Source organism: Apus apus, chromosome 6 (assembly GCF_020740795.1).
Source record: "Apus apus isolate bApuApu2 chromosome 6, bApuApu2.pri.cur, whole genome shotgun sequence".
Taxonomy (NCBI): Eukaryota; Metazoa; Chordata; class Aves; order Apodiformes; family Apodidae; genus Apus; species Apus apus.
The window spans coordinates 36,758,771-36,902,353 of NC_067287.1; the positions used below are offsets into that span (position 1 = coordinate 36,758,771).

Genomic DNA, 143,583 nt, shown 5'->3' on the forward strand with positions numbered 1-143,583 from the left:
AAGGATCTGTAAATTATCTTATCCAGCATGTTGTATAACATAGTGTTTTGATAAAGTAGGAGGAGGATGTTGCTTTGGATTGGGAATTGTTAATTCTGACAGACCAGACTGGCAAAGGGAAACAAGATGTTTTCCTCATGTGCTGAGGTATGTTAAGGAGCTCTCCAATGAGAACTCTTGCCTCTCTCACTCTTTTATGAAGTGGCTGATGCCAGAAGTTTAAGATTAATTAAATCTTCTAAGACATTATTTTCAAGTTTGGTAGAGTTCCTGTTTTCTTCCTCCTTCTCCATCGATGTTTCCACAAGCTGTAAGCTACCATATTAAATTTGGCCTCCAACTAGTTTAGCTGATTTAGGTTTAGTTGTTTTGGAATTGGGGAGAGGGGAAGACAAGGGTTAATCAACTTGCATTTCCACTGCTTGTTTCACCTTTAAAATCAGAACATTACAGGCTGTGAGGGATTTGAAATGAAACTTCCATTCACATTACTCTGACAGCTTCAACTTGACTTTGCTTTGCAAGGATTTTAAATAAAAAGAGTTTTCACTTTTTTGGAAATAAGTCAGTGCCCTTTTTTAGCTTAAACTCCAGGGATAATATTTCCTTGTTCTTGATAGGAACTCTTTTGACTCTGTCATAATTCATCCCAGCTTTCTAGTTAATGTTTTCTTTACTATCAAGAACTGTTGCAATCCAGGTTAACCTTTTAGAAGGTTTGTCACATTGCAGTCTTATGGAGATGAGCCAGGGGCTCCTGAGGTTATAGGACCCAACAGGGAAGCAACAGAGAAAGACCTCAAAGGAACTCCAGCCATTCCAGCAAGTCAGCTTCATCAGGAGCCCTGCTGAAATGTCTCTATGCAAATGGACACAGCATGGGGAATAAACAAGAGGAGTTAAAGATGAGCACATGCCTGCAGGGCTGTCATCCCACTGGCATCACGGAGACACGGTGTGATGACTTCTGTGACTGGAGTGTTGGAATGGCAGGTGACAGGCTCTTGAGGAAGGACAGGAAGCAAGATGAAGAGGGAGTGTCACCCAGGTCATCAGCGGCCAACTGGAGTCCAAGGAGCTCTGCCTGGGGGTGGGTGAGGAGCTGACTGAGAGCTTACAGGTGAGGATTAAAGGGATGGCAGGGGACATTCTAGTGAGGGTCTGCTACAGGTCACCTGACCAGGAAAACCAAGAGGATGAGATCTCTTATAGACAGATAGGACAGACGGGTTGGAACTGAACGGTCTTTAAGGTCCCTTCCACCCCAAACCATTCTGTGAGTCTCTGAATACACTGTCAGAGCAACTAAGCAGGCAACAAACTCATCTCCTCAGTCCAGTGTGACGGGTTAGCTGACTGGGAATGCCTATGGACTGACATGACCTTGGATGCTATCATGTCATTCTTATGAAAATAATTTCTCAGAAAAGCCCATGATGCTATATTTTAATTATCCTAGTCACAAACGACTCTGGGCAGTTTACTGTCCTCTCTTTTTCCCAGAGTGTTTTGACCGGCTGTTTTTGTGAAGTGAACCATTTAGCTGAAATAAAAATGGAGTTTAATCTAGACATTTATCAGAGCACAGAAATTGTCACAACACATCAGAGCAATGGTTCATCTGGAGTTGCTGAGGTGTCTTGCCTTTGACAGGAGCCAAGACCAGATGCTTCAGAAAATGGTTTAAAACCCCTATAATGGATCATTCAGCAATAACATGCTGGGGGGCGGGGGTGAGGGTTCTGGCCAACCTCAAGCAGGTAGTGACTGCCTTATGTCCTGAGGTATGAGGGCTGAAATCTCCTAAACACTGTAACAACACAACTCCCCTGACTGCTCATAGAAACTTACTGGGTCATTTAAATGTCACATTTCTCATTCCAATGAGCAGGCAGTTTTCTGTTACTTTCTCCGAAGCCTCATTTTCCCTGCATCGTACTTTAATTATTTACTCCATACACCTCTTCCCAACCCACATTTTTCTCTCTGCCTCCATGTGGGGAGTTTATGCCCATTTGAATAAGAATCAATCTTCTGTCTTGCAGCTTCCTGCAGATGCTTTTGAGCACTTGACAAGTCTCCCTGGTGCCACAGCAGAAAGGCACTCTCATCCATCCCCGCTGCTGTAGATCCTGTCAGCAACAGCAGCATCTGCTGCCAGGATGCTCCAGAACATAAATCTGTTGGTAATGACAGCTCTTCCACGGCCTCTCCAATCTGGGGCCATCAGAAACCCAGCTTTGGACAACAGCCATTCTTTCATTTAATATTTGGCTGGCTGGGTGGATTCCTGTAGTAGTAGTAGTTCTAAGTTGCCTGGAAAACCTCCCTCTCTCCCAGTGCGGAGATGAAATTTCACGTACCCTTAAAAGAGAATTTGGATTGTATTTTTGAAGTGTCCTTGCAGGGAATTATGCAGTGCCTGACTGGTTTTTATTCTGCCATTTGAATGAATATACATTGAGGATGCCTGGGCAAATTTGTGTAGAATCCTGTCTGTGTTTCAAATGCACAAGTTAATAAGAATTTTGCATGCAAAAGGACTGCGTGAGATGAAAAGTGTGAACAGATCTGCCTTCCAGGGATTTTTTTTTCTTTCCCAAGCATTCGGCAGCCAGCTTGAAGCTCAGGAACAAGGTTATTTAATGTAAATGAACGAGAATATGCACTAGTTTGATCTCTTCCTTCTCTTATCTCCTCTGCTTCGGGTGGTTGTAAGGAGGATCTCACTGCAAAGCACTAGCTGCGCTTTTTTGTCTCGGGAGGAAACCCTTGGCTTTCTGTTTCATGTCTGTGAGGTACCAGATGAGAGCTGAGGTGCATAGAAGAGAGGGGGATCAGAGCTCGATTCTCCTCCTTACTGCGCGGGTGCTATGCTGGTTTGAAAATCAGCAGAAGTATCCCAGTGTAAGGACTGAACACACCTGCATATAGATCTGGGATGGGCTGGCAGCTTTCCATCATGGAAACCCTGAGACGAGGTTCTAAGCTCAAGGATCTTTCCAGTACAATATGAGACATCTGGTCACGCTGCCATGGGACTAGATCCTGAATCCAAAAATCTGTCCCCACCTAAGATGGACTCAGCACGACCACTGTTAAATTAATTTTGCACTAGAGTGGACGAAATACAAATATTGACTTGTTTTTTTCACCCTTCTATTAACGCAGGAGGGTGACTGCCTGAACAAAAGCTGAGCTCTGTTGCATTAAATTATGTCTTATGCTGGCAAGATTCCAAGGATGACCTTCTTAAATCTGATCTTGATAGAAATCCCCCGATGGTTTTAATGACTTTTCTCTTACAGTTCTTATCCTGCGAGGAGTTGCTTTTGTTTCTCAGTAATTCCTTATGATGAAAATACCAGGGTATGTGAATGCTGTGGTAGTTTGAGCTTGTTTGTGCCACCATTTATAGCTCTGCTGCCTTTCATCCCCACACCCACCTTGTTCATGTTGTGCTCTTTCCAGGTCAAGCTCAGGACAGAAAACGTTTACAGCTCAGAAGAGTTTTCTTCATGGGAAGTCTTGCCTCCTAACTTTTCTTTGAAAATAGCATCGTGTCATTCAAGAAAAGGTCCATCCTTTGAGTGCACCCTGCTGCAACTGATAGCAGGATTCCCTGCAATGTCACTCATTCACTTTTGTGCCCTGTACTAGATCCTAAAGCACTGGTTTTACTCTTTCATCAGAAACAAGCATTGTTGACTTGAGAAGGGGAAAAAAAAATAAACTGCCCAACTTTCTTCATCTTCACTTTCAAAGATTCCCTTTCATTTATTGAAGAAAAGTTGGGCATTCATCTCTATTTCTGTTCCAAATCAAGTCTTTTTAATGCTAGTTCTGAGAACAGCCAAAGCAGATGCAAATCCAGTTCTCAGCTTGCAATGCTGCACCTGAAGATTTCTATAAAGATATCACTTTTTAGCATGATTAGAACCTCATTACAAACCTTACAAAGCTCAATACATTTTGTGTATTTAGTGGACTGTAAATTAGAGGATTGAGAAACTTTTCTATTCAGAGATAGATTATAATTTCAGTTCAGAATTGAAAGACAGTGTGTTCCATTTTGTTGGATAAACTGGTGATCTAACCAGCCTGACAGCAGAGCCACCTTTGCTGGCACTTGACCTGTCAGTGAAACTCAGTCCTGCACATGTTTTTTCTCTCCCATTGTACTTGCAGAAATACTCTGAGCAATCATCAAGCACCGAGTCAGCTGGAATCTGTTGATTTACACACATATATGAAACAAGCCATTTTGCATCTGGCTCTTTTGATCACTTTTTCAAGTTAATTCTTTGAAATTTTTGGACAGCTGATGCAAGAAATCTGGGGCTGCCATCTTAGCCCCGACTTGGTTGACTAACCTATTCTTCTAGAAAGAAAAAAAAAAAACAACCATGCTGAAATTTAAAAAGAAAATAAAATGAATGAAAACATTTAACCCCAGCTATAACAGCAGCTACAGCCAAAGCCTTCTCAGTGAAGGCTGGGGGGGAGAGCAGCCCTGCAGTCTGCCAGCCCATCTCTTTGGGGCTGTGCAGATGGCTGGTGTCCTGGACAAGCAATTAAAAGGAGCAGAGCCTGCACCTTGTCACAAACTGACACAGCATCACCTCCAAGTTGGGCTGTTTCTCTGAAGGCTGCCAACCTCCCTCTCCCCCTCCAGTTCTGTTTTGCTGTACTGATATCAAAGTCAATTCCTACCAAACATGCTTGTAATGAAAACACATTCCTAAGTGCAAACTGGATCTTTACTCCTTAGAAGAGTCGCTCTTCCTGTGACACTTCCATATTTTACAAAGCAGATGACTCATATCAAGAGCATTCTTAAGGGCCACTAAGAAACAAATCTGTTCTTCAAAAAATTCTGCCTTTTCAGTAAGTAAGTAGTAGCCAGGAAAGCTGGCTTCAGTGCAGATCATTGACTGCTACTATCTTTTGCCCATCACAGATGGCAGGAGGCACATTTGGGACCATTAATAACAGAAGCTGTCAGCAATTCTTTTAATGCTGCCTCCTCTAAACAGCAAATAACACAATTTGTGTAGCAAAAACTATTGCTCAGTGATAGGGACATCATCATCTGTCATCTCTGTTTGCTTAACTCGTAAGGGAGCTAATCAGGGAACTGGCAGTGCTATAAACTACTACCAACTACCAGTTGCCTTCTCCACTTGAAACTCAGTGCAAAGCCAGCACTTGTTTTTCGTGTGACTGATCAGTTCTGCTGAAATACTTCTAAACTACATCTCTGCATTCAGCCAGTGGGATCCACTATTCAATATTCTTATTTCTTTCCCAAAGATGCTTCCAGACATACTTGTTCTAATTCAGCTGAGTTCTGAGGGATTTTAAAGTCCTTAGTTGGTGCTGCAGTTACAGAATCACGGAATGACAGAATCTTAGGGGTTGGAAGGGACCTGGAAAGACCATCCAGCCCAACCCCCCTGCCAGAGCAGGGTCACCCAGAGCACATCACACAGGAACGTGTCCAGGGGGGTTTGAATGTCTCCAGAGAAGGAGACTCCACAGCCTCTCTGGGCAGCCTGTCCCAGGGCTCTGTCACTCTCACAGGAAAGAAGTTCTTCCTGATATTCACATGGAACCTCCTGTGCTCCAGTTTGCACCCACTGCCCCTTGTCCTATCACTGGACATCACTGAACAAAGCCTGGCTCCATCCTCCTGACACTCACCCTTTACATATTTGTAACCATTGATGAGGTCGTCCCTCAGTCTCCTCTTCTCCAAGCTCAAGAGACCCAGCTCCCTCAGCCTTTCCTCATCAGGGAGATGTTCCACTCCCTTCAGCATCTCTGTGGCTCTGAGCTGGACTCTTTCCAGCAGTTCCCTGTCCTTCCTGACCTGAGGGGCCCAGAACTGGACACAATATTCCAGATGTGGCCTCACGAAGGCAGAACAGAGGGGGAGGAGAACCTCTCTTGACCAACTAAGCACCCCCTTTCTAACCCACCCCAGGAGGCCACTGGCCTTCTTGGCCACCAGGGCACATTGCTGGCTCATGGTCATCCTCCTGTCTACCATTACCCCCAGGTCCCTTTCTCCTACCCTGCTCTCCAGCAGCACAGCCCCCAGCCTGTGCTGGTCCACAGGGCTGTTCTTCCCCAGGTGCAATACTCTGCACTTGCCCTTGTTGAATTCCATCGAGTTTCTCCCTGCCCAACTCTCCAGTTGTTTTGTTCTGCTGTGTTTGCTCTGAGATATTGTAAATTCAGACTTGATCTCTTAATACCATTCTAGACTTTTCCGTTTCACTTGCAAGACTCCTAACTCAGCCTCAGCTTTTTCATGGCAAATTTCTCACACAATTCTGGACTCTTGGACTGCTCATGGATTTCTTAACTAGTTTCTGATTTCATCATGTGCCTGATGCTAATGGGGGAACTGGTTTCCCACATAGAGTCTTAATGTTTCCCTGAGCACAGGCAAGTCAGTGACACAAACAATCCACCTTGCTCTGTGGCTTGAGCTTCTCCTGAGATCCTTAGAAATACCAGAAAGCAAAGCTTTCCATCTTCAGCAAGCAGAAAGTGGTTCTTGCTTCTCCCTGAAATTTGTCTTTTGTTTTCAGGCTTTCCACTGATGGACAATAATTTATATATATCTCTCTCCACATACCTAGAAAACAGTGCAGCAGGTACTGGTAGGGAGGACATCACTAATGATACCTTTCTTCTTATTTTAAGGTTTATCTGCTGGGTTTGTTTCATATTGTTTCCTTTCATCTCAATTTCTTTTTTCTAGCACGTTTGCTTTTCCTGTTTCCAATATTTTCTTGATTCATATTCCTTAATCATTTTCCTCTTTATATTCATCTCCATTTTCTCTTTATTTGTTCTCTTTTCCTTCCTCCTCTTGCTAGATTGCTTTCCTTAAATCCCCTCACTTTTTTCTTTGATTTTTAATCCTTTACATGACACCAGCCACTCTCTTGGCTGTGATCAGATAACATAATTGTGTTTCTTGGGAGGCTATGGGATAAGCCCTCTGTGCCCATCCCTTTCTTGCTAAGTGTTACAGACAGCTCTCAAGTGATGACCAAAGCCAGCTGAGCAGTGATGAAACAGCAACGTTTTCTGGCCTGCTGCTGAAAGCCTGCACTGAAGAGAGGTGGGGCCATCGTGATTGATTTGCTGGTGGGATCCAAGGGGAGAGATGGAGCTGTTGAAGTGTTGAGAGTCTTCACTAGCAGCACAGATGACAGACTTAAGACGAGCCCCAAGGAGAATGTCTTTGAAATGTAATAACATGAGAAGACAAATATTCCGCCCTGCAAACCTAACGCTGCGCAGTCAAAGCAATAGGAAGGGCTTTCTTCATTTTTTATTCATTTCTTTCTCTTTTTTTTAAGAGAGCTGCTTAATGAAAGTTGATCAAGAATGTGGTTTCCACCCTGCTTCATTTTAGAAAATCATGCTGATGGCTGATGTGTGTTTTCCTGCATGTTGTAACTTTTGAAGTGTATTAATTTTTCCCTACTGGGAAAAATGTCGTTCAAGAAGCCTGGGGGAGGTGGGAGGGGGCCTGACATCCTTATTATGCTGTCACGTAAAGACTGCCTCCTCAGACTCTTCAAGGTCTGTGTCTCTGGAAGAGTGACAGACTGATAGGTTCTGTTCTTAAATTCTAAGTATCCTCGATAGTGTACCAAGGAATTTATCTTTAAAATAAAAAATGAAAAAAACTTCTGGCGATACATGGTTGCAGAAAGTCACTGGGAGGTAGGTGAATAAAACTGAATTTCTCTTATCTTGCAAAAATATTAAACACAGAGTATTGACATGCTTGTCTCTGAGTGTCTGTATCTTCCCAGTATAGGACCAGACGTAATTACCAATTTACTCCGAATTTCATTCCCATCACAGGACCTTGAGTCAGGAACATCATATGCTCCTGAGCCTGCAAGCAAATGCAATCCTTCCAATGGGAATAATGACTGTTGATGACATGATCCATTGTGGCATGAAATAAGTTCACAGTGTTAGGTGTCTCTGGGTAAAGCACAAACAAGATTTAACAACACAGAAATAAATCAATACAAAACAGGCATTTCTTCCCCATCAGCTCCCTGAGATCAGAAATCTGGAGCCTGATGGTAGTGGGAAGAGATGACTTTCAGGACTTGCTGATACTGATTATTTTGCCTCTGATGTCATAATTGTTGAATCCAGCCATAGGTTTCTAGCCATGAGAATGCAGTAAAAGATGCTAGGTCTGCATTTCAAGGAGTAATAGATAAGCTGCATAAGCATCTAAGAAGCAAAAGCTTTGACAGTGCAGGGAATTTGCCTAAACAATTCAGATAGTCACTGAATTACCTGTTCCTGCTAAATGAATAACTCCTACTTAAAACCACCCAGGTCGGCACCAAACTGTGCAAACTAGGCAATATAAATGCAGCCCATAAAGTTCAGCCACACACAAACAAATCTTTGGGTTTTAAGCAAATTGGATGTTTCCACAACATTGCCTTAGTTTTGTTTTGTCTTGAAATCGCAGAATAGATGGGAAGGAAATGGAGATGCTGAATTGTGAACTGATGGAGAGAGAACGTAGGGGCAGCCTGCTTCATGGTTCATCTCAGGATAGCATCTCACTTACCTGGGAAGCTCTTTTTCCTAACTCTTTCCTGATTCCTCTGAGCTGCTTTTCTCATAGCTAGTATCCATCAGCAAACAATGCAGTTTGTCATCGCACTTTAGAACACTGATGCAGTGGGAATTATCCATCATCCCTGGAAGAAACGCAGCTCACCCAGCTGTCCCCTGCATGTCATCCCTTCTGATTGCCTTTCTGGATCTTCCCTTTCTCTGCAACACGTTCCAGCTATGAACAGAGCCCTCTCTGGTTCTTCTTTGCTCCCTGAATCAAACAATAAACTCTCCAAAACCTCCATATAAACCAGGTAATAACTTTGAATTCTGGCAGAACCAGCCATCTCAGAACACACTTTGTATGTAGATGCTTCTTGGATATTTTTCCCCCACCTTGCCTTTCTCCTGTGTCCAGCCAGGAGCAGCAAATGGAAGGGAACCCTCTGCAGGACTCTGTGCCTCACAGCTACCTCTGTTTGCTGTCCTGTTTTGTTTTCACCCACCTAAAAAGCCTAATTCTCAACTACCCTGTCATGCTTATTTGCTTTGGTTTGCTTTGGTTTGGACAGCCTTTGGTGCCAACAGTGTTCACAGCCACAACATTGTGGGGCATTCATCAAGGAAAACCCAACTTCTGATTCCTTCCAGTAAGGGATTTCTCCTGTCCTATCTCACCCCGGCACTGTTGTTCAGAGTCAAGTTCCTCCGTAACCTCAACACTCTAAGGATAGATTGTGTTTTTAACATTGTCTGTATTTTGCTCTTTCACAAGTGACCTCTTTGCTTGATACACTTCTTTTATCTTTTATGCCTTTGGCCTCCAAACAGAACTTTCCTCTTCTGCCAGAATGAATTTGAGCAGCTTATTTCTCTTAATTGATACGACATACTTAAAAATAATTGATCAGTCCAGATAAAACCAGGTTAATTTGAAATGGTGTCTGGTTTCTATGCTTGCCTTTATAGTAAAGTGAGCTGTTGTTTAAGAAACATTCATTAGTATCCATCACCAACTCCTTGCTCAGACCTGGTTCAATTCTTGTCATACTTCAAACTTAGGTCAGGCTTTGAAACACTGAAAAGTCAGCTCTTCAGATAAATCTTTGAAACCAGCACTGCTGTCCTTCCATAGGACATTTGCATCATCATCATTATTGCTTTGTTAAACCTATTCTATTTTTTTTTTTTTCAACTTTAAAGTCTCTCTCTCTTATTCATGGAATGGTTTGGTTTGGGATGACCTTAAGGATCATCCAGTTCCAACCCCCCTGCCATGGGCAGAGACACCTCCCACCAGACCAGGTTGCTCCAAGCCCCACCCAGCATACTTGAACACTGCCAGTGATGAGGCTGCTGCAGCTTCTCTGGGCAACCTGTTCTGGTGTCTCACCACCCTCATAGTGAAGAATTCCCTCCTAATGTCTAATCTAAATCCCCCCTTTTTGTCTTCCCCTGAGAGGGCAGTGGGGACATAACAGAGAGCATCGGTCACCTGGTTATTGGCTAAAAATGTGACAGCCATATGTAATGAAAATATTCCAAATTCCTTTCATAATTAATCCAAATACAGTACAAGTTACTAATGAAACTGAGATAAAAATACTGTTGTGTAGAAGACAAACAGGTCTACAATTTGTATATGCTGGCAATGGAGGATGCTGACCAACTGTCATGCTCCCGTGCCTCTCAGAGGAATGAAAGGCATCCTGTGGAGGCAGCTGATGTGATGAGAACCAACCTGTGCAGCACTAAGGGAATTTCAAAAGGAGGTGGAGGTTTTCTGACATGACTTCATGTTCTTGAGAACAAGGTTCAGGCTCTAATTCTGAATTTGCCACTGACAACTTCTCTTCATTCCGATCCAATACTCAACAGTTTTTGCTGACTTAAAGATTTGAATTATGGATATTCAAGTACTAAGGGAAAATGTTATTTTAATTTTTAAGTAGACTACCTCTTTAGCATCCAAAACAGTGGACTTTGTCTGTGTGGGTTTCTCTTTGATGTAGAGAGGATTGTACACTTTCTGCCTAAAACTTTAGACTTAACAATTCCTGAGAACTGTTCTCAGCCGGGTTAGGGGGCTGCAGAAGCTTTGTCAGTGTCATTCATGGGACGGCTTGATTACAGATGCTGCTTCTTCTTTCTGCATCTCAGTTTCTAAATTCCACCAGGAGGGCTCCTGAAAAGCCTTTCTCAGTATTGCTGGGGCTGCTCCTGTACTTAACTAGTTCACCACTGCAACAGCTAGGTCTGCACAGGAGGGGAAGAGTGCTGTGCGTGGTGTTGACAAGCCAGCATGTTTTCAGCACCCAACAATACCTATTGTATTAAATAATTCAGTGGATTAACTGATGCCTTTCCCAGTTGTTCTGTTGCCTCCAGGTGAAGGGTTTCTGATAAAGTCCTGGATCTGTTAAGTCTCTGAGATGTGCAACTGATCCTTAGTTAATGTGCTCTTGCCATAATTGCTTTTTAATGCGGAGGATTAGAAGGTTCTCTTTAAATTAAACTGTATTTATAACAACAAAAAGAATCACATGAATTATATACTAATCAGTAGATTCTAAGAGTTAAAGGATTTTCTAAAACCATTTATTTAGAATTACTCGATGTCTTTAGGACTTCAGATTTAATGAGTAATTTACCCATGATTTATTGTGGTGCAAAAAGCACAATTGTAAGGAACAAAATATATCCCACCAGTAGGGAGAAAGAGATAACATCAAATTATTTCTAGTCATTATAATCTGATGAAATTCTCATCCCTGTTATCCCAGATATTTTAGCTCAGTACCAGCTACACGAAATACAGAAACTAGATTTTTCCTGAGGCTGGATCCCTTTTTGAAAGTTCTCTTTCTTTGCTAGATGATTCCTGGCTGCAGAGCACCAAAGTCCTTACTCGGTTTGCTGTCTGCAGCACATCATTCAGAGAAAGCATTGCTTGTGCAATGGAATTGGGGCAGTTCTTAGAGCACCAGTGTATTAACCAGAAATATAACCGAGGATCATATGCCAAATCAAACTAACTTTCAGCATAAGCTGAGTCATTGGTGCCCTGAAAACCTGATAATTAGGATGGAATGAAGGTAAAAGAGGTGGCATGGTTACTGCCTATAGAGGTGTGTCCCTGATGTTGGGCTAAAACAAGAACAAACAGGTTGATACAATTTAAGAGGCATTTTCCCCTCCTCTCCCCTTCTTGCTGACACATTTCTACCTCTTAAACCATCTACTGTGTCTGCCCTGTTCAGACTTCTGAATTTGCAGTAAGTTCTGTGGGAGGCTGTTTTCTCAACAGCATGAAGGACGTTAAAGAACAGGTGCCTTTGCTGAAGCAGAAGGAACTCTGCTGAACAGCACTCTGATTGAGGAAATTTGACATCAGTGGCTTCAATTGATCTTATTCAAGAGTTCTTTGTGTTTCTGAAGAAAGTGTCAATAGGTTATTTGAGTCGTAGAACTTCTTGGCATAAAAACTTCTGGGCGAATTAGGCAAATGAGACACTGAAAGCTAAGCAGGTGGAATGGAGGGAGTTGGAGAAAACCTAATGAATTAGATGTCTTTGGAGAAAGAAGTTTGGATGGGTGCAGCTGAGGAGTGGAGGCCATGGAGAGTGGCATAGTGAGAACAGCTAACAATTATCATCTTGGCAGCAGTATTTTGGCATGGGGAAGGCAGAAAGAGAGAGTGGCACATTTTACTGAGGACGTTGTGTGAGAGAGATGAGAGTGATTCACTGGAGATGTCATGGAAGAAGTGGGGAAATTGTATATCATTGGGATGTTGGAATTGAAGGAATTGCAGGTAATGTTCAGGGTCTTACCTTGTTTATTGCTCATAAAGAATAAGGGAGGCTGGAGAAGGCTCCCTGATAAGCTATCTGGGTTATGATAAGATTGAGGCAGACCAGAAGTCTGGGTTGGATAGGGTTTTTCATGGTGAGGTTTCCCAAAGTGTATCTCATCTGAGCTCTGCTTTAAACATGCTCCTTGATTTCACAAGCAGAAACAAGAGCAAAGAAACAAACCCTATAAAATCAAGCTTATCAGGCAAGATTTCAGTGATAACAGTATTGGCATCTGCTGCTGCATTTATATCTGAAGTTAAAATCTTGGCCCCTAGCCTGTGAGCAGCAGTTTATGACCATTCTGGATACAATTCAGAGCTATGCTAAGTGGTTCCATTTGAAAGACATTTTTCAATTACAGAAAAACAATTTTGGGAAGAGGTTCTGTTCAAAAGTACTTGTTGAAATTCCATTTATGCAGCCTGGCATGGTTGCTTTGGTTATGTTGCTAGAGTTTTTGTGAAACCAAACTAACTCCCTGGCAAACATATTAGTGCTGCATAAGGAAAATAGGAGCTGAATCTGAATCACACCTTTGGAGATATAGATATATATTCCCATACATATATATGGGACTCTGAGAGAGTTTGGATATGAAAGTGGAGGCTGTTTTTTTCCTTCAGTAGTTGCTGTGATCAGAGCCTCAATACTGAGCATCTCAAAGTTGAGAAAATTTGGAACCAGATTTGAAGTCTGTTGTAAAGCAAAGGCAATTTAATAAAACCACATGAATTCACAGCTTTAACTCAAAGGTGGCAGATCTAAAGGCTCAGTAACAGTGGGAAGAAAGAATAGACACAATAAAAGCATAATATAATGGAAAAGTCAAATTAATTTAATCATAGAGGCTATGAAAAGTTAATAACAAACAAACTGCATTGTGGAATCATCTGTTCACATGAAGAATCTAGAGAAAAGAGAGATGCATCCCTGGGAGTGGAACCATGGGAGTACAGTGGTGCATTTTGAACATCATCTAGCCCAGAGCTTCCTTCTACGGAAAAGAAATTCCTGGAATTCTGTCCTGAGATGGTTCTTTCTTGTGGAAAGAGTGGCGGGATGGAAAATGTGTATAAATGAAGAAGAAAGACAAAGGCTGGGTCTGTTTGCTGTCCCAAAACACATGGCACTCCAAGGATAAGTCTTGTGCTTTGACACTGAACATTTGGCATTGTGGTAAGACTGTGCCAATACAATATTAGTGAGCAACTTCCTAATTAAGAATAATGTAGAACACATTTAAAACAGCATTTAAAATTTGTCTGGAGTGATGGAATTTATAAGTGATTTTTCACACAATCATTTTTTGTCCTATCAGAATAGTCATGTAGGTAATTTAGTAACCTGGGAGGTTACAGAAGCCTAGTTGCATTATTATGCTGGTTAGAAAGCTAAATGGAAAGTATGGTTTTTTAGAAATCATAAAAAGCATATGTAACCTGCAGGAAAAAAAGGCAAACCAATGGCTTAAATGGGAAATACTTCAGGAAAGGAGCAGGTTTTGCATGGGAAGGGAAAGGGTATGTTTCAGCCCAATGAATGAAAAGGTGGGTGAGTAACTGGAAGCCACAGCCACAGGACCAGCTTAAGCATAGTGAAAAGATGAAGAATGAGTGTGGAGCAAAGAACTTGACTGGTGTAGAAGATTAAGGAGGACATAGAAGAACCACCTGGAGAATGAAGGGAGTTATCAGAGCATGAAGTACATTTCCAAAGAAAGGGAGAACAGAGATACTGACCGGGAGCATCTTGGGGTAAACTGGAAGGAGGCTGGAAGGTTACAGAGAGTTACATATTTAGATATGAAAGATATACACTGCATTCAATTCTTCAAAGATCTGACAAGTTGGAATTACCCCCTATCACTGTCGGTTGGCCAGAATATAAAACCAGAAAAAGCAGTTAGAAAATATGATACAAAGGTGGAGAAGACTGCAACCTTCCCTCTTTTGGAGACCATGACAGCCTAAATATTAGCTGAAGCCATCCAGCGTATGAAAGGTGGGTGCCTCTATTTGACAAGGTTGCTTTGTCAAATCCTTTGTCAAATGAAAAGAATCCAAGTTCTTTTAAAACTTGGATTTAAAAGAAAATAATTTAAACTCCCAGTGCCTGTGCAGTCCTAGCAAAGTGATGGATTGGACTATCCTACCTCCATAATTTCAGCAGATAACTGGCTCTGCGAGCGCAGGAAAGAGCAACTAACATCTCTAAGAAATCAGCAGTATTGCAAATGGCAAGTTCAATGAAAAGGAACATAGTTCAAGGCACATTTTCTGTCTTAACCCAATATACGAGAGACTGCTTGGGTGCAGCTGGATGTTTTCATTTTGGAAACTGTGATACGTCGTGGACTTAGGCTTGAAAGAGCAGTCAGTTTGCAGGGGCTGAGACAAACTCCTTCAGACTTGACCTGTGCTGGCTCCTCAGGCAAGGGATGAATAACCCACAAAGAATTAAAAATACTTTTTGTCTGTCAGTAGAAGCAGCAATGGATCAGTCAGCCCAGGACAACGAGTGAAAAACAATTCATAGCTTTCAGATACTTACAGCACAGGAGCTGCCACTAAAACAGTCAGAAGGGTTAACCCCACTTAAAACCTTGGCAGGGAGCACCACAAGGAGCTCCCCCTGAAGTGCCAGAAATCTGCAAAATGTCTAATATAGCCTGCAATGTGCTTGTTTTGGTTTGTAACTATCACTTAGCTGGAGGACTACAAGGTATTTTGCATATACCTGCAACTATAAGAACTGTATTAACAGAGGATTCCTTTTCAACACTCTAGCTACAGCCCATTCCCTCACCACAGATTTTCACTGGAAGCCATCCAGTGACTCGTATTAGTGTCGTAAACGCTGTTATGACATACAGCATTTGTTATACTTGACAGCAGCATTCATTACTGTAAGCAATAGCAGCCAGCCTGCATTGCCTTACAGTATTTACCCATTACTTGATGAGAGGTGAGAGTCATTTGGCAGCTGGTGGGAGCAGAGCAGCCCCGGGAAGTCACACTGTGTTGTCTCCCGTGGTTCAACTGATGCCTCATGTGCACATGCAGCCAGGAGATTTGCTGTTGACTTACAGCAGTAAACACTTATGTTGTTCTTTATGATTTGTAAAACTAATGTCCAGAGGCTCCTCCGGGCAAGCTGGAAGAGCTCCTGTCCCAGTCAGTCTACAGAGAGCAGTGTTACTGCTTTCTATTGCAGACGGGGAGCTGGGGCACGGGGAAATTAAGTGACGTGTACTGTCAGCAAGTAAGGCAGTTACTGGGACAGATCTCCAGACTTGTCCTACCTCTGCCTCAGCCACAGTCTGTTGATTCTCCACTAATATCTTGCAGGGTGTTCATGGACTTGTGCATATTAAAGTTATTAGGTTCCTGCAGCAAATGTTCTTTGGCAATTCAAGTACTTAAGACCTAAATTTTTGTAAATAGAAACTCTTGGAGCACCAAGACAGATGCTTAAAGCTACAGAAACATCCACCTTTGGTTGCTGGTAGCTTGCCTAACTCATGCCACCTGAAAGTACATGCTTTGCTTATCACCTTCTTAGTTCTTGCTGGTGAGGCTTCCTAACTCCATCCACCATGTGGCTTCTGTGGAGCCAGGCACATGCTGGGATTAACTTGGCTGTTAGTAGCAGCAGAGGCTGCTACATCTTGGGCCAATGCCCCAGCCTGAGAATCATTTTTACCAGCTTTTAATTATTTTTTACACAAAGAGTAATGCTAAAACAGGAGAGATTCAAACAGGCCTAGTGTGTTCAGTGTCACTGGGGGACAACAGCAGAGCAGGAGCAGGAATATAGATACCCTCCAACCTGTGAAATAGGTGCCACAAAGATGGAAGCCTCTTCTGCTCTGGTTTACTCCTGTTCTTCTCTTGGTTTCACTTCCATCTTCAATCAAAATAATTTTGCATCATGGAAAACTTACTGCCCACTGAGCTCCTCTGCTCCATGACTATACCTACAGACAAAATGGTCCAGCTGTTGAAGGTTTCTTTTAAGCAGTTGAGTTTCACCTACACCTGCCAATGAACAATTGTTACACCTCCTACAGCTCCCCTCTCAAAAAAATAAGCCAAAATAAAATCACAGAAGAAAGTTTAAGAAAAAATGGTATGAGGCTTCGTTTTACAGATCTAACTCCATGGGAAAGGGAGCCAGCTAACCTCTACAACAGATTCCTGGCACTAGCATTTTTTAGCATGGGACTCCAAGGGCAGAAAAGTCAGGATTTCATAGCAGTGTAAGGCTAATGATCAAAGAGTGTGTGATGGTAGTCACAACAACAGCCCCGAGCAGGGGAGCACCCGCCTTTCTCTCAGGTGTTCTGACAGCTTGATATTAAAGACCTGCAAGTGTCAGAAGATGTAGGAAATCAACTGGCCTCTTTGACAGATTTTACAGCATAGTGTTTGTTCTGTCAAGGCAGCGAATATGACAATGCTGAGAAATGACAGTAACAGGAATGTTTAGGGAAGGGAACAAGCCTAATAGAGATGCTGCTGTTGACAATAACATGCTTATGTTAAAAGCAGACTCTGTTTCAGCTTTTACTTGGAGAAAATTATATTAAGCTCGTTTTTCTTCTACTGTTTTTGTTCTCTTTTGTTTTAGTCTTCCTGTGTGTCTGTCTGGTTTTACTACCATGGTAAAATACTGTTTAGTTGTAATGTAGCAGAAAGATACAAGTCATTCTCTAACACTCTCTTTTACTTAAATTATCATGATAGTGTAGGCAACATCTAAAGGCTGCGTTGATTAGGATTAAAAATCACCATTTTTTTTATTCTGAAAATTTTATAAAGAGATAAAAGAAACCAACTGAAGGGCTGGGACAGCTGAAGTTTGAGAAAATTAAGGATGGTATCGAACCCACCTATTTGGCTACCTAAAAGTGAGGGAATTAGTTCAAGCTAGTCACGGGGCTACCTGAGGAGCAAACAGAGCGTGGTGACCTGCAAAGCACTTTTTATTCCACTCATTTAGTTCCAGTCACCACAGAAAAAGCCCAGACAGATCCAATAGACTGAGGAGGGAAAAGTCAGGAGGGTAACCTCAGGCTAAGCTGGAGGCACAGACAGTGCAAGCCAGGCTGGGCTTCCCCAGCTGCCTTGGCAGTGTTTTCACCGTCAGCCTTCCTCTCCAGGGAGCTTTGAGTAGGGAACGATTTTGCTTGACAAAGAACCATCATCCACATACATGAGATCATCCTCTGTGCTTGAAATAATAATGATAACAACAAGCTGGCTTTAAGGACAAAACAGGAGTGTTTCCTGATCTTATTTACTAGAAATGACTGAGCGCAAGAAGCGTTAGGAATCAACAGTGTTTACCCAGAGCTTCTGCTCTGATCTGGGCTCATAAGGACACTGAACTTCTCTTTAAGGAGCATGTTCAGAGAGAAATTAATTAGGCACAACACTGTGAGGTAAAGCAAGATAAATATTTTTCCTCAAAAGTGCTTTTTCTCTGAAGTAGTAGTTTTCATGACTCTTGCTTGAACTCTGGAAGTAAGCTGAAGTTTGGCTTCCACCTCTGCAGAACCATGGGCAAACCCTTTTGTCTGAGTCCACTTTCATCTCAGGCTTTGATCACCTGCAGTGGTTACTAGCTGTGGTGCAAGAGCTGGCTCTGGGGGTTAAGAGTTTTGTATCAAAAAGGAAGTGCTAATTAGAGTCTGTTTCAGCAGGCTTGGAAATATAGTGGAGACAAGTCCATTATCTCAGAGCTGTTAGGGTTACAAGACGTTGATGATGTGCATGACCTGCTTTGTTACCAAGTGCCACTTAAATTATGTATTGTTGCCACAGCATAAGAGTTGCACCAAATGATTAAACCTGGGGTTTAATAGAGGTCACTGCCTGTGCAAGTCTGCTTGCAATGGTGTTTAAGCACCTGGCAATGCAACCTAGTCACATTTTCAGAAGCTCTGGTACACACAAGTCTGCCAGCAGTGCAAATTAGAGAATTTCTTTTGACAAATTCTTTGAGGTGCCTGTTTGCAAGTTCTGAGTGGGGTTTAATCTCCCCCTGCCCGAGCTGTCTGAAAAGGAGCTCTGCAGAGTTGCTCTGCAGTGGGTGCACAGAGCACCTGGGATAGCTGTCAAAGAGAGGCAGGGGGAGTTCCTTTGAAAAGGAACTTTTCCTCACTGGTAACTGCAGAAGGAGACCAGATGAATTAGCTACTCATCTCAGGATGGCAAGGTTAGATGAGATGAATCCCACTCTGTGTCAAAAAACGATAACACATCTGGCCATTCCTTTGGAGTTAATGGAAGGGATGATGTGGACGCTGTCCGAGGGAAAAGTAAATCATTGTTCACGTCCTGGTCTCATCTTCTGTAACACAAGCATATCCACCTTCTTGTTTGAGAAAGGAAGGAGGATCAAAGAGGCTTTACCTGAGTGACTGCAGGCATCTGAAAATAGAGAGTGGGAAAAGAATAGAATATTAATATACAGGTTATTTTATCTTCTCTGAATGCTTCTAAAATGGTGTTTCCATTAGTCAGAGCTATGTTCCTGCATGCCTGGAATTTTTCCCACCTTTATACATTGCTCAACTTCACTGAACTCTTAAAAGTGAGATACTGATGCCTGAAATACATACAGCTACAGTCAAGTAGGAAGTTCAGAGGAAAGCATGGGTTTGCACCCAAATCTCTATTCAGGGATCTCGCTTGTAGAAGAAACTAGACAAAACATTCAGTTTGCAGTGACAGCAGTTTTGCTCTGACTTAATTTTTCTAAATTAACCCATCAGTAATTTTTATTTTTCTAACATAAGTGTGCTTGTTCTTCAGAGTAAGATTCTGGCATGAACTTTAGCCATGCTCTAGAGCATTTGTCATCACAGAAAAAATCCTTCAGAAAGCTGCTTTCTAAGCAGAGCTTCACTCACAATGTCTGTAGATAATTTTATGGTGATTTATTCATTTCTGAAGATCATAAGATGATACTGATCTTTACTCTTTCTTCATTGCTTTCCCTTCATGCAGCATTTTCAAACTTGACATTTTTGTCATGTTGCTGCCCTGGGCAGCACAAGCAGAGCTACAACAACAACACTATTGATGTCACCTTCTCTGAAGCTCCTCAGCCAAGAAGTGTAGAGGAGGTGATGGCTCTGTCAAAGCTCCAAGCAGCTCCCTGTTGATGCAGCCTCACTGAACACATTCCCCTTCAACGGGGGTATAAAAAACAGCTGCTGTCTTTTGGGATTTTTGATTTTAGGAGAGCTCAGCAGGACAAAGATCCTGCACTTGGTAACAGTCCAAGGTTTTTTACTAGAACTCCATCTGCCTTGTTCCTCACCTGTTGGGTTTTTTTATCGTTTTCCTCAAGGTAGACTCACTTGGAAACAGCCCTACATGCGTGTCCACAGATAGATACTCTAGGTAACACCTAAAGCTAGAAAAATGTGTTCCCATTATATGCACAAAAATATTCTTTGATAGAGATTTTAATGGAAAAACCTCCAGTCGTGGACAGAAAATGGAGATTATTGTCCTTTTAGGCTCAATATATTGTTTTTTAATGTATTCTGAATATATTCAAGTGTCCCTCATTGAGACATCCAGAGAGGTTTTGCCATCTTGAAGACTGCTCCAAAAGTTTCTGCCTTAATACTTCCTGATTTGTTTTGAAACTACTTTGAAAATCTTAAATGTTACCAAAAGGCCATCTAAAATCTATTATAAACAAGCTCAAGCCCAGCTGAAAGGCAGCTTTGCACTAATGGGCTGGGTCTAGAAATCCTTACAAAAAGGCTTTAGGTTCTTTTATATAAAGGATTTTCTTCTATCAGATAAGTGCTTTCTCTGCTCTGAGTAACTTTCTGGTGATTTTTTTTTGATTGAAGAAGGATTTGTGGAGTTCTGAGATCTGTTTCAGCTCTGGTAATCATGCCCCTTCATCTAGGTCACATTTTCCACACAGTAACAAGAGAAGTCCTCTCTCTTGGCCAAACATTACTCTCCACACCCTTGCTCTTTCCAGGGAAGTGCATGAGGCTGCACCTTGCTTCACACTCACTTCTCATCCAGGACAAATCTCTAGATGTAGATTTTTAAAGATAGTAACTGAATTTCTCTTAGCACACTGCCTGGGTAATTTGAGTTTTTCTGTGTTCCAGGAGAATCTCCTCCCACCTTTGTTGAAAAATTTGTCTCAAAAACTTCTCTGCACTTATTTTTTCTGTTACTGCCTTCTTCTAATACCTTCTTGGGTCTAGGAAACCTGCATGATATGCCCCTATTAAGTCTATAAATCAGCCCTTCTCTTTAGAAGGTCTGTTAGTGTACTGCTGCAGGCCAAATAAAAGTGAGTTTGTTCATTATCAGGCCTTGTGCTGTAACTCATTAGTGCAATAATTAATCTGTTTGTGATGCCCTGATCCTGCCATCGTTTAAGCACATGATCACACTGAATTCAATGACTTCACATGCATAAAGTGAGTCATGAGTTTAAGTGCATACTGAGATGAGCTAATTTTCCCTACTACACTTTGCCAAATCTCTGTCTATTTGAATACTTCTGAGAGAGGGAGAGGGGAGGAGAAAGTCATTACATTAGAGAATGACAAAAGGATTTTATTTTGGTACGGATATGTTAAAAACCTGCATCAGCAGATTGTTGGATCTCTCCTCTCATTCCCAACTTGCTTTTTGGTCTCCACGACTGAGAATATTTAGTAAATTGCTGCAAGTCAATTACAAAATATTCAAGTATATTCTTCTGTGCTCTCTCTGATCGAAGATCTAAACAAAAAAAGAAGTGGGAAGAGAAAGGGAGGAGAGGGTTGCTGTTATTATTTCCAAGACAAGAATATTTAGGCAGTTTTGTTTGCATTTGACAATGGAGAACTTACAACAACATCAAAAAAGGGCATTCTTAAGCAAAACGTAGTGTACACTTGGAAGACAAGAAATAATTGCTGTATGTATTGAAAGCTGTTTACAAAACAAAATAAAAAGTACAGCATCTATCGTATGGTGAAATCAGTTGCTTGGTAAATAACATTCTGCTCGTTGTGACAGTAATGAAGAATTTTATCTTCAGCCACCACAATCATAGTTTGCAGCATCTGTTAAGCATTTTATTTACTCTTGTTTAGGCAAGTACACTAACATTTGCATGAAGAATCTTTGTGGTGTTTGGCAGCCTTTCCATCTGCCTTTCTACTTCCTCCCCTCCCCCTGAAAGGTTTCTCAGAATTCAAGTTTTGTCTTATTTCATACCAAGTGGGCCTTACCTTCCCAGGTAAGGATCTGAGCCCATCCTGTCCGTGTTTCTCTGCCACACCAGGTGATGTCAGCTCAGGATCTGGAGGTCACGTAGTCGCTGTTGTGCCATGCTGAGAAGCAAGTTGTATGGGCTGGGGGTGGACTGAAAGAGCTCTGCTGCTCTAGAGGTGCTCTGGATACCTGAGCTGGCTTTGTATAGGGGTGGCACCTGGTACCTCTACCTGCTGCAGTGCATAGACAAGGCCTCAGACCCAAGTGCTGCTGCCAGGATGCCCATAAAACATTCAACTATGGGAAGGAATTGTGATTATGGCTAATTATCTGTAGCCTCGTCCTCCCGGATCCATTTGCTGTGTTCCTTATGGTTGGTTGTTTTTTAATTGTACTTAGACTGCAGATTATTCAAGGCAGGGACTGGGTATTTTTTGCCTTTCACATCTAACCTGAGAGGTGCCCTGTTCCTAGGAGACCCCCTAGGTTGAGTGATCATCACGATGATGCAAATGGTTGCAGCTCCAGTAATGACAACATATCTTAACTCACAGGGAGTGTAATCCATTAGGGCTCTGTGATTTGTAGTATTATGAAGAGAAACACCTTCTAAAAAGAGCACAGGAAAGAAAATATGTTTGGTACAATGTGTTACGTAAGGGAATTATTAGCCTTTGGTAAGTAAGGTTTCAAAAAACCCCATTATCTTAAAGTCCATTGCCTAAAAATCATGTGCCAAAATTAAGCTAAATTAGGTTTTGCCTATTCTTGAACAGACTTTAGAATTTCTGGGTAATAACATTGATTGAATCATTAACAGAACTCCTTAAAATAGACATAGCTCCTTGATACTTTCCACTTTGGGGCATCTGTCTTTAAAAAAACCCACACAACAGAACCAGATGCTGCTGTACGTGCATAGGATAAATCAATGGCTAGGATCAATATGCCCTCCACAGGTCATAAATGCTGAGAAGCATTTCTGTCTATCTAAATTGATCCCAGAGAATTCTTTAAATTGGTTCTGATGTGTATAAAAATCATTTCCCTGTTGATCAAAGCTTTTCTTTCTTTGATATGTTATTTCATCTCTGACATCAGTAATGGTCTCAGGCTTCTCCATGCAGTGATGGTAAACAGAATTTCTTCAATCCGTGCAGGATTATAATTTTAATGAAACAAGAAATAACTGGGTTTGTGCCTTTGAAGATGAATGCTTTGCTTGCAGTTAGGCAGTGCAAGTAATTTTAAATTGGGGAAGTTACTACATTTGAATTATTTACCAGAAAGTCTGAAGGAACTGCCACACTTTTATTAGAAGCAATTGTCCAAATCCAGCACCTCGACTCGTTCACTCTGGGACTAAGAGCTGCTGGAACCGAGAGTTGTCGATCTTTCACTGTCCTTGTTCTGCTTTGTATCTGAGTTATTGTTACGTGCTGAGCCTATGGAAAACAACCTGTGCTGAGATAACAACTGGTGCTAGTTATCCGTGCGAAAGCTTCAGCCTAATATGCTACAGTAAGTTGTGGAGTTGGTGACTTTTGTTACAATCCTATTTTATTACCGTTTAAGCTGCTAGACTGCTCTCGGAATGCTAAGCACTCGTCTGCTAAAACAGGAGCATTTGATCATGCAGTGTTACAGCATTTGGAAATGAATTTGCCTGCAGAAAAATACAGTGCTTCAACGTGTCTGTAAAGGGCTCCCGGATGAGGACGGGTGCTGGTGGCTTGCTCGGGGAAAGCAGGGGGGTGTAACTGTGCAGCCTGAGCAAGCAGGCAGGGGCTGAAGGGAGCTCTGCTTCCTACCGTTTGGGAAGGCAGCTGCTCGACAGCCTTTACACTTGTGACATGTTTTAAGAGATGTCCCTGTTTCTAGATGTTTGCACATATAAACCAGTAAAGCAGTACTTAATGTTGCCTTGGCAAGGTTTCTCTCAAAATTCATTTTACAAAGAAGACTGTAATAATGGCTGGGATTTCTGGTAGGCTCTTATGGAACATAAATTTTCAACCTGCCTTTTGACAGGTTTTGTTCCCTCTACCCCAAGCAATTTGATTCAACCCAGCAAATGAATCTAGTCTAGTTTTCCATCTGAAAAAAAATGCAGGAACAAATGAAATTGCTTCCACATACCAGCACTATTTTGAATTTATCCACCAGTTCAAATTAGTAGGTGGATTTTGTATTGTGTTGCCATGCATGGCTTTGGTTTTGTTAGTGTTTGCATAGCAGCACAGGTGTGTAAAGTTCCTTGCAGGTGAGCAAAAGCATGTTACTTACTTACACGTAACATAACTGAGCTTCAGTGAATGTAATAACTTTGATTTTAAGCTCACGTGTTTAGGTCAGTGTGTAGACTCCAGTAAATTAACTTTTTTTTTGCCAGATTCTTGCTTTTGACACTTTATGGCTGTGGCCTTTCTTAGGTCCATAACTTTATGTACATTTGGAAAATGTACAGGGCCAGACTTCCATACAAGGTAATTAATTTGAATTACCCCATTCGTCAGAGTGGGGTACATCTCTTGAGGTACTAACTGATTTTATTGTTCAGTGCTATCTCAAAACAACAAAGGGATATGGCTTCAATGTGAGGAATAGTGTTTTTCTAGAAGGGCGTGAGTGATTTGGATTGTTTTGTTAAGTGCAAATGTGTTGCCAGCCAAAACAACAGCACTGCATTTGTAATTAATCAGTGCCTAGACCACAAGCATTGCCAGTCTGGAAATGGCAGCCTGGCTGGGTAGTGTGCATGACATCAGGAACACGGTTTTTTCTCTGTAGAACACTGGGACTGGAAACCTGCAGCAGCAGCTTATCCAAAGCTGAAGTTGTGTGGATCGCTCAGAGGAAATGGAGTTGCATCCAAAAAGAAAGGGGACTGTCCCAGGCTGTGATGCTTCTGACAGCTCCTCCAGCTGCCTCACAGCTCCCAGCTTAGCCAGGCATCAGACTAGCATTTTGGTGGAAACTCCATGTTTCACCCACATCACCTGGGTGATAGCTCAGGGTCTGGCTCAGCTCTGGATTTCTCTGTGGGTCCCCAGGGAGGGGAACAGAGTGTCATCATGGGCTGACTGAAGCTTGAGCTTTGCATCTGGAGAAAGTATGATCAGCCAAGTACACTTGAATGCACAAGAAGTTTTTTTTCTGGGGTAAGTCAGACCTCTTAATGCTCACTTGCACAAAAGTTTTTTTCTACCTTTCACTCTCTTTGCTGCTTCTCTCTACCTTTTGTAATTCACTGCAGCCTTTTTGAAGTGACCAGATGGTCAGAGCTTACGTTATTCTAAGAACAAAACAGGGGTACATCAGAAAAATTATGACCTATGTTCTAGCAATGGGCAACAGCAAATTAGCTGTAATTAGTACAAAGGCTGCTACTGTCGGGTCTCTTTGCCATAGCTGTGTGCTTTGTCATCACTCCTGTCTGCCAGTCTGAGGAAGAAGGATGAGCTCAGGACTGGTGTGGGACCAGCCAGAGCAAAGCTTCATTTTAGCTCCCTGTGTTGCCTGTCTGGGAAGTGCACCAGCAGATCTGGAGCAGGTTCTTTGGAAGCCTCGTGAGCTGGAAATCTAGAGACTGGGAGATCTAGAGGTCGAAGTTTTCAAAACTTTGCATCTTCTAAGCAGAAACTGTTCATTTCCATGCAAATGAGCCTAACTGTGGAGTTCAGTGAGTTTGCACAGAGTAACCTGACAGGACAGCTTGACCAAAGGTATGAAGCAAAATTTGCCTCCAGGCTTTTCTCTTCCTCTGAGTATTGTATCAAAGTGCCTTTGTTAGTGCACAAGTAAGTACCCTTCATAAAAACAGAGCTTTCCCTGACAATTTTGCTTTCCTAATTGGAGAACATTTTGAAAGCGCCATAAAACACAATGTGTTCCCCATTTCTGAAATGAAACATCTCCTTTTGGAAGGGAGAAGGGAGTGAATTTACATTACAATGAGCACATTGTGATGAGGGTGTAAATCCACGTTGGGGTGAGGGAAGTGAGATGTTCTCATGTTGTGTATCCCACTCCCCTTGTGTTCCTTTGCACACCCATTTGCCCATGCATCCTGCTGCTTCTGAGCAAGGAAGTTGCTGTACTCGTAGTCGAGGACAGCAGCACATCAGAACTTGGCTAACAAAACCACATGAAATGAATCATTCTTCACCAGGGCTGCCTCATACACCTGAACCCTTTCCTCAGTGAGTGCTAGTGAGGAAGGCACGTGCAGTTTACTATTGCCCCTCCTAGCTAGCTGAGGTTTTTTATCGTCCCTCTTAATTTTCCTGTGGTTTTGTCATTTCCTGATACTCTCAGAATATTGCCATGGACTGGCAGGATAAAAGTGCTATCGTTTTGCTTCAGGCACATGACTTACCTAGCAGAGTTTACAAAAATGCACCACTGTGGTCTGTTCCTGCCCAACCTGGGGTAGGGAAGGGCATGAATGAGACACTGAGGCTGCTGTTTCAGTTCCCAGTCTGTCTTGCCCTTACTTGCGGGGAAGTGAACTGCCTTCCTCCAGATGTCTTCTCCTTCCTCTCCCCTCTCATTGTAACAAGTGGGTTAATTACTGGTTCTGAGAAGCTGAAAGTGACATTAACCCCCTGCCCAGCTGTTGCAGTGTCAGGGCTCCAGGCGAAGTGGCATTTGTTTGGCTCCTAGAGAAGTCATCCCAGCGATCGCCTGGAGAGTCTGGCTGCAAGTGAGATCCATATGCAACGTTTCTGTCAGCAAAGACTTGCTGAAAGAGAGTTTATAATAAATATTCACATCTGCTGCTTTGGACACTCTAATCCATCCTACAGATCTTTGCTGTGTCAGGCTTTGTTCTAGATGAAGAAGCCGGGTAGTTATAAAGGTTTGCAAATAGGGCGTATTTATCATGGTTAGCTCTACTTTCTAGTTCCCTTTCTTGCACAAATATCCGTGACCACTCTAAGCATAACTTGTGATTAAATATTCTCAATGCATTTGTTAGATGTTTTAAACCATGTGTTTCCTGTGATAAATGGAGAAAATGGCAGTTGTTTACTGCCCAGGTTGTCAAATGAAGCCATCGGATCTCAACGAGCAGAATGGAGAACATCACTGTTATGAATTAGTTTGCATGGAGGGACAATACATTCCCTGGATAAACTATACATCACATAGGGACACCCAAGGCTCTGTGGCTTGCAGATTATTAGAACTGGGAGAGATTACTCCAAAGTGGTTTTGTTGGGCAATACGTTCCCATTGGCTGCTTGGTGAATAACCCGAACGACTGAAAATAGCAAAATATCTCCTTTGTTTTCCTCATTTTCCCAAAAAAATTATCACCTTGGTGCCAGACTGACTTTGCCAGTGTCAATATTCATCATTCCTCTGCTGGTGATGTCTTTGCTTTCAGAGAAAAAATCCTGATGCATAAAAAGAGCTGTAATGATTTGGAGGGTATGGTGAACTTGTTTCTAATACAAGAAGGTGTTTGACCAAGATTGTGACTGGCAGTAGAATGATCCCATGGTTGGGAGCACCACACTGGGTTTGAAATTAATATATTGGACCTCTTCCTTTTTGTGTACATGAAACTCATTATCAGCATAGTTAATTTTTGAAAGGGACAGTCTTTATCTGGATAAGTAAAAGGTGCTTCAGACATATCACCAGCTGTTACCTCTGCTTTTATTTAAGCAGGAAGAAAATAAACTTATCAACACATCCTGCCTCCTGGAGAGTGATGAAAACTGAGTCCATTTGGTTCGTAAACAAACACATGGAAACTGGGAACTCCTTAGAATATTTTTTAGGTTTTCTTTTATTGTTTTTTTCCTACTGTTAGACCAAATTCTCTACTAACCATTTAATTATGGTTGTTTTTTATTCGATAAGAACATAAAGGGAGGAAGGCACTTGGTTCAGGTAGATGCATGACCTCCTTCATATTCAGGTGGAAATTTGCCTCTTCGTTTTGTGCAGAGCTGTACAAGAAAAGCAGCATTGAGAACATGGTCTGATGCTGATTACCTTGGGTACCAGAAAGGGCATCTCCTTGAGTGCTCAGGCAGAATCTGGCCCTGAACAGTTGTTTCCAAACCCCAGCAGCACAGCTGTGCTCCTCATGAGTAGCATGCCAGGCTCTCCAAGATTCACTTACTCACTCCAAAATCCAATCTCATTATTATTGACCTGTCCAACTTTCTGATCATTTAGCTCAGAAAACAGGAGAATGCAAAACGTGTGTGTGGGGGGGGAGTCTTTACAGCAGCGATCCTTCAACTTCCAGCACCGCACTCTTGCTTTTGCCTTTGCTTTCCTCTGAATTCCAGGTTGTATCCTGGCTCTGGATCTGGCTGGGGGTTCTGCAAGAGGAGTTTGGGCAGCTCTCCAGCCTGGGGGACCACGCTGGCGAGGTGCAGGGCGCTCCCCTCCATCCCAAGGCAGAGCAGCTGCTTTTCTGGGGGTGCCACTGGTACAGTTTGTCTCTGGACCTGAGGAGCAGTTTAACACAACCTTCATCTCCAGGCTTTACGGCAAAAAAAAAAAAAAAAAAAGTGGTTTGACAGCCCAGCAGGCGGGGCTTAGAGAAGTGTTTTCATCGTTAAATGTTTGCAGTGGGCAAAATCGCCCCAAATTAATATTATTCTGCGTTTTATCCAAACAGGAGCCCAAATTGCTCCTTCTTTCTTTTGAGACCGTGTTTTGCCGAACATCAAGGCGTCTCTCTCTCTCTCTCTCTCTCTCCCTCGGTACTTTCTGGAGAAATAGCTTTACCATGACGCCTAATGACCGAGCAGCCGAATTGCAAGGAGATGGATTTTCAATGGCACGCAGACAGAAAGCGCTGGGCGCCCCTTCCCCGCTGCCAGCCCCTGGGGGGGGGGGGGGTGTTGGAGGGGGTGGGGGGAGACGTGAAGTTCGACCCTTATGCAGCAAGGGGGGATTTTACCCTGCAGCAAAGACTCCAGAGGCCGCCGGGGCAGCGGGAACGAGCCGGGGTCCGGGCGAGATGCGGGGCGGGGACCAACAAACCCCGCGGGATCCGACCGGGCGGAAACCCCGCGGAAACCCCGCTGCCAGCCGCGGGGACAGCGCTCCCTCCCTCTCCCGCCTGCCTCCCTTCCAGCCCGACCAGCCCCCGCCTTCCCCCCGCCGTGGCAAATCCTGAACCGCAAGAGATCCGCTGGGCATAGGGAGGGGATATATATGGGTTTGGGTTTGTTGTGGGTTTTTTTTTTTTCCCCTCTCCCCCCCCGCACCCCCGCCTCTCTTCTTTCCCCCGCCCAAAGACCTGAGGAGATCCAGCCCAAGTTCGCCGCGATGACTGCGCTGCTGGCAGCGGGGTTGCTCCGCGGCATCCCTGCCTCCGGACCGCCTCGCCGCTGCTCGCCCTGAAGCCCGGGCGCTGCTGGCTGCCACCTTCCTGCTCGCCTTCCCCGCCTTTGGCCATGGGGAGGTGGAGGAGAAGGGGCTTTGTCCGTCAGTCAACACCGCGAATGTGATGGGGAGGAACTGCTTTCAAGGGAGCTGGTTCTAACCTCTTAGTCCTGTGACCCCTTTTGGCTTTCAGATCGAGCCTGGTGAGGTAAGTGGAAATCATTCACCTGGGGTAGAGGGAAGGAGGATGGAAACGTTTTACTCGGAGGCTGACCTGCCATCCCGGCCTCCGGTGATGAGAAATGATGAGAAAGTTCAGCCGTAAACTAAATTCTGAGCAGGATTTGTTTACTTGTTGAAATCTGGCCGTGCAAGACGTCTGCAGTCTGTCTGGTGCCCAGGGTCGCTGCCGAGTTGCTGTGGGACATCTCAGAGGCTGTAGCCAAAGCTTACTGCCCTTATTTATGATCTCTGGAGAACTTTTTTGCTTCTAGATCGTTTGGAGAGCTTCCTCATCAAACGTCAAGAAATTCTCTCAGTTTCTTCCCACGTGAATTACTTCTTTTTGCCTTTTATTGTCCCTGAATGCCCACCCTGCTGCAGTGTTGCAGCCTACCTGTAGCGTTTGGGTGGGCAAGGTTCTGGAGATCCATCTGAAAAGCAGCCCTGTCTGCCTGAATCACCCGATTCCCAAGCATGTTTCGATAGGTATTGCTGATAGTCACAGCAGTGCATAGTCCTTGTGATGGAAAGGTAGCTAGTACTTCAATTAAGGAGATATCTTATGAATTTGATAAAGCTTGTGTAATATCCGGTGTCTCCCTCTGTTGTGGCTTTGGGAAAACTGCTTTGTCAACAGGATCCCTTAGCTGCTTCTCTGGGATTGAAGCTTTCCCCTCCTGCCACTGCTTTTTTTTTTGGCTTCAGTTAAGGGAGGATTCATTGCTGAGCATCTGCAGTCCACCAGAATCCCCATATGTAGAAACACCTCCCAGAGGGGCGGGTGGGGGGAAGTCTGTGTTTGCCTGCCTGGGTAGGTTCATGCATGTTTGTCAGTACTGTGTGTCTCTGTGTGTGCACTCTGTGGGGACAGAGGAGGAGCAAACACATCCAGACAGGCCATTTTTGGTGTGTGCCAGCAACTGTCTCCGTCGTGCTCAAGCCCCGCCGTGCTAATATTTCATCTCGTTTAAAAGTTTCCTGTGATACTTTGCCCGCTTCTTTTGAGAGAGGTCAGAAACTGTTTCACTGCTGGGCTTGCCCTGGCTGGTGTGCAGGCAGGGTGGTGTGTTGGTGGCAGGGATGGGGCACCACGGGCAGCCCATAGCACACCCAGAGGGAGCCTTTGCCTGGAGCTGACTCCCCGTGGGGGCAGCGCAGAGCTCCTCTTCCTCTCTGGCTTGGCCCTTGGCTTTACCCCTCCAGAGGTCTCCAAAGGTCAGGCCGTGCTGCATCCCGAGGTTTTAGAAAGGCTCCAGTCTAATCAGAAAAACACATTTCAGCAGCTCCGTGCGTGACACAGGCATTTAACGTCCTGCTCCCTGCATTTCTCTTTGGGAATTACTGAAGTGCTAAGTAGCAGAGGAGGTGGTTTACAGCTTTGCTTCCGCCGGGATCATACAGACCTGCCGCAGGCTGTGCTGTCTTGGTAGCCCAGGTAGTCCCTCTTCTCTTCAGAAATGCTGCCTATGAAATTCTGTCCCATTTCACCTCTCGCAGACCAAGTATCACCCAGCACCAGCTTTTGTGCTGGATGCAGCTCTACCCACGGAGTATGACTAGCTCATTGTTCAACTCAGGTCCTGCCACCTCCCTTTAATGAGGTGGGCTGTGCACCCTACGTCGCACAGAGGGACAGGGGCTACAGCAGGAGGTCAAGACCATGCCTGCACTTGGGTTCCAGTCCCTCTGAGCTGCCCATCAACATGCAGTTTCAGGAAGCTAGGTAAATTTCTGGTGCATCAGAAAACTCGACTGCAAAGATGAGGAAAGTAAGAATCAGAGGATTCAGTGAGATGCCATTTCTTTGGGGGTGTTTGGGGGGCACATGCTTACAGGCATGAGTGTTTTGATGTCTGTGCTTCATAGGCATTACTCACTTTAACAAGATTTGAGAGGAGGCTTATTTCAAATGAGATGATGGCAGTTACCTGTGCAGCTTGAAAGGACTGATTTATTCTAAGGTGCTAGTTGAAAGGATGGCCTTTAAAAATCAATATTTCTTCGAATTCTGAGTTTGTTCTCATTAAAAAATGTTTGTTTTCAGATCCCAACACCGGTCTCCCTATGGAAGCAGCTGTTTCTATCTGGCATTGAGATCCCATGGAGAAGCCAAGGAGGGGGATGGCTCTTCATATCCATGAAGCCTGGATACTTCTGGTTGTCATCCCTGCTTTGGTCACTCCAGCTGCCATCAATCATGAAGACTACCCCGCCGACGAAGGGGACCAGACCTCCAGTAATGACAATCTGATCTTTGATGACTACCGAGGGAAGGGCTGTGTGGATGACAGTGGCTTTGTGTACAAACTGGGAGAACGTTTTTTCCCGGGACATTCTAACTGTCCCTGTGTCTGTACTGAGGATGGACCTGTTTGCGATCAGCCGGAATGCCCTAAAATCCATCCAAAGTGCACAAAAGTGGAACACAATGGGTGTTGTCCAGAATGCAAAGAAGTGAAGAACTTTTGTGAATATCATGGGAAAAATTACAAAGTCTTGGAGGAATTTAAGGTATGGAGTAATTTCTTCACTATTTGATATTAGTATCCTATAGGAATTGTATTGCTGTTGGGGACTCTCAAAGGCACTCAGTGTTTCCTTACTGCTGTTAGTTGGGGCTAAAGCTGAAGACCACTTTAGCTTGGATGCAGGTCTGGCTGATGTGAAAGCTGCCACCTCCTCGTGCACCAAGTGAGGGCCAGTGGTCAGTCAGAAGCCCCCTGTGTGGAATGCCAGCCCTCTCAGTCTCCTCCTCTGGACAACCTCCTTCCCTCCTGGCATGACTCAGGTGGGACTGCCAAGCAGTGTCTGGAAAAATGGTGGTAAACTAATACCAAGTGCTTTTTAAGAGTCCCTGGTGCAATTCGGATGGCAAAAACTGATGGCATGGTCCTCAGAGTTGTAGGAGCATGCAAGGAAGTAGATTGCAAGCTACGTTTAATATTTTCAATTCAGCTGTGACAGGGCTGTCTAGAAGGGCAAAAGCTGAATTCCTAGGCAGATGACTGTTTTAACTAATGAGAGGGATGGGGTTTAATTGTGGTGGTTGAGCTCCTATTGGGAATGTTGTGAAGAAATCCTTCTGGGATGTATCTTAAAAATAAGAGCAGATTTTCAAAACCCATTGCCCTTTACACAGCCTGCATCTCTCATTCTAATGAGTTTGATTGCATGTTTTCAGTTCTGCTGAGGAAAGTAGCATTTCAGTGTGAAGAAGGAGGTCTGTAAAAGCAATAGGTATGCACCAGCTTGTTCTCCCCCACCCCGTGGCTTTAAGAGTCATACCTCCATAACCAACAACAGCCTAGAACTCTTCATGGCTGTTTGCCTGAGCTCATTATACACTTGGCCAATTTATATTCTTTTCTGACAATGAAAATACTTCCATAGAGTTCTCTGTACTTCCCAAGTTCTCAGTAACGTAGATCACAATTCACTTTTTCCCAGATACTGCCTTTTTCATTGAAGGTAGTATTTAGTTCCTTTCTTGTGTTGTGTGTGGTTTGTGGTCATCTCTTTTTGTCCATCTGGATCTGCAGTCACTCAGTATAGGCAAGACAGTTTAAGGTTCAAGGTACAAGGCAAAACAAATATGAGGAACATCTTCTTGAGGGCCATCCTGATCAACCTGTTCTTTCCTTTGCTGAGGAATCTGTGAAGATGCTGATCTTGTGAACTGCCTAAATAACAGTTTCTGCTTGCCCTAGGAAGGCCCAGCCTAACTTCATTCCCCAATTATGCTTCAGTGTTCCCTTTTTGACTTGCTGTCTTGCCAGATGGTGAGATGTCCCACCTAGGTGCAATTCTGACACATTGTCTGGTTCTTACATGCCAGTTTTAAGGACCCTTTTTGGAGATATTTTAGTAAGGAGAATGTTACAAGGACTCCCTTTGGAAAGATTTCAGTGAAGACAGATCATCTCATTAAAGTATTCTTGGCATGTGAATGTACCAGTCCCTTTGCCTGAAAGAAATAAATGCACCCTGATAGTGGATTAAAGGACAGAGAAACAGAATTTAGAGGAGAAAGACTATTTGGAGGAGTTGGAGCAATCTGGTTCACTGTTTGGTGAGGGGTGTTGGGTGGAAAGCAAAGCTGTGTTCTCCAAGAAGCCCAAAGCAGATGTTGGCAGGCCAGTCTTGCACATGGTAACCTTCAGTCCAGGACTAAGGTGGGATCTGTCAGACTTCACCAACTGTCGAGCTTTTGACCTGGACCTGTGTTTTGCTGAGAGCTTGACAGATTGTGGAGTAGGACAGAAACTGATTCTTTGGAGATCCATGTATTTACCTAGAATAAATACTGAAACCCTTTTTCTCCTCTTAAGTAGGGGGAGAGATTGAGGCAAAGAAAGATTACTGCACACTTCCAGGAGTGTTTTGAGGGGAAACACTGTGAACTATGAGTTCATAAATGCTATAGGAAAAACAGAACATGTAAGGTTCAGACAACTGCTGCTATGAAATGAAATCCTGACTTCACTGAAGCATTCAAACATTTTGCTGTTTGTTTCAACAGAACAGAGATTTATCTGTTGTTTCCGCAGAAGAAATTCTGAGCAGTTTGTAGGTTGTACAGGCTCTGAGCTCAGCTCTTGCATAGTCCTGTTAATTTAAAAAGCTTGCAAACTTCCTCAAGTCCATTCCACAACACTGAAGTCTGTCTTTGCCAAAGAAGAAAGGCTTTTTTCTGGCATTTTGACTCAATACCAAGCTGCTTTCAGTGGAAACGGAGACTGTTTTATTTGGGCTCATAAACCTTTTATAATTTGATTTGCTTTTACCAATGTGTAGGACCCAAATATCATCTGTAGAAGTGTTTGTCATTGCTTGTTTGCAGCTGAAAAGAGGCTCTATTTAAAAATGTTTTGCAATGTGTCTGTGTGTCACATAAACATGCATACTTGCTCTAGTAGCATTATCAGAACTGACTCATCTTGCTGCAATTTCAGCTGCCTGATCTTTCACAAATTAAGATCTTTATTTTTTTTTTCTCTAGCTATATATATATATTTTTTTATCTCTAGGATAATAAAATATGGGAGAGGTTTCCATTTGGGAGAATTTTCCTGTCTTGTTTTTAGATTTATGTTTAGGTTTGAGGTGATTAACCCAAATGCAGTTTAATCTTTTATTTATTCTCACCACTGACAGTAACTGTGACCATCTCAGGGTAAATGAGTAGTTATAAAGGCCCATTTCTTGAATATTTAGCTTTCTTCTAGTGAACTGATCTTGTACCTCTGGTTTTTTTGACTCATAACAATCATAAGGGCACAATATAAACCTGACAACAAACCATTTAGCTTAGGCAGCTGTCCAAATGTTTATGCTTGTGCCTCTCAATCATGAACATGTACAAATGAAATGCTGAAGTTCACTTGTACATCTAAACCCATTAGTAGGTTTTTCTTGCATCCTGTTGCAAAACCTTGTGCCCCCGACAGATGGATTAGTAACCCCATGTAGCATCTTCATTGCTCAGTTATGGGTCCTGGGAGATCTTTGTGGATTTTGAGCCCCAGCTGCCAGTGCAGAGCTCATCCTTTTGGTTTGCCTGGGACAGTCTTCCTAATGTAAATCAAGAACCAACTGAAACATGTTTAATATGGAGATTTCTGCCCCGTGTCCAGGATTTTGGTGCCTGTGGAGCAGTACACAGGAGGCAGGGGAGGCCTGGTGGCTTTTACTGTCCACCCTCTATCTCTTTCTTAACCTCATTTTGTCTTCTCTCCTGCTCAGCCTCACATCTGGCCTCTCAGATCTCCTCCAGTCCATCTCAGAGGTGAACATGGGGGGAAGGGCAGCTGTGGTGGCTGCAGGGAAGGTGTGAAGGGTGCTTCAAGCCTCAGGCAGCCCCTCTGTTGTCCCCAGAGAGATCTGGTGGGTGCTCCTGTGGTCACTTAGCAGCTTGCTCTGTCTCCCACACATCAGCCATGTTTTGATTTCAGTCCTGGAGGCTGAGGTCTGAGTCCCAAGTGCTTTGAGCTCACCTGTTCTAGCTGAGATCTTTCAGGGAGGTTGTTACCCCTCCTCTTTATTCCCAGAGAGAGAAAACAAGCACTCAGAGAGCACTCTCAGGTAGCAGAAGTACACGTGGTCGTGTTTTAAATGAATGTTCCCAGGCAGCAGCATATGTAAACTCAGGGAGGCAGTGGATCTCCAGAGTGATGGATGTCCAGTGGCAGCATATGGAGAAACCCTGCACATGTCAGTGAGACAACAGTTTTCCTAAGTGCTGATTAGTTTTTACTCTCCAGCATACCTTGCTGACAGAAAAGCACACACCTGCCCACGTTTGAGAAATGCAATTTACAGCATGGCTTAAAGTACATTTGTAGCCACAGTTTGGAGCCATTTGAAAAGGATGAGGTTGTCAGCTTGAGAAGTCCATCATCACTTCTGAACTTTCTACATCTCTCATCACCCAATACAGGCATGTCCAGAGTAACATTCTTTCTATGGACCTATATTAATTTCTAGCAAAACACCATTGCTGAGAAATGAATGACTCTCTCACAGGAGATTGTCAAACTGATATCTGGAAGCATTCTCTTCATTTTAGATCCTTCAGGTAGGAACTGCTCTATGTCCCTGCAGGAGAGTGAAATGGTTTTGGTAGCATGGTGCCATTCTTCTCAAAGTCAGTGGCAGAAATCTTCTGTTCACAGTCATAAAAATATCTTTATTTGCTTGGGAGGTTATTGGATGAGTTATCCTTCTGGTGCAAACACAAGAGGCTTCAGCATCACAACTTAGCCTTCTGGTAGTGGTCATGTCAGAAAAGCAGCTTCAACTTGTAGTTGTGAATTAGAGCTTGGAGGAAGCTCTGAGAATCGAGGACATTTTTTGGGTGCTCTTCAGTGGCCACCCTGCTTTCTGCCAAGCACAGAACTGCAATTTCTTCAAGTCGTTGGCTTTGCCAATACTTAACCTTTGCTGGTGCCTTTCATCTGCCAGCCCTTCCCAATGACTTCTCCACCTCCTTGTCCTCTCCCCTTCCACCCTCACTGTTCCCAAACCCATCCTTGCTCAAGAAGTGTCTAGATGGTGCCCATATGTTTTTCTCTTGCATCAAGCACACGTATGGAGGGGTGGGAGAACAACTCTTGCCCCTGTGCAGGCCTTGGCACAGTGGAAAAAAAAACCAAACCAACCAAAAATCCAGGAAAGGGGAAAAGTTAGTTTCAGTCCAAGGCACAATCTCCACTGCCTTGAAAAGAACCAGCATTTCACTGCTGGAGTCCTACTTTATTTTTCTTCCCCTGCCACTATGTCTTAAGTCCATTGCTTTGTTTTGCCCACAAATCATCTGTGATCCTTCAGCTAGAGCTTCTGTATCTTGCTGACTTTGTCTCCTTGAGCAGCACTTTGCACAGTAGGAATCACAGCTCTTACAGGGATCTTTGGGGTATAGTCAGAATCAAAAATAAACGAGGGATAGCATGGCATTATCAGGCAGTAATTGTGGTCACTGAAGTAACTGAAGTGATTGTCCTCCTGTACTTGGCACTGGTGAGGCCACACCTTGAGTTCTGTGTTCAGTTTTGGGGCTGAAGCGAGTTCAGGGGAGGGGAAAGGAGCTGGGGAAGGGGCTGGAGCACGAGTCTTAGGAGGAGCAGCTGAGGGAGCTGGGGGTGTTCAGCCTGGAGATAAGGAGGCTGAGGGGAAACCTTCTCACTGTCTACAACTCCCTGAAAAGAGGTTGTAGCAAGGGTCTCTTCTCCATAGTAACAAGCAACAGGACAAGGGGAAATGGCCTCGAGTTCCACCGGGGGGTTTTAGATTGGATATTAGAAGAAACTTCTTTACTGCAAGGTTTATCAAACACTGGCACAGGCTGCCCATGGAGGTGGTTGAATCACCATCCCTGGAGGTGTTTAGAAGATGAGTAGATGCAGTGCTGAGGGACATGGTCTAGCACTGGGCTTGGTAGAGTCAGGCTAATGGTTGGTGGAGTGAGGTTATGGTTGGACTTGATGATCTTAAAGGTCTTTTCCAACCAGAAAGATTCTGTGATTTTGTAATTCTCAGCTCGCTGTGGAGACCTTTACTTCAGAATAGTGGCATCTCTTTCTCCCTTGTTAGTGCTTTCTAAAAGTGTTTTATTAATGCAATGATCTCAATATTACTTAACAAAAGAAGGCCTCTCATCAAAAGGCATTAGCACATGCAGGAGTGTGTTCAGCTGCTGTCCCAGCAGCTCAGTCCCTGGAATGCAGTGTGTCCCTTCTGCCACAGGAGGAAAGGAGGCAATGAAAACCAAAAAGTGCTTCCTCACCCCCAAAACCATGCCAGAAATAGAAATTAAGTGGTGCAAACTGCAGCCTTGCTCTGACCACGGGTTACCCAGCCTGGAAGTGCAACCTTATCAAATATGAATGAAACACTTGGGAGGTTCCCAGAGCATTAGTGATGGGGTGATGCTGTGAAGTGAAAAACAAAGTGGTTGTTACAGCCCTGTGTTGCAAGGGAAGGTGAAGGGGAGAATGTGCAACCATCTGATGCCTGGGGTGGTGCAGTGGGCAGCTCAGAGACTCCCTCAGCCCTGGCTGGGAGTGTTGGAACTGTCCCACTGCAGGTTTGGAGCATGGATGCTGCCATTGATACCCAAATACAGCCCCTTAAACCTGAGGAGCTTCATTGGGCCACTAGAAAAAGTGGGGAGAAAAGGAATGTTCTTTTAGCTGAAGTTTTCTCCTCTGTGATAATGTGTGCTCAGTTTCCTGGTGAATCTTGGAAAGTGCTGAAATCAGGACAAGCTATTCAGCACTAGAACTAACATTATTAAAACCTTTTGGTAGTGAACTAACCAGTCAGATCAGGTTTGGGGTCTTTCTTCTTAAATTATAAGAAACTGATGACTAACCCCAGCCATCATGGGACCCCCATTTTAATACTGGCATTTTTCTCTCCAAGATTCGTGCAGCAGGTTTTTTTTCCTACTGTGACTCAAACGAATGGGGCTCTTTTTTTTCTTCCCCTTCTTCTTGTGTGTTCTGCAATTTCACGTACGGCTAGAAAATCATAATACAAAAGGAATTTCAATAACGTGCCTGTGCTTTAATAAAAGGAGCCATGAACAATGCCAGCTCTGAAGATAGCACACAGCCATTGAAATCAGACAGGGGAAACAGAACATCAGTCAGATGGAAAAGTATGACTTATTATCTCCCTCCTGGCAAATTTGCAGTGACAATGTCTATGCAAAGGAATCTGAAATTACTGACTTACTGTATTTCTGTCATAATTTGTACCAAGAAAACATACTAAATAGCTAGGCATGTCATATATTGATCTATAGTGATACCTTTTTTTTTTTTTTTTTAAATTATATTATATACTTAGCTACTGATTCTGTAACATATATATGACATTAGGCACAAGTATATAATTACAGTGGGTGAAAGAAGGTGGGCTGTACTCAGAATCTGGCTACAGAAAACCCATGCTGCTGTTTTTCCCGGATCACAGTGGTACCTGGAGGCCTCAGATCACAGTAAATACCTGGAGGCTCCAAAAGCTGGGAGCTCAGTGGCACAGGTACTCTCTCAAAGCTCTCCACTGAAGTAGGTGAGACCCAAAACTCAAGCATTGGCATGATTCAAAATCACCAGGAATGCAGCACGAGCTCCCGTGTTTTCATCCCCCTGCTGACACGTGTGCCGTGTGGGACTGCCCTGCAGAACTTGACCTGTTCCTGCAAGCCTGAGGGATTGATATTTTCCCAGTAAATACGACACAGGAATGAACATGTGCCCAACGTTTGTGTCACCAAAACCGTGGCTGAGCCTTCAGATATTTGCTCCGGGAAGTAGCCCATCAGCTCCTTTTGCTTCCAGATTTGGAGGTGGTCCAGAGAGCTATTGAAGGAGAGGAGAAATGTCTGCACAGCCAGAGAAGAGACTCCGATACTCCCTCTCCCCTCCATTGCTGCTGGAGCTGTGCTGTAAAGAAAGCAGGTTGTGTGGAACCTGCAACTGTTACCAGCTCCTTCCAAGAGCAGTAGAATCAAGTCTGAGGCTTCATAATCCTGCTCAGCGGGGTCACGGAGAGACAGGGTTGTCCCTTGGCTAATCCAAGATATCTCTGTCTCTGTCACCCAAGACGTTTCTGTAGTGCTGGTGAGTGCAAGGTCCTCAGGTCATCATCCTGTGAAGAAGGATGTCATCCACAGAAATGCTGGCAGATGATTGGCAAGGAGGTGTTTAGAGAACAGTTTCCCTACCAGAGCGAGTGCAGGTGTGTGTTTGTTGCTACTGAAATGTGCTTTATGCAGAGTTGCCTTCATTAAAAATAATGCTCAGTTAGCTAATTATCCTACTTATTGTTTTTGAGACTGTAATTACGTAAGTCATGTAGTGACAACACTCGGCCTAGTTGCAAAATAAAAATACAAGTAGCATCAGGCTTCCTTACTCTTTGTTCTCTGGTACCTTCCAGAGGTAATTCTTTGGGAATTACAATGAAATTGGATGCTTGGGGGAGGATTGGGGTTTGAAGCAGCTCCTCAAAGCAGGGAATGTCTTAGACTGGTAACTGTGGTCAACCTGGGCAGGAAAACCTCTCTGACTGAGGGTTGGCCTGGTGTGCTCCCTGTATCAGCAGACCCTGCCATATCCTTTCATCAAAGAGAACCTGTTCAAACCCATTTTAATTCCATGTCCTTCCCAGCTTGTGTCCATAACCAAAGGTGATAGCATTCCCTGAGGGACAGAAATCTCCTGGAGCCTGCTGGCTTTTCTCCTGAGGGTTTAAGCAATGGCAACTGGGTACAAGGGGCAGATGGGAGAATTTGGAAGAAGCCTTCTCCATAGTGCCAGCTACTAAGGAGCTGTTTTATTCTGTGGAGTGGGTTCTCAGCTGCTATGAACTGCTGCAGCTCCATGGGTCATGGAGGGCCCGTTGTGATGTTGCACTGGTGGTCAAGCTTGGTGCCAGTTTAGATGCTCCTTGGTGGACTTTGCATGACACTGACCTGAGATAAGGATTTGCCCGAGGGAGCTTCCTTGAAGCCTCATCCACCTTGCCAGCTGCCAAAAATTAAGAAGTTAGGCTATCAGAAAAAGTGCAGATAATGGAGAATGAGAGAGAAAAGGCAATGAGGAACAAGTCAGTATTTTGTGTGATGTGGTTGCCCACCTCTCAGCATGCAGTGAACACAGGGACATTGTCAAAGTCCAGAAGCAAAGGAAACCAAAACACAGGAGACTCAAGCAGACACTTCTGTGGGACTGGCATTAACCCTCTGGTTCAACCACAACACACCCCTTTGCAGGACAGGGCTTGGAAGCAGGTCCTGGAGCCAGAGAAGGAGAAGGGGATGTGCAACTTTGTGCTCCTGTAGCATCAGCAACCTAAAGGAAAAAAAAGCAAGTCAGCTCCTAGATACTACTTGGACATAGACTGGGGTTGACTCAACACGTGGTTTCTTGTGAGAGAAAAAAGGTGATGAGGCAATAGAGTGTGCTACTGTTGATGGGTAAGAGCTTGTCTCTAGCTCTGATGCTGGAGGGAATCCTGAGCTCAGCAGAGGTGAGCAAGAGCAGAGCATTCAGGAAGGAGCTGCTCCTTCAGGGAGCAGGAGGCCGTGTTTTGGTGTGCTGGTGGGATGCAGGAGCTCCCACTGCAGCACCAGGGTGGGGAAACCAGCATCCCTTAGGCCAGCAAGAGGCACGAAACTGTGTGAAACACTGAAGCCGAAGGTGATGGAGCACTGAAATCAGCAGTGTAGGGCCTACAGCAAGAGGAACTCACACCTCCCCGTGGCTGCCACCCCCCAGTCAGGAGTCACCCCCCAGGGAGATCCTTTCCAGCTCCCTGAGCTGCGTGGGAACGTGGAGCTTGTCTTCAGGCTGAGCAGACTGACTCCAAAGATTGCATTCAGTTCAGCCCAATGGCAGACATCTGGCTATCCTGTAAATAGGAGTCACAGGGCCAAATCCAGCACTGCTGTAAATTTACCTGCCCTGTACTGTGGCTGTGGAAAGTGCATCTGACAGTCCAGACAGGAAGCTGCAGGAGAAGGATTGGGACCAAGGTCCACATCTCCACCCCAAGGATGGCTGGTTATGTTACACTTACCTGCTTGATACAAATTCAGCATAGTGTCAGCACACAGAGCCACCTTCTCCCATCTTTTGGCATGAAAGAAGAAGGAAACAGATTCAGGTATAGGGAAGACAAAGGTAAAAGGGATCACCTTTCCAACCAGGTCCTTGGTTCCTTTCTCCTTGCCCCAGTGGGCGTTCTCCTAGATGGGGCTCCTTCCTTGCAAGAGCCACCAGGGGGGGAATGGAGAGCAAGGAGCTGCCAGCTGGGCTGGCTTTCCCTATTGGTATTAAAAGGAGCTTGACAAATGTAAAGCACACACAAACAGTTTGTCTGTGTCCAAACAGGGCTGTGCATGACACGTTCAAGCTGCAGTCCCATCTGTCGGATCTGCAGCCTTTCAAAAGGAGTCCTGTTCCCTGTGCACTGGGCATGGCTGAGCTAAAATGCTATTGTAATAGAGTCATAAAAATGATCACCAAAGTCATAGGGATCTCCAGTGCTCTCAGCCCAGGGGTAGGTGAGGTGCATCTATTGTCAGGAATAAAATGAGACATATATCAAAACAAAGAGAGCATTCTTATCCCCAGAAGAAGTGCAGTCATGTTGGTACGGAAAGCTCCACTGCTGCTCTTGGAGGAGAAAAGCAACCAGGAGACTGCAGATGTGGCCTCTGTACTGCTGGAAAGGCTCTTGTAGCTGTGACTAGACAAGCAGCAGTTAGGGGTAACTAAAATTGAGCTGCAGCATCTGTAGGCTAAGAGCATAGCCGAGTTGTCTTCAGCCTCTTTGTGGCTGGCCTGCTTTGAGTATAAGATGGAGTCACCATGTATAGAAAATAATTTCAGTAAGCTATTTTGTGTCTAGTTCTGGGCTCCCCAGTTCAAGAGGGATGAGGATCTACTTGAGGGAGTCCAAGGGAGGCCACAAGGATGATTAAGGGACTGGACCACCTGCCTTAACGAGGAAAGACTAAGAGACCTGGGGCTTTTCAGTCTGGAAAAGACTGAGGGGGGATCTAATTAATGTCTATCAATACATGAGGGCAGCAAGAAGGCAGGGACAAGCTCTTTTCACTTGTGCCCTGTGATAGGACAAGGGGCAATGGACTCGAACTCGAGCACAGCAAGTTCCACCTCAACGTGAGGAAGAACTTCTTTGCTGTGAGGGTGACAGAGCCCTGGGACAGGCTGCCCAGAGAGGTTGTGGAGCCTCCTTCTCTGGAGACTTTCCAGACCTGTCTGGATGCCTTTCTGAGTGACCTGCCCTGGTTGTTTGTTTGGTGTTTTGTGGTTTTTTGGTTTTGCTTGTTCTTTTCCCCCTGCCCTGGCAGGGGAGTTGGACTCAATGATCTTCGGAGGTCCCTTCCGACCCCTGATATTCTGTGGTTCTGTGATTTGTCTCACTCACCCTTTCAGCTGAGTAAGAATTTGGTCCTTTCATTTCAGTCTTACATTAGTAATATAATGGACCTTAGAAGTACAGGAACTCAGCATCCACTTCTGCTGCTGCTTGGAAGCCAGCTCTTGTTGTAGCTGCAGTATGATCTGTATACAGTATAGACATCTGTAGTGTGATGCAAGCATTTCACAATTTTTGGTAATGTAAGTAGGATATAAGTAGGATATAAGTAGGATACAGCTCTGGTTTTTTCACTTCAAATAAATGATCTGATGATTTGGTATTTTTTTCCTGTTGCAAAAGCATTTGCAACCTGGCAGTGTTTTCATTGATTGTACTGGTCTAATAATCACTCCCCAAATTCTTTATTTGAGCAACTTGCCACCTGTGGAAAATCCACGTGCTTACAATGAGAGCCCTTTAGCAAACTTTTAACACCATTTAGACAGTTATTGAGGTGCTGCTAATCGTGAAGGCAGAGCAAGCAGCCCAGAAGAGAAGTGGGCTGATTTCAGTCCTGCCTTTGAGTGGGGCTCACTAACAAGCCCCTTCTCCACCGTTTGGCACCTGCAGAATTTCTCCGTTGAAAGCCTTCTCTGAACTTTCCTGCAATCTCCTGTGAGTCTGCCTGAGATCACAGGCAATTTCAGTAACAATGAATGTGATTCTAATTTCAACTCCAGGAGTGTCTTCAATGAATGCTACCCCAGTTTCTTTTCTATTCATCTCCCCTGGTTTATGACTTCCCACCTCAGCCGTAATGCGGGATGCCTCCGATTTTATTCATCAGCTCTTTTTTCACTTTCTTCCCTTTCTTGCTTCCTGCCAATAAATTCGCCACCTGAAACTGTAGCTACAAAAATCATTTCCATCAGAATTGCCATTGTACTTAGTGTCATTAAAAGTTACAGCCACTCTCAAGATGTAAGTGCCCAATTTGACAGACTTCGCTTGACGTCGCTCTGCTTTTCCTGCTGTTTTATCTGCATAGAGCAGGATGCCATCAGTCTCAGCTGAGCCTGTCTGAGGGGGGAGGTGGAATGTGATTACCTGGATGAGCACTGACACACACACACACACACACTGGAAAACTAAAATATGGAGAGATTGTCAGCAGCAATGGTTTTTGGCTTTCCTTCCCCTGGAGTCCAGCACTCGCAGGGGATGGGACACATCCAGTCCTTCCTGGGGACCTGTAGGCAGGAGGTGCATGTGGATACAGCTAGTGGATCTGAATCTAAGCCAAAGCACTGACAAATGTGGGCAGAAGTACTGGCTTAGATCCATTGCAGTCAACACCCCTTGGTATCAGTAGAAGTGGAGATGATGGCATCACCTTTTGAAGGGGTTTGCACTTCTAACAGGTTCTCAAAGGGGGGGAAGCACCACAGCTCTGTATGACCTCAAAAAGCATTTTTCCCTTTGCAATATAATCTAGAAAAGGCATCTAATTATGCACCGTTTCCTTTTTGGTGTTTAAAGGAGGTGGGAGCTAATATGCCTGATTGGGGTTGGCAGCGATATCAAGAGCCCTGGCACCCGCTCTGCATTTGCTCTGGTGTGATGGATCCTTGGGTTTCCATGGGGCTCAGAAAGAAAGCCCACTGGCTTGATTCCTTGGTTATGCACCTTCAAATTCCAGCCAACCAAGCAGATTTCTCCAGCCATTCTGCCCATTTTGTAAATATACCTATTTGACTCTGAAAACCATCACGGGCCTCAATAGCAGGTCTGTTCAAATCAGTGGAAATAACTTCTGCTGCCTTCTACAAATGTGCACAGCCCCTGCATGAGGATCAGCATGTGTCTTTTGCAACATGATGAGATGGTTGTAAATGTTTACATGAAGCCTTTCAATTTCCTTCCTTACAAGAAACGTCAAGCATTTGTGCTAGAATAGTTGGAAAGTTTGTATTGCTCTGTAGTTATTTGCCAGTAGCTGTGTCATTGCTGAAGGGCTGTTGTGCAGGAGTCAGGTCCTTATGTGACCACTTCACAGGACCTAGTCAATGAGATGAAGTCTCTGAGTATGGGATCATGGACATTCTTATCCCAATATCCCCTTCAAGCTTAGGTGGAGATGGTAGGAAGGAAGGGGAAAGAGAACAGCCCCATAAATCTTGGTAACTGGCTCTCAGAGCAGATGACTAGAGGGCAGTTGAAAGAATTTGCAGTAGCTTTGAACAGCCTGTCCACTAGCTCCAGCAAAGGCGTAGAACTTCTTCCATGAGGCTTGAAACTCAGACATGAAGAAGGTGCCACACCATTCAAAGTCCTTTCTTGAAGAGATGAGGAGAGGTCCCAAGTCTCAGGAAGTGGCTATGCTAACCATGCCTGGAGGAAATCAGCAGCCTTAGCCTAAACTCATAGAATGGGAAGTCTCAAGGAGTAGCAGGTCTGTGTATAGTCTAATGATAGAAAATCCACTGGCTCTTAAGGTGCCAAATAACACTCTGCTCTCAGAGGGCTGCTTGGAAAATGGGCACTGTCTTCCCAGCTCCCAGAGGGATATGAGCCACAAACCCCCAAAGCTGAGTGAAGCCAGCTGGGTTAAGCACAGCTGGTCATAGGACCCTGCAGCCTTAAAACTTGGTGTGAGACCTCTTCTGGGCTGGGTGAGCCCCCATGCAGGACTGAAAAGAGTGTGCCAGTTGGCCTGGTGATTAACTCTGAGAAAAATTGCTTCTGACTGACAGAACAAACCGGGTAAAGAAAAAGTATCAATCAGATGCCATCTTCAAAGTTTCTCCTTTGCCTTAGGTAAATCACTGCCTTTCTACCTGTCCAGAGGTGTTTGTGTAGAAGCAGCTGAAAGTGATTGACAGACACATGGGCAGAGAAATCCTTATTGGCAGGGAAGAGGAGGGCTGCAGTATCCTGTTTCTGATATAGATATAGATATATATATATGTATGCTTCCTCAAGGACAATACTTCTAATACTTCTTGCTCAGCAATAAGCTCCTGCAAGGCAATCTACACATTGTAGAAGAGTCTTTCACATGTTGGGGGCAACAGAGATGTGGCCACAGGTGCTGTAGTTGTGGCCAAGGCATGAGCTAAGGGTGAAATACAGGTGAGGTTCAGTAAGACAAGAGAGTTTCTGTGACTGAGATGTCTCAAGTGCAGTAGAGCTTAGGTCTTGCTGAAGCTTCTTGCAAGATCTTGCCCGAAAACTTCGAGTTTTGTGTATTGGTTATTTGTATGATGCTCCAGCTGCCTTGGCCTAAAAAAAAATAAATATGCTTGATTCAGATTTCTTCAGCTGTAGAAAAGTGTAAAAGAGTGGGTTTAGGCACTGAGCTTTTAAATCAATTTTACATTTGATTTTCTCCACCTCTTCCTTAAGTTTGGGAAGAATTAGTACTTTAGGCTAGTTTCCTGAGGGAGTGTTTGATCCTGCTGCCTCTGTGTGTGTTTACCACGCCTTTTGGATGACTTGAGGACTTGCTGGAGCCTCTCAGAGACAGGACATTTCTGTGGTTTTATGAAACATGGAAGCTGACTGAAGAAGGACCCACGTGGGGCTCAGCACCATAAGAGAGGGAGCCTCTTATCCCCGTGAGGATACATCAGCAAACATTAATTCCTGCATGTAGTGGCATCTGCTTCCAAAAAGAAGGTGTAAATTGTGGGGAGCAGGGGTGTATGGGAGCAAGAGTGAAGATTAGGAGACAGGGTACCCACATCTTGTTTGGACTCTCCTGCTCAGGGTGTATCTTGGGTGTGTTTTTTTTTGTTTCCTTTGCTGATTTTTTTTCATTTGTTTGTTTATATCATCTATCAAGGTTATCATTATGTGCTCATGCACATAAAATCTTTATTAGCCATGCATATTCTCTGTTCTCTCTTTTCATTTCCCTGCCTTCTTTCTTTGTTAACAACCTCTGCTGATTGCAGGTGTTTCCCATTTGTCAGCACCTGAGACTAATATTGTTTTCCAGGCACAGAACTAGATGAGTGCTGGCTCCTTCCTGGGGCCTCCCTGCTGTGTGGGATGGCACCATGCCCTGGTAGAAGCAGGGAATGAACCTGCCCTCCCAGCCAAACCTGGGGTCACAGTCCTGCTTGACATCAATAGTCCAGAAGAGAAACAGAAGTTGGGCCATGATCTTAGGTGTGATTAAAAACAGGGTCCACATCCTTGTGCTCCTTTGGTCTCTTTGAAGCAACTGTCCAAAGGAGAGGTGAATCAAGGTCAGTGCTGAGACTGAAAAGGTCCTTTGTGCTCTGGGTCCCACTTCATCTGTTCTCAAAAGCACTTGAGTGGTGGTTAGATGTTGGCCACATCTGCTGCCCACCAACTTGGCTTGGTTTGGCCCCTGCACTGACAACAGTATCAAAGGACATATTTCCTCACTAGCTCTGAGGCTTAGTGCTCTCAACTCTGTTGTACCAGAGCAAAAAGAGTTTCAGGTGCTTTGCACCAGTTTTCCCAAGTCAAAATGCTCTACTGATACCACCTACAGAAGGACCCAGTTTGTTCCTCTGGCTGTAATGGTAGATCCATTTCTTAAAACCTTCCTGGAATGGTAAGGTGCCATGCAGAAGTTGTGTGGACATGTATCCATGACACAGCAGGCCCATCCTTTCCTTTGGGAAAACAGTGAAATAAATGTTTCTGCACCAACATGTCCTGCAGTCCTTCCTGACAAATCCTTCCCTAGGAAGTCTTCTAAGGTTATTCTGCCTTAGACAGGTGGAGTCAATAAATCACTTTCTGGCCAAAGCCTTTTGTGATCCTTTAATCTTAACACTTCTATCAGAATATCAGTTTAAGGGACACGAATGAAGCATTTGCCCTCTCCATGTGGGAATGGCATAGCCTCTGATTTGTGTCTGCTCTCCTTCATCCTTCAGAAACCCTCTGTATTTTTTCAACAGAGATCAGAGTTTCCTTTCAGTCACTGATATTAGCAGGTGTTTGAACTTTAGTGGCTACGACAGTGTAAACCACCCCTTTTCCGTGGGGTATAAATCTTTAAACACAGATTCCTGGGACTTGCAAAGATTGACAGAACTGCCTGGTGAATCCCATGGAACGTGAGCAGCACTTGCACAGGGACAAAGAGCAGGCAAAGCAGCAGCACGTGGGTGGGAATGCCACTGACCACAAAAGAGTAACCACTGTGATTTGGAGAAAAATGAGAGCAAAAGATGGGACATCTTTCACTGGGTCTCTGTTCTTCACTGGTTCCCAGTTTGTCATTTTGCTGCTTGACCTACATAATGCCTATGTAAATACATAGAGGACTTCTTTGGCCAATGTCCCATAGCTACTCCATACCAAAAAAAATAAGTAGCTCCAGGGAAATTAATAGCAGGGATGCAGAGCACACAGAAAACAGTAACATGGTGCTCAGTTGGTATGCTTGGGGCAAAGTCCTTCCTGAAAGGGCAGGGGGTTGTGAATCCCACAGCACATCCCACGGGAGAAAGCACCAACTTAACCTGTAACCTAAGTGAACAGAAAGGCTGGAGTCACCCATGGGGGTGAGCATCTGGGTCAGAGCCACTGGAAGGGGCACTGGCAAGCAAACACAATAGTCAGGTGGAGGAAGATTCTAGAGGCATGGCCAAGTAGGTTGGACTTGGTAAGATGGGCAAGAGGAGGTGGCTAAAAAGAGTCTTGTCGTTCATGCCAAAACAGCCTTAGAATTTGCTGGCTGCTCACTCCTTATACTGCCAAGGTGTGCTGCTCTTCTTTAGTTGTGTGGGGTTCTTCCCTCCTGGAAAGCTGCTTTCAGTGCCAGGCAACATCATGGTTTATTACAGTGTCATTTTCAGGTGACACCCACAACGCAGAAGCAGAAGATGCGTGTGTCATGTCTCATTTACCCAGGTGTAGAGTCTTGTTCAGGGGCATCTTCTGCTTGCACTGATCATCTTGAAGCTGTAGATTGGGCTGCAGCCCTGGAAGAGCATCATGTATTTCTTAGCATTGCAGCCACTGTAGTAGTGAAGGTGGGGACAAATTCTGAAGGATACGTCAGGGAAAGCCTCCACAAATCACACGATTTGGTTCTACTGCTCCATATAATTAGCAGTTAAAATGAGTGAAAACAAAGCAGCAATTTTCTTATTGATCCCTCAGCAAATAGTTCTGTCTATTTTCTTCTGTATTGTTTCTTCTTATTAAATAGCCTTGAATAAGAAATGTCAGTCAAATCACTTTAGATTCCTGGAGCTTCAGACAGAAATCAAAGCAGGATTGAATGAGGAAAGATAATTAGAGAGAGGGATTCCACCTCCACAGACTTCTTCCCTTGCTCAAGGAGTTCTGATTTTATCTAAATTGCTAAAGCTGTGAGCAAATGAGAGGTGATGGGAATTATAGACTGCAGATGCTGAGACAAAGCAAAGCTTTAATTAGTGCATTTTAAGGTAGAACTGAATTTCCTGAGAAGAAATTATTTGACTCCAGACATACGGACCTTCTTAAAGGTGAACTGAAAAGCTTTTTACCTGCCAGCACTAGGGCTCACAGGTTGTGTCTGTCTTGTAGAAATGAGTGACACATCCCTGGGGCCTGTCATACTTGGGAATGAATTTTCCTTTCATTGCATCTCACTCTTTTTTAATATGGAGGGATTCCCATTGCTGCAGTTTGCCACAGAAAGCAGATATTTTTTTTTTTCCCAATACCCACATTGACTCATTCAACTGTTAATGATGGATCTACTGTTGCTGAGGAATTGGAAGTTACGTGTTGAACCCACAGGTACTGAAAGGAAGTGATTTTCCTTTCAAATTCTCCTCTTAGTCTCCTTGCTTATCTCTGTTGTCATTATTTCATCGCAGTTGGACACACATAAAGGCATTGGGAACTTTAAAACACTGATCTATTTTTCAGCAGATTTCCACAGCTTTTCAAAGGGTGACTGTGACAACATTCTACTCTTTGGAGGTAGAGAGAGGCTCCTGGTTGCCTTAATGGGAGCTGAAACGAAAGCATTTAGCTGGGTGCTTTAATTCAGAACTCCCTGACTTCAGCAGAATTATTCAAGCTCTTAATTACCTACATATTCTCTGTGAGGCAGTTGCTCACAAACCTTGTTGAAATAGGCAGGAGTGAGGCTAGGGCCAGATCTAAGGGATGGGAGTGCTTACAGACCCCCAAGGCAGGTGCTGCACAAACACAGGATTAAATGGTTTTGCCCCTCCAAGAACAGCACTGTTCTCCTCTGCTCTGAAAAGCAAGAATGGAAGCACACTGAGAGACTGGCAGATGGGCAGGTCACCCCAGCAGCACTTTTCTGACAGCTTGGGGTTTGCTGGCAGTGGTGGTCTGCATGAGATATGAGCATGACCTGGAAAATCACCCTGTCCTCCCATCCTGGGGTGAACCACCACTGATGATCTTCCCAAAGTTCTGCTCTGTCCCCTGGGCAAACATGTAAGGTAACAACAGATGGGTAGAGCAGAGGTGTGTCTTAGTGCCTTCAGCTGGATCTTTTTGATGAAGAGACCTGAAGTCTCACGAAAGCTAAAAAAAAAAACCCACACACACCCTCTCTGAGAAAAAAAAGGTATCATGCTCATTGGTTCTCCTAATGTTCTGGTTGCCTGTCTCAGCTGTTGCTATGTTGTCCTAGAGGTTAATTTGCATTGCCCAGGCTGAACGCATGCAGTCGAGGGGTATGAAACCCTGCTGTGTTTATCTTATGGCAAGACAGAAATGTTGCAAACTTGTGAGCTCCGGGAGGAAACGGGCTAATCTGAGATTTGTTCCTAGCCCTCGCCATGCGAATGGTGTCGCTGCGAGCCCAGCAATGAAGTTCACTGTGTTGTAGCAGACTGCGCCGTCCCCGAGTGTGTCAACCCGGTCTATGAACCAGAGCAGTGTTGTCCTGTCTGCAAAAATGGTAAGAAAGTACTGTATTGGCTTTAACAAAGAGATATCAAGGAAACGTGAACGTGTTGTTGCATCGCTAGGGGATTGGCTCCCGTTGGCACAGGCTGTTACTTCTCCTGTGGGCTTCAGGCTGCCCCTCCTGGCCTGTGCCTTCTCATTGGAAGCTGGTGGGACTGCTGGCTTGAGCAAGGCTTTATAGGATTGGGTCCTAATATCTGTGATAGTTGTTTCATGTCTTTGCTTTTTGTCTCCTAATTAGTCTAGCACGAAATCAAGTCTATCCGAAAAGAGAGCGTCTTTGTCCCGAAATTAAGAAACCAATAGTTAATACTTAATGCTAGGGGGAAATTCACTGAAATCAAAGTCAGAACTCCCACTGGGGCCAGTGAGATGTTCACCCAGCCTGTTGCATTGTAGGTTGTGTGCTGGAGTCTGTGTGTGTAGAGTTGGCCCTGCTTGTCCTGCTGAAACAATTTAATGCGTTGCAGTCGGATTCAGCAGTACTTTCAAGGAAGGTTTTGGATGGCTGAAAGTACCTCTTGGGAAAATAAATCTGTTTCCAAGGTCTCCCTGGTCTTGTACCTCAGCCCATATGCACATATGTCTCTGGAAAAGTACGTTTCTCCTGATGTGGAGATGAAGGCAGAGTAAGAGGTGAGCTGCCTTCACAGAAACCTCTTCACGGCTTTCATAACATGTAAGGAATGGCTGCTTTGACTCATCTTCCTGTGTTTAGAAATTCACCACTCATGTATATATTTCCTCTTACATACATCACCCCTGCTGGGTAAGAGGAATGTTTGCTTTTGGATCTAAATGAAAATGTTTACAAAGAAATAACATTTTCAACACATTTTCTGCCCTTTAAGACAGGGAAAAAGCAAACAGTTGGAAACGCAAAATATTCTTACTAAAGGGCTTGGAAAAGTTAAGAAAATTGCATGAAAGATACTACTTGAAATCCTGAAGTTGTGATTTTTATTCAAAAATGTTTTGCAATGCTTTCGTTTAGAGTTTTATGTTTCTGTTGAAAAGCAGAAAATGTTCATAGGAAATGTCATTGCTTTCCTGTTGCTGCTGCTGATCTTCAGAGAAAATGTATGGTAACCAGCACTAACCATATGATCTGCTGTGCTTGGGTGTGAGGTTTCCCATCACGCTCAACGAGGTTGATGTCTGGGGTTGATGACTGGGAGGGGCAGCACTGGCCACTGCTGGGCCTGTCCCTGTAGCTCTGACCCATTGACACCTGAAGGAAGGTGGCTGGTGTGTGTTTGGCCCTTGTGCTCCCAGCACATGCATGAATCCCCCTCACTGGCAGTGGGGCAGCACTTCCCCATCCCTTCCCGTCTGGTTCACATCCCATGAATCCAACCTGTGAGCATCATTCAGGCTTCCCAGGAGTGCAGCCTAAAAGCTGGTTTCAGGCAGCTCCAGAAGCTGCTGGATTTCCCCACCAACCCTTTACCACTGTGACCTTAAACCCCAGTGACCAGACTCCCCCCCTGCTTTGGGGACCAGACTCCCCCCCTGCTTTGGGGCATTGGTGGCTTTCTGTGTTGCAGTCCCCCCCATCCCTGGTGACCAGGAGTGGGCAGCATCTTTCTTCCAAAAACAGACGGGGTGCCCAGATAACCAGGAGGAAAGGGAAAGCAGCAGCTCCTGCTGGTGGGAGCAAGGACAGGAGGACAGAAGGACAATCCAGGGCACAGTGTAGAGATTGGGACAGTCTATGAGAAGCCAGGAGGCTTCCTCCGTGGTTTTTCCAAATTTCTCCATTCCTGTCTTCATTCATCTATTGAGACATAGAGATACAAAGTTCTCTGAAACCTGTTTTAGGCAGGGAAGTGTTTCTTACCACCCTCTTAAGAGCAGCCTGCATGCCTTGGGGATCCTGGTCTCTGGGGCCAGGGAGGCTGGGGCTTGCAGCACAGCTCTGAGCCCGTGGTAGATGAAGGGGAGAGGCAGCATGGGGGCTCCTTGGGATCCAGGAGCATCTCTGCATATGTGGAGGAGAACTGATTCCCTGGTGTGTGCCAGCCTGGCTGTCAGGATGACTTGTGAAACCCCCACCTGTGCTTCTCCTGCTGCAGGAGCCTGGGATGACTAATAGTTGGCCAGTGCTTGTCATTTTTACTTTATCTTTCACAAAGCGATAGAAATGAGTAGATAAGCAAGACAGCCTCTATTTGTCACAGGGAATCTGAGGTGGAGGTTTTGTTACTGCTCTTGGACATGGCTCTGAGAGTGGCACACACCCTTTGCCCCCAGCTGACATTATGGAATCCTGTGAAAGAGTAACAGGCATTGCTGTGTCCCTCTCCCAGTCCCTCTGACACATCCTAATGAATGAGGATCACAGCACTTTGAGCTGTCTGTTCCTCCTGAGACCAAGATTTTATCTTTCAGCTCTCCACTGCAGCCACTCAATTAAAGCTCAGTTTCACAAATGCATGAAGATAACCCAAGCTGACAGACCCACTTAAATGACCAAAATCCCCCTTTTTAAAATGTATTCGGTTTTTTTCCTTCCATCCAGTAGTTTTTGCTTTCTGCCAAAGTGGTGCAGCCAGTGACAGCACCATGTCTCAGCGTGATGAGAAGAGTTTAGCTTGGTCTCAGCCCCTGTGGTCATCATTTTAGACATGCAGACGAGCTCAAGGGATACAGCTGTTGGGGGGGGGGAAATAAAAAAAGATAATCCCCAGAGCGACATGTAGTGCAAATCCTCATTGCAAAAGTTGCTCTTAAAATTTTGAGAAGGGAGATCCTTGGTTTGGGTTAAAATACATCCCTGCCTCATCTGTTGCACTCTGCTAGCAAGGTGGCTTGCCTGCTTGTTTAGTTGTTGCTGCCATTAACAAGGAGAGTAATTTCCTCTGGATACATTCAGATAGATTTTCATGCCTTTTCTAATTCTGCCTTGCCAGGGGCAGAGGAGTTGTGAAGCAGCAAGACTGATGCAAGAATCTGTTGATTCCAACACACCTGGCCTGAAGATTCATAAAAAGCCAATATCAATTTCTCTCCCTCTACCATCGTTTGAGAGCAGTTTGAACAAGTGGCTTTGGAGATTTATTCCTTACTGTCAAAAGAAACAGAATTGTTCCCTTGTGCTTCACTAAATGCAGTGGAGCTTGTGCAAAACTGGCTCAGCACAGGGTACCCCATTGCATGTGGAGCAGGCAGGTTCACTGGGAGGCTAAAACTTGGGGGTGAGGGAGAGAGAGGGCACCTTTTCCTTCGTGTCGCAGCGTCCAGTTGGTCAGAGCGGAGTGTAAAGGGTGATGGCTCCAGGTACTGCTCAGCCTTTCTGTCATGGAGATGAAAGGTCACTAGATTTTGCATTTCATGGTAGCAACAGTCTGCAGAGTTATGGCCCCGAGTTGGTGCTTCTCATCATTTTGGCTTCTCCAGAAAAAAACAACAACAAAAAAAGTGTGTCAGCTGTTGTGAGCCCTCTCCTCTGTGGCATCTAAAACTCACCTACTGCTGAGAAATTCATGGCTGCCACCATCTGTGCAATCCCTCCTGACCCCAGCTTCTCCTGCAGTGCAAGTACATCCACCCCCTCTGCTTATGCCAAAGCCTTTCCAGGCAAAAATCCCCCATGAGGACCCCCCCATCTTCCTGTGTCCAAGGCTGTGGACATGCCTGTGTAGCACTGCTCTTACCCCCACAGGTCTTCTTGCCTGATCATGAGCTCTTCATTTCAAAACATCTGCTTCTCCCTCCCCATTCATCCATCCACTGCTGCAGGTTGAGCCTCACTGTTGGTGGAACATGTGGTTTTTTAAAGCCCTTCCTTACACAGCACTGCAAGGTTGCTCTTTTAAGTTTCCCTTCAACCTTTTGGACGAGGTCTGGCAGGGGTGAATGGGGATCCCCAGTGCATTGTCACTTGTGTCTCTTAATCTGGTTTAATCTGTGATCCAGATTCAATTAATTCCTCTTTGTCAACTCGGAACAGCTTTCAAGTACTGCTGTGAGCAAAAGGGGGAATTTCATTGTGGTTTTGCTTTCCCCAGTGCTAACTGGTCAGAGCCAAAACCACCCATTCCCAATGTGCCCTTTCTGGTGGGTGTGAGCAGATGCAGGGCATACCCTGGTGGCCTTGGAGGTCCTTCCTCCAATGCCATGCTGAGTTGGCACCATGCTGATTTTAGCTCTAAATGGGCTCAGCTTCATGCCATTGGTGTGTCCATCCCCAGTTTACTGCTCCATGGAATTAAAAACAGATGTCATTTCAAACTAGCAGCCTTGCAGCTGCTCAGGGAAAGGCTGGAGGTGAGTGGAGGCATGGAAAGGGCAGCACAGGGTTCCTGGAGAACCTGTGTTCTCCTGATTTTACAAAGTGCTGCTGTAGAATTGTCTCCAAAAAATAATCTCAACAGTGAGCAGAAATTCATCATCGGAGGGGGGTGGGATTTTGTGGCACAGCTGTGTCAGGGAAATTAATTTTAGAATTCCAACAAATGCCACAGTAGAATTGTTAACTTTTCCACTCTAAAATGTGAAATTCTTCTCAAAGCACCTGAAAGGCACCTTCACCCATTTAGACAAACATTACCACGACTGCTAAAATACCCTTTGCCTTGGCACTTCCCTTGTCTTGAGGGATGAACTGAAGCAGCATGATACGTTTCTGGTTTGGGGTCTGGTTTTGCTTCTAACTGAAGTTTTTGTTGCCACCAACCCTCAACAAAAGAATTTGTTAGCCAACAAGACAGATAAAAAGCTAACATGCCCACAATGAAATACTTCCTGGCAAGTGTGCTTGCTCACATTAGTGTGGGCTTCGGGAGGCATTCGTGATGAAATACTGGGCAACAGGAAGACATTTTCTAGATAATCTGTCACTGAATCTTTAATTAAAGTTTTAAATTATCACAGTTGATACAGATTTCAAAGGAAAGAGTCTGATCCTGCCCTCCACACACAAGAAAAAGATCCCTTTGACCTTCAACGGATCTTACCTCAGTAAAACAGTGTGGATTCAGGCAAAGCTTTTATGGGCATTTATTGTAATATGCTATGAATATTAATAATTCCAAACAAATGTCTTCAGTTTGGGGGGCATTAGCACTAAAGCGAGTACATCATAATTTATTTTCATGCCTATAAAGCCACATTTTACCTAAGCTTCTCTTAATTTGCTGAGAATATAAACTTAACTGCTCATTATTTCTCTGTTTGAGTTAATTGGAAATAAGCATTCCTACCCCAGCCTGTTCCTTCTCTAACACAGCATGTTTTGCCCAGAAATCCACAGGGATTCTCCCAGCCCATCCAAGCTGAGGGCAGCCTTTCCTGTAGCAAACAAATGAGTGTTACACGTGTCCCTAAGAGAATTTTGCACCTAGAACAACACCTGGGGGCCAACCCAGGAAGATCCAGCTGCCACAGCAGGAGGTGCTGGTGATGCAGTCAGTGAACAGGGCTGTTTCTTCTGGATCAGGGAGACAACCAGATATTGGCTTAGGGGGGCAATGTGATCTGTTTCTTTTGCAAAACCCTTTGGGATCTGGGGGGACAAAAAAGCTCCATATAAATGCAAATTGTTTATTGTATTTTTAGCTGAAGGTAATGGATTAACAGTGCAAGTTGTTAACCAGTATTGACCATAAAAACCTTCCCCAGTGGTCTCTATTGTTTCAAATTATCAACTGTCTTGAAAAGAAAAATCTTGGAAGATTTTAATATCCAATAATCCAGTGCCTGAATATTAAGTTACCTGTGCTTCATTGCATACATTTAGCTTGTTATTTATCTGCAAGATGTGAATCACTGAATCTCCAGGTCATTGTTTTGGAAATCATCTGCTTCTAACATGATCAGTGACAAAAAAAATCATAAAGTATGGAAAAAAATTATTAGAAGTTTGAGGGAAAAAAAGGGAAGGTTTTGAGGAGAGGATATTTTGTCTCCCATTGGATTATATACAGCTGTTGCAGGATAAAGATGACACAGAAAAAGTGGCAAGAGGATGAGAGAAGACTTAACCATTTACTGTGTGGAAAACAGTGGTTTGGAACCATGGGGAATAGAAAAAAAAACAAAACAACAACTAAATAAAATTCCTCTTCTAATTTATTTCAGGAATTCCTGAAATGGCCAGATTTTAAGATTGCAATTAAAACCCCTTCAGTCAAAGTCTATGCAATGTGCTGATTGATTGTGCAGATGCAAGCTGAACGTGACCAACCAAGAAGAGGAAATATCCCCCAGGCTGGACTTTGCTGGACTCCTCGATCCTCTTCATAGGTCCTGGAGGCTGAAGCCAGTAGTGTAGTGTAGCCACATCACCCTTCGTTCTTGGTGGATGAAGTATTGATGGTAGCCAGCCAGCTTTTTGGGTAACCCCCCCCCCCAACAACAACCCCATTCAGATGGCAGGCTGAGAGGTCACAGCAAGGACCTGCTCCTCTTCGGGCAGCTCTTGTCCCACGCGTGGGAGCTGCTGGTTGTTCCACAGCCCACTCCTTAGCCCTGCTGGGCTGCTGAAGAGATGCCACCCCAGATCAGGAGCTGGCTTCCATTCTTGCAGAAGCTGTAGGAGCTGCCTTAATGTTGCCATGACAGAGCCCAGGGCACCAAGGGCTATGAAAATCGATGGGTTTGGAAGGCTGAATGCAAAAGAAAACTCCTGAGACTAAAAAGGATGTGTTTTGATTGTTTGTCAGCTAATGTTCTTTGTGTTTACCAGCAGGAATGTAAACTGTGGTGCCCTGTTAGCTCAATCAAAGGAGGGATTTGATTACCAACAGGAGCAAAAAAAAGGGATTGATTTAAAAGCTAGGAAAAAGATCAAGACTGAAAGAAAGGTGGTATATTTGGGCCAGACAGTCAGCAACCTGACCAAAATACTTCAGTGCTTGCTTTACCCTTGCTTGAAAAAGGAGTCACTTCACTGCAATGTATTTTCAGGGGAGCTCGCCCACCTCCATCACTTGGGCAAAGTGGTTAAAGACACGTAGATGCCAAATTTGCTGCTGAGAGTTACACAGACACCTGTCAAGAGCTAGCTCTCCTTTTGGAAGTCTCACACCGTTGGATTATCCAGACGCTTGAACGCCCTGTGACCTGCTCCCTGTGGACACAGCTGTTGGAAGAGTCATCTAATAATGGTGCAAAGCTTTGCAAAGGTATATAGAGGTTAAACCTTCCAAAATTAGCCATCTTGGTGCTGGGTGGCATCAAGGAGGGCTGAGTTGAATCTGCCACCCCCTGAAGTCTGGGAGGAGAAACCAAAAGAGACAAGGGGGAGGAAGAGCCTTTAGAGAACGAAAAGAGGCATGAGCTGAACAGCACTTCATGTGATTAACTCCATCACAGAGCTCAGTGCTCACCCAAAGCAATGACTGCTGGACCGTGCACCTTCAGAGGGACAGGGACACTGCTGGGAAGAGCTCAATTCAAAGAGGAGCCAGTGGGACAGCCACCCCTTCTGACCCAACGTCTTTGTTGTCTGCACCCTTACAGGTCAGCTAGTGCTTCCCGAGCATTTTGTTTGCCCAGGGAGCAAGACAGGGATAATTCCCATCTTAAACAAGGCAGGAGAACACTCTACCAGCCAGCATGAGGCCAGGCAGGAGCTGAAAGCCACTCTCCTGAGTTTGTACCCCAGGTCCTAACCATGTTTCCATGCTTCCACCCCAACAGAGTTCAAAATTAATGTCTACAGGCACCTGAAAGAGAAAGGTTGGGGAGGATTATGAGAAGCCATTTGTTGGATGGGACTTGCTCCAAAGCTCTCATTAAGTGGACACAGCTCACAGGGACGTGGGAAACATGTTACATGGTCTGCATTGTTCTTTAAACTCAGAAATATTTATGAGGCAGCGTCTGCTCATCAGCGATTGTTTCCCCTTGGGAACATGTTGCTGAAATTTGTATGCAGAAGCAGTGGAAGTTCAAGAGCCTTTATCATCATGATAGTATATTGTAGAGGAGGGGGTGAGTTTGGGGTTTGGGGGGGGGGGTAGAAAGTTCCTAGATTCAGGTTGGGAAACCAGGTTCCTTTTGCAGAACGGAAGCAGCCCGGGCAGTAGCGAATCTAAAGCAGTTGCGGTGCTGCTGTTCCCCACCTGCTCAGGTCCTTGTGTAGCTTAAAAGACCCAAAGTGACATTATCATCCCCATCAGTTTGCTGTGAAGTGTTTTGCTGCAGGAGGAGCCTGAAGCCAAATCCTGAGTCCGTGTCACTTGGCGTAATGCTCTGGTCTTACTCTGATTTACTGCAGCTGAGGATCTGACCTGCGAGAGCTGACACGTCTGGGTGACTCGCAGGCAAACTGCAGGAGGATGGGGTGTTTGGCATGGCCAGGCTTTCTAAAAGGATTAGAGATGGGTTTTGCTGCTCAAGGAGGTTGGGATTATTAAGCACATCTGTATGAGAAGAGGAGCAGACACTGTCTTCATGTATTTCTAATTTAATGAATGTTTAATGCTTCTTTTCTTGGAGCCTACATATATGTAGAGTAGAGGACATTAACAAGGGGTTGACTTATGTCAAATAATTGATGTTTGAGCTGTTCCCTTTTCATGAAATGCAGACTTTCCAGAGCAAAGAGACAGTAATGAAAATAGGAATTAAAGATTAGAGCTAAGCAAGTCTGAGAAAACTTAGAATTAAAAAAAGGCATTTAGAAGTTTTCTCCTCCTGCTTTCTTTCCTTCCCTCTGCCTCTTCTGTGTCTCCATCCTCTCTGCTTCTTTGGTAGGGTCCCACCTTTCAGCCACAGCCTTCCACCTTTGCTACACCTACACACCTCTGCAAAGGAAATCAGTGCAGTAATCTCATTCTGGGTATGACTGTATGTTTGCACATCATTCCAGCCTGCTACACTTGCCAAATCCGTTCAGCTGGAGAGAGTAAGAATTATTTTTAAAGGTGCATTTTTCTTCATCTCCATCCCTGCTTGGCTGATGGAGCACATCTCCTGGGCAGAATGAAAATAAGTGCAAGTTTTGGGGAACTGTTTGCTAGAGGGACCCATAGCTTGATGCAGCATGTCCAGGTGAGGGTGAAAGAGCATTAGGTATCTGTGGCAGTGATACTGCTGTGTGACAGTGGTTGAACTATACTGCCTGGAGAAGGTTGCTGGAGGAGAGGCTCAGGGCTCATACAGTGCCAAGACTGCCATCAGGTATTGTGGTCCCTCTTGTCCAGAGATGCTCTGCTGCCATAAACATCAGCATCCATTTCCTTCCACCCCTTTGGCCCACCCCAGTCCCTCTCGTGTAGCTTTCTTCATGCTCTGACTTTCCACAGGTGCTTTCAGCTCTCAGTGCAGGTCAACGAATCAATGCCAGGGCATCTCTCCTGCAGCCTGAGGCTTTTCTCACCTCAGATCCTGCAGCACAGGCTGCAAAGAGCTTAGCTGGTTGGGGGTAATCTCTTGCTTTCTGTGGCTGTGTACAGAAAACCCTTCTGCAGTGGTGATCTGATTTCATACCTAAGACTGAAGAGCTTAAGCTTGGCCCAGAGGACAAGAGGAGAGCATGTGGCTTTCTTTGCTTTGACAGGTGGGGTTGGTGTGCTCTGGTTCCTTGCACTTCTGGCCCTATTGGTATGGGTTGTACTGGGTGGCACACCTGAGCCAGAGCAGCCAGCCAGCACTGTTTTAACAAACTTTGTGTGCTCCACCACCGGGCTGTGTCTTCACCCCAACCTTGAGGCACGTGCAGCACCCTTGACGCTAAGGGAGCATCACCTTCCTGGACTGCAGGGCTGCCCTCCTGCTAGCTCAGATAGTCCAAAGAAATGCACACAAAATAATTACACCTCGGGGGTGAAGAGGGCACTTCCTGGAGTCTGCAGGAGGTCCAAGGGAAAGTGCTGGGTGGTATGGATGTGGCCAGTCTTGGCCACACGGCATTAAAGCCAGAAGAGAGTCTTATGCCATGTTCCTTTTAATTTCTTTTTGTACACAAGATCTTGAAATTGAAAACCTTAAAAATCAGTGTTTGCTCCTGGTACAAGCCCAAAAAATGAAGCTAAACCCCTTCAAAACAGTATGGAAACCACCTCAGACTGACAGACCTACCTAACAGAGTTTGAAGTCTGCCTTGTCTGCAATGCACTTAGGATGTGTGTGATCTAATTGTATGTATGATTTAACCTTCTTGCACAGAGGATGTCAACTGCAGGTTAGATTTCATCTCCTAGGAAGATGAAAAGGCAATCAAAGCTCCCCTTAGGTAGCTCAGAGCTCCTACATCCTCGTCACATGTATTCTGCACCATGTGGGCAATATTACATTTCTTGTGCATGGAGGCTGCCCAGGTTTAATCTTCTCAGGTCACTCTAGGATGGATGTATTCCACTTGCACCCTTTTCAGAAATCCTCATTGCCACAAAGAGTTGTAGTTTGAAGAAACAAACAAACAAACAAACAAAACACCTAATAACTGGTGTAAACTGGTAGAACTCCTTTTACATCAACTAAGCCACATTTTTGTCCAGGTTGAAAATGCTTTGTGCCCAGGTAGTGCTGGCAGGGGTGCTCATGTCTGTTAGAATTAATGGAGCAGGAGCAGATGTACCAAGCAGAAAAGTACTGATGTCCTGCACAAGGCTTTCTTGAGAGAAATGGGTCTGTGTGAAGACGAGCACACAAAGTTCTCCCCGACCTTTCAAAGCTCAGACTTTTTTTCCTCTGCAGCTGGTTGAGTGTTTTTGACGAAGATGGGAAGATGTTGGTCAGAAAATGCTGACTCACTGAAACGTCCCTGGGAAAAAGGCCAGTTATAGCAAACTGGCTGCTCATACGTTAAAAAAGATGCCCCATTTTAATGCTTTCAACATGAACTGACTCAAATCTGGGAGGGCAGAGGGGAGTGACTTGATTTTGCATGTAGATCTTTGTTTTGTAATTTGGAACATTACAAATACAGAAATGAAGGAGCTTTTTTGCCCAGTGAATTATTTCAGATAACCTGCCCTGATTTTTTTATGAAAGCCAAAAAGTACTTTCGACTTGAACTTTTCCTCCCTGTTTGAGTGAGAGAGGAATAGCAGAAATAACTCAGGCTGTGATGGGAAATGTCCTTCTTGCTCAGCTCTTGCCCTCGCCTGGGTAAGTAGTCAGGTCCAGGATGGAATTAAAACACTCCTCTGGGGTTAGATGCCTTTGGGGCCACCGCCTTCCATGCCAGACTGGAGAGGGCTGCTGGCTTCTCAGGAAATGCTCTGTAGCCTGCAGGATCAGGCCCCCCACAGGCTTTGCTGTCTGCAGAGCAGCACCTTGAGTTGCACTTTGGTGGAAATGCACGGGAAGTGGCAGGAGGTGCGGGTGGAAGAGCCCTCGTTGCTGCAGCTTCGGGACTCCTGAGTCTCATTAGCCCAGGTCAGTACATTTGCCTGGCTTCTGGCTGGTGAGCTGAAATCCCAGCCTGTTTTCATGCCCCCCCCCTCCCAGCTCTCACCACACACGGAGAGGACTACAGAATCCAGGGAGGGAGTATTGCTCCTGTCAGCCCCTCGGGCTGCGTCTGAGCAGAGGCTGAGCAACCAGCTGCAGCCGCCGCGCAGCCTCTCGCTGCCGAGCCAGCTCAGTTTGCAGGCCAGAGGCTCTGGTTTGGTGAGGGCCGAGCCAACGTTGGGTGTTCCTTCCAGAAAAGCCTCGTTCTTTGATCTCTGACTCATCACAGCCACCGCTGACATCCAAGGGGCTCCTCCTGCATGAGGATTATTCATCTGAACCGGGCCCACAGCAGCACCCGATGCGTCATCCCTTATCTCCCAGCCAGCAGCGTGTGCACCGGCCCCTTCCCGACCTGCCTGCTGGGTTATGGATCAGGAATTATGGATTCATTCCTTAATGAATGTCGTGGTTGTTGTACACGAGGCTCCGCTGCCCTCACCGTGCCACAAGGAAAGCAGCAGGAGAGGTGGTTGTTGTTGCTACTCTTCAAGCTGCGTCAAACAAAAAAGAAATGGATTACGGGAAACGTCGAATGGTAATTACGGAGAACTTGGAAAACTGTGATTAAAAATGGAAACCTGTCCACAATAGTAGCAATTAGATAGATTTTATATGTTTTGCACAGAAGCCGTGGAAAAGATTTGGCTACACTCGTGTCCCCCCCCCCCACCAAGAACCTGCAGTCCGTTTGCTGACTGGTGTGAATTGGCCTGGCTGCCTTTCTCCTAGAGAAACCCTTGTGCTTTTTCAGCAGCTGAGGCTTTGCCCCAGCTCCATTTGTCCTAGCAGCCTGGCAAAGAGGTTGTTCTGGGCAAAAACTACCCAAGGCCAGCTCCTGTGCCCCTATAAGCAGGTCTCACACCTTCAAAATCGGGGGGTGCTGCTGCACTTGCCCCAGCAACACAACGAAGACTTTTCTTGCTCCTGAGTTGCATCCAGTTGTAGTTTCTTGCAGTTTGGATTGTCCCTTCTCCCCTGCTTGTTTTCTCTGTCTCAGGGAAGCGCTTCCTGAGCTCTCCCTCCTTGTGTTCACGGGTGAAGAAACAAAAAGCTCCTCTCTGAACCATGGGTTAAACACAGCAGGGTGACTATCCTCTCGCCAGAGATGAGATTAGAGGAGACTGCCAGCTAACTGGGACTAACAGCCAAGAGTGGCAGTGACTTGGCAGCTTCCCCTGGGATGCTGATTGGCACCATCAGACTGACCAGGGCAGCCTGCACCCAGCAAACAGGCTGGGCTCACCTAGCCCTGTGGGTGCCCCAGGATTTCAAAGTAGCGTGTGAAAGCTTTTCCAACAAGAATAAGATTTGCCAGATGTTCAGGATGACGCTCAAATCAAGGAAGTTGGTGGATTTTGTCCTCCTGACTGAGGATCAGGCTTTCTAGGCATGGCCTGATCTGGTACACGAGGTGTTGGCACAGGGAGGTCTGCAGTAAACCAGGTATTGCAGATGCTGGATGAATATAGACTCCTAGGTGAGGCCAACCCTGTTCTCCATTCCTGTAGGCATTAAGAGGCAGGTCACTGCCATGGGGGTCAGCAAAGGGGCTACATATCATTGCCTTCCAGTTTTCCACTCATCTGTTGGGGGAAACAAAGAAATAAATAAAATCCCCCCCCCTTGTAAGTTCTTTCTGTCCAAAACTGTCCCAACTGCTTAAGGTCAAAGTGGCTGTGAGTCTTGCAGGCATAGCACCTTTTAGTGTCCTTTTAGTAATGGCACCTTTTAATAAGGAGTTACTGCTGTCTTTGTGGGGTCTGCTGCACCCCTGTCTTTCCAGCTACTCCCTCACACTGGGAGGAGGAAACCACGTAGTGCAGGGCTGGTCCTGAGTCTCTGACCCCTCCTCTGTGGGAGGGAGCCTTTCTGGGAGGTTTATCCTGGCAAATGACTGTAGGCACCACATCCTTGGGTGGCACTGATAACATGTCCCATAGGCTGCAGTGTCTGGTTGTGCATTTCACCCCCTGGTTGCTGAGTTTCTACATTTCTCAGCTGAAATCAGCTGCCTCTGCCAAGGATTTTGGGTGTGCACTCCAGGAGGGGATCCCTGGGGCAGGGCAATACCCCAGGCAGACAGCCTGTGTGTTACAGGTGACATTTTCCCTCTTTTTGGATCAATAAGTGCTGGTGTGAAGCCCATTAATGTGTCACCCTCCTCTCCTCCTGCCTCAAAGTTTCCACTTTTTCTCTCAAAGTTTTCTAGCTGAGCAAGACCTTCAGTAAAGATGACAGAGTTAATCCACCAGATTTGGCAATCACTTCATGGCCCAGGGAAGAATGATGCAAAATAAAAGAGTCTGAGGGCTCTAAATACATGTCAGAGGTTTCTTCAGTCCTGGGCTTTGTGCTCTGCAGCTATTTAGTCCCCCTGGCTGATGGCTCACTTGCCATATGGTGCTCAACATCCCTGCTCTGCAGCATTTGTGCTTGGCACATCAATCACCTGCTGTTCATGAGAGGGTTGGGGTCTGGCTGCCCAGAGGCAAAAGTCACTCCCCAGCCAGCCAAGAGGAACTGGCTGCTAGCAACTAAAAGCCCCCAGCCTCATTGGTGGCTTTTAGTGAAGGCAGAAGGCCACCAGTTGTGGAGGGCACAGGAGGGGCAGGGATGTTGGGAGGAATTGGCTGTGGTATAAATAAGATGCCAGGGAAAGGAGGGAGGGAAGGCCTACCTGGCGTGGGTACCTGGAAGGGTACCTGGCATGGCAGCACAAATCAGCTCTGTTTAAACATTGATGCCCCTCCTTTCCCCCAGTAAGTAGAAAAAGAGCTAAAATTAAGCCTCCTTGGGCCCTACTGGAGAATCTCATCTGCAGAAGGGAGAGGATCTGTCTTGAAAGAGCTGGGGTGATGCTGTCTTGAAATATTTCCCTTCCTCGCTTCTGAGATTAAAACCCTTTCTGAGCCAGCAGTGCTGGTTATTGCAGCCCTCTGGATGCTGAGTTTCTCACTGCAATTGCTGTGAAGGAATAAAGAAGAGGAAAAAAAGGAAAGCCAAGGAATGCAAAGGCAAACTAACCAAGTAGCTTCTGGTGCTGGCAAGTTTTTGTCTTCCCAGGTCAGCCCTGCTTTCATTTGAAGAGTCCTTTGCTCTTTTTAGCAGTTTTGGCTACTGCAGACATAAATACAAAGGAGCATCTGGAAATCTGATCCCAACTTTAACATCCAGTTGCCCTCTGCCCGTGTTTGCTTGCCTTCTGCAGTGGCTCAGTGTTGAGCTGGCTTGGCCTTCTACTTGTATCCCCGAGGTCCTCAAGCTTCCCCAGGAATTTCTAACCCCCTTTACTTGTGGGGGTTTGGGCTGGTCTGGATGTCAGGGGCCTTTTTTCCCCCATCTTTTTTATCTGACTGTGTGCAGTCGTTGAGCTCAGGTTTTGTTCTGTGCATCCAAGAGTACAAAAGCATGTTTCGTTTTCCAGATGAGAAAATGCTCAGAGGTATAATCAGGTCCTTTCCACAGCATTTAATTATCCATAATTAAAGGCATCTACACAAAGTACCGGATTTTCAAAGGCTGTTCTTGTGTTACATTGCCAATGAATTAAGTAATTAATTGGCATTGAGAAAAATACAATGGGAAACATCAGTCTTCTGAAGTAAAGCAATTTTGGGGCATTTTATAAAATCATTAACTTCTATCAGGTCAGTAGCTGTTCTAGTGTCTAAATCCCCCATCTGGCTTTGAAAAAAAAAATATATATTCTAAAGGACAAGATGAACACAGGAAAAACAAGGCAGGGAATAGTTGCTAAAGACTGTGGAAACACTCAGAAATAGGGAATTTCATTTGGAAGTCATTGTCCATCACTTAGCTGCCCTGTCCCACAGTTCCTTCCCCCTGCCAATAAGGTCTGAACCAGTTTCCATCCCATTTGAGAACACAGTTTCCGGCCTCAAACCTGCCATGTTCCTACCAGTTTTGTTAAAACCAGTTGTCTGCTGGGTTCACTTTTAGTAACCCACCTCCCCTCAAGCAGGGCACTGCCTCTGTGCCCCCGTTTCCCCTGTGCACTTCCCTGCCCCACGGGGATGCCGTGATGATTGTTGGCCCTTAATTGTGAGCCATTTGGATACTGTGGTGTCACCCAGAGCAGAGAGTGAGTAGTAGTTCTATCCAGTAATGAAGTAATAAAAACAGACCAGCAGAATGAGGGGTAATGAAGCATTCTCAGATTTGGGAGGAGGGATGCAGAACCACCTATATCCACTGTAAATTTTCCCCAGCCTTTCCTCGTTCCTAGCTGCTCCCTCACACTGCAAAATAACTCTCCTGTCCTGGCACATCAGCATAATATCCCGTGGCATCTGCTGGAGTATAAAAGCCCACATAGCTTGTGCTAATGGATTTTGCAGTGGCACCCTGAGTTATTAGGAAAGCAAAGGACGATCCTTTTCTGTTCGATGCTTTCGTTAAATGCAACTATTCACATGCAAAACCAGCTCCACTCCTTTCATTTTTATTAGCAACCTAACTCTTTGCAGGGCAGCAGCAGAAAGCATTGTGCAAATGCCATGGATTCCATTAAATACAGGTAGCATAATGGGCCCTCAGAGAGCAAAATCTGGGGACAAAACGTGGATTAAAGCTGCTTCTGCAGCTGTCACAGAAATCCAGCAGAAGGTTTAGGTTTTATTCCAGAATCACCAACCTCTGCGTGTCTCATCCGACCATCAGACCAAGGTGTGCCTGTCCTTGCAGTGGTTTGCTCTCCCCATGTGTGCCCTCAAGATCCATCCATCCATCCATCCATCCATCCATCCATCCATCCATCCTGCTCCTGCCTCCTCCTCCTCCTCTTTCAGCAGCACCTGCAGATTTTGGGGCAGCTGCACCATCTCTTGTCTCTCTAACAGCAAGCTCATCAGTTGCTTGGGGTGTGGTTGGAGGGGAGGTGTTTTCTCAAGTTTCTTCTCTGTCCCAGGCAGGAAATTAAATTCCCCAAACAAACAAAGAAATTCTGTTTCTCCTGTTGTGGTTATTCCCCTTCTCCAGGTAATTGATCATAGAAGTGGGAGCTCTGCTACAGCAGCCTCACCTGAAGGTTGAGATGGGGTTGTATTCAGCAAACTTATGAGGGAAAAAAAGGCAAATTGAAAGACCAATGCTGCTTATCTCTGTTTGAGGTAAGAGTCTGTGAGGAGAGTCCATCTTTGACTGGAAGGTGAACCTTTCAGCCTACCTGTTTTCAGCACATATGTGCTCATTAAATGCACCTTTGACGTGGGTCTTGCCTGCCCATGGCCAGTCATTGCTGTATCTGCCAGGGACGGTGGTGAAGACCCTGGAGGCCAAGAGGATGGGGAACAGTAGTGAAGATGGCTGGAGATGGGCTTGCTGCACCCCTCAGAGTGTGAAGAGTGGGCTCTGCTCAAAACTGGCAGCAGAAAACAGACACGAGCCACGAATAAAATGACATGGTTTCAGCAGCAGCTCTTTTCTGCACATGAAAAGTTGTTGCTTTGCTTTGAAGTTCCATTTCTAACACGATCCCATGTTCAAAACCTTCATCAGAACAAGCTGTCACTGGGAGGGGGGGGGGGGGAAGTGACTGTGCTGATGCTCACAGAGCATCACATTTCATCTCCCACCAGCAGAAAGGCATAAAGGCATTTTGCTACCAGCTGACACATTCCCACTGTCCTCTGGCTTGCAATGAAGCTCCATTTTTCCATATGGGAGATGAAAGTCTGTCTGGAGTGTGGGGTTTTCCACAGCTAAAGAAGCCTTTTCACTCCCTGGCAAGGGATTTGTGCAGAGGTTTCTCATACCAGTGGGCAACCATTGCCAGGACTGATGTGCATAGGGGTGTGTCTGTCACCCTGCCTTAACCACCACAGGTTCATTGTCAAATGAGGGCTGGGTTGGGTTTTCAGGAGACTGCACAGCTAAATGCACAACTCAAATAATTGCAGAGTAATCCTGGTTCTTCCTCCTCTTCCTTCCTCTTCCTCTGCCCCCCCATTTTGCTTTTGTTTTCCCCTCCTGTTTTATACAAAATTAGCACCGTCACAATTTCCACTTCATTTATGACTGATATGGGATTAAAAAAAAAAACCACAACACCCCATAAAACATCATGCACAGCTGTAGTGACCAAGTTAGATTCAATTCTGGCTTTATATTGAGTTGATGTGCAGCCAGCTCCCTTCCATACATCATCTGTGATTGCAGTTAAGGATGAAATACTGGTTTAATTCTTACACCAAATGTGGGGGTTTTTTTCTGAAGAAAGAAGACATAAAAATGTTAAAATGGGCCATAAAAATCATTAAATTTTCACACCGAGCACAACCAAGAGGTGAATAAGTTGGCTAAAAGCTCAGAAGACCCAGAGAAAAAGTCCCAGTTGTTATTCTTTTGTTGTTAACCTTCAGCTTTGAATGGAGATACCCAGGCAGAGAGCAAAGACCTGGTACTTTGGCAATCAAGGGCTATTTTGCCACTTGCTTCCCTAGATAAAGGGTTTCCCCTCACGTCTGGATGGACAAGGAGCTCTTGCTGCCTGCTGGTGCTCAAGGATGGTGCCTTGGCAGGTGCCCAGCCCCGTTGCAGTGGGCAGGATGAACATCCAGACGAGTTCCCAGCTGAACTGGCCACTCTGCATCCCAGAGTCTTTCAGTGGTGACCTGGGAAATACCGGCTGTAAGGGCATAGTCATCTGGACTGAGTCTGTCCCACAGCATGTCCTGTCCCATGGCTGCTCTTGGGACCCAGGCTGGCAAGGTGAAGACAGCAGAAACACAACACACTCCCCATACATCTCTCTAGAGACACCCTTTGGATGGGATGTCTATTTCTTCACTTAAAGGCTCTGAAAGCTCCAACTTTTCCTCCCTTTGCTGCTGATTTTACTGGTAACATTGCTGGCTGATGCAATATTTTGAAGGTAGTTTCATTTAGTTTAAATTAAACTCCTTCATACCTGGTCCAAAAAAAACCCCAACAAACCCACCTCACCTTATTTGCCATGTTTGAACCATTAAATGAATGAATGTGCCTTCAGTGCTGTTGGAGTTCATTTTGGGAAGCATCTATTTAGGCAAGTTTTTAAAAGCCTCTTACTTACCTGAAAGGTTATAATGACCTAGGAGTAGCTTTCATTGCCTGCAATGAAAATCCAACTGTATTTTTTAAAAATCTATGGTATTCTCTCACAGCTTTATGCTTTCTGCAAAGGGGTTTTTAAGAGCTAATCCTTTTCCTTTGGTCAGGGAAATGTTGAACCGTGCGTTAATAGATGGTTATTGCTGTCTTTAAGGTGTTGCTGTTTTCTTTCTTCAACCTTGAAGGTACACAGTAAAAATCTGATTCAGAAAAGCTGTTTTAGATGCACAGTCTCTGCCTGTGCAATGCTGAGCACCTTGCCTGCATGTTTTTTTTTTCCCTGTCAGCTAAACTTTTCAGTGCTGATTAAGGTATTTGCACACGTCGATCCTTCAAAATGAAGAGGAGTTTGGTGTGCAGATCCCATAGGTGACTTTGAAAATGCCAGCCTGCATTTTATCTGCAAAGGAAGGGTGTACCCTGTATCTAAGGGTAGGTCTGTAGCCCTGCAATTCACTCTTCCTCTGCCTGGGAGCTGATTTTTAGACATGCCCTGCATTGGCTCCTCCACGACTTTGGTGGCAGTGGTGCCACTCCAACGCTGCCCTCAATTGGAGTGTGGCATTTGATCAGCAGAGTGGGCAAATGATTAGAAATTTGATATTAGCTATTAATCTGCACTGCAGCAATGCCTCACCCTGCTGGCCAGCAGGCCACAAACCACCACTGGGTTAAAAATGGGGAAGCCAGGGGCAGAGGTTTTGCAGGGAGTTGGAAGTGTGCTCAGACGTGCTCCCAGCTTTGGTTTTGGTGCACTTGGGATCAGAAACAGAGACATTGGGTGCATGGCCCTGGGGGAAATGCCCACACAATGAGGCAAGAACCCTTAATCTAAAGCAGCAGGAAATACACCACTTGCCCTATCTTTTTTCACATTCCCAGAGCAGTTGTATTAGGTCATCTGCACTAGTGTTAGAAACTGATTAAAAATATTTGTTCTGGTGCTTGAGACTCACAGTAGATTCTTCTCGTATCTCGTATCTCAATCCACAATATTCTTGCTGGAGGAAAAGCTCCCCTCCTTCTGGCCTTGAACCCTGGGAACTGCCCAGCTTGGCATCCCCTTGTCCCAGCCAGCAGCAACATTGAGACTCAGTCATTGGCACCACCTGTGACTGATCTGTTTTCTGCAGGTGCCTCAGCTGAATCTTTTTCTCCATCACCTCCACGCTGCCTTCCTGGAATGAGCTGTGCCAAACAGCTGATCTAGAGCTTCTCTTCTGCTCTGGCATGAGCAGTGAGGTGTGGCAGAAAGCACTGCCTGGGGACGGGTGGGTTGGAGGTGGCCATCAACCTTGGGCTTGGTGCCTTGTCATCGTGCTCATCCCACACACACAGCAGATGAATTGGGAAGCAAGGCTGCAAACTTCAGCCGGTGCTTTTGAACTGCCAAAGAGTCACTGCCTTCATTTAACTTGCTGAGTGATCATCTCCAGCATGTCTGCACAGCTCAGATCTGTATCAGCCCTGCTGGACGTCACTGCTCCTAAACAGACTGCTTTTAAATTGCACCCATAGATCTTCCTTGCACCAAAACATTCCTGCTCCAGTATTTAGTGATGCCTGAAGTTATGTCTCCACATCAAATTAAGTAACCATGCTATCAATAAGGAGGAGTAATGTGGTGTATTCCCTTCTGAGTGTCTCCCCGTCCCTCATTTGTTTGCTGCTCCTGATTAAGACAGATAATGAGCCATCAGTAATTTTCTAACTGCAGTGCAAAGCAGTGAGGATTAAATCAGTCTGTGTCACGGGAAGCCAGGTCATAATTTAGGGAACTCGAGTGGGTCCCCTGCATTCATTAGTCTCCAAGCATGCTTGGTGTTGTCTGAGCAAAGTCCAGATGATGTGAACATCTCTGCACAGGGAGGCCTAGCAGGTGACGTGGGGCCACCAGGACATCCCCATCCCCCAGGTGTGTTTAGTCTTGCTCATTGTGCTGGCTTTATCACTGGCACAAGTCAGTGGAAAGGCTCCCATGGCCCTGAATGGAGCTTTTCAGCTCAGCCCCACCTTTTTAGTGGACTCCTTTCAATGATCTCGGGCTTGCTTAGAGTGACCACCTTGGATTTAGATTGGAAAAGGATACTGCACGTGTGTGTGGATGTATTCACAGACAGAAATGCAGAGATTAAGTAACTTTTGAGCATCTTCAGGCACCCAGCAATGTGAGTCACAGCTGGAAAAATCCCTCATGTAAATAGGTGATGCTTGAGGCAGGCTCTTAGCATTGTCTTCTGAGGAGTGAAATAAGCAGGAACACTGGAAAAGAGCTGTAGATGAGCTTTGGAGGAGATGAATTCTTTGAGGCAACCATGTGCAAGACTGAAAGCTCGTGGATGGCCAGGAGATACCATCAGTTGACTCCAGGGAGCTTCCAGCCAGAGCCAGCACAGTTTGTCCACAAATAGAAGAAGAAAAGGGTCTCATTCTGCAGCATTGGAGGCAACAGAATGAAATCTGAGGCATGTCGGAGGTGGCACCTCTCCAAGGGTGGCTGGACAAGGCAGCAAAGAAGAGTGAACCTTCCACTTTGGAAAGTTCATGACTAAGAGCCATCATCAGGTGATACTCTGCCTAGAAGTGGAAGCACCCCAGGCAAGTGGCCTCGTCACAGAGACATCGCTTGGTCCATGTGGTTCCTTTCAGCAGAGAGGACAGGAGTGACATACCCATCTGGTTGGGAGCTCTTTACAGAAAAGCAAATACTGCTTGTGCTGATGAATGAAGACCAGAAATGGCTGAGATTTGGTGGGAACATTTGCACAAACTTTCAGTCCTGCTGGAAACAACCAACAACAACAACAGGCTGTGGGAATCATACCTTTAAAACTCCTTTGGCTTTGCTTGTCTGTGTGTACATAGACACACACACCTCTACAGACTTCAGAAATTACTTTCAGGATTTTAAAACAGCAGCCAAAAAAACCCACAACAAAGGAGGACACAGAAGAATTCCTGAGCTGTTGCATGGCAGAGGGGCTGGGAGCTGCCAGGGGCACTGCAAGCCCTGTGCTGGCTCACGCCTCCTCCCCAAAGATTTCTGTGCCTGCCTTGATTTTCATCCCTTGACTCCTGGGGGAGGATGGGAGGAAACCCACAGCGATTTCACCCTGGTGGCCACTCATTTAGGGGCCTGTTTCCAAAATCCCAGCTCCGTTTTTGCCTCCTTCCCCCATTTACCACCCACCCTGCTGTGAGACAGACCCCGCCTGCCAGATGGAGATGCTGCCTTCCTGGCAGCCACCACGCTGGGGGAGGGCTTCCTCACACCTTCCTTACACTCTCAGGTTGCAATTGCCACCCAGCAGGTCTGCAGCATCGGGGGGAATTAGCAGCTGGTGGTTTGTGCTGGTGACCAACTTTCACCTGCCCACGCTGAAAATATCGAGGTGCCCCTTCCGAGCCGCGCGGTGCAGCCGCGGAACCGTCAGGGTGGCAGGTGGCTCTGCTAAGGGTTCTGCTCATGGTGGGCAGGACTGACACCTCCAGCATCCCACACCTGCAGGGATTTTCAATCTGCAACACTGAGGCTGGCACGGTTTGGTAGACTGAAATCCTAGTCCCTCCAGAAGATGGGGCAGCGTCCAGGGGTTGTTGAGGTGGTGGCTGAGGTGTTGGTGCAGCCTCCACATCTGGAGGCCAGGCAGCTCAGGAGAGCTTGTGTGCTGCTCTAGAGGGTGAGCAGGGTGGAAGGGGGCTTTCAGTCATGCTGGTGAGCTTGATGGGGCACTGGCCTGAAAATGGTCCCTTTTACAGCCCTGCAGGAGCCCTTGTGTCGATTGAGCTGGGAATGGACTTGGGCCACAGCGGAGTCCAGGGTGGGGTGTTTTCCCTTGGTGTATGAACACTCCTCTGGTCTGCAAAGACCTGTGTCCTTCATAGTCTGGGGGACATGGACATCACCTCCAGGAGCAGGGAAGAGGCAGAGCCACAGTGTACTCCCCTACCTCCTACCACCACCAAGAAGCAAATAACCTCAGGCCTGGGGTTAGACCTGGGCATTCTCGGGGGTTAAGCTCATCCTTCCCCCACCCCCCCGATGATGCCACAGTCACAGCAGCCCCATTTCTGATGTGCCCTTTGAGCTAAGACCTTTGCCTTCAGCCTCTCTCTAACAGAAAAGAGTTCCAGGACTGCTCTCATTTGGTGGGGTTTTCAGCACCATCCCCCTTCCCCCCCTGCAGAGCTTCACCAAATTTAATTTTCAGTAAGGCAAAGCTCAGCATGGGCAGCTGATTTCTCTCTGTCTCACCTCCAGCTTCGCCTGCTGCCTTGTCCTCCCCCCAGGGAGAGGGGGAGCAGGCAGTCTTGGTACCAGGCAGTGAAAACAAGACTGCTTCCCTCCTCAGCTTGTTAATTAAAGCCACAAATTGAGGTCTTTTCTTGCAATCTGAAGTGATCACATAAATAGCGTTGACAGAGCTAAATGAACGTTTGAAAAGATCCTGCAGAATCAGCAGAGAGGAGCTGGGTTAACCTCCAGAAACAGGGGCTCTCATTCAAAACAAGATGCTATTTTTTTCCTCAGCCTGGATGTGGAAGAAGTCCCAAAGGTGCAGGCAGCCAGCAACTTCTGCCCTCTGCACCAGAGCCCAGGGGTCACTTGTATTTCTGCCGTGTTTTGCCCCTTTCTCTGCTGAAGGGTTGTCCACGGGCACCCTTGTGTGGCTCTCAGGGGTGCAGTCCTCACCTGGTCAGTGCTTTCTGAGTGGTTGTTCCATGCTGGGAGTGCTGGACACCAGCACTGGAGACCACTTTGCTTATGGTGTGGGACAGTCATGGTGAAGATGCTGAGATGCCTCTTTAGTGAAGACATGCAAAGGAAAATCCACCTTCCCACTCAGAGAACACTTGGCCACATTCACTAGAACGTGGCCAGTTTGGTGCAGTTTGCCAGCAGTAAACTCCCACACCCTCTTGCATTCATGGTCAAGCTCCAAAAGCAAACTCAGAAAGACTCATTCAGCTGAGTGAGCATCCACGGGGATGTTTTCAGGCTGTTTCCATTCCTAAATACTGTCAGGGAACACTGCTGTCTTCTGCTTATCTCTTGCAGCTTTAATTGTGGGGCACATCACAGGGGAGCCTGAGGGATGTCTGGCTAAATTGAGCTGCTAGTTAGCAGTTACCTAAACTACCCATACGAGGTAGATAAGTGTAGCCATCAGCACCTCTCTCCTTGACAACATTATCCATTGACTGAAGAAGCTAAAATCTTGTGGAGTCAGGCTTAATATTTCCAAAGGGATAGGGAGGTTTTTAAAGAAGTGGCAGGAGACAAAGGATTATTGTCAGAAAAATACTGAACTAAGAGGAATATCCTGCTCCTTGCTGAAACAGGACTTTGGACCACGAGAAGTCCTCGTGAAGGGGATGAGCTTCCTCTGGTGCAAGATGCTATGCAGGGCAAATCTGAATATCACAGTTGGCCTGAAGTGATTCATGCTTGCTTCAGTGCTTAACATTCGATTGCATTTTATTGCTTCTTTGCACACATGAAGCTAAATTCAGAGCTGCTGTAAGCCCCAGGCAAAGCCCCTGAGTTCAGTAAAAACCACCCAAGAAGCAACTGGGAGCAGCCCCCCAGGAGGCAGGATGCTGTTGGGCACCAAGTGACCCCAAAACAACCTCATGACCCTGCAGGCTCGTGGTGCTGGAAGCATCAAACCCCACACTCCTGCTATTTCCAGCTTCAACTCAGCATCCACGCAGGGTGCTCTAAAGTCACATCTTTTCCTCCACGTCCCCCTGCTGCAGAAGATGCAGTTTGCTCAGGAGCTAGCAGGGCTGCTCCTCTTGGATTTGGGCTGTGGGTTTTTTCCAGCATGAAGGAGAGTGTCAAACTGGGGGGGGTGGGGTTAGAGCTTCTTTAACTGTGCCACTGAGTCCTGAGAGGACTTCATCTCACACCTTGGGTGGTGTTGCATGATATGCATTAATGCCCACGTGTGGGATGAGATGTGTTCCCTCTGTCCTAGAGGTGCAGTTCAGCAGCACAACGTGGGTCATCACCCAGGTCTCTGGTCTTGCACGTAGGGTTGCAAAATTTGCCATCCCTCTCCCCAAACAACAAGCCATATATGATCTTCCTACATCTCTCTGATCAAACCAGCATCTGAATGTCCCTAATCCATCTCCATAAAAACCTTCAGGGTTGTTCTAGCAAACAGCCCAGAGTGCTGTGGTCGTTTATGAGTGTTAATTATGTTAAGCAAAGCAAACCTCACTATTACGTTGTCTGTGGGAGCAGCAAACTTCTCCCATCAGTCCCCCTGAGCAAGGAAAAGAGGATGATCACTGTCCTGTTTTGTCATGCTTGTGGTTTAAGATGATTTTACAAAGACCAGGATGACAGCCCTTGCCCAGAGCAGCTCCTTGTTCCTACTACTGTTACCATAAGTAACTTCCGTGATGTGCTTGACATGTCATCAAATGCTTCAAATCAGCATCTTCCTTCAAATAATAATAAAAATTAAAATCTTACTGTGCTGTTCTGACCTATTTTTTGTGATTTATTTATTTTTTACATCAATTTGGGAGATGCTGGTCTCAGCCTGCTCCTCTGAGCAGCACAAAGCTCAGGACAGTCCCCAGCATGAGAGGGGGGCATTCAGCTTTTAAAAGGGTGGGAGGCTGATATAAGAAAGGGGAAAAAAAAAAATCTTAGAAAACTGAAAGGATTCCAGTTAGCTCTGCTGCAAATGGTAAAGTGGACCTGGGTTTCTTGCTGTGGGATCCAGTCATGGCCTTACAGGCTGAAGCTCCTCCAAGGCAGAGCCACAGAGCATCCCAAGGCTGTTGGTGCTGGCAGAAGGTTAGATGTTGGATCTATACAATCCCAAGGCTGCTGGGAAATTCCTTGGTGACTTGTGCCATTGCACAGAAGATGTCTGGGCTGTATTTTCAATTAAATTTCAGCAGTGTCCTTCTTTGAGGGCATTTTTCTCGTGCCTCCACCACTGGTGTGCTGCTCGCTCCTTCCCAGTTTGGACCAACAGGATCCACTTTTCCAGCATAAAACTGGCAGAGGTTTAGATGGGAAGGCAAAGGGGCTGGCTGACAGCAATTGTGCTGTGATTCCAGTCAGTGGGAATGTAAGTTGAATTATCAGAAATGCAGTGTGGGAATTTTGCCTTTTGTTAGGAACCCATGTTTTTTCTAGGAGTGGGGATAGCAGGGGGAGAGAGAGGATGCAAAAGTGCTCTTCCCTCCAGCTTGTTGTGAGGTGCAAAAGGAACCATTGCACTTTGGCAGTGCAGAGGTGGCTATTTTGAGAGAGCTCTTGGGGGCTGGGGGGGGTCAAAAAAAAAAGTCCAGAGCAATGGTAGTGTTGGCCTAAATTAAGGTCAGGCAGAAGAGATGGATGTCCTGAAACAGCAGCAAAAACACCTCCTGGGAGGGCAGGTGTCAGTAGAGTCCAAAGCCAGGTTTCTTATCCATATTGGTAAAAGCCAAGGTGAAGGAAAACAAGGCCACAGTCCCTGGGATTTATCCAAAATAGCTGTTCATTTTCCTCTTCCCCTTGCCCATCCCCTTCAAGGGGTTTGGCAGCGTCCCAAGGATTCTGGAAGGTGCTTACCAGGTCCTCCTTGGCTTGATAGATGCCAGAGATGATAGGGACAGATTATTAGTGTTTAATTACTATTTTGCAGAGCTGCCCTCTGCTCTTGGCTGGGGCAGGGGCCCTGCTGCTGTCCCAAAAGTGGGTGCTCCCCTCTCTGCTGGGCACCTCACAGGCATGGGGGTTGCTTTTAGTACATCTCCCTCATCCATCTCCTCTTTTCATCTTGGGGTCTGCTTTCTGCTCCTAGGGTCTGGGATAGGGACATCAGTGAGGGGTACTGGCTGCTCAGATAAGATGATTATCAAGCAGCCACAGGGCTACAAGACAGAAAACAGGCTTCCCCTTTCCCTGCTACCCTGATCTCTGGAGAAAGCTTTTTGTTGAAGTGTTGATGAAAAGGTGGTTTTCCTCCGGGAGCACAGAGCAGGCTGGTGTGTGGCAGCTGCCCATCCTGGGCACCCCTGACGTTGGCAGGCAATCAGAGCACCCTGTTAAAGAGGGACACTTCCTTTAAATAGAGCTTTCATATGGCCAGCTACAATTATTGGCATTTTCATTGCGTTGGAGCCCTGGACATTGAAGACCAGGAAATGAGCAGACCTGATGGTGGAGCCCACACTGGGTGTCATCACACCCCACCACCCACCAGCCTTGATGAAGCAGGGAACTGAAATCTGTGGTGAGAAGCACAGGTAGCAGCACGTGGCAGCTGGCACAGGGACACAAAGCCATAGGAAGAAGGGACAACTTCCCTGGGTTGCCAGAGAAATGCCACAGTTGGGATCACAGCCTTTCCAACCGGGATCAGGCCTTCCAGAAATGCACCAACTTTGGAAATAGTTTGTGACCACAACAGGTCATGGCTTTTTAAATCATGCCACGTGTAAAGAAAAATACATGTAGTATGTGTATGTGTGTTTACGTGGAGTTTGGTTTTGCTGTATCACTGCCTGTCCTTGGCTGGTCAGTCCTGGCTTTGAAGTTCTTCCGTGGAATGACTGAGGTTGGAGGGGACCTTTGGAGGCTCTCAAGACCAAAACCCAGCTCAAAGCAGACTGCCCAGGTCCTCAACTGCCAGCAGACCAGAAAAGCCTCAACTCTGGCTCAACAAGTGATACTGAATGTCCTTGTTTGGAGCACAAGTCACCTTCCCAGAGCCCTGCTCCAGGAAGAGACATGGAGCTTCCCAGTGCCACAGCCTGCCTGCCCAGGTCCTGCCCATGGAAGGAAGCAGCAGTCACCCCAAATTCTGGCACAGGAGCCATCAGAGGCACCTTTCTCAGGCCCTTCTGCTGTGGGTTCATTGAGATGGATGTGAAAAGCTGCTGTAGAGCTGATCTGCATTTGCAGAGGCCTTTAATAAAGAAGGGGAGGTCACTTCAACACTAACATCATTCAGGCACGGTTTGGCCCAGCCCTGTCAAACTCATGGCCTGTTGAGCTTAAATGCAGGGTCCCAAGGAGCATCTTAATAAAGTCAGGGCACTAACAAATCAGTGAGATGAAAGGAGTGTTTCTCTGGGACTGTAAGATGTGAGACCTCGGCACAGGCTTTGCTGCAGCTCAGCTGGAAACACCAGCCACAGAGGGACTTTCAAGCAGTTCTAAGCCTTATCTTAAGCACCAAGACCCACCTGTAAGTTCATGTCTGTACGCGCTCTCATCTTTCAAATGCACCTTGTGCACTGGAGACAGAGATTAAAACCAGTGGCCATTCAAGGGGTGACATTTGGGAGCAGCACTCGAGCCAGGAGACACTTTTCAAATGCCTTCACGCTTCCCTGATGCCACGAATGTGACCGCCTTGATTTTCCTTTTTTTTTTTTTTTCCCCTGTGTGCTGCTGGCTCTGACATTAATTCCTGGCACTAACTGGTGCAGGGGGGGAGAGTGGAGGAGGTAGAGGGTTTGCAGAGGGACAGCTGGGCAATGGGTGTTCACCAGGCTTTTATGAGAGGGAGGAAAATAAGATCCTCACTGTCTCGCTGCTCAGCCTTCGTATCGTGTAATAAAGCAGCCAAAACAATTACTCACAATGAACAGACTAAGGGGATTGCCCTTGAGAAAACCAGATTTTATCAGCTTCTTTGGAAGGCGAATTATTTTGGTTAATTTGATGCCATCAATCATTTATGGTTAACAGCCCCAAGGTGGCAGGAGCCGGGGGGGAGGGGGAATCCCTGGAGTTACGGGGTGTTGGGGCATCCTGGGGGATGAGTTGTCTCTGGTCCCTGCAGCTCAGTGCAGACTGGCAGGGCTGGAGGGAGGGCCTGCAACCAGGGTGAGACAAGGGATTGGTGTGGGGCAAAGCTGGGAGAGGTGCTGCTGCTTTCGGGGCAGAGCAGAGCGAGGGGCCGGGGCTGGAAGGCCTGCCTGCCAGCAGGGCGCCGACACCCCGCTTTAAAACCCACCCCACCCCGCCCAGGTACTCACCTCTGTTACTCCCGTGTGTATTTGCAGGCCCAAACTGCTTTGCAGGAACCACCATCATTCCCGCGGGCATCGAAGTGAAGGTGGATGACTGCAACATCTGCCACTGCCACAACGGGGACTGGTGGAAGCCGGCGCAGTGCTCCAAGCGCGAGTGCCAGGGCAAGCAGGCTCTGTAGCTCCACAACCCCCTCCAGCCACACCAGCGACCACCAAGGAATTGGCTTCTGTGCTCCACACGCCTCCAACCTCCCGCCAGGGGCACCGGCAGCACCTGCCAGGGTTTCAACACAAGCAAGAGGTTTTACTGGTGGGGAAGGGTCTCCCTCTCCCCACCTCCTCCCTCGCTCGGCACGCGGCGTGTCCCAGCATCTGGGGATCTCCTCTGCTTCTGTCATCAGCAGCGCTTGGTAGGGATGCTCAGAGGACACCACCACCCAGGGTCTACACAAGTTCTTGGACTCCTGATGCCTCCAGGATGCCGACTGATTCAGTGGATCGTGGGGTTCTCATGTTTATTTATTTAAGGGTTTTTGTTTTGTTTTTTTTTGTTTTTGTTTTTGTTTTTGTTTTTGTTTTTTTTGCTACTGTGTTTTTGGTTGTTTGTTGGGTTTTTTTTTAAGCCTCTTCCCGAGCTTGGGATCTTTGGGGCAATACAGCTACGAGTGAAGCAATGGATCATTTTTACTGGGTGTGTTGGTAGGGGGAGCCAGGAAGGACAGGAGGGAGGTAAAAATTAAAAGGGGAGGAAGGGTTAAAAAAAAAAACAAACAACAAACCCAAACAACTGGAATCTAACCTGTGGAAGGACACCTGAGACATGAGCTGTATCTGTTACACTTTCTCCACTGAGTGGGGACAATAAAGTCAAAGACACCTGCACAGTCACCAGGACCTTGATCAGAGCAAGAGCCAACATGGGCTGCATGGGCAGGCAGGACAGTGAGCCAGCAGGCACTGGAGAGGCTCCAAGAAAGCAGCCTCTTCCCTGTGTTGTCTGTGTGTGATGCCTGGCTGGGGCATCAGTAGTGGAGGGGAAGAGGTTCCCACCTGTTCCTCAGCTCCACCAGCTCCTGGGCTGAACAGGCACTCCCTGCCTTGACCCAGCTCTCTCCTTGGCCACGGCTGCTCTGGCTGCAGCCAAAGGCACCACCTCATTCCTTTCAGCAACAGCCAAACTCGGCCGCTGTGACTCAACACTGAAATGTCTGCCCCCCCGCACACCCCTCTGCCCGTGACCCTTAGGGAGGTTTCCAGAAATGCACCATGGCTGTGCCAGCACTGACCAGCTCAGCTGGCAGGTAAGAACCTTTGCTGCAGCAGAAGGGAGCTGCCCTGGCTCTTCCTCAGTCCCCAGAGCATCCATACTGCTGGGATCCAGGGGGCTGGGGACTGCCTGGCTGCATCCACAGGCATCAGCTCCTGGTGAAGGGTCTCTCCAGAGAGCAGCTACATACCTGCCTCCCAGGAGCAGAGGTCTCCACGGTCCCTGCCCTGCTGGCAGCCTCTGTGGCTCTGAGGAAGGGTCCCCTTCCAGGCTTTTGGCACCTCTTGTTTTCTCAGGCTGCACCTTCCGAGCGACACTGTGAGAGAAGAGCCACCACTGTCCCTGTCCCGCTCTGCCCAGGAGCCTTTCCCACCACTGCCCATGCTTGGTTTGCTGCCTTTTAGGGCAACGCTGCCTATTTTGTTCAGCCTTGCCCAACACCTGCTCTTGTCAGCAACAGCACCACCTCCTCCTTCCAGCTCAGCACGGCCGCTCTCAGTTCACGCAGACCTGTTGCCTTCATCTTTTGTTTTATTTCTTCCTCCTTTTTGCATTTTCCTGGAGAGCAGGGGGTGGGAGGAGCACTAGCACAGTGGCTGCCACGTTTCAGCTGGTTTCCTGCAGTCTGAACTGGAACCAGGAAAGAAGTCATTGCCACCTTTCTTTGCCAGCTGTTGCCTGTCAATGACTGTCTGGTTTCAACCTTTTCCAGCGATAGTGTGCCTGAAACTAGTGAGAAAAAAGACAAACAAAGCTATTCTGTAAACAAACAAACAAACAAAAAACAAACAACGGGGGGTCTAGAAACAATATTTGATGTGTAAAAGACTTATATTATTAAAAAATTATTTTGTTAAATATAAAGTGTGTGAACCAGCCAAAAAAAACCCCCGACATTATATACTTGTGGTGTACTTTACTCATCTCCTGCCCTCAAGCTCCCAACATCCCTGACTCCCTGCAGTGCTGTGGGTGCAGCTGGGGTGGGAGGAGAAGGCTTGGAGCCTGGAAACAGCCATGGAAGTCCTGTGGCTGGGATGGGTTGCCCAGGGTTGCACTCCTCAGCAGTAAATCAGCTTTGCTGCCTCACAAGCTGCTGCCCCAGCAGGATTCCCTTTTTGGAGCTGTCATGGACCAGCCCAACTCCAGGGCTCTCACTATAGCCTTCACGTGTTTTTGCCTTTTTCTGGTGCCATTTTAGATTTGATGCCATGTCCTGAACATGGAAATTTGCTTTCAGTTCACAAACTCCATTTGGTACCTCCAGATGCATCATTATTTACGCTGATTAGTAGTTACTCTAATTAATTACAGCTTAATTACTGTAGTTAATGTTTGTACAGTGCTTGGAACAAGTAAAGCACTGCACGTGCCACATAGTATTCTTTTTTTTCTTCTTTTTTTTAACTGTTATTGAAGCACCATCTCCATTCCATGCTGTGCTACTTCCTTAATTCCCATGGAGTCATGGTAGCACCTTTATTCCCACCCAGGAGCACTTTGCTACCAGCTCCCCCTGGGATGCTGCAGGCCTGGCTGCCACACAAGGTGGAACCAGGCTCAGGAAGAGCAGCATCTCTGGCAAGTGGGATTGCTGAGCAACATGGGGATGCTCTGGTTTTTCCCTCCTTCACCCTTTCAGGGCATTGAGTCTAAAAACCAAATGGAAAAAAAAACCCCAAACTGATGGGCAGGGCCCAAACACAGGCAGCTGGAGCATGCATGTGGGTGACAGGAGGGGGAAGCCCTGCAGATCCCACCACAGATGCTTCTGTGAGGTGTCCACGAGATGCTGGCCTGTAGAAGGGAGCCAACTCCTTGGGCACGTGGTCCTGCTGAGGGGTCCTGTGACTCCCCCCGAGCACCAAGGCAGCAGCAGGGCAAGGTCTGGGACCACAGGGAGGAGCCAGGGGCACAGATGGGCTTATCTGGGGGGTTTGTGGGGAAGGGCCATGGGTGAGCAGTGTTTCCACAGCACCTGGGACACCAGGAGCACTAGCCTCAGAAATCATTCTGAACCAAAGTGTTTCAGCCTCATCTCAATCTCCCTCCTTTCTGCCTTTTTTTTTTTTTTTTTTTTTTAAATTTTAAATGTTTTAGCTCATTTCTCCCTTTAATTAATCACAGCTCTGGGCCAGCCGGGCCCATTAACTACTCTTCTCATTTAGACCTTTCAGAGATGCAGTTGCAGATGCAATTTCATTTGTTGACCTCTGATCGATAGCAATTAATACCATCTCTTTCATCTTGTTGAAAGGCTCTTCTTGGGCTCCCAGGGCCTGCCATCTCCAGGGAAAGGTGCCTGATACATGTGTTATTAGATGGGGGAGCACAGCCTCCTCTGGGGGTGTCATTCTTCCCAGCCCCCAAAAATACAGGAGGTGTTTGTGGGAGATGGAGAAGGTGGACAAAGGTGAGGGAAGATGCAGAAGGACAGAGACAAGAGCAGAGGGCTTGGCCGGGCAGAAAGCAGGGGAAGGTGGAGTTGATGGGTTGGAAAGATGAGAGAGAAGAGAGAGAAATTATACAGCCTAGGAGAGATGGATAGAAAAGGGAGCCAAAAGGTCTCCAATGGGAGCAAAAGAGCAGGCCAGACAGCAGTAGCTTCGAGGCAACACCTTCAGCATGAGTAACTGTGAATTTTGCAGAAGAAACATCTGGAGCCAGGACAATCCTTCCTCCAGGGGTGCTTCACACTCAGGTCTCACTTTGATGTGATGCCATTTTTCCTCCCCCGCCAAGTGCAGCAGCTGTGTACAGCCTCCCTCCTCCTCCCAGCAGTGGGAAAGCCCACCCTGAGAGCATCACCTCTTCCCCATCCTCATTACTATGTCATGACCCAAGATTATTTTATAATGACAGGATTATTTCCTGCACACGAGGGGGAGGAGCTGTCTCAGCTCTGGATTACCTGGGAAGCATCAGCAGGGTGGTGCTGTTCTCCCCCAGCAGCCTGCAAAGCCCACTCCAAACCAGGCTGAGGCTGGGAAAAACCTGGACTTGGGGTACTCCCCATCCTACCATCCCACCCAGACAACTCCATGCAGTACCTGGGTGCTGAGCCAGCAGGACATGATGGCTTCAGTGGCACAGCACGAGGCGAGTCCCATCCAACGTGACCCAGGAAAAACTCCCCCTTAATCCTCTGAAACAGCTGTCCTGGAGTCTGACTGTGCTACCAGCCTTCCTCCCAATCATGGATGGATATGGGCACTTCCTGGGGCAGAATGGGAAAGGAAAGAGACCAAGACCTTTGCTCTCCCTCAAACTCTCCCCTCCCGTCCGTGCTGAAATGCTGGTTTTGCAGTCCATTCAGCTCAAGTGAATGCAGATGGAGCAGGTCTGGCACAGGGAGAGGAGGGGAAAGATTTGGGGGTTTTATTTTACTAGGATGAAAAAATCCTGCAGGTTCCTGGCTGGTGCTGTTACTTCTGCAGCAAAGTCAACAGGCCTCGCAGGAAGCACGAGGCCGAGGTTCAAGCACTTCCAAGTCAAGATGCCATGACACCCAGAGAAGCAATTTCCCATTGTATGGCTCATCTTCTGGCACTGCAGCTGCACGAGCAGCAACTGCCCTGTGTGCAGGGACCCACTGGAGCTGCAGGTGCCCCTAAATTCCCCCTCAGGTTCTCTGGATCCAAGGTTATCCCCTTGGCTGCAGGCCTGCACACTTGGGCTAACTGCACTTCTGAACAAGCAGTAGCCTTGTCCTCCCCCCAGTGTGAAAAGAAAGCAAATGGAGACATGCCTGGAAAATTTATCGTGCTGTGAAGCCCCTTGGGATGTTTTTGCCCTCATGGTTTTACTTCAAACAGCCTCAATCCCACGGGTTTAGTCAGCAGTGTGAAAAACAAGAACTGGGTGGAGGCACAGGTGCCCCAGGCACGGGAGCAGGAGGCACGCAGGGAAAGACAACACTTTGCAACCCTTAAAAGCTTCCCTGATGGTCCAAGAGTCTCCTTGGGGTAGTGGACAGCACAGGAAAAGTGGAGATACCATCAACCCCTTGAGGTGGAGATAAGACAAACGCCATGAGATGCTAGAGTTTCTCTGCCTGCTCCTCTTGGATACTTCTGAGAAGATGCAAGGCTGGTCTCCATCCAGCTGGAGCTTGGGGACCCATGGGTCATTTGCAGCTCCACCTCTCACCCAAATTGTTAGCAGCAACTTGGGCTCCATCCTCCTGCATCTGAGAAAGTGGACCACAACCCCAAGCCATGTTTCCCAGGCCAAAGTCACTTGAGGTTTGAATGCTGCCAGTGACTGCAGAAGGGCAGCAATCTTCTTCTGCAGAACCATGTTTGGAGCAGAAATAAGGAAGTTCCAAATGGGAGACGTGACTCTGAGGAGCTGGTTGGTGCAGAAGTACAGTTTTAGGTGGATGCATGTCTGAATTTCGGACTAGTGAAGCAGACATGAACCCTTTGAAGGAGTTACCCCAGCAAGGAAAGTTTCACTGGCCAGGCCTGGCCCCTTGCACCTCCAACCTCGAGCAGGGTGGAGAGGAGATTTAGAGAAGTCCGTGTGCCCCACAGACTTGTTCTGCCATTTTGTCAGGTACACTTTTCAACTGGTATTACCCAAAAAGTGGCACGTGACCTTAGTTTTTGAGACAGAATAAACACACCTCTAGGAACATAACACATAGCAAAGATTTTGCCACCTCCATGTGCAGAGGCAACCAGTGGGCAACTGGAATCGTGGCCTAGAGAAACCTTGAGGCCTCACAGCCTTTTCTGTTACAAATCAAGAGAAACCAAGCAGGTTAAAAAATACAAAAAGACAGAAAGCTGAGAGCAGTTGAGCCACACTTCCTTCAAACAAGCACAAATTTGGGCCAGAACCTGCTCCTGGAGAAGATGCAGTGGAAAAACCTCCTGTCCTCATGCAAAGGTGTCAGCACCTGTGACACGAGAGGCTCTTGCCATTCCTCAGCCCTGATATCAACAGCTCCATTCCCATGGGTACAAGCAAAAGGCCCCTCCATCCAGTTTTCTCATCTCTGGTGATAAATGTACATGAACCTGATGCCAGCTGAACTGCACCACCTCCCTGACCCTGGAAACTTGTGCATTTTGGGGGGTAAAAGTGACCTTGGCACTTCCCCAGATGCTGTTAGTGGGAGGCACCGTGTGATACCAAAGTGACAACAACTGGAAATGCAGTGTCAGTGGGACAGACCACATCAAAACCCAGGCTAATTGAGTTCTATTGCATTAGTGCAGAGTCCCAAAGTCCTGAAGAGAAGCAGCTGCTGTAAAAGTGATGCAACTATCAGCATAGTATGAGTTTTATTCTTTTTTATGAGCAGCTTTTGCATTCTGCCCCTGCTGTGGCCCTGCCATGAGACAGAGGGTGAGGGCTTCCCCTGCAAAGCAAGAGCCTTATGACTGGTTCTGAAATAGATCACTTACAACCAGAAGAAGTGGTATTAATGAAGTGCAGGGGTAGCCAATTTCAGGGAGCTGTGGTTCGTGGCACTGCAAGCAAAAGCTGACTTTGGGAAGGAAAATGAAATGTTAACCAAAAAAAGCCATTTCCAAGAGAAATAGTCCCACTGCACATCATCCAACTAATCCAGGCATGAAGCCATGTAACACATGGAAATTCCTCTTTCTCCTGGTCAGGAATAATTTTGAACCTGTTTCCATGGTGTATCCTGGGCTGCAGGAAGAGCATCCTGGCCAGCAGGTTGAGGGAGATGAGTCTCCCTCACTAACTCCACTCTCATCAGACCCCACCTGGAGTAACTGCATCCAGCTCTGAGGCCCCCAGTAAAAGAAAAACATGAACATGTTAGAGATGGTCCAGAGAAAGGTCACAAAAATGGCCAGTGCTGGAACTGCCTTCTTAGGGAGACTGTCTGAGGCAGTTGGGAGAAGGCTCCAGAAGACCTTTTTGCAGCCTTTCTTAAGGGGTTCTTAAAGGGTTCTTAAGCAGTTCTTAAAGGGGCTTTATAAGAAAGACGGGGAGAGGCTTTTTAGCAGGACAAGGGGTGATGGTTTTAAAGAGGGGAGATTTAAACTAGATCTAAGGAAGACATTTTTTACAATGAGGGTGGTGAGACCCTGGCACAGGTTGCCCAGAGAGCTGGTAGGGGCCCCATCCCTGAAAACATTCAAGGCTGGAGCTCTGAACAACCTGAGGTAGTGCAAGATGTCCCTGCTCACTGCAGGGGGTTGGACTAGAAGATCCTAAAAGGTCCCTTTCAACCCCAACCATTCTGTGATTCTGTGTCCTCAGGCTCAGAACACAATTGCAGGTTTCTAAAAGTTTTGTTGACAAATTGATGCAGCTCTTTATTGCTTATCTACTTCTCCTCATCTCAGTCTCTCTCATTAATGAAGCACGGAAGCATTAATTAATGTTAAGAGGCAGATAGCAGAGTTTTTTTTTCTTCTGTGCATCTCTTCATCAAAGGTGGGCCTGTGTTGTTCAGTTATAAGTGGGTATCCAGAAACGGAGAGCAGCTGTATTTTCAGCTTGTGCTTTACATACCCAGCAGGAAGCATTTGAATCCAGAATTTTAAATGAAAAAAGGGACCTAAAGAAGCATCGAGTTTCCAGGAGAGGCCCAGCCTTCACCAACTCCCCTGCTGATGCTTTATAAGTTAATTTTTTGTGGAAAAATCCAACCTGCTGCAGTGACCGAAGAGGAACAGAGCTCTTCTGAAAACTTGAGACATCAGGTCTCCAGAAGTCTTGGCAGTCAATGAAAAACAAAGTCTGAACCAGGGGGCTGCTCTTTCATCCCAGTGGTCGAGGCATGGAAGAGCCCTGAGGTGGCTCTTGCATAGCATCAGGCCATGGGAGATGCCACCAAGGTCTCAAGAAGGTGGGACACAGGTGTTCCTCAGCTATTTGTACATGCACAGGCTCTTTGCCCTGGCTTGTGTGGAATGTTCAGGGTAAAACCTTCATGTTTTGTGGGTTCATATATGAAACCCATTCGTTGTCATGGGCAGAATAAAGACTGAGGGCTTAGCACTTCTGAAGAGTCAAGTTTGTGGTGTTTTCAAGACTGACATCCTGAACTGAGACAGAAAATAACTAGAGGACCCAAAGCAGTTTGATGTGATTTAGTCCAGGGCTCTGTCACAGGCAGGGCTGGACTCTGGGTGGCTCAGGACCCTGTCCTCAACATCTGCCACCAGGAGAAGATGGACAAGAGTAACGGCTGAGAATGGAAAAGAAAGCGAGCAGCTCTGAGGTAGAAAAGGCTACCTCTATCTTCTCATCAGACAAACCCTTCAGCAGATCCTCCCCAGGCACAAATCACTCTGTGTGTGCCATCTTTCTAAATGAAATGCTGCTACAACAACAGATCTCAAGTGTCCCCTGAAGGCAAGCTGCTCAATACTTATAATCACTTAATAAACACATGAGAAATGGCACAGAACAGCCCCACATAATCTATGTGCAATGATCCTTGGTGACAAAGTGTAAGTGACCAAATCCCTTCCCAGGTCTAATGATATTTTGCTTTAGTAAGGCAGTGATCTACCTCGTATGGCAAAAATAAAGCACTCATGCATAAAATTAATACAGTAAGCTCTGAAGTCATAAAGCTTTCAGTCTGTGATATATTTGATGGGAAAATGACTAACCTGTAATTCAAGTTCTCCTGGTGCCTTATTCCTGATAGGTTGTAGGGTCACCAAGGCGTTGCATGATCAAAGTGGGCCATTTCAGAGGAGTAGGAATTATTATCAAACCAGGTAGGAAGCCCATCTGGGTCATGTGGGTAAAAAAAGCCCTTGTGAGGACACAGGTAGCAGCTTCTTCTCATGGAGGTCAAATCTGTCTTCTCTTTCCAAACCTGTGTGAAAAAACTTGCAGCAAACCACCTCCACCCATTGTGCTCCCCTCACTGGGCTGTTGCAGCCTCCCTCCCTGCAGGACCTGGAGCCCTTGGGCAGCTCTTGCAGCCCTGGCCTTCTTCTACCAGTATGAACTTGTCTCAGGGAAAACTTCTCTGGCCACCTTGAAAAAGGGAGGAACCATCCAGAAAGCAACAGCAGGGGTGGTGAAGCAGCCAGCAGTGTCAGGAGCCTGCAGCACAAGCCATGGCAAAGCCTGTTCACAGAATCCCCAAGGCTGGAAAAGACCTTTCAGATCATCAAGTCCAGCCTGTGACCAACACCACCACATCTCCAGACCATGGCAGTTCCATGCAGCCCAACAGAAAACAGCTGCAAAGGAAAAAGCCTTCAGATCTTGTTCAGTAGAGTCAAATACTGAAATCCCCTCTCTACATACCTCTTCACTCCTGCTTGTAGTAACTGGGGGATCAGCAACCCAACAGCAATTTCTTGAGGGCCTTCTATAAGAAAATGCAGGCACCCCTTGCTCTGACTGCAGGGCTGGCACCAGAGCACACTGGAGGCTGCACCCTTTGTTCCAAGCAGAAAAACAATCCTCCCATGCATGTCAAATGATCAAAGTGTTTTAAATTAAATAAATAAAAAGCCAGCTCCTCCATCAGGGGCACTGCCAAGCCATCGAATCAATGGGTTGTTAGCTACTTGATGTATGGGAATATGGGGAAAGCTATCAAATGATTTCTTTGTTAATAAACTGCTACAGTAATTACCATTAGAACAGAAATGGAAAGATCTGGATCAGGAATGGAAAGCTGTGACTGGTTTCTCATGAAGTGAAATTCAAGTGCACAGGATGTTTTCCTTTTCTTTTAGCCTTGATTCTGCAAGGTTTTTGAATTCACATTCCCAGGGCTGCTCATGCACCCAGCTTTGTGCACCCCTGTTTCACCTGAATCCCTTCAGGTCAGGGAGCCTCCAGCAGGGCTTACCTGGAGAACAGTAAAGTTCAGGGGCACAGGGATGTTGTACCTGGCAGAACAGGCTCAAATAAAACCAGTGCAGATGTCCTCTATGAGTTTAGTGCCAGCCATGAGTCCTCAGTCTGAAGAATAACATGGTACAGGGAAGTAAGAGGGACAAGATTCAGAAACCAGGAGCTGCTCGTGGCTAACATGCTCTGCTAGGGGTGCAAAGTGGGATGCCATGGAGCAAGGACAGCCAGGTTAGACCTGTGGAAGGACCTTGGGAAGATGGGAGGCCTGAGGGTTGAGTCCTGGTTTGGGGTGCACAGGAGAGAGTGGGAAGATTGAGGGTGATGATGGGGCTCTTGATGATTGTCTTGGTAGATGGCTCCAGGGGCAAGAAGGTTCAGCCCATGCTGACTGTGTGCTAAACACAAAGCATGAGAGTATCATGACCCAAAGTCTTAACTTTCAAAGTTCTCTGGTACTTAAACATAAGGTTTCAGTCAAAGTACATGGCAAGTTCTGCAAATATATCAGGAGGCAAAGCAAAAAGCCACCCCTTTCTACCCTTCCCATTTTGCCACTTGTGGTCGTTAGAGTCACACAATTTTTCCAGTGAAAAAGCTTGATCTTGTCTAAAGTGCAGGCCAGAGAATGCCATGAGATACACTCACAGTCCAGTGTCACTCCAGTTAGTGGGACAGAAATGATCATGGGGGATGGAGGAGGGAGAAAACCATTTGCTGCAGGTTGAGGACTAGTCTGGCTGTTACAGGTATCTCAGCTGCCCACACAGTGGCCTGAACTGCCACCACATCCTTCCTCCTCACCTTGCCTTTGCCTCTGCAGCTGAGAGAGCACGTGGGTGTAAACAGTTTCCTTCACAAGGTAGGAGATGGAGAGCAAGTAACTCAGTTAACACAAAGAGAAGGTCTCAAAAACCTCAACTCTTTTTATGAGGAAAAGAAAGGTTGAGGAAGCTGGAAAACACCTGAGAGAGGTATCATTCCACATCTGCAAATCCCACTTTACCTGCAGTGCTTAGACAGGACAATATAATAGCCCCATAGCTTTGCAGGCACAGAATTTCAAGTGCTTCCAGACCCTTTGCAGACCTAATGTATTGACTGAAATTGGTTGTCTTCTACTAGCACATAAAGCAGAAGGAGGGAGAAAGAGGACTAATGGATGTACATTAACCTTTTGGGACTAGATTTCCTGATACCAGCTACTGATGCAAAATCCATTAGAAGGAAATAGCTGGGAACCATGGTGAGTAAATGCTGCAATGCAGGGAGTAAGTCTGTGAAAGATCTGAAGTGGGCCTGGAAGGGACAGGGACTCATGCAAAGGTGGCTGCAAGTGCAAGACAACAAAAGAGAGCTCTCTGATTTGCTCTGGGAGAGAAACCCTGCACACAAAAAAAAAAGGCTCTGAAGGTTTGGAAACTGAGCTTGGCAGCTTCTGCTTTTTGCAGTGTGTTCTGTCACTCACTCCAAGGGCAGAGCTTTGAAGCACCTTCATGAAGCTCTTCCATTGCCACACACACACGATCTTGCATCTTTCTTCTCCTTTGCTCACCTGGGCAAGCATTGTCCAGAGGCTGTGGTGAGATGAAATGGCTTTGCTTGCTCCAACACAGCCTGGGTGCCTGGCTGATGGGCAACACCACTCTTTACAGACATGAACTCCTTCCCAGGTTCTCCTGTTGGCCTGGAAAGCACCAAAACAATGATTTCCACCCTCTGGGTGCCTGAGCTCCTGCCTGTCATGGGAAAAGTAAGCCCTGATGGCTGGCAGAAACACCACAAGGTGGGGTTTTTTTTTTCCAAGTGAAACACAGGCTCCACCCCAGAAATAGCTGCCCAGAGAAAATCAACTGCTCAGGTTCAAAGCAGGTACAAAATGAGCTTTTTAAGGTCATCTTCTTGAAGTTTGAAGAAATGCCAGGAGTAGCCTGGCCACAGTGTGAAGCAGGAACAGAAGAGGTGGGGGTCACCAAGGCACTGAAGAGACAAAACAGCCTCAAACTCCTTCACGGGAGGATTTCTCCACTTGCTGGGTGCTCTGCTCCGAGATTGTAACATTTAAGTGCTTTTCTTTCAGGGATGTGAAGAGAACGGGGAAACAGTGAGACCAGAAGTTGTTCATATTATCATTTAATACGCAAAGACAATTTCAATCGTTACTTTAATATGCACTAATTAGGTGTGGGAATACACACCACATCCCAAGGGCTGGTTAGAGCCTCTCTCTCTGTTGCACTCAGGCATGTTTTGCTCCCATTATCAAATATTAGAAAATGCACAAAGATTTATCACCTGTAGGGCACAGAAGAAACCTGTGATTTAGCCTCCTTGGCAGTCAGCACTAACAAGCATCTTCCTAAAACAGAAGAGACCATGGTGCAGTTTCATTTGCCATCCAGAGCCAGCCAGAAGCCATCAGCACTGATTTAGGACTCCCTCTGGCTGACAGGATCTTGGACCTGGACAAAAAAAACTCTCTCTGGGTGCCAGAGCTCCCAGCACTTTGTTCACCTCACAGCTCCCCATGAAACCTCTTCATGCCTCTGGTTGTCATCTCTGTCCTTTCCTCCAGTCAACTGTGAAGTCCTTGAAGCACTAAACGTAGGAACAACTGGGCATACACCACCACGTTGAAGGATGCACCTCAAATGGGACCAGTGTGAGATTCTTTGACCTCCTGGGGCCTTCTCTAGGGTGCCAAACAGCAGAGCACCCGGGGTGAGCATGAGCTGAGCAGTTATCTTCCACCTGCAGCCCTCTTCGATCTCAAGTGCTGTCTGCTTAAGCACAGAGCCAGTTCTCCTGCCTCAGCAGGGTGCATGTTTTCTGTCTTTATGGGAGTGCAGCATGTTCTTTGTGGGGAGAAGATGACTGAGGACTTTGCACCTTATATGTTTGTGAAGATTCTTCTCCTCTTTTCTGCTCACCCTGCCGTTTCTGTGCTTGTGCCTGTAGTGCAAGTGCCATCTCCAATTTAACAGACCATGAGGTGCCATCCAGAGAGTGATCCAGGGCAGGTACTACCTTACCAGCCTTCAGTAGGAACTGTAGCTCCTTCTGACTTGTCAGCCTCACAGACCTTGCCCTCCATGGCATGGGCCACAACCACAGCATCTTAGTGCAGAACCTGCTGCACCTCATCAGTTGTTCCTCTATGTGTGAATTTGGGAGGCTTCAGTTTCAAAGCCTGGAGCTCCATTTTGCATTCACAATCCAAATCCAGATTAAAGCACCTGACTGCAGGTGCTCAAAACCAAGAAAAGAAGGTATGGCTACCTCCAAACCTGGTAGCTGAGCTCACTGTGCCTGTCCCTTTGGCACCCAGACACTGTTAGGACCTACCTGCTTCCCTGCATTCTAATAAGGCTTTATGCTGAAATGCATGGGCCCTGCAAGGAGGAGATAAATGCAAGGTTATAGGATTTTCCTAGGGTTTTTACAGATGTAGGTGGAATGCAATAAGAACAAATCAAATCCTGGCCCCTTTTCTCCCCCTCACCTTCTCTACCTGTTGATGAGAGCATCCTCAGTGTTCACAGAGACTGGTAAAAGCTTGCCTTGCTGGTGGGACCAGCTGTGCCCTAGACCAGCCCAGGGTGCATGGTGGGCTATGTGCCCAAGTGTCCACCCAGCTCCATGGGCAAGTCTCATGTCCTGTAATGGTGGGAGAGCTGGGAACACCCCACTGCTGAGCCACAGGCACATGCTGCTGCACAGACCACAGGCACTTCTAACTCCATCTCTCATTATTGAATCAAGGCAGATTTCATCAAGCAGTTTTTCTTAAAGCACAAGCCAATAGTTCATGCAAACTCTTGAGGGACCACGAAAGGCATCACTGGAAAAAAACCAAATGCTTATTCCAGGCTGTTCCTGGATCAACAGGAACACAGCAAGCAAAGAACCAGAGACAAGAAAATTTGTACTGTGAGTGGATTGAGCTGGGGAGAACATCTGCCTCCAATTTTTCAGTTAAACAAGACTGTGACTTTTAATTTAATAAAAACCTTCTGCCTACAACCACAGCTATAATCATTCAAGGTTGGGTGAGTTTAAAACCAGAACTTGGCACCTCTTCAGAAGCTCAGGGTAGAAAATCTTCCCATTTTGACACATGCAGCTGCTGGGGCTCAACTGCTGGGAGCAGGAACAAAGCACTGCAGCAGGCCCAGGCTCCAGAAGCAAAGCACATGGAGGTCAAGGTCATGGGCAGTATTTACATGAACAGCAATATTGTTGTGCCTTGGTTTTAAAAACTCTGCAGCTGTTTTGAATCCAGGCAACCTCAGCCATGCAGGTGACTCTGACTTTATACTGTCAACCTGAGGACACATGAAGGAGCTCAACCCAGCGTGCAGCCTGTCTCATTTGCCCTCTTCCCATGTGATCATCTCCTGCTCTCCTAGAACAAGACCAGGGGACACAGCAGGGCAGAGCATCTAGGCTTCCCATTGCTGCCCAGCACAGAAGAAATACAGGGGAAGAGAAAGATCCAGCACTGCGGAATTATTGAATTCAACATTCCTGTGGCAAACACAATCAATACAGCATTGATTGCATTATCAATATTAATATTTAATTCAATTAAAGGGCACCCAATTTCTTTTTTTCATTTTTTATAATGTTCTTCTAGATCTTTTTATGCTGCAGAAAAAAAGTTACATTTTGCCACAGACCATGAATTCCAGCTGGACCCAAACTACAGATGATTTGGGTTTCTTCTGTGACCAGCTGTTCAAAGCTGAGCCTTCCAACAGAACAGGGGAGAACCACTTTCCTGGTCAGGCTGCCACTAGCACCCAGTACTAACCCCCAGAAAAGACTGGCACCCCCTCAGGGAAGTGTGGAGTGCACAGGTGTGTGAGGCAATGGGACAACCTCACTTCCTAAGGCCTTACTGTCACTGATTGCTGCCAAAGAGGCAGCCTCACACCTGCTCCCCTCACAAAATACCTTTTTGACTCCTCTGCCAATTAGTAGTTTGCTAAACTAGCAGGAGCCTAACCCAGCCTCAGACTAGCTGAGGAAAGTATTAAATCTTTATCAATTCAGCAAGCTGAGCAGGACAGCCAGCTTAGCTGCCACTTAGCCTCCCATTTTTAATATATATTTTTAACCCCTATCTCTCTGCACATCTGTTTAGCTTAGGGGGTTATGAGGGTGAGCAGTGTGTGTGCTTCCACAGCAGTCATTGTGGCACAGCACTGCTCTTCAGCACTCACTGCAATCAGAGAGAGCCCCAGAGTAAACTCAGGCCTGAGAAAGTGCTGCTGTGGTTTAGAGCACCAGGGAAGAAACCTCTCTGCTTCTTAAGCACCCTTGAATGCCCAGGGCAGATACTGTATCACTATGGCACTGCACAGCTAACTTCTCCCAGCTGCAGTGCACAACCCTTCCAACACCCACCCGAGCAGGATATGCCAGTCCCTGCTGCACAACAAACCCAGGTACCTGCCAGCCCATTGCCCTGTCACTGCCTCAGCATCTCTTCTCGGTGAGTGACACTGTCTCTCAGACACCCAGTGGGAGCTGACGGGTCTCTGCTGCTTCTTCAGACCAGACCTCCTGCCAGGAATCAAACTGAAGCAAAGAAAATGCCTCTTCTCCATAGGAGAGAAAAAAAAAAAAGAAAAAAAGGTGGGAATCTTTCTCCCCTCCCCCATCTGATTACATACAAAATGTTCTTCTGCTTTGAAGGGCAATTTAACACTAGTTAAACTACCATTAATTTAAATCAAACAAGTCTGGAGAGACAGAACATTCTGCACTGAGAATAAAACCAGCTGAGTCTTTGTTTCTTCCATCTGAGACACTACTGCCCATTTCCTAGCCAATACTATCTGACTGTCCAAAGGCCTCTTTCTGTAGTTTTTAAAAATTGCATTTAAGCTGACTTTGTTGGCTTTTGGAACACACTGCAGTCTGGTTTGGTATCAGAGAGAGAGATTTCTATCACAGTTCTTCCTTGCAAAGTATGGGAGAAAGCCAGAAAAAGAACATGGGGCCAAACTGATGAATACCAATTAAACTCACATCAAATTATTTCAGTTTCCAAGAGGTAAACCAGGAGATTCTCCAGCAACAAAGTACGAAATAGAATCACAGAATCACAAGAAAAAAAGAACAGCTTTGCTCTTGGTGATCTGTAGGCCCATCCTCAAAAAGATCCTGAGATGCTGCTATCTGAAGCTGGCTGGCAGTGCTGCTGATCCACAGGCCAGGCCAGAAGAGATGCTGCTGCCCAGCAGCTCTATTGGCACTGCAGCACTGGCAGCCACACACTGGCTCTTCCCATTCCCTCTGCCACCCTGACTGGATGAATGGGAAGCAGCAGAGGAAGCACAGACAGGGGCACTCAATGATCCCCAAATCTTCCCCAAGTAATACCAAGATGTCATTTTTTGCAACACTCATTGGCTTCCAGACAACTTTGTCCTAAGCAGAATATTAGCAAGTTTCATTAGCCAAAGTGCTGATCTGCTAGAAGACTGCAGCTTAAATAACTGCTCCAGATCAAATGTGATCTTGAATTAAGACACCAGACCTAAGCAGGGAATACAACCATCTTCAATTCCCTGCATGGAATTGTTCCCTTCCTTGAATTACTTCTCTTCAATTGCTCTTGTTCCTTCTATGAGCTTTGCCCAGGTTGGTAACTTTGTGCTGGGTCCCAACAGCCAGACAGGTCCAACCTCAACTCACACTTGAGATAGAGCAGAAGAAAGGGGCTTGAGTTCAAGCCTGATGCAGGGTGCACAGAAACCAGCTGGGTGAAGCACTTCTGACATCTTTGTCATTATTGCACCCTCCCATGCTTGTTACTCATTCAGATGTCCTGCATGAGGACAGGCCCTGAGAACCTCCCAGCTACCTATTACTCATCTGCCTGTTTCCTTAAAACACTTGCAGAAATAACTCAACAACTAGCTCTCCTGCATTGCTCTTGGGAGTCTGTTATGAGCCACCCACTTCCACCTCAGGAAAGTCACTTCAGAATATCTCAAATAACAAACAAATCCTCAATGTTCAGCAAAAGAGAAGAGATTTTATTTGACAGCCAGAGGAACAAAGTCCAAAGATTGCTACTTTAGGTAAGAAAAAGCAATTATATCTTTGAAGCAATTAAGAAGTATAAACAACCAAAAAGTATGAGCTATTCCATGACTACATTCCCTGAGACCTACCCAGGACAGCAGTACAAGGAAGCAACTTCCATACTCTAAAGTAGCTTTCACTTCAATACACACACACCAAATGCAACCCCAAAACCCCACACAAAAGAGACCAAAAAGCAAAGCAAACCAACAAACTGGCCAGGCTTCATATATTCTCCCTTAGACCAGAGGCCACAGCCCTTTAATAAGATTATACAATATTTATTCCATATTTTTTCTTCTATTATCTATTAGTGATGTTAACCTGATGTCACCAAACTCCAGACATTCCTACTGAAGCTGTTATCAGATGTCTCAAATTAACTAATGAATCATGAGATAAACAGATATATTTCCTTGTCAGTGGATATTAAGCAGAAAAAAATGGGGTTGTGCTCTATCACACAGGAAGGGCTGGTTTAAATCAAGAATGGAAAAGGTTTCATTCTGGAAAATCTTAGTTACAGAATGTCAGTGATGATTACACTTAAATGCAAAAATAAAGCCTACTAAACAAGCCAATGCACATTTCTCAATGCAGTGTGTTTGTCTCTCTCCTCCACTGTAAATTCATTTATTGCAACATACCAGGGATCTTAGTAACTCATTCACATGGCCAAAGCTCCCCTGTATTCCTAACTGAAAAACAAATCATAGCTTCAAACCAGTGTTTACCAGAGTGTTCCAACTGCTCAAGAGTCCCATTTTAAAACCTTGCTTATGAGACACTGATCTTCATTTTACAGGCAGGAGCTGAAATGACATCACACAGTCTATAAGCCAGCTGGAAGGGGCCATCCAGACTTTGCCCTGATTAATTTTCTCCGGCTTGAATTGAGAAGACACATCATAGATTACATACTGAGTGCAAAATCTCTGGTCAGAAGTAGGTGCTGCATGGTAAGCCACTGTGTTGATGGTCTGTGTCACATCACTGTCTGGTTTGGGCTTTCTAACCAGAATTTGTCCTCCTGCTGCTTTGACCAGCTCCATAAGATCACTCTTCTGGTGACACTTGAAAGATCCCAAAAAATAGAAGTAGCATCCATCAAACAAGTGAGGCAGCTAAGTAGAAGGAAAAAAAAAAAACACATTATAAATACAGGATTTCACAATTGTGCACACAGGGGAAAAGAGCGGAAAGGAACAGCCTTAAAAAAAACAAACCAATTTAAAATGACCAACACTGGAAGCTAGAACAGTAATTAACATGTAAGGTCTTCAGTATAAGCAATCAAGAAAAGCTTGCTTACGTGGTAAATTCTTGCTCATGTTTAAATATTTTCCTGCACAACAGGGTTTAACTATGAACTAGGAATATTTACAGCTACTATTGTGTTTAATGAACTTCTCCAGTGTAATCCAGAAAGTAACCAGAAATTATCCCAGTTAAATATAAAAGTGGCCCTATATGGAAACGAGTAATAAAAAGCCATTTTTCTTTCAACTTTCAGATAATTTCAACCAGGTTCTAAAGCTGAGCAGAGAAGGCCAAAGCAGCATCACTTCTGTCCCATCCAACCTCTTCCACTGCATGTGCTGTAACACAGCATTCCCTCTGACAAGGTTACAGCAACATATCCACTAATAGAGAAAAATGACAGCTTTATGGGTGTTCACAGTTCTTTCCATCACCTTGCACATAATCAAATCTCTGTACAAGACCACATTAAAATTTTACATCTCCTGCACCTGCATACATGGCAAAGGGCAAAGCCACACGAACCAAAGGTCATTAAGATAATCTGTCTCAAGCAATAAAACCCACCAGCTGTTCTCTGTTGAGCCGACCTCTTTGTGGGCCACCTTGGATTTCATACTTCTCTTCTGGTTCTCGTACTGTGGTTTGCAGACAGGCTTGTACCCCTACAAGGCAACAAGACAGGCCAAGATTAGAGATCCCAAGTTTCAGCAGAGTCTTCTGTGTAATTTTAGGGTCTAAAGAGTCTCACTAAAAGAAAAGGATTAGCCACAATGCAAAGCATAGTATCAAAGCTTGTGTGCTTTAGCAACTTGCTTTTAAAGTTAAAGAAATGTACAGCAGTGGTTGAATGTGTCAGTTGGATGGAGAGAAGCAGTATAATACTAAAATCAGTGCTGTAAACACTAGGAATTATTAGCTTGTCCTCTTACCCACTAAAGGTCAACCACTTAATGTCACATGTCAAATTGCTGATATTTTGGAAGCTTAAAGCCAGCATGTAGAAACCAACTCTGCTGTTATGAAATGGAAGCAATTGCCTGATAAAGAGCAATTACAAAGCAAGCACAAAGCTGTTTCTGAACACTTATGGCCTCAAATAACAAATCAGATGGGATTTCAAGGTCTCCAAGATCAGCACAAACTGGGGATTTATGCTAGGCTTTAACAGTGGCATTCCTTTTCCTTACCACTGCTGGATAATGAGATTGTCTTCCAATGTGTTTTTACCTTGTTTTAAGGCTAGTTATCTTTTCCAATGTGGAACGTGCCGATGCTAATGCATGGCTAACATCAGTCACAGGTGCTACCTGCCCTCACTTTGGGAAGAGAAATGGCTGTGGTCAGTCACTCAAGGATGGAGCATTTTGCCTGCACGTCCATTGTACTCATTAATAAAAATTACCCCAGAAAGAAACTTTGCAAAGCTGATTTTGAAAGCTGTCCCACGAGGATTGACAGCGTTGTCGTCGCTCTAACTTTTAAAGTAGCACCTCACTCCTTGCACAGCCTGCCTGAGGCAACTGATTCCCACTGTGTAAATATGGAGCCCACAGTATTAAACAATACACAACCTAAACAAAACCTGGAGTAAAATGTGAGGGGTTGATTTGAAAAAGGGAGAAAGCACAAGACTATGAAGAGAAGTATCACTGACAAAGGTACTGGGGCACCATTGCAACCAAAAGATAGGAATGTCTAATCTAGAGAGCTCTCCAAAGCCAATTCTTAGCAATTTACCACCAGTTCATACAAACTCACAAAATGCAATGGGAATTCATATTTTAGTTACTACGAGTCCTCCAATCCTTACATCAAAAAGGAAAAACCCACACAGAAAACCACAACTGGCTGAATACTATGACAATAAATATCTCCCACCACGTACAAGTATCAGGTCCATTATTTGCACTTGTCCATTCTTTCAAGGAGAATTCACATGAACTCCTACAAAACTGAGACAACATAGTCATGTTTCTTTCCAGAAAAGCAACCTAAATATTCATTCTTGGTAACAGCAATGAATATTGGTAACTTCTTTTCAAAGTCCTCATAGCTCAAAAAATAAACCTGAAAGATATTTCAAGGTTTTTTATCATCTCAACAAGAGTTCCTCTGTCAATTTGCCTCTCACACAGCTATTCTTTCCTTCCAAAAAAATACACCTGTTAATGAATGCCACTTACAATAAAGGAAAAACTCTCTCATCTCAAAACAGAAAGGTCCATTCATTAAGAGTATATTTTATTTCAATCTACCATCAAAAGCTCAATTTCAAGGACATTCACTACAAGCTGGGGTTTTTATACAACCACTACATCACAAATGGAGCATCCAGTGCCAGCATTAGTAAATGAAGCAAATTTGATAGGAAAGTAATAAAAGATGGAATGAATACAAAAGAGTAGGTCTTTGTTACTTTCCTGAAAGAAAAAAAAAAAAATAAGTAATGAAAATGAGTGTTAGTGGAATGTCTATTTTAGCAGAAAACACATAGGTTATGGCTGTTTTGCATACATGTTTCTGTCCGTTTTACATTCCCAAATCCTCTGAGAAATCTGTATGCCTCAAAAATCCATTGTCACACCATCACAACCCTCCATGAGGACTCATTCACATGTATCCTCTTTTCATTGCATCTATAAGAACAGCAAGATAAATGTGTTTCTTTAAAAAACTGGAAATATGCAAACAGACCCTTTGTCTATGCCAGTAATGGCATCATCAGCCTTCTCATTAATTATAACTTTTCCTAACCACCCTGTCTTAACAATTTTATGGCATAAAAGCTGTGTTCCACATAGGATAAAAAGCCCTGGACATAACTTCTCAGTGCCCAATGTTTCTCTCCAAAATAAATATGTTAAGAGGCAACACTTTTAGGCCTATATGCACAAACCTTTGTGGAACAACAGACTCTGTTTTTTGGTGATGGGAAAGTTGTAAGTTATCAATTCCTGAACATATTTTTTATGCAAGATGTAGAAGCAGAACTTGCTCTGACTCATTGGTCTTGTCATATTTGATAGATGGTTTTCAGAACCATTGTGTTCAGGGACATTCAAATAGACTATTTATGTGCAGATAAGAAAAAGAGGAAAGAAAGCACTTGGAATCCTCAAGCTCAGAAGAGATGGTGCTTCAGGCTTTAACGTATTTCATGGCACCCTTACTATCAACAGCACAACTAATCCATAGTAAGAGTGTTAATTGGAAAGAGACAAGACACAGAGTAACAGTGAAAGGAGGGCCTTGGGCACAAGAAAAAAAGGCAAACTGCCTGTCATGTGTCATCAGAGTCATGGTCTAGCTGTATATTCAGAAAACTGATGCAGTTAGCAACCACAATTTGAGGAAGGTGATGACAACCCTAAGGTCAAGAACAACATCTATCCATGGAGGAAGGTTTCCAACCAAGAAAAAGGAAGCTAAAATAATTTAAGTGATGGAGACCAGTATGTCCTTTATCTGCAGACTTTGTTCACACTGATTTCTTCCCAAGCTGCCCATTTATCTTCAGCAACTCCTGCATACAAGATGTTTTCTATTATAGAATTGAAGGCTTCACATATCATATTAAAAAAAAAAAGAAATTAGTGACACAAAGAAGGGAACTATCCCCTGTTCTCATATTTGAGATAAAATGACAGAGGGCTCAAGCTGTGTTTCTACCTAATTTATTAAGTATTTGTCTAAACAAAAGGTTATTTGCCCATTCCTTTTGCCTCCTGTTCTCACAAAACTTAACGTCAAGTCAACTTGCTTCTAGATAATTTATTTTGCTTTACCATTTTGAGATGCAGTGACTCCAACTGGATGCAATAGGTTCCCAAAGGCATAATCAGTTTGGGCTGCATTAAGGAGTAATTTGGAAGCTTGAGGCAAGCACAAGCTTGATCGTTCTTCTAATAGATGGTACAATCACCACAAGATGACCTTGTGCTAAAAAACCTCAACCTTATACTTAAGAGTAGGGATACAAATATAAGATGAGAGCATAATGTATGCCCTTCCCTTTTTAGTTTGTGAGGTTTTGCTTTAATTTTTGTTTGTTGGTTTTTGTTGTTATTGTTTTTTTACAGTTAAGGATTTTATTTTGACAACTGAGTGCTGAGTTCACTCTGTAAATCCCAGGTCTTCTTCTTGAGTAGGTATTATTAGTTTTAAAGCTGCTATCATATATAAGTGGCTGGATAACATGACAGCTCTCTTCTAATAGTCTCTCCATCTGAATGCCATCCTGATTAATAGGACATACAAAAGGAAATAAAATTCCATACTGTACTCAAAGGTGTATCACTCTACCACTTTTACAGGGACATTTCTAGAAGGTCCTTGATCTTACAGCACTCCTTAAGTCAGAGGTCTAGTGCCCTTTGACTTCAAACAGGATCCATGTTAAATAGATTCCCAGAACTCCTGAGATTACACACTCTCATTTGTATTGAAAAGCCACCAAGGAGAACTTGATGCCAAGACACTGCTGAAATGAATAGACTGGAGAAAAAAGAATTACTATTAACCTAATTAAAGTGATCACGTGACACCATCACTACACCTTCTGAAACTGAGATGGACATCTTATTTACTTCTGCAAAAAGAATTTCACTGGTCTGAGTATCAGAAGGACAAAGACATCCTTAAAGAAGCTCTCTCAAAATGAAGGGGAAAGTAAACTTGCCTTTTAAGAGGACATCTGCAATTTTAGGAAGGGCTAAGAGATCAGTTACATTGTTTTCCTTCCCATATTCCCAGTCTGTGCATTCTGTACAGGCAAGCCTGACTAAAAATCTAGTCTGTTCTGTTATAAAATAAGAATATTCATCTTAGGATCTCAGCCCATCTTGATTTACTCCTTGATACTATTGCCAATAAGAGCTGTGGACCTTCTAGGTTTGAGGTTAATCAAGTTTATTCATTTATCCCTAAAGAGGATGATCATTGCAACTATGCTTTAATGGCTCTCTAGCTTAATCAGAGCAATGGGATCAACTACCCACAAAAGAGAACCAAGGCAAGTGGGATTTTCCATTTCACACAGACTAGTGGGGTTTTTTTGCAATGCCCAGTTCAGATGTGCAAGGACTCATAAATAAAGCTTGCCTGACAAAAGACCATACTGGGGCAAGATGGCATGTGCAGAGGGGTCATTCTTTCCTAGGATTACAGAACATTACAAGTTTAAAAGCCTCTTAAATAGCCAATTTCACACTTGTAATTTGTAGATATAAACAAGATCATTTGCACCAAAAAATGAGCCTGCATTAAAGTCCTTAGAAAATATTGCAGAAAAAGGTTTTAGCTTAACACGACTGCATTTTAGTTTGATGCCACCACATTTGGCAGAGAAAATGCTGCTTTTTTTTTTTTCCCCTCATTAGCAAGATCAGTAAAGCATCACTACTTACACTGATCCTTATTACTTCATTGAACAGCTGCCCCTACCCTCTCACCTTCCAGTATATGAGGAGCAAAGGTTAAAAGGGTGTCCTTTCTAACAGTATCATTAATTGACCTTTGATACAACTCTAGCTTCTAGTACTGGAAATAATGGGGGGAAAAAAGAAATAAGCAAAATTTAAACCCTATAATCCGTATTCATTTAAGTATTATTGGTTTATAATGAAACTAACTGCATCAGCAAAAACAGTTTAAACAGGATGAAGTACAGAAAAGAGCTGGGTGCCAAGAACAAGTTGTAATTACCCACAGATACCCAGGAATAGCTCTCAGGAACTCAATTAGCCTTAGTGGAGTTTTGTTGGATTTGCATTAATAAAGCAAAGAGCAGGAGTTAGTCCCAAAAATCTTTTACAGCAGCTAAAAGTAATTTAGAAATACACGATGGCAACAAATCCCATAAAACACTACAGATCTATGATCTAGTAGAAATTGCAACTGAAATTTCCTCAGCTCAGTCTGCACTGGGTTTTAAGACTTCCATGCAGATTAAGTAAAACCTGATGAGATTATTTTCCTAGAAAAGGAAGAAATCAGGACAGAGAGAAAGCCTGAGGGGAATTTGGCATGGCTAGCTTCAATTTGCTTTCATCAAGGCATTATGGGTCTCTACTACAGCACAGAAAAGAATTTTTATACTGTCTTTTACATGCTTATAAAGTAATTTTTAATTCACAGATTTTCATGGCATGAGGTAGAAACCTCACATGATGAAACAAGAGCAGCCCATTTTTCCAACACATGGAAATGCCACAAGATGCTTCAGAAACTTAAAAAAAACCCTGCTTAAAAGTAGTAGTTAACAAATTAATCCAGGTGTTATTTATTAAACATGATGGAACAGATGCTTAGGAAGTCTGCAAACATCAGTTCCCAGAAGGTGTAGTATGAAAAGCATTACTTCACTTAAACCCTTAAGTGTCTTGTCTTCTTTAAAACCCACTTTTTGCCACAGCTGTTTTCTAGAGTGATCAAAGTGACTGGAGGTAGCCATTCCTAAGGTCAGGTTGAATTCCACTGGAAGTGCTCATCCCCTGGATGCCATCCCAGGCTTTTAAATGGTAATATTTCCCATTCCTTTTCCTTACAATGGGCTTCCTCAATGCAATTGTTTTATTCAAACCAAAAGTGAATAAAGGACTCTGTAAATATGAAACCTGAGTATCTGGATAGCAGAACAGGTCTGCAGACCTTCCTTCAAACCAGCCCACTTCTTAGCTCTGCAGACAGAAGCAAACACCACATCTAAGACATTCTTGCCCCCACTTTCTCTTCTGCAAACCCCATCAGCCTCACAGTCTAAATTTGTCCTGATTTTGAAGCACGCTTCCAGAAGGTTCCCTTCCTCCAGAAGGTGCAGACATGGTGGGAGTGCAGAGGTTCAGCCTAAGCTGATGTGAAACATTCCCCTCATCTATACACCAAATGCAACCAGAACACGCACACACACATTAGATATTTCTACCACCTCCCACAGAACTCCAGGTCCTTTTGTAGAAAGATACAGCCACAAAACAAGGATGAAATTCAGAAGCTTTTAGCTGTTCTGAGAAGGGAGGGCTTTGCTGAGTATCAACCTGTGATCTAAAAGATGTTTATGCATGGAAGCAAGACAGTCCAGCCTGAGAAGCAGTCAGCTCAAACAGCTTTGCAATCCTCTTGTCTAAGAGCCTAAACAAGGATGGGCACATTGCTCCAAGAAATTCAGAAAGATGTTTTTGCCTTGAAATGTCAGTCATGCAATCCCCTAGCTCTTCCAGTCAACTCTCAGTTGTTCCAAGTCCTTGCAGGAAAAAAGCAGAGGGATTTTTTTGCATTCTTTTGAATGATCAGAGCTGAATCATTGCTGCTGCTTCAGGTAAGCAAAACAAATGAAGGAATAAGCAATCAGAAGCTTAGAGTTTTCTGCCAGATATTTCACTGCAAAGACTGACATGAGCTTATTTCAATGCTTATTTTCACCCTGATCATTTTTCATTCCCTGCTTTACCAGATGACAATCTGAAAAAAAAAAAACCAACAAAACAACCAAGCTGAAAAGCTATTTAAGGCTTCTGCTGGTTTTAATTACACTATTCTATGCAAAAAAAAAAAAAAAAGAGAGGAAATAGTGATATTTAAATCTTTTGTCTCTGCCTACTTGCAGAAGAATAATGATATGCTACTTTGTGCCCTATTAACATCCCAGAAATAATGAAGGCAATAAAATAATGAAACCAACGAAAGATAGAGCCAAGGGCAAGGAGCACAGTGACAGCATCTCAGTTGAATTCTATGCTGCTTTGAAAGTGGATATATTGCTGACAGGGTGTTATAGATGGAAAATATGGAACTGCAACTAGTGAGGTAAAATTTTTCTTCTGTGAAGATCTAGTACTGATCAGTGATGACATCCTTCACATCCTCACCTTCTACCTGAAGACCTTCTACCTGAACCCCAAAACTGAAGATACATATTTAAATCTTGACTCTCCCATAATTAGAGGCCTTACATTTAGCTCAGACTCTGCTGGAAAATTCCACGTTACCTCTCTGGATGCTTTATCTGTGTGTACATACATACGTGAATGGAAGCACCCTAGAATTATACAAGAGAAGGAAATTGCTTTTTGTTAGAGAAATACAGCTTGAAAACCTGCTATCATGGAAGAGTTAACATCAGAAACACACTCTTAAGAGAAATACTGTTGTTTGCAAGAGGGCAGTAGTTTTTTTTAAAGCGGTATAATTATGTGCCATCTATAAATATAACTTTAGAAATAACAGTCAAATGAAGCTTACCTTGGAGTAAAAAAATTTCAAATACTCACTTATGCACAGTCAGCATTTCATTAAGTACTACACTGAGCTTTGTTCTTTGTATATTTCAGTGAAGTTTTTGAACATGAATTTACTGGAAGTGAATGGTTTAGAACACTGAACTATAAGCAACTCATTCAATTTATTTGCAGTTGGTTTGACAGAAGCCAGGATACACACACACTTTTGGAAGTTTATTTGCATCACATTTAAAGAAACTTATCCAAACAGAAGTCAAAAAGCCAAGGTAAATAAAGAGAGAAAATATGGAAGAGGGAAGCAAAGACCTCTTTTTCCTAGACAAATGTTCCATCAGCAGGAGTCTCATTATTTGTTATAACAATCTTTAACTTGTAATGACTCTGAAGAAGACTAATAACAGACTGGTGGGAACAGATGGAGTGGTGCTGTTAATTATAGGCACTTAGCTGCATCAGACCCCATGAGTTATTACTAACATTTCCCACTAGGGAGGAGAATCACTTGCTTTTAAGTAGTATGTTGCTTACTAAGCTGGGAGCATTAGCAGTTAGGATTGTACTAATCAGTACTAACAACATAAAACTCAGCTGAAAACAAAAAATATTAAAATATTCCCTGAATAACCTCTACACAATTTTATTTATTTATTTATTCTTTTCCAATCACTTCTAAATACAAAAGTTCTTCCATGAAGATTTAAACTCAGGTGTCACTAATTGCATCTTCCTACAACTCAGGTGAAGTCTCCTTAGCAGATGTGTAGCCTAAAGATAAAATGAAATACAGGAAAACCACCCTAGCACACATGATGGTGTGCAGACCTGCTGAACTGAGTGAAGCCAAGAACCTGCAAAGTGATTCACCACAGAAACAGATGATTCAGTCTTAAACAGGTTATGATCCCAGAGCACCTAAATACACCCTTTCCAACTACACAACCCAAACAACTCTTCTGGGCATTCTGAGTTTCCTGCTGCATCCCTACTTCCAAACAGGAAACCATCTCCCTTCTGCTCATCATCACAGTGACTGGAGGTTATTAAATCCATCTCAGCTTATCCATAAATAGGCAACACCTCACCTTCCTACAGACCTTAATCACATATGCCAAGGAAGCAAAAGCTTCCTAGCAATTTCAATGGAAGCTGCTTAAGAGAAATCCAACAATTTAAGGCATTCCTTCCTCCTCTCCCAGGATATTATCCATAGGCTTCCAAATCACCCTCAATGAGCAATGAACAAATTCACTCCTCTCTGATATTTAGGGTATGACCTACCTAATACATCTAATAATTAAATGCACACATTTGCCAAGAAAGGAGTAGTTGTATTTAATTAAATCTCTTGTCATTCAGGAGATTAAAAAACAACAACCTTACACTTTATGTTAAGCTATTAGGGCAGTTGCTGAAAATTAAAATTCTCTGGAATTGGACCTACAACTTCTGGTTAAAAAGACCAAGGAATCCCATATATTTAGTACTTACATTCAAACTTGAGGACCCAACATCCAGTCAGAACAGCCATCATGCATTTGACAGTACTTGGCATTGGAACATCAGGGACAACAAGATGAGTTACTAGGAGAAAGATTACATCGGTAGAACTAAAAGCACATAAAAATCAGAACCATGCCTGGCTAAAAAGCAATCAATCACCATTTAAAGAATAAATAGCCTATCATAATTTATCAACCACTCTTTCCAGTACAAGTATGTGATTTTTGAGACTAAGACAACAGTAAGTAGAAGAGCTATTGGAAATTTTGTGGGTTTCAATATATACTTGCTGTGAAAAAGGGAAGCCATGTTTTTGCAGTTCTAAGCTAACACTTAAAACTTGAAAGGAGGCTCCTGTTTATAGAATAGATTTTTTTTTTCAGTCCTTTTAAAGTTATATTTAAGAGTCTGACTGTGGGATCTCCCTGCTAATAGAACTCAACTCACAATTCTGGGGTAGTAATTAGAAATCAGTCAAAGATTGCAGGGGGAAATCACTTTGCCTTTCTTTCACAAGGGGAAGCAACACTTAAAGAAAAAATAATAGGTAGGATTAAGACAAGATTCCCCCACCCTGCAAAGGGAACAAAAAAGACCCCCAAGCCCCATAAATTTGCTCCATTGTCTTAAAGAACAACAATATTTGAAGGAAGGTAGCATGTGAGAAGCAATTTGTAAACTTCTAGCCAGTGACATGATCCTTCTAAAGACATCATCTCCCTTTGGCTCACTTATGATAAAAAGATAAAAACCTTTCAGGATGTGTCATATGAGCAGGAAGCTTAAAGTTGGTAAAAGAAGTGTAAAGAGAAGAGGTCTGTCAGGAGGACTTAAGAGATCTTAAACAAGACAAAATACTGCCAAATTGTGGCTCCCCTAGAGTCTCCTGCCTCAGTAACTGGGCAGGTCTTACATGGGTTTACATGCAACAACACACAATCTAGGGCTGTAACTCAGGGATTTCAGAAACCAGACTTATTAGGAATGATAAAAAAGCCCCATTCCTACTATTTTAAACAATGAAGTGCAGAACTGTAATTACTTCTATTTGGACAGAGACATTTCAACAAGTCTACATACCTCTGCTGTTAAACTCAGTATACCTTCGAGCCTTCAGAACTGTTGCTAGTCTGTCCAGCAATTTCTCTTGCTTGGAATTAAGATTGCTCCCCAGTATACCAAGAGGTCCATCTCTTGGCTGGCTGGAGCTCAGAACCTGCATGAACAGCAAATCCTACAATAAGCAGAATGTTTGGGAACACAAAGAAAGCAACTAACTTTTCTGACAGCTCTATTTAATAAGAAGTATTTTGAAAAACAACTCATGGCAAGCTTAGCAGATAGGGTCCCTAAATAAATCAGTTACAAACCAGCTCTAGAAGAAAAAAGCTTGACATTAGAGGTATTTTGTTTAGCTTATGCAAGTTGCCAAAACAGCTTGTGCATCAGTTTTTTCTTCTTTTAAAAAAAAACAAACAAAAGACACTGGTGTGCACACATATAGCTGGTTGAATATTGTGTAAACAGCCTTGCTGACTGCAGTGTTGAAGGTGAAAAAAAATTCCTAATGAAGTTGTGAAGCCTCCTACTTCTAGTGAGTTATTGCCACCAGATACACTACCAATGTGTTGAGTAACCTATATAATTAACACCCACAGTGCCTTGCACTAAAACATCCCTAATACATTGCCACGTTATGTAATGAAGGCTGTAGATTTTTTTATGTGGCTATTTCCAATGCAAAGTAAGAAGAACTGCTTGCTCAAGTGTTATGCTGGTATAGATGTGATACTTCAGCTCCTGGATCTTCCTAAGTACTCCCAGATTCCATAGTACAGATATATCTTCAAGATCCAGCTACCCTAAAGTCTTAGGCTTTGGATCACACCCTCCATATGAGCTGCTAACCAACCATTGGCACACACTCATCCCACAGCAAATGCAATAGTGATTGTTTTGGTTGAGACACAAGAGCTGCAACTCACATTTGACACGTGGGAGGAACAGTCACATCCTTGCCAAGTTAGGTGCAAGAGTTTACTTTTGGCCAATGGGTATCTTATTACCTCAATGAAGTAGGAAGGATCATAACTGGCTGTACACCCTGGAGTAGACTAGGACTGCTTGTACCAGCCACATCAGTTTAATCATCATTCATTAGGAAGCACAAAGCATTTCATAATGCAGTAGCTTGTTAAGTCTGAATAACCCAATTTTGGTCACAAGTCCTGAGAAGTCTTTTGCAGAAGAGGGGAAAAACAGAAACCTCAAAACAATCTTTCAAAAGCTGTTTTCTACTCCTGAGCTGGTATCTTCACCGTTTGACAAAGGACAATACTGGAACAGCTTTTTAAAGACACACAAAGCACCTGGAGTAAAGACTGCTGCTGCTTTCAGCCAGTTTGGCAAGTAGAACCAATTTAAATACACAGAACACCAACAACAATAGCAAAGTTCAATCAATGATACTTCAAGAATAACACAGCGTGCATTCCCACATCACAAGAAACACCCTTTTTTTTTTCTCAGATAAAGCTATAACACAGCTTTGTGTGTCCCACGTACATTCTAGAAATACTGTCCAAGTTACTTTCCCAGCCTATTTTATATCTCCCTGTAAAGATACCTAACATACTGTACTTTGGTCCAAGCTTTCAATATTTACACGATTAACTTATCGTCTTTAGTAAGTAAAACAAAAACGCCAAACACACTCACCTCAGAGGATTGGTTAAGTGAAAGTGATTGATTCTTCACTGGTAACATGAGCACACATTTCATCTTTTCACTTTCTGCATAGTCCACAGGCCGCAGACCAAATATATTACTGGCAAAACAAGAACAGATGGGTTTACGTAAATAAAATGTGACATGATTCTTAACTAACTGGGCACATGAGCTGGGTATCTTTCCCTCCCACTTTCTTATTAATATGTAATTTCAGCTAAAAGCCATGAAGTTTCAAGTAAGAATTGCATCCAGGACAGATGGATACCGAATTACAAGCTGCTGCATTCAACTGAGAAGTAAAGGCTGTTCAGAGCAGTATGTTCAGTTAAACAAACCACTCGTTGAACTTTTCAAGATGCACTTTGGTATCATTCACAAGACCCAGGAATTTCACTTTAATCTTTCGTTGCCAGTCATACAACTAGGAAATGTATTTTTGGTTTACCCTTTGGCCATAAAAGATGTCAGAGGTTTCTACGTACTGTGTTAAACATTGGATGGAGCTTGCTGGGGTTGTGCTTCTGTGGGGAAAGCTAGCTGCTTCCTACTGGGGAACAGTGGCTCCTTTGCAGTTCCAAAATGTGAGCATGCACCTCATTTTCCCTCAGTGTGCTGTTCCACAGAACACATCATAGCAAATTCATTCAGGGTTTTGATGGTTTGCCAATTGTGTTGAACACCAATCATCCTATGTGGCATCCCTTCGTTATTAGATATGCTTCAAGACCCATTTTCTCCCCCGTTCTTTTAGCTTTACTCAGACAGATATGATTTGCTAGAAACACAACATCAAACATAGCTATGACTTCTATCTCTTCTTCACCACAGAACAGGTATAATTGCCATTAACATGATCCTTGGCCAGTACTGTCAGGAAACATTCTGCTTGCTCTGCCCTTTGCAAGAATAATGGCTATTTCAGCTGATCCTCTTCTCCCATCTCATGTAGCTCCAGCTCTCAAAAGGCATAATAAGAGCTTGTTATGAAGGGGGAGCTTGTCACCAAGAACAAAGCCTTGACTTAGTATCTGAAATCTGGCAAGCTTAGTCATCAAACAATTAAACACTTAAAGAGGTCAAAAAAACATTACATCTTCAAAGCACAGTCTCAGCCACACGTTCCTGTGCAGAGCAGGACTCTAGGAAGCTTTCTTTATAGGGAATTATACATAAGGCCATAACTCAGCCAGGCCCAAAGAGAGGCTCAAATCCTTAAGTCTTCATTCTGACTTAAGTGGGGGGCTTTGGCCAGTGCAAAGCTGAAAGATGCATCTGACCTTAGCACCTTTCTATGCTCCTAGCTGAGCCCTGCTCACTAACAGAGCCTCTTGGGAAAACAACAATCCACAAAAAAAAAATCCCATCCAGAAGGTTCTGGGATGGTATTTCACAATTACTAATTTTACAATATTACCAACCCCAAGCTATTCTGTGTTTCTAATGAGCAAAGAGCTGGTATAATACAAATTCTGCAGACTAAAAGATAATTGGTTAAATCTCAGCCCAGTCCTGCTAGTTGCAGCCCATTAAATATTGTCATGCTGTTCCTGCTTTGTCATGCACCATCAGGGAAGCTCTTGCCCTTTCTTTAAATAAGGGCCATATTCAACTCAAACTGCTGCAGGACAGTTCCTTTGAACAATGCATATGGGCTGGTGGTGGAATTAGCACACACCAAAATCACCTTTAGACTGACCTTTTACTGTGAACTAAGCAGGGGGAGGAAATCATTGCATATGAGTAGCAGAGGATTGGGAGTGTCTCCCCCATAAATCACAGTAAGATCCTTGAATGTTGGAAAAATATTCTTGAATGTTTACCATAGATAAATATATAGGCCACCACAGTTAAATATAGAACATTTTTTGCCAATTAAACTGCACAAATGAGGACTCCAGCTAACTCTTCTGTATTCACTTAAAATTTTTTCCCCATTTTTTAAATCTTTTCAGTTGTTTCTTGCCAGTGTGTTGCAAAATGCTATCCTGTCATGATGCACCATTGAAGAATTAATGGCTATTCATGGGATGTTAAGGTACAGTTAAAGTAAAAGCTGACAAGCTTGGCAGCTCAGGTCTGAAAAAAAGGAACCCATCAAGGGACGGGTTTAAGAGTTTTGAGTATTTGCAAAGCAGCAGGTTGTTGAGCTTAAGTGAGAAAAAGTAGATAAAACAGGAGAAAAAGGGGTTTACAAAATAACATCTAAGATAATGAACACATACAGACAACAGATTTAGAGTATGGTGTATTTGTTCTTTTTATTTAGGCACCCACTAGCCATCCAAAAACCATGGTCAGAAAGAGATCTTTCCTAGTCTGTTGGCACAATTGTCAGTTGAATTCCTTTATATTAAGAATGTGTACTATTTTTAGCCCTATGATCAGGATCAAGGACCAGGTCTGTGCAGCCACGAGAACACCATTAAGCCACAGGAATGGGAAACAGAAGCTTTTTGCAAAAATGTGTGCTCAAATCCAACTATTCAGCCAAGCTGAACATGGGAAATCATCCACCTTGTTCAGAGTAAAAAAAGCGTTTTGACCCAGTTTGCAAAACAAAATTAAGTGGGACACGTACACGAGGTCCACCCTAACACCCAAACACAGCATTTTTAGAAATATCAGTAACTGTGTTTGTGTGCTCCTAGTGTCAGCCTGGATGGATTGAGCATGGGTTTGGTGCACGTGACTGCTTATCAGAACAAGTTCCACACTCAGAAGACACAATTGTTTCTACAAGAGAGAAATAAGTGTCTCTGGTGCTTAGCTAGAATACGAGATGCCCAAGACGTACTTCTTTTTACCAGAATGCAAGTGGACTTTTTGCAAGCTCTTTTAAACATTCAAGAGTCAGATGTATCCTTTGATGCAAGCAGTCTCCTATTAGTCAGTCATCAAGGTACTGAACAGTCAGTAGAGGGCTACTATAGCTAGAACCAATTCCAATCAAAGAGTGAGATGTCTGTGCTGACAACAAAGATGAGCTCAGTGAAGAGCAAGTCAATGTAATCTGCTGAGTATGACTTTAGATGAGATGATAGATGACATCTTAAGGACTGACAGATCAAAGCACTTCTTATGAAAAGCTTTAGAAATCGGATTCAGTTTATGGGGCAACACTGCTGAAGTCTTAGGTATGAAGACAACAGAGGCAAAGAAACTTACCAGCTACTTTTTAAATGCTTCAGTAACTAAGTGACTAGAGAAAAAGAACAAAAACAGGCAGACACTTTTGTCACTTCTTTGGAAGCCACAAACTTCCACAGCTTCTGACACAAGCTAACAATGACTATGTAATAAATTGTAATCAGGAGTAGTAAGCTGTTCCAATTCGATACCAGAAGTTACTTACTGTTCCACAGCTGAGCCTAACCCAAGTTTTACCCAAGCTCCGTAAGAGTTGACTATGGAATGGAAGTCCTGGAACCAGGTCCCAGTGCAATACTGTAACCACTAATTCCTATGAGGAACCTGACCAGTTTGGAGCTCTCCAGCTAGAATCACATTTTGAGACTGTGCTAAGCAGAAAAATTTTTTGAACCTGACAGAAGGAAGAAAATTTCATCTGTGTAGTCAGAAAGACCAGCTTAGATATCCAAACAGAGCCAAGGTTTTAATTAGCCTGCTGTCAGCAAGAAGTTAAACATACTGTCTTACACTTAAGACAGTGAAGTGATGCATTATCTTGACTTGGAAAAAGCAGACAAAGTTATGTCAGTGTCATGGGTCTAATGCCTCCTGAAATTAACCACAGGTTACAATACTTTTTGCCCCATAGCCATTTATAATAAAGGACCACAGCCTATCCCTATACACTCCCACAGACTCACAACTACTCAACGACAGCTAACACCTAAAAAAATAGGACAACACAACACTTTTTACTAATGCTAAACTTACTGTGCATGAAGAACTGGCAAGATAGCTCATTTGAGTGAAAGCATTTAGGAAGTACTGTGAAATTGCAAATGCACAGATCTAATTTTTCAAATCACTTGGCTTGCTATGAAGCAAGGAAAAAAGACAGAATTCAAGAGAGTGAGCACATGAAAAAAAAGCTATAAAAGTATAAATTAGCTATGTGTAGGAGATTAACTTAAAAAAATTAACTAGACCAGCAGGACAATTAATAGGTCCACTGGTCCATATAATATTTTTCATTTGTAGTTCATATCTTCCTCAGTCAGTGAAAATTTCAGAAGGTGAGTGAAGTGCCACAATTATTAAATCTTACAAATTAAAAAAATATATTAAAAAAAAATGATGGTCAAGGAATACTGAAATCCCAGGATTGCTTTCTGGTAAAAGAGCTAGTTCTCATCTGTATTTGCTTGGTCCAAAAGATATGCAGCTGTTTCATACTACATACAGTTAACTTCTTAATGCACTAGGTATTAACATGCCAGGAGAAAAATTATCTTGAAAGACACTTTGAGTGAGGTGCACTTGAGAGGTCTGTGAGCCTGATGATCTAAATCTGAAGTTGTGAAGCCTGAGCTCCCTGGTGGATGGGGTTATGCTAATACCTGTGTGTCTTGTGAATCGAGGTCCCTTAGAAAGAGCCTGTATTTGCTCCCAGACATATCTTAGATCCCTCTACAGACCAGTGGATCTTACCTGCCTTTGGGCCTGCTGTCAGTAAACATTGCAAATCTTTTAAAAATATTTAATCTTGCACAATTGAGTATCATACTAAATTTCAAAACTACTGCTCTAAGCAGGCTATTCAACACAAGCTCTATTTTTTACCAGTAGATTAACTCTCCAACACACAAGCAACACTAAGACAAAATTGAGTTAATTCTACAGTCAAAACAGGAGCAAAACATGAGTCACTTTTGTGAGGTTTCATGCTATATATTTCATACTGTCCCAAGTAACATATGAATACGTTTATCATGTGCACATTTTATTTAGCTTTTAGCTAAAGGAAAAGACTAAGTAACCACAGTGAACTAATCAAACTCTCCTCCCCACCCTCATGAGGTAATGAAGAATCACTAATGCCAAGATAAAGAGGGCCCTCTCCTGGGCTGAAAGTTAGTTCACTGAGAGTCTGAAGAGCCCACTAAAGGACTAAAGAGAATTTCATACATTTAAAAAAGAAAACTAAAATTAGACTAAATTATCAGTGTGGCAAAATTGGTTAGGTACAGTCTTAACTCACACACTGCATACCTCTGAAGCTAAGGCATTCCTCAGGTGCATTCCTAAAGAGACTAAAGCTTTGAGTAGAGTTGCAAATTCTCATCCCTGCTCAATATCTACATGAAAGACCCTAAAGTAATAACGTGAAGGTGAGCAGATCCTGCATTAAGTACAAAGAGGCCAACTACAACCAACTATACTAAAAAAAAACAACATAACTGCAACATCTTAAGTGATCACCCTGTTCTCACTTCCTATTTTTAAAATTGTGGGCTGCAGCTCTCAGGGATCTAGGGGAAAGTAACTGAAGAGAAGCAAGCTTCTTGTCAGATGTGACTTCATTATAAGAGCACCTGCATCCACCAGAAAAAAATCTTTAAACCTTTCTTCATTAACAAAGGTTCAAATCCACTTATCTAGACAAAGCCAACCACTGTTAAATTAGAACAACAACCACCAGAGGCAGTGGAATAAAAAAATCCTGTGAGACCTGCAAAGTCATGATCCAGGAAAAGACCATGGCACCATTCATTGTTGAAGCAAGCAGGGCATAGAAAGGAAGGAAGGCACAAGACATCCTCAGAAGTTCCAGACATACTGTTCTTGTTTCTGCTGCTTCTTGGTAGTGTTTGGAAGAGGTCAGTAAAGCCTTACTTTTCCAGCCTGAACACTTTGCTTGTCCATCCCTTCCTCTGTATCTCTAATGCTCCCTGTAAAAATAGGCAGGGGGGAAGAACCAACCCCTTTCCATCATCAATGCAATAGTAACATGTGCAGTAGCATTTCAGCCAGAGATAAAGAACAAGCCTATAGAAGATTCAGAAGCCTCAATTTTTCCAGGGGGAACAGAAATGACTGGATTGTTGCCAAAGCATCTGTGCTTCCTTTTGCCAGACAATTGAAACAAAGATTAAAAGCAGTTAAATTTGTTCCCAGGAAGATTTTTAGTTAAATGAAAAAAACTGCATACATATTTATTAACACCACACACACAAGATTCCAAGTACTCTGGAGGTTAAGTCAAGAACAGTGCATACTTAAAAGTGGGTCAGAAGACACTTTTGATACTCAGAGGTACTGCAAGACAGAGCTACTTGCAGAGTTGTGACATAGCCTGTATCACTTTATTTATTCCTGAACATTACCCGTCTTCAGTGAAAAGCTAGAACAGAGCTGAAGGTTTACATAAACCTCTCCCTCCATGATTAAAAAGCTCCTGTTTCAATAAAAAGTCATGTTTGCTCAGGTAGAATGAGCTGGAAGAGGTTCAGCTTCATCTCAGTTTGCTTGAACACAAGCAGCAGAGACTAAGGCTAGTGAGAGACTTGGAGAGTCCACTGCTGGCATGTGGAGTCATGGCTGTACAAATCTACCAGTACTTCAAGTCCTGACAAATCCTTGTGTCAAAGCTGTTGGCTTTGCTATGCTCTCAAATCCCAGAGAGATACGTGGTATCACACAACCAGTTCCTAATATTCAAGTAGCTTGAAAATTAGCTTCTGAAGCTGCCAGCTTTTCAAGGTGTAATGCACTAGTCTTTGTTGTTCAAGTACAAAGTGAAGATGAACAACTGATCCTTGTTTTATTTTTTTCATGCTGAAGTTTAGTGGGTTTGCTGTTTTGTTTTTTTTTTTCTTTTAAACTCCAGTATATTCAAGATTAGGACTGTTTTTAAAACCCTGTGGCTTTCCACAGAGTACTTTAATTCTGTAAGCTTCGAGAGCAAATATCAAGAGCAGAAGTGATTAAGCTGAACTTATTCTGCTTAATGTGACTGGCAAGGAAATTAATGTCATGCAAGACTGCATCCTATCCTGTTACTACACACACACACCTATGGACAACACGCATTGGACTCAAGTTTTATACATGCAGGCCCTGGCACAACAGCAATACTACACCACCTAAAACCACATTCAGTGTCTGAAATGCTAATAGCTTGCAGGGTTATTCATAGACTAACAGATTCTTTAGCACCTCCTATGCACAAATACCTAAATACTCAGGGGGTGTAAATGTGTAGAAGATTCAACTGAAAATATTTATAAGCTTTTTTTTTTTTAATTAAAAAGTGTAGCAAGGATTAGTGCTTTGATCCAGAATGGAAAAAATAAAAAACACTCCCCTAATCTCTGCCTGTGTGAAGGTGGCATAGACCGGACCAAAACACCTTCTGCTAGCAAGTACTGTAGTAAAGACACAAAAACAGCTGTAGCAGTTCAAAACTCATCTAGCTCAGCATCTTAGGTCTGACAGTAGCTATAACAAGATAACAACAGCAAAATATAAGAATAGGATAAGCTTTTTTTTTTTTTTTTAACTTGCCTAGTACAGTTTCCAATACTCCTGCTATTTATCACTTGGAGGTCCTCAAAAGCTTAAAACAAAGAAAGATAGAAAGGAAACACCCACCTGGAAAAAGAGGATAAGTATAGCAGAGCATACGATTAACACCCTCCTCACTTCACATAAATTACATTTATTACTAGGCTTTACTTCATATTGACTTAGCAGACACCCCAGAAGTTGTAGCTGCAGTTAATGCCACAGTTAAAATACCATCCCAGGTGTACTTACACTGCATCACGGGAGGCACCATGCAAAAGCAGCAGCTCAGCAATGCTCACGTGCCCGTTCTTGGCAGCATCATGAAGCGGCGAGTCATTCTGATAGCCTGTGGTATTCACCAGTGCCTTGGATTGTAGCAACAGCTCCACCACTTCTTTGTGCCCATGGTTGCATGCCTCATGCTAGTCAGGTGAACCCACAGGAGAGAAAACTCAAGTGAAACAGAACTCAGAGGAAGGACTCCTGCCACACCCGTTAACACATTCATTTTCAAACACCTCTCAGTAGGTGGTTGGGGAAGACAAGGAAAGGATACTGCATTGCATTCCACACAGGAATTAACCTTGGAACTAGCACTAATAAAAGCCAGGAGAAGAACTGAGCATAGACCAATTGTGTGCAAACTAGACTGCCAGGAACAAAGCCTCCCACATTACAAACTCTGTCAAGAGTATTCTTCAGGAGAGGAAGAAGGTTTTTTTTGTTTGTTTATTTTCTGTACTTGAAGTGAATATTTTTTTCATTCAATTACTTGACACATTTCCAAAATGGTAAAAAACACCAAGGATATTAAGAAACCATAAAATATACACATTGTCTGCAATAGATCATTTTTCTAGTTATCATAGTTGTATTTTCTGCACTTGCAGAATCACAGGCTGATAGATTTCTTGGCATGCCCTACCCCAGCAAAGCAGAGTTGGATTTGGGCAGTTGTTGCTAATAAAATCTCGTTTATCTTCACTTCTTCACTTTGCATAATTTTGTCACCTAAATGCATGTAAAAGGAACTAAGATATGAGAGAGGAAAGGAGGGATGCAATGAAATCTTATTACAAGACAGGTAACAACAGAAAGAAGTCTTCAACACTCACCAGTGGTGTCCAGCCAGCATTATCTTTGACATTGGGATCTGCCCCATTTTTCAGCAGCTGTTCAACAGCTGCTAAGTCACCCTACACAGGAAAAAACCCCACAGTTACTAAAATGTAATGAAGGCACACAAAGACAACAAAAATGGGAGAGAAGTAGAATCATAAAATTAACTGCAATAAAAATGTTATTACACAAGTCTTCCATTTATTGCCAGGATACCAAAAACTCAGCTGGTTTGGAGACCACTGAGTTACCATTATTGTTCATTTAGAGGCACCTACATGTTTACACAGATATATAATTTTAAATAAAAACATTCACATAAGACTTAATGAATGGACAAATTTGTGCTGCTTGCAATTTGTGTACTACAGTCAACTACAAGGATTAAAACCAGGAACGTTTTTTCACAAATTCCTTGTACTTTAACATTTTTGTCAAACTAATCTAAGTAACTGACTAGAAACATGCACAGGTGAAATAGACTAAGAAGCCTGACAAGCCTATATAAATTGTTTTCCCACAAGCCAAAAGGAAAAGGGAAAGACTTCTATTTAGCACTGCAATTATTATTACTCATGCTGAATCTCCCTGACACTTTCTCTGACAGTTATTCTACAAACACAGTTTTAATTTGCTTTTTGGAAGAACACTACATTCTGATTTTACTATAAATAAGGAAACGTATGTGAAAAAGGGTAGAAACTGATGCAGAGATTAGGAGAAGAGGAAAAAGGTTCAGTAGAGACAAGGCAAAGGAAGCAACTGAGCAGAATTTGTGAATCAGAGGTTTTGACACTCTTAAAAGTCAAGAATAAGAGAGAAAGTCAGTAATAAGATTGGAGCATATACAGATCAAGCTATAAATAGGCAAGGAGAAGCCTCCTGCAGAAGCTGAGGCAAGGAAATCTCTGCAGTGCAGGTCTTGAAACAAGATGGAAAAACTAACTCAAAGAAACCAAAACCAAGCAGACTCTGACCTCCTTCTCCTTTCCCCATCCAAGCCCCAGCAGGTTGGTTCTTAAAACTCACTTTGTGCCTTGTCAGCCAGTTCCTGCTTCTGGCATTTGTTACTACAGAGCAGCAATGGCAAAGGTCTGCCTTACTGGAAGAGGCACCACAAAGGCTGTTCCAATGTTTGCTGCAGTGTTGGGAACCCTCCACAGCTGCAGATACACAACTAATAGGGCCAGGCTGTCCCACACCTCTAAAGCATTTACCTGCACTATAACAGATTAGGCACAGTTATACTGATACACTAACAGGGAAAGAGGACATTGCAAAGTCTCATCTAACGACCAAAACCACCTAAATAAGCTTTCCAGAGGCTAAACTAGCCTAGTAGCCTCAAGTTTCCTCACTGTTTGCCACCAGTTCCCCAATTCTATTTATTTTAGGTTGGGGGGGATGTTGGGGGGGCTGACTTTGTTTTGGTGTTCAGGATCCACCTCAACCAAGCATTTTGAGACGACCACTAACACTTTCTCTAGACTAAGGTATTGCAATCCCCAATGAACAGACTAATATAAAACTGGTATCCTAGCTCTTCCCCTTGGCCAAACTTAGAATATATAAAATATTAGGACTTAGAAGAGGGAAGAGAAGTTTTATCCATGATATACAGAAAGTTCCATGCCCTTAAATAGTGGCAAGTCAAGGAGTTCCTGTTACACCACAACATACCTTAGAAAAAGTGAGATAATATTGAATTAAGCTTTAAATACAACAAAAATAAACTTAAACCTTTTTTTGTCTTATCAAGAAACACTCTGAAAAAACAAAATAGCTTTAATCTTTACTCTTTAGTTAGAGGAAAATATTAAGACAGACTCTGCTCAACAGAAATACATCCAGCAAGCAACAAATGGAAACTCAAAATTCACCCAAAAATGTTGGGAATCACTGGCTTTACAACAGCCAAATTACCACATCAGAAATTTCATGTTATATTCACAACCCAGATGTCCCAGCAAAATGTTGGGTTTTTTTTCAAAGCAATTAAAGAATATGCTGCTGTTGGAATACCTTATGGTTGCAAGGTAATAGACATGCATCAAACCTGAAGTTTATTCAGAGGCAACTAAAACAGTGCTCAGCACTAGATCTTTTTCTACAGAGAGAAGATACAATTATCTATAATGAGCAAGATCTGAGCTTATCATTTAAAGTTAGGTTTCCAAACACGTACAGCAAGGGTTTGACACTTCAAGAATACTCCTTTAAAGCAGTAAGTGTAGCTAATAATTTGTGGGCATTAGGTAGAAACACAGCTTTTCAGAACAGTTTGTGAGTGTTGATTTGTAAAACATTACTGCAGTTTTATCAAAGGAAATGTTGCTGGTGTGGACACCAGTACTGATGATAGCCATAGAATGAAATTCAGGTGCAAGTTAAAATTAGAAAATTGGTGTTCTGCTGTTTAGAGAAGAAAAAGATTCTCATCACCTCAGCTGTAAATGGAACCTGCTCCCTGCAACCAGCACCTAGCAATGAGTGACAGAAAGGGAGGGGAAGCTGTCATGCCAGCTGTACTGCACAATGACTGGATGGGTGCTGTCAGACATTACAAGAGATATGTTAACAAAATTGTTAATAGCTAGGAGAACATGCCTTCTGTTCCCTTCAGAGTCTGTTCAGTCATTTACTATATTGTGAATACCTAGTTAAAAAGGAGACAAAATTTCAAGAAGCAGATCCTTATCAGACGTGTTAGGGTGCCTCCTGCAAAGAGGACAAACATCATCTGGTAGTGATCCAAAAGTAAAAAAAATGCAGTTAACACACTAACCAGTTCTACCAGAGCTGATGGAATTAAAAGTTAGTATTTTGCTCAACTCTAAACAAAAAAGGCTAAGCATCTGGTAGGGGGGCAAGTCCTAGCCACAAATATCTCCATACCATGTGTCTTTCCTCCACAAGAAAGCAGAAAAGACTACACCTATACCCACACATTGCTTTGAGATTACTAATTCAAACATGCTTGATAAAGTTGTGCTTTGACTAGCACTGAAATAGAATTTATATATTTAGCTCCCTGAATTTCCTTCATCTAGCAAGGCCAGAATAAAACCTCCAGTCCCAAATAGAGAGTAATAACAACCTGAGATGATTCAAGGAGGGGCCTCAAAGCTGGTATCAGCTGTTTGTAGCAACAGCAGGCTGGAAATGTACGTGGAGATACCACTTGTTCAGAAGTTGAGAACAGGACAAACACCAGGCAGAAAAATGCTAACTAACAATTCACAGGGAAGTGTTCACTTTTCAATCTCATTATCAATGAAGGATTACAACCAGCTCCTGAAGAGGAATAAACTACTGCAGAATGTAAAATTTTCCGTTTGCAAGAAACAAAGCAAAGGACATTTTAAGCTCATAAGAAAGCTCATGTAGAGTGACAACACAATAATGCAACGGGTTGGCTCTTCCCCTGCTACAGCTTAAGGGAGCCCTGAAAACCACGGAAGCAAGAAAGACATTGGGGCCATCTGTCGGCAGATCTAGAAGACAGCAATAGCTTACACAGAGAACGGTATTTGCACAGCTTTACAAACACTTCCCTCCCAATGAGAATTTCGTTCCTACACTTGCACATGGCATAAGCCCCGAAAAACATCCCCACTTGGCTTAGACAATGTTTTTCCACCTGCTTTTTTTTCCAAGTGAATTATGCCACGATGTTAATGCAGACAAATGGTTAAGAACTGCAAGTGTTCAGCTTGATTTTATAGGTAGGTGTGTGGGGTTTTTTCCATTTTACCCCTTAATATTTCCATTAACCACAGACAATTCACAACCAAAAGTCACATTTAAATCAAGTTACTGAAAATGTTCAGTTCAAAAGTAAGAGTCCCAAAGAATTAGGGCAGTACATTAAAATTAAGCTAGAAAACTGTACCACTTCAACCAAACACTCCTCCCTTTATTTTAAAAGGTAACTAAGTGACTTCAACATTTCAATTAAAAAAATGAACAAAAGTTGCCTCTCAAACCCAAATATATTTGCTTAAGTTATGGTGGAGGAGGGGGAAACTATTTACAATTTATAAGTGGTCAAAAGGACAAGTATGAATTACAGAGTCTTTACAGTAATTGTGAATGCTCCCATCAACTCTTTCCAGGAACTGGCAAGTTTCACATCTCAGATTTCTCTAAATTAATTGCCCACCTATCAGACCATTTATTAACTAACAAGTATACAAGTAGGTATGCTTAACCTTTAACAAAAGGAAAACAGAAAGAAGTTAAGTCTAATGCACCTCGGAAACAAGAGGAGTAACAACCAAGCATTATCAAAAACAAATGGTAATTTGTTTCTAAGCTTTCAAATGAGCACTTGGGAAGATGGATTGCTTTGACTCATGGTCTGTTCTCATATTCTGAAGTTTGGCATTTGAAACCATTGCACTGCTTCATATTTGTCTTAAGCTACCTGCTGGATACTACCCTTAATCGGTGCACATATTCCCAGCAGATTCATGGCAATTAATCACTACTATTTCTTGTTTACTGCTTAACAAAAGGAAAATGCTACCAAAACCCATGATCAATGAGTCTCTAGAAAGACCAAGTCCTCACATCATGCTGGCTTGAGCAACTAAGTTTTAATCCACTTTAATATGGACTAGTAACAGCGCCTACATTTACTGGCTACCAGGGGATGCAGCATCTTCTTAGGACCACCATAATATAATTACGATTAAGCTATAAAACAACAAACACCACAAATGAAAGGAGATAATCTGCATAACCTCCTTCTACAGATGAGGAGCTGAAGTTCTGATGGTAAAACAACTTCCTCAGTGTTGCACTGGATGTTCAGTAGCTAGAAACATATAGGCAAGCAAAATAAGACCATGCCCAACAGACCGGTCTCCTTGCCTTATTTAATTACCTTTAGAAGAGAATAGTAACTTTGAGATCACCCCCTATCTAGCTAAACAAGCCTTTACTAATGATCACCTCAACACAAAATGAATTAAAACCACAGCTAAACTACTGAGGAAGAGAAGCAACTTCCCATTTCGGTTCAGTGACTATAAACATTAAAAGATGATACCAAAATGAATGCACACACAGGACTTACGTGTCTGCCCACACTACAGCTGGAGGTCAGCTTGCCAGCCCACTGAAACAGCTCTAACCCTCTCTCTGAGAGGGCTGCACCAATGCCAACAAGCAGTGCCAACTCCACCACTAAGCTTGGATATCAAAAGTTGGTTATTCTTTTTTTGTCTACAGCATGAACTGTTTAATTTTTACTCATTTATCTTCAAAATGAAGAACTGCCTTAGTGGTGTATCACTGTTTACTCCAAGTCTCACTCACAACAAGCTGCAGAGATGGTTTATTTTCTTAGGTGAAACACTTGTGTTCCAAAGAAGTTTCAGACATACTGCTCTGTGAAAATTTTTCAAGACAGATCAATCTTTTTAGAATCACTCATAATAGTCGTCCCTACAAATTCCCAGAAAATCATGAAAGGATGATTTGTAAACAGTACTTTAATAAAGAGGAATATACAGGACTTAGGACAAGAGGCAACAAGATCTGTCCTTTAAAGCTCTTGAGTCCTGTGTGGACAGTTTCCTTTTCTCCTCCCTAATTTCATATCAATGGCATGAAGTAAGGTATTTGAACTCAGCTGCCACTTCCATTTAAAAAGGTCTTGTGCAGCAGCAATGGCTTATTAGTATGCCTTTGAAAAAGGGCAGTTATTTATCAAGAACAGTCTTTGTCTCAACAAATTGAAGTGCTTTATGTCAGGATACTTACAGGCAAATCAGTTCTACCAGTACAGGCAGTTTATTAGCCACACAGTGTTTCTATATTATGATTTAGCACAAAGTACATTTAAATTGCCACACTACTAACTCTTTAAAATGACCTCTCAGAAAAGAGCTGCCATCTGATGAGTCTGACTGGAATCATTCAACTTACCTTACCTACAGGCAGCTTTTACACAGTAATAGGGAAGGACATCCTTTGCAATGGGCAAAGCCATGAAGTTCTACCACAGCACAAACTGGCTAAGATAATAACAGCAAAATGAATGGCAGCTGTCATTCCAAGAATAACACTGATCCTACACAGGAGTCAAGTGTACTGAAAATATCTCCACTCTATTCCAATTTTCCCTTGTCCACCATCTGTAAGGACAGCATGCCCAGAGCACAGGGCTCAGCATGGGAACCCCAGGGTGCAGCTTTTCATTCCCTTTCAGTCAACACTTGCATCAAAGATTATTAAATAAATCACCTCAATTAAGCTGGCATAGAATTAGCTTTATATAGATAATTCAGATCTTGCCCTGGCTGAGTTACCAGGTCAAGCTAAACTGACCAAAATCACTCGGTGGGATCAGAAACACTTAGCTAAACTCCTAATGACAAACCAGAGGCAGCTTTCTGGTACATAAGGCCAAAATATTTCAGTGTTTTTCACTTCCTACAACTCACAGGTATAACTGACCCTGTAGTACATTAAGTTTCTCAAGTATAACCACGTTTGATAATTCCAATAGTAATTTATCAAACCAGAGAATCAGGTTGGAAAATCACAAAAAATCCTAGAAGAAAAAGACCACAGGATGAGATATTCCCCCTCCAGAAATAGGATATACTGAAGTAACTGTTTTCCAGGATTTTTTTGAACTAGAAAAAAATGACAACAGTCCTACCTTAATAGAAGCAATGTGGAGCAAAGTCTCTCCTTTGTAATTTCTTCTGGCAATTGTGTTACCACCAGGGGACTTCAACACAGAAGGACTATATGGTATTCCTACTTGATTACAGGTCTTCAACTTTGAGGGGGTGGAGGGACGTTTTGAAAGTGACCGACTATTTATTGCTTGAAAGACTGTGGAGCTTCTTGTCTTCATTCCAGTGTCAGCGACTTTTGATCCAGAGGAAGAAACTTGAATTGGTGTCTTGTCAGTCCTCAGGGAGATGGGGTAACCCTGAGGTAACTCCTCTGAGCAGTCTACCTGTCTGGCTGACTTCTCCATACTGCTCCTCTCTGTTCTTGGTCTTTTAGACTGGGAAGTAACTGGAAGTCTGGATTGCTCCCTTCCACGTTTCAAAGGTGTAGTTTCATTCTCTATTGACAGCGATGTCTCTGTAGCACATTTTTTTTCTTTGCTGACTTGTGCAGGGCACACAACCTCACTGTTATCCTTCTTCTCTGATGCTTTTACCTGTGGCAAGATTTCCACCCTTTCCAGATTTTTGCTGTCATCAGCTGTCTTTACAGACTCCTGCTGAAGTGTCTCTTCAGGGCTGTTTAGTTCTGGAGTACACAAGACTAATGGTTGACTGCAGATGGTCACACACTTTTCCTTGGGAGTCTTCTCCTCAACTCCTTTCTGCTCAGGCTTCTCAAAGCTCCACACTTTGTTAATGTCTGCTAGACGTTTCCTCTTCATCTTCTTACTCTGTCTCTGTGTTGGCTTTTTTGTCGGCCTAGAGGGTTTTTCATGAGGAGGTGAAGGAAAGAAATCATAAACTGAAGATGTGTCTTGACAGAGGTCATTGCTTTTAGTCTTAGGCTGGCTCTTGTTTAGGGTGCATCTAATCTTCCTGCTTCTTGGGCTGAACCACATTTTTATCTGTTCCTTCTTACACTTTTTTCCAAAGTCTGACTCTGTTGGTGTTGACATACCTTCTGTTGAGTCTAAGTGCATCAGGGAAGAGGAAAAATAATTTATGGTTGCCTTCAGTAGAAGATCACATAGAAAAAAAGATCAGAATAATAACTGTAACAACTGATGAAGTGTTACTAAATACAACCTATGCCTGACTGCCTTGCTCCTGAAGAGACACAGGTTCTAAAGCAAGTGGCAAGGTCACAGGACACGCTGGGGCTCAGGGATCCCTGTGCAGCTAAACTAGCCATGAGGCAAGTGAGCTCCCTGACAGACATGTCCTCAACAGGCTGGGTTCACAACACGGCACAGGCACAGATTTCTGACCAGGTTATAAGAGAGGAAAGACACTGGTTCTCTCAGAGTTTTCCTTGGAAATGCATTTAACAAAGTAGCCTGTGCATACACACAAAAGCACACAATTTTCCAAAGACATTACAGTTCATCTGAAGATGAACAGGGAATAACTGCAAGCAAGTGAAAATAATACTTTACAAGGATGTTGAGCATCCCTCACAAATTCTGACTGACTCCACAGATATGGCACATGAATCAGAGGAATATATGGAAAATCTGTAAGTAATTGTGTCCTGTCCCTTGATCCTTTACCCTTTGGTAGTAAATAATTCCAAGGAAGCTACACATTTTGATGATCTAAAACATTTCTTTAAAAATATGCAGTGGAGCAATTTCATAAGTCACGTTGTAGAGCATATTACAAATCAATAACCAGATTAATATCCTATACTCTCAGTGTCTCAAGTAACAGTTGAGAACAAGGCCTATAACTGGTGTCCTCAATGGCTTAGGAATAAATTAAGGAGCATAAAGTGACCTCTAAGTTAAACACTAATTTAATTGGACAACAGCTCTTTAAGTACAAAAAAAAACTAAGATTTTTTTTACAGATTCCTTCTTGGAAACCTAAGTTATTTTAGGTTGTTTGGACAAGTCCTCCAAAGTAAATAAACACCTCATTCTTTCTGTTGCCTCCAACCTCAGGGGACTAAACTAGCATTCACAAAAGTCTTGTGACTATTTATAGCAATAATCACCAAACCAAGTTTTGCCTAGTGAGGCAAGTAAGGCAGCATTATTACTATTTTTAGTGGGGGTTTTTAAACATTCGTGAAATATACTCTACTAAATCTTGATTACTGAAAGTGAAAGACACTCACTGCAACAATGTATCTTCAGTGCATTCACTTTCTAGGGAAAAACTGTCTTCTCTGTACCTTCTGTTCTTTTTGGTGTTAGCAACTGTAGCCTGTTTTCCACAGCTAGCTGTGAAAACCCACAGACAGCAGACACACTAGCCCAAATCTCATAGCCACAAAAAGCTTGAAATTTCACTTAAAACAGAACCATGTAGCTGGTAATTTAACACCAAAATAGATATTTGCAGATTTTTTTAAAGCAAGATTTCAAGATTAAATGTTTCCTCGATCTCGATTTAAATTACCCTGCTTCCCTCTTGAACTAAAATACACTAGGTATTAGAAAATTTAGCTAGAGGAATACATAAGGAATCAGACCAAAAATGTCTGAGTCTAGAATAATACACCTTGAGGCCAGCTAATCAATCATTTAGGTACCTAAAGATAACCATCAAGTACAGAACTGCAGCTATCTGGTTTTCCTCTAAGGCTGGGCTTGGTGCAAACAGGGAAGAAAGCACTGAAATTAAGACTGAACTCTCTGAACTATCTATATCTACCCTTCAGAAAGATACCCGATTTCATTCTGACAATAACATCTAAAAAGAGGAATAGCTTGATTGCAAACAGATACAAAATAAGAAACACAGTTACTATTTACTTGTCTTGCCTTCACTGTTTACACAACTTGCAAATATTTACCTGCTAGAACTATCAGTCATCTCCAAGTAAAGAGCAAGAATAAAATCAGCTTGCAAAAGTAATTTGTGCAACAATTTGGTGATGGCCAGAATTCTTTTTGAAGTGTATAGCACAGTAAGACTTTAAAAACCAAGTGACAAATTCAATCAAAGGCTCTGTCCTTCAGAAGAAGGATCTAAAGCAGCATAACACAATTCAGCATTTACACTGGGAGCTATGTATACACCACTTCTGGCAGCAAGAAAGCTTGTGAAATATCAACCACAAGGATTCCTGAACTGATCTGTTCATTACTAGTTGCTCAGTAGGGACCTACTACTCTGGTTATTAAAAATCCACCAAAAATATATCAAATGCTTTCCCAGGATTATTTTTCCTCGCATCCAACTTCTTTAGGTGTAAAAGAGTATGTTGAATGTTTTAGAACAGGAAGGCACTCACAGAACATGTTCAAAAGGCCATGCGTGTTAGAGATCTGGGACACTGGGAGGCCAGGTGTGCACACCCAGAGAATCTCCAAAGCCCACTGGGGGAAGGCCTTGCAATTTCTGCCAGGTGTTTGGTGTGTCTCAGCTGGTCTACAATAACTCCATCTTTCATCTTTTGGAATATTCTGTAGCTAACATCAACTCTACCTGAACAGTTCTACACAGCATCTGCAAAGAAACTTTATTCTTAGCCTCTGCTGCCCCTTTCCTCCACTTCCAAAGCATACAGGGTAGGGAGTAGAAGCAACGAGGACAAATGGCCAATCTACCCTCCCTGAAAAATCTAATCCTTTGAGAGGCAGAGAGAGAAAAGACATAGTGCTAAGAAACTTACGGTTTAACATACAAATGTTAATTTGTATAAAGAGAGTATTATCTGGTAGCTAAGTGCACTCAGTCAAACTATCTTCAGAGAAAATTGCTGATAGAAAAATCGATCCAAAGGAATTCTTGGCTGTCTCCAACTTGAAAGCCAGACCTTGTGTCCCCACAGGAATGAAAAAATTAGTGTATATAATTAAGGTTTAATTGTCTTTAACACATAAGGAGTATCCTCCCAAAAATTGTAGAGACTCATTAAAACAAAGTAAATCAGTAATGCATACCCCACTAATTAAAGATTTTCAGCATCTCCAATAAGTGTAAAGACTATCTACAATAACAGCATTAGAATCAGCCTATAACAAACTCAATAAATTTACTCTCCATTACGTTATGTTATTAAAACATTCATATTCATAATATTTTAACTGAATTATTTTTAAATTAGACTTATTTGCACAGAACAAGCACAAGTTTCTTAACGCTGACATATAATAGAGTTAAATTTCTTAAGTGCTAAAAAGGTTGAGTAGACAAAAAGGAGACAGGCAGTGCCTTGCAGCCTAGAAAGTTACATATCCAAGTTCTGCTGTAGTGCAGTAACAGGCTAGAGCAGGAAAAAAGGAGCAATTAGAAAATGTGGTTTAGCTGTCATTAATCTGCATCAAAGGAATATAATGATGCACATTGTGTGCCTTTTCAAATTATTCTCTATTATGGGTTTCAGAACAGAAGTTGAGAAATCTCTTTGACAAACTAGTCCCTTATTAAAAATCAAAGGGAAGTGCTTTGGTACCATCTGTGCAACACTAGTGCCTTCACCAAAGAATCATTATTTTGCAAGTTAAATATTCAACACAGAGGGGGGAGGGGAGGGTGAAGGGAGAAATTCCAGCTATTCAAAAACTCATCTTTAGCTATTATGAAAAATGTCATAGCATACATGAAATGCAACGTAACCTGTTATTGAACAGGAGTTCAGTATCTCTGCCTCCACATCAGTAAATGTGAAACTAAATTATGCTACTTTAAAGACTAATCAAAAGTTAATTTTTCCTACTGTCCACCAGCATCAACATGAGCTTAGGAAGCTTTGATCAACACCTGCAAGGTCTAGCTTTGTATGAGGAAGTGTGTGGGGCTTTGTGTTGATTATGCCAGAGTGAAGGAGATTGTTGGAAAGAATAAGATAAAACAACTGTAAGTGGTTGTTGTGAAAATTTACAGCAATCTTCTTCTTAAATAACACCACACAGAAAAATCTGCTGAGGTATTTAGAAACTCACTTTCAAAATCATTGCTGTAAAATCAGCCTTCTTCATCTCTACTATACTATATACACTATGTCCATGGGTCAACAGGTTCTTAACAATTACCCACCTAGGAAGCCCATCATCTCATCAGCTCCAGTTCTCAGGATGTCTTGGACTCTGCAACATTAAAGCTAAAGATTCTGCAGGTGCAGGCACCCCACCTATGAAGCCAGCCAAATAGCTTCCTATTATCCTTGTAAAGCTACAACACTTAACAGTGAAAATGTCAGATGGGTCACCTTACCTTGCCATAGACTAAGGACGTAACATCTCTAACAAGTGAATGAATTTTAAGACTCAGCATTTACTACCTGTATCTTCCATTTTCTAGTCAGTTTCAGCTTTGTTCTTTGCCAATTTCCCTTCAGTGACCCCAGTACTATTCTGCAGTGTCATCTGCTGTGCTTCCTTTTAATTTAAAAAGGAAACATGAGGTAGTTTGTGCAGTCTTTCCTGAGTTACTTCCATGGTGGAACAAGGGGGTAGAGGGATTTTTATACTTGAACTATTCAAAACATGAGTTCATTCCTATTCTGAAAAGGTCCCAGGAGTTCTGTGTGTTTTTCAAGACAACACAAACAATTCACTGCATTCACTAGATGTGTCTTAGGTTTAAAAACAGGTAAAATGATGCATTAGCATCAGAAACTTGTCAACAAGGATCTTAAACAGAAGCCTTGAGACAAGCCACCACTGTCTCAAAAGAAGGCATCTATAACAAATACACAAAATATATGGGAAGACTCCTTTTTCAACTGCTTGTCTTCCTTTTCTTCACAGAAAGACTGATTTTTTTTTTGTTCTATTTCCTTACTGGAACAGAAAAATACTGTTTCTGACCTCTAACAAAAAAGAAAAGAAAATATTGCTGACAGGAACGTGGCAGAAGTAGACTGCTGTAAGAACAGGAAAAAAAACCCTTAGTGAGAGGCCCTGATTCTCAAAACTCAAACATATTTCACTTTACATGCATTAAGTTCAAGACACACATCTATGGGAGCTGACAGATTCGCCAGTGATGAGTGACAAAGCATCCTAAAGGATTTGCTCATAAAAATCTCAAAAGCTACAGCATCCTGTGATTTGCTCCAGTACTACACACAAGTGGCTGTTGTTAGAGGTCTGCTCATTTACTTATGTATCCAAACCATTCCTGACAGTGAAATATCACCAACTCTGGAGGTTCTTCCCTTAACCTCAGTATGAAATATCCACGGCCATTAATCTACTGCAGAGACTACAAGTGATGGGAACTCATCTCCTGTATCAGTTCAGAACTTTAGCTCCAAATAAAACTCTTGTAAACTTTCAATTTGGTGTCTGTTTTTAAGTCAGAACAAAGAATGACAAAAAGAACATCACTTAATTCTGTGAGGTTGCACACCAGGCAAACTTTGTTCTAAAATAACTCTAGGATTAAATGTATTACTCAGCATCTAGCACAGTTAAACATCAGATCATTTTGCTAAGACTAATACTACTATGTTGTATTTTAAATGCTTTATTTATAGCACCACAAATAGCTCCTCTCCATGAGATTCCAGTTCAACTATGTTTTTAAAAACCTTCACCACTTAAAATGTTCCCTTGAAATCCTATTTAAGCCACAATCTATATTTTCTATGCTCCAGAAGATTTAATCACCATATGATTTTGTATCTATATAAAATTTATTCCTTTACAGTTGGACATAAGCTTCAAGCCTTCTAACTTAAATGCATTTTGATGTCAATAAAGAGCTACCCCATAAACGAAAATGAAGGTGCTGATGGGATTAGACTTTAGGAAAAAAATCTTTGATTTAGACAAACGTACTAGGAAGCAATAACGAAGGAAGAATTACCTTTTCAGTATCTGACAGCTAAATGAATGTTTTCCAAAACTTGGTATTACATAAAATGCTCCTCTCTGAGCTTGGAGAAGAAACATCCATTCACCCACACTTACTTCACTTTGTTTTTTTCCTACTTTGACAATCAGTCCAAAATTTGATAGGTATAAACTCCCCGAGTATGATCTCTGCAATCTTCTAGCAGTCAGTAATGACAAAATTCCATTTTAGCAGACCAGCTGATTCTTAGGGACCAGAAAATAAATACATTAAGACTTGTCTCCCTCCCCATTTAGGCAAGGAACAGAAATATTTTTTTTCATGTGCAAAAGCCCTGAACTAACAATTACTGGGACAGAACGCACACCTTGATGCACAATCCACAAGAGGTAAGAAAACAGATGCACTAATCCTTGAGCAGGGCCCCCCAAAAGAAGCATGCACTTAAGAACACTACACTTGTACTCTTTGGAGAGCACAAGATGTAACAACTTGTGCCCCTGACTCATGCAACTAACTGCCACTTGACTTGGGAATCTATCCCACTTTTGTCTAATTCTGGAAGACAGATTCTAATGAATTATGGACTAACCCACTCATGCAGATTTCTTAGTAAAACATACTCAAAGAACAAGCAATCTATACAGACAGTTCTCTTCAAATCCAATTTTCCAAACATGATTCAGGACAGCCTTTCAGAATCTTAAGCAGGGCAGCACTGCTCATTCTTTCAGAGCCCGAGAAATGAATGGGAGTGATCTGGATTCAAGGGCTGCCAGAGCCCCAGGTCTGCTCTTACCTGAGGTGTCCACACCCAGGAGATGCCGCAGTTTGCTGCAAAGCTGGATGATGTGATCGAGTTGCCGGTTTATACGTGCATCTTGCACCCAGGCTGGCACGTGGCACACCGGGCACTTTGTGCCAACGCAGTCGCCCACACAAGATCTGAAAGTCAAACATAAAAACCCATTACCCAGCACAAGTTATCTCCTGTGCTTCTTACCAACCTTTTCACAGCCAAAGGCTCAGCGAGACCATCTCACTTTAACCTTGCCAAACCACAACGGCAAAGCCCACACAAGTTAAGTCACAAATGCAGGAGAAGACACGTTTATCATGGCAAGTGACAAGCCATAATTAAGCAAGCCAAGTCCATGGCCTTGTCAGGACACTGCAATGAAAGAGGTGGTATTTTGGAGTCCCACGCACTCACAACCTGATCCAAATTTTCAAGGTATGCTAAAAGCTTGGTGCTCTTTGTCTCTAGATAACAACTGGGCTTGAACTGAGAAAACTCCACATGCTTTTACACCTCACCTAGACAGGGCTATTCTTTCTATTTTTAAAAAAGTGATAGCAAGCCAACTCATAGTAAACTACCATTTCTGCTTTGTTCACACTTAACATTTTCTTGATGTTGTGAAGATTCACCTGTCTGAATACTTCCCTGTAAAAATTCCCATGAGGATCTGCAGGTGTTCCATCACTTTTCTCTTTCAGAGCATTCATGTCAGATGATCAAGGTAAGGTGGGGGAACATATTTACTTAGCATCAGTCATTTAACACTTGCAGCTTCTGAGTAATTCTGCTTTCCCCACGTCAGCCTAAAATCTTTTATTCATTTGATTAGTCCAGTGAGAGGACCTTCAGATTTGCCACTGAACTGCACGATTCAAGGGTCATTGTTACTTCTCAATTCCAACCTATCCTATTAAATTAATCTAAATGTCCTTAGCTTTAGAAAAAACACCACCAGCCACTATCCAAAATTCAGTCACCAAAGGGGACATTGATGACTAAAAGGTCAGGTATATAAAGGAGAAAAACAAAAGCTTGGGTACCAAACAATTATGTTTATTAAGCCACCCTTACAGGCACCCTTCAACAATCCACACTACACCTGAGAAAAGAAAACATTTTATAAGATAAATATGAACACACATTCATAAATAACTTGTACAGGCTTCTGGGGGGTATTTTACCAAGTACTCTGTGGACAGGTAGTACAAATGGAACAAGTAAAAAGAAATTGCTTCAGACAGCAGAATATTCTACAGCAATTAATGGCCAAAGCTGGGAAAGAAACCACACATCTGGATGGAAAGAAATCATTGGTACATCTTCTAATACATTCATACTGGTGAGAACAGATGCTGAGGGCATCTGTCCCATTATCCATTACTCCTTAAAAAGACAGAAAATCTTTTGCTAGTATTTTATTCTTCAGGCCTTCAAGACTTCAAGCTCCAATTAGAAATGTGCAGCTGAAGACAGAGGAAATACACAGCCATGAGGGAGGGAGGCCTTTACTCTGCTTTTGTTGACAGATTATGTACAGTATCAACAAGAGCTAATTACTAGAGTAACTGAGTAACTAGACTAGTTTAGCAGAGGCTAGAAAGTGCCTATGCTCTCCACTGTAACAAGCATAAGATGGTATTAGCTCACATGTGCTGTGCACAGAAGCTGTTTAAGATATATGACTGACCTTTTAACTCCCTGTGTTGACATTCTCATGCCATGAAGAGCAGTGACATACAGGACACGTAGGTTACACCACCTTCCCCACATGAGGCTCTGGAGGAGGAGCATCTCAGACTCTGCCTGTACTAACAATGAATGCAGTGAGCTGTCCTAAGACAGGCCAAGTGACTCCCACCTCTGCAGACTTGCCTCATTAGCAGGATTATAATTTAACTCCGTTGCTTGTTTTCTTTAAACACTCAGATTATTTGACAAGCTGTAAGCAGAGGCACTCATGCTTTCCCAACACGCCTGGATGCACATGCACACAGGCACAGTTGCAGATCTGAAGGAGCAAAGCCACTTGCATAGCAGGCCAAAGGAATGACAAGCAGCCCCCAATCCTCTCAGGCAGAGCAACAAAGTCCTCTTGAAAGCGGGAGGGATCATTCCAGGAAGAGGAAGGAGCTGGAAAGGGCAGCAAGGACTGGAAGTTGTTTCCTTGCCCTGCCCCACTACCAGTGGACACCTCCCCCATCAGTCTGAGGGCTCCCTGGACACCTGCCCACCATCCTGAAGCCTAAACCCGCACTCAGGAAGCCGGTCTTCCCTCTGGTGAGCCAGGCACCGACGCTGGAGCCACGGGCCGGACCCCACTGAAGGGCAGAGCTCCCTCTTTGCTCTCCCCGGCCTAAAAAAATAAACCCATCACCGCCGGTGCCCGACTCCCCAGGGCAGCAGCCCTTTCTCCGAAGCAGGGACAGGATGGGAGCAGAGGGGAAGGCCTCGGGGTGCCCAGGGATACTTACAGGCAGAAGACATGCTGGCACTGCCCCAGGGACACGGGCTCCCGCAGGACGCCGGTGCTGAGGGAGGAGAAACGCGGCAGTTTTAGAACGGCCGGGAGGTAAAGGCCGCAGTGCAAGGCGGGGGGGGGGGGGGGGTTTGTGAAGGAAAGGGGCGCCCGTTACCAGCGGGAGCAGCTCAGCGCCTTCTCCAGCCGCTCCAGCGCGGCGCGGGTGTGGGGCCAGGGGGAGGCGGGAGGCAGAGGCTGGTGAGCCGGGGCCGGGCGGTTGCCGGAGCGGTCACTCAGCACCGCTGGCCTCGCCGCGGCCGCCATCGCCGCCAGGACGGCTCCCTGAGGGAGCGCGCGCGCCCCGACTGCGCATGCGCAGCCCGGCCGGGGAGGGGGGAAAGGGGCGGGGCCTCCCCTGAGGGGAGCGCGCGGGGAAAAAAGGCGGGAGGGGAGTGGGGGTGGGTAAAGTGCCCCAAAGTGCCCCAAAAACTGCCCTGGAGATGGGTAGAGTGCCCCGAAGTGCCCCAAAAACTGCCCTGGGGGTGGGTAGAGTGCCCCAAAGTGCCCCAAACTGCCCCTGGGGATGGGTAAAGTGCCCCAAAAACTGCCCTGGGGGTGGGTAAAGTGCCCCAAATTGCCCTTGGGGATGGGTAAAGTGCCCCAAACTGCCCCAAACTGCCCTGGGGATGGGTAAAGTGCCCCAAAAACTGCCCTGGGGATGGGTAGAGTGCCCCAAATTGCCCTTGGGGATGGGTAAAGTGCCCCAAACTGCCCCAAACTGCCCTGGGGATGGGTAAAGTGCCCCAAAGTGCCCCAAAAACTGCCCTGGGGATGGGTAGAGTGCCCCAAACTGCCCCTGGGATTGGTAAAGTGCCCCAAAGTGCCCCAAAAGCTGCCCTGGGGGTGGGTAAAGTGCCCCAAAGTGCCCCAAAAGCTGCCCTGGGGGTGGGTAAAGTGCCCCAAACTGCCCCTGGGGATGGGTAAAGTGCCCCAAAGTGCCCCAAAAACTGCCCCGGGGATGGGTAGAGTGCCCCAAAGTGCCCCAAAAAACTGCCCTGGGGGTGGGTAGTGCCCCAAAGTGCCCCAAAAACTGCCCCGGGGATGGGTAGAGTGCCCCAAAGTGCCCCAAAAACTGCCCCGGGGATGGGTAAAGTGCCCCAAAGTGCCCCAAAAGCTGCCCTGGGTGTGGGTAGAGTGCCCCAAAGTGCCCCTGGGGATGGGTAAAGTCCCCCAAAGTGCCCCAAAAACTGCCCTGGGGGTGGGTAAAGTGCCCCAAAGTGCCCCAAAAACTGCCCTGGGGGTGGGTAGAGTGCCCCAAAGTGCCCCAAAAACTGTCCTGGGGGTGGGTAGTGCCCCAAAGTGCCCCAAAAACTGCCCCGGGGATGGGTAGAGTGCCCCAAAGTGCCCCAAAAACTGCCCCAGGGATGGGTAAAGTGCCCCAAAGTGCCCCAAAAGCTGCCCTGGGTGTGGGTAGAGTGCCCCAAAGTGCCCCTGGGGATGGGTAAAGTCCCCCAAAGTGCCCCAAAAACTGCCCTGGGGGTGGGTAAAGTGCCCCAAAGTGCCCCAAAAACTGCCCTGGGGGTGGGTAGAGTGCCCCAAAGTGCCCCAAAAACTGCCCTGGGGGTGGGTAGTGCCCCAAAGTGCCCCAAAAACTGCCCTGGGGATGGGTAGAGTGCCCCAAAGTGCCCCAAAAACTGCCCCGGGGATGGGTAAAGTGCCCCAAAGTGCCCCAAAAGCTGCCCTGGGTGTGGGTAGAGTGCCCCAAAGTGCTCCTGGGGATGGGTAAAGTCCCCCAAAGTGCCCCAAAAACTGCCCTGGGGGTGGGTAAAGTGCCTCAAAGTGCCCCAAAAACTGCCCTGGGGATGGGTAAAGTCCCCCAAAGTGCCCCAAAAACTGCCCTGGGGGTGGGTAGTGCCCCAAAGTGCCCCAAAAACTGCCCTGGGGATGGGTAGAGTGCCCCAAAGTGCCCCAAAAACTGCCCTGGAGGTGGGTAGAGTGCCCCAAAGTGCCCCAAAAACTGCCCTGGGTGTGGGTAGAGTGCCCCAAAGTGCCCCAAAAACTGCCCTGGGGGTGGGTAAAGTGCCCCAAAGTGCCCCAAAAACTGCCCTGGAGATGGGTAGAGTGCCCCGAAGTGCCCCAAAAACTGCCCTGGGGGTGGGTAGAGTGCCCCAAAGTGCCCCAAAAACTGCCCCGGGGATGGGTAAAGTGCCCCAAAGTGCCCCAAAACTGCCCTGGGGTTGGGTGGAGTGCCCCAAAGTGCCCCAAAAACTGCCCCGGGGATGGGTAAAGTGCCCCAAAGTGCCCTGGGGATTGGTAAAGTGCCCCAAAGTGCCCCAAAAACTGCCCTGGGGATGGGTAGAGTGCCCCAAACTGCCCCCAGCTGGCCCTGGGGATCGATAAACTGCCCCAAAGTGCCTCTGGGGATTGGTAAATTGCCCCAAGCTGCCCCAAAGTGCCCCTGGGGATCGATAACTGCCACAAAATGCCCCAAAAACTGGCCCTGCAGGTCAGTAAACTGCCCCAAACTGCCCCTGTGCCCACGGCTTTCTTTAAAAATGTCACTGTCTTCCTTCCACCCATTCACCGGTGTCAGTCGGAAGGAGATACTTCAGCTGTCCCTCTTACTTTGGGTTTCAGAGGTGTTTGTTTCTCCCAGTAGCACCTCTGAGTTCAGCCCAGTCTCCCACTTTTTGCTGGTTTTGAGGTGATATTTGCCCGGACGCAGTACGGGGTAATTACTGAAGCACGTGAAGCAGTTAGAGCAGGAATTTATCACTTTCAGGTGGAAACACTCCCAGCCAAAATAAAAGCTAGAGCAGGAATGCCAGGAGCAATTTATAACAGGCTTACTGACATTTCACATTGAGAAGCTCCACTGGTGAATAAACATCAAGCCATAAATCTCGGGGCAGACATGATCCAAGTGAGCTAGCTATTCTTTGAGGGAACTTCATCACATCAGGACACGGTGGCACAGAGCCACGAAATCTGGCTGGCGACACAGTTTCCCCTCGTCCCAGCTCACCAGGGAAAGTAAAAGCAGCAAGACGCCGGGTTCTGCAGCTCAGCTGAGTGGTGGCAGCCTGACAGCAGGGGCTGGTGGCAACGGGGGCATTTCCCACAGCTCTTACCTCACCTACAGAGAACGACTTCTACTTCGATGGGTGTTAAATCAAGGTTAAAAACATTCTCTAAGTAGTTACCCTTCAATTGTCAGGTTTCAGACTCCTCTGTTGAAGTAGTTTGTACCCTCTGTAGCTCCTGAACACTGGGGATATTTTCAATTGGGCTCGCTCACTCACTCACTCACTCACTCACTCACTCACTCACTCACTCACTCAATCTATCTATCTATCTATCTATTTGTCTGTCTCTGTCTGTCTGTCTGTCTGTCTACATCTATCATCTACATATCTATCTGTCTATCTATCTATCATCTATCTGTTTGTCTATCTATCTATCAATCATCTATCTCTATCTATCTATCTATTATAGATCTGTCTATCTATCTATCTATTATAGATCTATCAATCAATCAATCAATCTATCATCTATCATCTATCTATCTATCAATCATCTGTCTGTCTCTATCATCTATTATCTATCTATCTACCATCTGTCTGTCTGTCTGTCTATCTATCATCTATCTATCTATCTATCTATCTATCTATCTATCTATCTATCTATCATCTATCATCTATCTGTCTATCTATCAATCATCTATCTATCTATCTATCTATCTATCTATCTATCTATCTATCATCTATCAATCTATCTATCAGTCTGTCTGTCTACATCTATCATCTACATATCTATCTGTCTATCATCTATTATCTATCAATCTATCTGTCTGTCTACATCTATCATCTACATATCTATCTGTCTATCTATCTATCATCTATCTGTTTGTCTATCATCTGTCTATCATCTATCTATCTATCTATCTATCTATCTATCTATCTATCTATCTATCTATCTATATCTATCTATCTATCTATCTATCTATCTATCTATCATCTATCTATCATCTGTGTATCTATCTGTCTGTCTATCTATCTATTATCTATCAATCAATCAATCATCTATCATCTATATATCATCTGTCTGTCTATCTATCTATCATCTATCTGTCTATTATCTATCTATCATCTGTCTGTCTGTCTATCTATCTGTCTGTCTATCTATCTATCTATCTATCTATCTATCTATCTATCTATCTATCTTCTCACCTTTTTTTACGGAAGGCTCAATCTTTCCTTTGCTACTAACAGTAGCCAGACAGCACCACACAGGGTGGGGGAATCACGGCATCTCCCAGCTCCGCTGATCCCAGAGAACTGGTTACTGTGGGCAATTCTGGGGCAAGCTCATGTGTCACACATCATCTAGTTCCAAACCCTCTCCACAGGCAGGGACACCTCCCACTAGGCCAGGTTAAGCCCCATCCAACATCCTTTGAATACTTCCAGCAGTGAGGCATGCACAGCTTCTCTGAGCAGCCTGTTCCAGCGTCTCACCACACTTACCGTGAAGAATTTCCTCCCAATGTCTACTCTAAATCTCCCCTCTTCCAGTTTCAAGATGTTATTCCCCTTTGTCCTCTTGCTTACCCTGACCATGCTATGACTCCAGGGTGAAACCCTGCCACACTGGTTTGCAGGGTGGTGTGTTCAGCCTGTCTTAAACCAATTGCCATCGTGTCCTCTAGCATCCTTGAGCCCAGGAAACAGTGTCTTGGCTTTCTCTGCATCCACGACAACTCCTGATCCTTATCCATGAGACTGGAAGCTGTGGAGATGTGTGGAGGGTTTGAAGAGTGAAAGAACAGCCTGTCCTTGGCTGTTGAATGTGTCCTTGTGGAATCTGGGCCTGAGCCCTGAGGGAGAGGGCTGGGTGGAGGTGTTCCCATCCGCACGCGTCTGGGTTTGGCTGGCACAGAGAGGAGGGCTGTCTGTTGTCAGCAGCAGCACAACAGCTGCATCTGTGTGCTTGGACGCAGCTGTGAAAAGTGCCCTTGTTGTCTTCCTAATAGCCTGTTGGTTTCTGGTGCTCAGGGAGCCCCCCTGCTGCATTAACGACCCGGCACCGTGTCCCCTCTGCTGACAGCCTGTCATCCCCGCTGGATGGAAGCAGCTCTGGCCAAAGAAACACGAGCCATGGAGGCGAGTGTGGAACTCAACCAAAACCAAGGGCCAACTGCACCTCATTCAGAGACGTGTCAAGGTGTCACAAGCCCCCAGGGGCAGGTGGGCTTGGGTGTGTTTCTGGCCACAGCTGGCTGCAGTGAGCTGTGTCCGAGCTCAGCATCCTCCTTGCCTGTCCTGGGGGAGGGAAGGGGCAGGGTGAAGTGCTCTGGGCCCTGTCCTGCCCCAGGAGGAGCTTGTCCTCAAGCCCAGTGAGGCTGGGGACCATCCTGTCCCATGTCCCTGGTGCCTCTTTCCATGCTGTGGGCACATCTGGCTGCAGGGGAAGGATGACAGTGAGGGACAGAGCCCTCGCTACCTTCCTGGGCTGCAGGGGTGGGGCTGGGACAGGGACCTGCTCCCTCACACTGCTGAAGCCAGGGGAGACTCACAAAATAATCCAAAACTGCCAATTCTCCTTTAAAAATGAGCCGTTGTGTTCTCATCCCGTGCTCCAAAATAATAATAATAATAATAATAATAATAATAATAATAATAATAATAATAATAATAATAATAATAATAATAATAATAATAATAATAATAATAAAAAGCACTCAGCATCTCCTGGTGCAGCAGAGTTAGAGGAAGATGGCAAAAGGCCTGGCTGCCAAGATGAAACTTTAACACAATTTGAAGCGTGGAGAGCAGGTTGCAAACAACACTTGATCCATAGATCTCCTGAGTCAACCTGGCATTTATGTTCACAAAATATGAGACGCCGATATCTACTGTACAGGACAATAAAACAGATAAGTACCTCATCTTCCTTTCCTCAAGCTGAAATATGTTTAGTGTCCCCCTCCATAAATCCCCGTGTGCGTGCAGAGTCTCCATTGTGCAGAGACGTTAGGTGGGGATTTACAAACATCTACAACTAAGTTAAACTGAGGTGCAGCACTGCCCAGGGCAGCCAGCATCTGACAAATGCTGGCGTTCCAGGAAGATGTAAAAGTCACGAGTGATTCATTCTCCCTAATTTTATAAAGGTTAGGGAGTGCTGGCAGTCTTGGAAATCTAAGAAACGTCTTCCTCTGTCTTGAATTACTGCAACCAATTGGACAGTCAGAAGCAAAATAAATAAATAAATGAATGATGATGCAGAGGACCAGGGGGGAGTGAGAAATAAATCTCTAAATTTGGTACATGTAGAATTTTTTAAAGTAGAAGTTGAGCCATTCCAGGCAGCAGAAGGCCCACACACTTTAAAATAAATGTGTGGCATGGCACCAAGCCAGTGAAAGGGTTCCAGCAGCCCTTGGCTTCGGGCTGCTGACCTGGGAGTGGGGTTTCCAAACATGGTGGGGCTTTCCCAGCACAACCCGCCCTGTAGGATGACCCCTGGCTGCTGAGGAAGGGTTCAAGAAAAAACACCCTCATCTACCTCATGCTTCAGTTCAAAGCATTGCCCATCTGTACCTAAACATGCCCAGACCTGATGTTTTATTCATTGCTGAGGTTCCCCAACTGGTTTTCGATAAATATACAGTTCCGTGTCACTGGAAGGAGTGTGCAGAGCAAGGCAGTTCCCTCCAGTCTCACAAGTCAGTTGTTTTCCTGGGGGGTTAAAAGAGCCAAAGCAGCTGCAAAGAGGGGGTCCCTGCCCTCTTGCCTGCCTGAACACCAAGCACACCCCAAAGCCACCACATCCTGCCACCACAGGGCGCTCAGCTCCAGCCTGCTCAGCAAGCAACAGGATGGAGCCACTTCAGCAGAAGACTGAGGAAAAAAAACACAAAAAAAAGGGGGAGGAGCAGCAGCCTCCTGCTTTGAATTCCCTCTTTCAGAGGTTAGAATCAAAGCCTTTACCAGGCTTAGTCTGCTCCTCAGGCCACCCCTCTGGGGCCAGTTTTGCTGCACGCCCAGAGCCCTGTGAGCTCCCTGTGGTCTCGGAGGCCTCGTGGGTGCTGACTTGAAAGACCCCGGGGCTGCTAAGACCATTCAGCACAGTCACTGGTTAGAGCCGTTAGACTGACAAGTTGTTAAGATTTCAAATACGGAGGGAGGTGATCCCCAACAGGAAATAATAACAATAACAATGATTATTTTAAAAAGTCTTAGTGCGTTTTCAGACTCCGCAGCGCAGTCAGCGTTGCGTGTGGCAGCACTAGGTTATTAGCCAAGCCTCGATAGCAGGAACGTGGGTTGTTGTCAGACATGGCATTTTTAATTAAAGGCAGCAGCAGAGAAGCCTGTGGTTCATTGGTTCTGCTGGCACTGTGCGAGTTGCTAAATCCAAAGGGCACTTGTACACAAGGTTTGGTCAGAGCGCGTGCTCTGGCCCCGGCGCTGCAGGAGGGCGAGCGGAAAAGTATCCGAGGTGGCAGGTAATTTACACCCGTGCCTGCTGAGCCCTTCACTTGGTGAGAGCTCCCTGTGAACTCCCAGCTAGGTCAAAACTGCGGGGGGGGGTTTACAAAATGGAGATTATCACTCTGTGCTTCCCAGAAGAGGGGTTTCTGACAGAAAGGCAAGTAACAGAGGAAGGCAAAGCAGGAGGAAGCCCTGCGCCCAGCCATGCAGCTGGGGACCATGTGCAAACCCTTCCTTCAGGGACTGCTGATGACCCACTGCTGCCAGGGCTCACCACCAGTGCTGGGGTCCATGAGTGGATAGCACAGACCCTCCATATCCAGCGGTGCCCCCCAGGAGTGTTGCCTTCCAAAGTAATAAATGTTTAAACATAGAAGGAGTAGTTTGCACTGCTCCTCAGCTGCCCACCCCGACCTCTGTCTCTAGGTAGGACAAGCAGCACCAAAAATCACCATCAGACCTGGGCCAGGGATTTGAGCGTGGCTGGAAGATGTCCAAAGTCCCTGGCAGCATGGTTACATCCAGGAAGTACCTGTGTGGATAGATCCTACCAAAAGAAAATCTCCTTGCCCTGTTCCACCTACCACCTCCCAAGGCAGCCCCACAAGCCCGGGTCGACGATAGGCAGTCTCCTTTGAAAGGAACCAGCATTTCTAGAACAGAATATGAGTTTTGAATGTTTGCAAAAGGCCAGGGCTTTACTCAGCTGGGTGGATGGGCAGGGCTGA

The 143,583-nt window shown here is 44.5% G+C and overlaps 2 protein-coding genes and 1 long non-coding RNA gene across 6 annotated transcripts; 1 reads left to right on the forward strand and 2 right to left on the reverse strand.

Moving 5' to 3' along the window:
• The first annotated feature begins 29,008 nt into the window (after window positions 1-29,008).
• Window positions 29,009-79,378, forward strand: VWC2L (von Willebrand factor C domain containing 2 like). Of its 2 annotated transcripts, XM_051622935.1 has the most exons (4): window positions 29,009-29,294; window positions 31,353-31,819; window positions 50,495-50,624; window positions 79,178-79,378. In XM_051622935.1, the coding sequence occupies exons 2-4, from the start codon at window positions 31,409-31,411 to the stop codon at window positions 79,324-79,326; spliced, it is 690 nt and encodes a 229-aa protein (XP_051478895.1). In that variant the 5' UTR covers window positions 29,009-29,294; window positions 31,353-31,408; the 3' UTR covers window positions 79,327-79,378. The 2 variants fall into 2 exon arrangements, with proteins under 2 accessions (XP_051478895.1, XP_051478896.1); XM_051622936.1 differs by lacking the exon at window positions 50,495-50,624 and having other exon boundaries at window positions 79,178-79,326.
• Window positions 56,600-79,245, reverse strand: LOC127386234 (uncharacterized). Its single transcript, XR_007889837.1, has 2 exons — window positions 79,151-79,245; window positions 56,600-62,532 (listed from the first exon to the last, which is right to left on the reverse strand). It is a non-coding gene; the product is annotated as an uncharacterized LOC127386234 (long non-coding RNA).
• Window positions 79,379-96,256: 16,878 nt separating the features above from the next.
• BARD1 (BRCA1 associated RING domain 1) lies at window positions 96,257-135,714 on the reverse strand. 3 transcript variants are annotated; one of them, XM_051622932.1, is made up of 12 exons: window positions 135,535-135,631; window positions 135,373-135,429; window positions 134,589-134,709; window positions 132,899-133,044; window positions 125,325-126,316; window positions 118,648-118,728; window positions 117,782-117,954; window positions 110,045-110,153; window positions 108,407-108,542; window positions 107,315-107,407; window positions 98,154-98,251; window positions 96,257-97,450 (listed from the first exon to the last, which is right to left on the reverse strand). In XM_051622932.1, the coding sequence occupies exons 2-12, from the start codon at window positions 135,383-135,385 to the stop codon at window positions 97,121-97,123; spliced, it is 2,292 nt and encodes a 763-aa protein (XP_051478892.1). In that variant the 5' UTR covers window positions 135,386-135,429; window positions 135,535-135,631; the 3' UTR covers window positions 96,257-97,120. The 3 variants fall into 3 exon arrangements, with proteins under 3 accessions (XP_051478892.1, XP_051478891.1, XP_051478893.1); XM_051622931.1 differs by lacking the exon at window positions 134,589-134,709 and having other exon boundaries at window positions 135,535-135,714; XM_051622933.1 differs by lacking the exon at window positions 135,535-135,631 and having other exon boundaries at window positions 134,589-135,254; window positions 135,373-135,430.
• Between the last annotated feature and the right edge of the window lie 7,869 nt (window positions 135,715-143,583).

What these genes read in the sequence shown, in the direction of transcription:
- VWC2L (XM_051622935.1), top strand. Translation starts at nt 31,409, where the DNA reads ATGGAGAAGCCAAGGAGGGGGATGGCTCTTCATATCCATGAAGCCTGG. An exon ending in AAGTCTTGGAGGAATTTAAG is followed by an intron (nt 31,820 to 50,494) that starts GTATGGAGTAAT and finishes ATTTGTTCCTAG; the next exon opens with CCCTCGCCATGCGAATGGTG. An exon ending in TTGTCCTGTCTGCAAAAATG is followed by an intron (nt 50,625 to 79,177) that starts GTAAGAAAGTAC and finishes GTGTATTTGCAG; the next exon opens with GCCCAAACTGCTTTGCAGGA.
- BARD1 (XM_051622931.1), bottom strand. Translation starts at nt 135,683, where the DNA reads ATGGCGGCCGCGGCGAGGCCAGCGGTGCTGAGTGACCGCTCCGGCAAC. An exon ending in ATGCTGGCTGGACACCACTG is followed by an intron (nt 117,955 to 118,647) that starts GTGAGTGTTGAA and finishes TCACCTGACTAG; the next exon opens with CATGAGGCATGCAACCATGG. An exon ending in GGCTCAACAGAGAACAGCTG is followed by an intron (nt 97,451 to 98,153) that starts GTGGGTTTTATT and finishes CCTTCTACTTAG; the next exon opens with CTGCCTCACTTGTTTGATGG.